Source organism: Pteropus medius, unplaced genomic scaffold (genome assembly GCF_902729225.1).
Source record: "Pteropus medius unplaced genomic scaffold, Ma_sr-lr_union100, whole genome shotgun sequence".
NCBI classification, from domain to species: domain Eukaryota; kingdom Metazoa; phylum Chordata; class Mammalia; order Chiroptera; family Pteropodidae; genus Pteropus; species Pteropus medius.
Window position 1 is genome coordinate 9,847,155 of NW_024340696.1, and position 108,648 is coordinate 9,955,802.

The window sequence follows — 108,648 nt, forward strand, 5'->3', positions numbered from 1 at the left end:
TATTCATAATAGTCAAAAAGTAAAATAACTCAAATGTCCATCAAGTTATGAATGGATAGATAAAATGTGGTGTATCTACACAATGGGCTATTATTTGGCCGTACACAGGGATGAAGTACTAATACATGCTACAACATAAATGAACCTTGAAAATGCTATGGTAAGTGAAAGAAACCAGTCACAGAGGGGTACATATTGTATGATTTCATTTATATGAAATGCCTAAAATAGGCAAATCCTTAGAGACAGAAAGTAGTAATTCCCAGAGGCTAGAGAGGGGGAGGAAGGGGAACATGAAGCCAGTTCTGCCTTTGTGATTAAATAAATTCACCCATAACTAAAAGTAAACATTTATGTTTGAATTTTTCCCCCTTTTCTAATAACTGCTTTTAATAGTAACTCCTTTGATATTGTATATTTAGCAAGACCTATTCTTCCAGATGGTATGGGAAAAGTGTTGTAACAGCTCTTTGCTCATTAAAAGACTGACTTATTTTGCCTTGTGTTGGTATGATTCTCTACTAGTATTTCTAAAAAAGAGATGGCCTGAGTATTTCTTCCAAGTTCCTTCTTAGATTCTCACCCAAACCTGCTGCCTTTGCTCTGAATCCATTCCTCTCCCACCACCCCAGGGATCTCTTTTCCAGCCTCATCTCCTTAAAATTGCATGGACCTACCACCCTGATGCACCTGTATTTTCCTTAGATAATCCAGCCCTCTGAGGTCTCTGTGCCTTTACACATCATGTGCTCTCTGCATGAAAACATCTTCTGGAGCGAGGGTAGTAAGGAATATGGAAAAGGGTTGATGGCTGTATTTTGGAGGCAGTACTAAAGAGACTTGCTAATGAATTGGTTATGGGTTCAAGGAGGAAAGAATCAAGGATGCCTACCAAGTTCCTGACTTTAGTAACTTTTCAGATGGTATCGCCATTTTCCAAGTTTGAAAAGACCGGGCAGAGAAAGATCAAGTTTAACATGGTAAGTTTGAGCTGTCTCTGAGACATCAAGTGGAGATATCAAGTGTGAATATATTAGTCTACAGTGAGGTAATATGTTTCTGGACCACAGAGGAAAGATTTGTGCCAGAAGTATAAATCTGGGAGTTGTCAGCACATATGTAATATTTAAAACCATGGAAATAAACATAATCACCTAGGGAGGAAATATTTCCAAAGAGTGCTCAGTAAGTTTTAAGTAGTAACAGGTTGTACCAGAATTTATTTAACAAATCCTTGCCCCATCTTGTTTCAAAAATATGTGTTCCCAGTGTTTTGCATTACTCATGAGTAATTTTTATATCTTCCACAAATATTTACGACCGTTTCTTTTCTAATAGAAAACAGCTTTCAGAAAAAGGCTTAGAATAGTCTTTGATTCTCAAAGTCAAGCAGATAAAGTAACTCTGAATAGTAAAAGAGAGAAGGGGAGGAGGAGCAGGGCTAAGTGCTGTGTGTACAAGGGTCAGAGAGATGAAGATCCCTGCTCAGTATCACGGAGAAAGCAGAAATGTCCACGAGGGAATTTATCAAGAGTGTTGAGTGCTTCTCAATTTTTTATAAAGCCTCTCTTCCATCTCCCCTACATAATCTTCAGTAAATCCAGTATTTCTAACTAAATGGTTTTCATGCAGTGCGTTCTCTACGATGAGTTAAATGCTAATTCCTGAATTGAGGGGGCTGGTGACATGAAGAGAAACTGCACAGCCACTAACTGGGTTACTTTTTTTTTTTTTATGTCAATGCAATAAACAACTTTGGATCTTTATCTTTGTATATGTTCGGGATTACCTCCTTGGCATAAATTCTTAGACAATGGATTAAAAAGAATGGACCATTTAAAAAAGCTTTTTATACATATTCAAATTGCTTTCCAAAAAAGTTGAACTAATGTATCACCAGCAGAGTGTTCAAGTGTTCATTTCCTCATATCTGCACTTTAATCTTTATCAAATTAATGGGAAAAAAATAGTAGCTCCCTGTTTTAACACAGCTTTATCACCACCCGCTAAATTTTTTTAACATTGCCCTAAATGATCTCTTTGTTTCTAGTCTTTCTCCACATCAATTCATTCTGGATGCCATTGCCAAATTAATCTTCTTATCATAGAGTTCTTATGACATTATTCCCCTGTTCAAAAATCTTCAATGATGCCTCACAATCTACTGAATTAAGTACAAACTCTTCAGTCTGTCATTTACAACACCCTACAATATGGCCTCATCATAGATTTCCGATCTTATTCTAGTCTCCACTTTCCTACACATACCCTAAGATCCAGTCAAAATCATATACTCATTCTTTGGAACATGACCCATAATTTCTCATCCCCATATTGTAATAGTCCAGTGATGAAAATTCATATCATGAGTGCTTCAAATGTCCCCTCCCCTACCAATTAATCATAATACTCTTTCCCACTAAGCTGGGATACAATGTCTGAACCCAGTGCTACAGACAGCCACTACCAATGAATGAAATAGAATTGGCACCTGAGGAGAAACTAACTTGCCATCCCTATAACAGTCCTTTTATCTAGTTGGTCTTCACCCCAACTTCTCTTCTTGAATTTATTCCCATAAATTAAGACTCATTTCAAATATTCCCTCTTCTAGAAAGCTTTCCCTGTTCTACTCTCCACTTCCAATTCTCTAAGCACATTACATGGCTCTTACACTTCATATTTTATTTTGCCTTGTTTTGTTACTTATGTGTTATTATCTGACCTTTTTGAACCATAAATATCTCAAGACAATAAGAGTAATAAAGAGTTCAGATTCTGGAGCCAGACTGCCTTAGTTCAAATCCTGGATCTGTCCCAACTAGCTGTGAGCACTTGAACAAATAGTTAACATCTTTGAGTTGCAGCACCCTCATCCGTAAAATGGACATAATAATTGGACCTACCACAGAAAGTTGTGAGGACTCAATGAGAAAATCTAAGTTAAGTGCTTAGCTAAGTGCCACACGCATATTAAGCCTTCAGAAATGTTACATATTTCTCAAGAACTTAAATACAGAGTTACCATATGACTTAGCATTCCACTTCTAGGTATAAACCCAAGAGAACTGAAAACTTGTTCACATAAAAACTTGTACGTGAATGTTCACAGCAGCATTTTTCATAGTAGTCAAAAAGTGGAAGGAGCCCTAATGTCTATCAACTGATGAAGAAACAAAATGTTGTATATCCACACATTGGAATATTATTCGGCCATAAAAAGAAATGAAATGCTAATACATGCTACAATGTGGATAAAACTTGAAAACATTGTGCTAAATGAAAGAAGTCAGTCACAAAGGACCATGTATTAATATGAAATGTCCAGAATAGGCAAATCTACAACAGAAGTAGATTCATGATTTTCAGGGGTTAGAAGGAAGAAGAATGGGAAGTGACTGATTATGGGGTATGGAGCTTCTTTTTGGAGTGATGAAATGTTCTAGAATTAGATAGTAGTCATAGCTGCACAATATTGTAAATATTCTAAAACCCACTAAATCATACATTTAAAAATGGTTAAAATGATGAATTTTATGTTATGTGAATTTTATCTCAATTAAAGAATGCTAAGGAAATATCATTAAGAAAGTGATTTTTAAAAGAGAGAGATAGTTAATATGGCCTTAAATGCAATAGTGAAATAATTTGAGTACCTTCTATAAATTATAGTGATGACAATTTGCTTGAAGAACAAACCATAGACAAATGGTAATTTATTGCTCTGTAGAAATCCAAGAATAGACTAGGCCCAACTAAAACAAAAATGTTACAACAATCTTGGGATTACAGTTGGCTAAAATAAACTCCAGCAAAAAATATAAATTGGGAACTCAAAAAAGATCTACAACTATCCATTAAGTATGTAGAGAAAAAAGCTGATTAAAACAAGAAAGTATTTTTAAACCATTTTTTAAGTGTTAATATCCACTGTGGATAAGGAGAAGTTATGGTCTTAGTTGTCATTTCCCATTCAATGTAGGTGAGTATTTACATTTATAACCCTTTCCGAAGGTTAATTTGACAACATGTATAGTGAATGTATGTATTTATGGCTAGAAAAAGGCCTGGAAAGGTGTACTCCAAATGGTATAGTTGGAAGTGAAATTAGGCATTTTTCTTCCTTGTCTGTAAGTCCTAAAATTTTCTACAGTAAACATAAGTATTGCTTTTGTGAAAGAAAACAATAAAAGTATTTCTTAAGTTTTTGAAAAGTCATGGAGATAAGGGGAACCAGTTCATTCTGTTAAAGTCAACTTGTTAGTTTTTTAAAAACTTTTATGCATAAACTAGAACTTTATTGAGCTTGTTAGTGATACACCTAGAAAATGATAAATAGGTAAAATATAGAAATAACTGAGGAGACATTAGATCTGCAATTAGAGAACGACTCATGAGAATGACGCATGAGATGTTATCTTTACAAATCAACAATGCAAAAATGCAACAGTCAGGTAGATAAAAATGGATTAGGCAATAATCTCTTGTAATGTTTAAGAACAGACTCTCCACACTTATTGAATTGAATTGCTAAAATGTCTTTTAAAATGGTTTTTCCAATAGTGGACAGAGAATGCCCTAGTACTACATGTAACTAGCAAAAAATGAATCTCATTTTACTTTTCATCTCTTTGATGAAACTAGACATTTTCTAAGGTTTATTTATTGACTATTCACATTTCCTCTTTTGTGAGGTGTCTATTCATGTGTTATTTTTTTAAATGGTCTTTTTTCTTGTTGTTTTGTTACAGTATTTTAAAGGGTAAAGATCTTAACTCCTTCTCTGTCATATGTGCTTCAAATATTTCCCTTAGTTTGTCATTTGCCTTTTGATTTTAATGGTATCTTATGTCTAAAACAGTTTCATTTTTAAAATGCTAAATATTTCAATCTTCTCCTTTATTATTTTTCCATTAATTTTATTATCAGAGAGCCCTTCTTCACTCTAGGTGAAAATATTATCCACCTGTATTTTCTTCTAATTCCTTTATAGAGTTATTTTTCATTTTATTCTTAGAGCCATCTGAAGTTTATTTTCAAGTAAGATGTGAGAGAGGTAATTGACTCTTCAAACCACATTTTTAAAACATTTTTAAAACATTAATGCATTACAACATATTCTGTGCAAAGAAAATGTTTGCAATATTAAATGTGTCCAAAGAATGAATCATCACTTAAAACAACAAAATTTCCTATGACATAAGCATTTAAACAGTTCTTCAGAGTTCATTAAAAAAGAATTGGGCTATGTGGAAACTTATTTTAACATACAAGTTTCTTTTGGAAAAGGTGGCTTTTTACTAATAACTTCTATATTATTTGGATGTTTTATGTAGTGTTTTGCTATTAAATAATGGTAAATTTGTCATTAAAAAAAAGAAAAAGTATGTCCTTCATTTCAAGAGAGGGTGATGCCACATGTCAGAGTCAGATCTTGAACTTCACCTTTTCATGACTAAAAGAAAACAAAATTCTTCATAATTCACAGGGTGTGAATCATAAGTGCAATTACTGAATGATTAAGTAGAATGCTAATGTCAATGAGGTGAAGTAGAAATCCTATTGAGCAGAAACCGGAAATCCTAGTTTCAATGCTTCCCCTGATTCACTTACTAAATTTCCTTAGATAAAATTCTTAAAACTCTGCGCTGTTTGTCAATGCATTGAAAATCTTAGTTGTTAGAAAATATGCGCTTATGAATGAACATGTAAAGTATTAAAAGCATCTTGAACTAAAAATATTCATGGACAGGGTCAGTAATTCTAGTCCTCAAAAAATCAGGAAACCTAAAATGTTTCCACAATTAATAAGGCCCAGCTGTTATTTCAGAGTGCATAAATTCTCAAAGGCCCATTGAAGGTAGTAGAATATCAGAAGTGAACAATTTGGGGATAACAGATATTTCATATTAATGCTAATGAGAATGGAATAATAATGTGTTTTAAGAAACCTAACCTTCCTTTCAATTTCTGCTATTTCTGAACAAACTATTTCTTTTTAAACATATTTCAGCTTTTTGAGATGCTAACTGCATACATGTACACAAATGCTCACAAAATGATTCATGCTCCATAAATTTACATTTTTTAACATTCATGCAAATATGTATAAAATAACACCGATGTTGGTAACCACATGCTTGCACACAAGCACATCCTCAGGTTTTTTGTTAGTATGTTGACAAAAAGACTAATAGAATCAGATAATAGAATCAGAGCAAATCTGGTAAGACCACTGATGATTAAATAATCCTGAGTCCACAACTGATAAAGAACTCTCTGCATAATGTTATCTAGGCCCTCAGAGAAACCAGTGAAAAGGAAGATATATTTAACTAATTCAACAACTGTTAATTATCTGCCAGGAGCTGTGTTAGACACTGAGGAAACATATTAGGTTGAATCATATGAAATTGCTGATATTCAAGTATTTTTGATTCACAAAAATGACCATTTCTTTTCAATCTAAGAAAGAAAGAAAGTAGAGTTAAGAATCATGAGAAAAACAAAATTTTCTAAAATAACAACCTAGAAGAAATAAGAAAGAATAAAAGGAAAAAGAAAAAAAATAGAATTGGGAAATGGAAAAGGGAAACATATGAATTAAAATAGATAAGAAGAATAAAAATATATGATCACAAAAACTAATGTTATTAATAATTAATTTAAATCATCTAATATTTATTGAGTGTCTAACACGATATAGACGATTTCATGGTAGGCACAGTATGTTCCTCAGAAGAAAGCGAAACATCATTCTCCTTAAAGAGGAAAGAGAGATCAATGTACCCATACTTCTAATTCTAAATTCTGAGGATAAAAGAGAAAATTAAAAAAAAATTAAAACAACGGGAGAGCTAAAAGAAGAAAAATGGTAGCAAAAATACTATGTATACATATATACACACACAATAAAAATCTAAGAAAAAGACAGCAAAGTTGGAAAAAAATAAATTAGTTCTAATAACAGAAAAAAGATTCTGTAGCAATGTCATCTGATAACCCAAGAACGAAAGTGTAAATCAAGTTATCAGAGTAGAGAGGCCAATAAAGGTAAATCTAAAAATGTTTTAATATCTCTTTTGCTACATAGAAAATTATATTAATTTCCCATTTTGAATAATTGTGGGTGAATAAATTAGAAAATATGTAATTTGTGTATATAGACAAATTCTAAAATTTATATTTTTATATGATTGATTTATTTTATTTTTAACTAAATTTATTGAGGTATCATTGGTTAATAACATTGCGTAAATTTCAGATGTATAACATTATAATTCAATATCTGTATATTTTATTGTGTGCTCACCACCCAAAGTCTAGTTTCCTTCCGTTACCATATATCTGACTCCCATTACCTACTTCGTCCTCTCCTAACCCCCTTCCCCTCCAATAACCACCATTCTGTGGTCAGTATCTATGAGTTCGCTTTTGTTTGGTTTATTTGTTCATTTGTGCTTCTTGTTTTAATATCTCACATATGTCTTTTTCATCTGACTTATTTGTCCTTTTCCATCTGACTTATTTCACTTAGCATAGAATTCTCAAGTTCCATCCATGTTGTCAAAAATGGCAATATTTCATCTTTTTATGGATGAGTAGTATTCCATTGTATATATGTACCACCTCTTCCTTATCCAACCATCCGACAATGGACACTTAGGTTGTTTCCATGTCTTGGCTACTGTAAATAATGCTGCAATGAACATAGGGGCGCATATATCTTTATGAATAAATGTTTTCAAAATTTTGGGATACTCCATTAAAATATATATACAATATTTTATATATAAATATATAATATATATACACATATACGTATATGTCTGTGTGTGTGTGTGTGTGTGTAGAGAGAGAGAGGGAGAGAGAGAGAGAGAGAGAAAGAGAGAGAGAGACACTTTAAAATGGAGTTGGAGCTGCCATGCCAAAGGAACTATCTCAAACCTTTAGAATGTTAAAACAGGACAAAATAACTTTTGGACTGGACCTAAAGCAATATTGGGTCCTGAAGAACTGTTTGCAAAGATAACAAGAAAGCAGATATGATTACGGACTGAAGGCTACCACACTGAAAGTTAAAAACATTGTTTAGAATGAACATCACTATGTCAGCTTATCTGACCAATAGAAATGCCTTTCTTCTACTGATGTAATTGTTCCCCTTCCCATTCTCATAAATACCCGTTGCCTTTGTCTCCTAATTGGAATACTATTTGGGCTTCTGCCCGAATCAGTGCTTCCCAACTAGCTTTTCTTTTTTTAACCTCACATCCACTCACTTTGAAAAGCCTTCAGGTTAACAACCCAGAAGAGGGATTGCTGGATCATATGGTAGTTCTAAGATTTCCTTTTAAATAACATAAATTAAAAAATGGATGTAAAAGCAAGTAATCCAAGACTATCCATTCAGGGAAGATAAATTAAAATCCTACTTAAATAGAGCCCTCTTTACACTTCTATTACTAGGGATTGTCAAAGAATCCTAGAATGTTAGCATAGGATGGAATATTCGAGTTCACTCAGACAAAATCCTCAATGTCTCAGAAGAGGTAGACACAGTTCAGAGAAGTGATTTGTTCAAAGTCATCTAGCTAGAGGGAAGCAAACTCAGGACTAGAATTTACTCATTCTTTCATTTACTTAGCAGGCAGGAAATTCTGCTATGAGCCAGGTGAGATATGAAAACTGGTAAATTTTGTTCCTGACTCTCTGGAGCTGTCAGGGAGGTAGTGTTGAAGGCAGGTAATGGAGAACCATAAATTTTACTAAAGCCATTAGTGTACATCAGTAAAAGAAACAATGCTCAAAAATCTGCATTTTATATTTCAAAACTCAGTTTTTGAGAACTCTTGAGAGCTTGAAGCCACAATGGTACATAAACTAACAAAGGAGAATTCTTCACCGAAGAAGGATAAATGGAAGCCTGATTTGTAGACTTCCTAACAGTTCTTCCATGTGATGTGTATCTTTAATCATACCAGTAATATCAACACTGCCTTATTATCCTTCTTTTATGCAGAATTAATGAATGTTTCTTAAACACTTCCAATTGTATACCTAGAAATGCATGATTTGTTTAAATTCCCTTTTCACATATTGTAGATGAAAAGTATGGTTTTGCAATTGATGCCAAATAAACTTGTGTATGAAAAGAAAAATCAGTATTTTCTTAAAACATTATGATTACTTAAACAGATTTCCAAAACAGAGGCAAAAAAAGAAAAAAAATGTATGCCAATCAGACAGTAAGGTTATGATGATAAAATGAGTCTGGTGAGTCAAAGAATATTAATTATAGTTGTAAAAATGCCAAGGTCTGAACAAAGAGTGAGAGTTTTGTGACCAACTGTGACACAAGTCCCTGTCACAGGCCCCTGCAGGCAGCTCAGAACCACACTAATTCAAATTTCCATGTGCTCTGTAAGGACTTTAAGGATTACTATTTTTTTTTAATATGACACATAGTTCTTATTTCTACCCACAGCGTGACAGGAAACTAGATGACCTCTTACACAATTCTTAATTTTATTTGTTTTGTTATTCTTTAATGATAAAATTAAATTTGAGCTCTCTAGTCAAAAGTTCCTTTAGAAGGCTTTAAACAATTGTTTAAAATAAAAACTTTAACCTTTTTACCTATTTGTTGAATCTGAAAATACCTGCGTAAGAATATGTAATCAACCTTGAACAGTAGGAGTTTTTCATATCCCACTTGCTGATTTTACCGGAACGAATTAAAGTTGCAAAAAAATTGATGTCGAAATGCCACAGAAATATCAAGTTCTGTAAAGTTGCATCTCCTGTTCCGAGAAGTCTAATGATATAGTCATCAGTTTGTCTTTAAGGATGTGAATGGAATCTTACGCTGTAGAGCTTCATGGCTGCAGCTGTAACATTTCCTGTCACAGTTCTTGAGTCAATCCTCATGCCCACACAGTAAAGCAAGTTTCCATGTCATTCTTGAATTCACACAGGTAAGTGGGTGAATATGTGCTCAAACTCAAAGATTCATTATCACATTATTCCGAATCCATTAATCTCACTGCTTTGATGTCTTATTTCTTTTGAAATTAAATAATTCTTTACTTACTGCCCTCCATTGCTTGGTAATAACTCAAAAAAGCACTGGAAAGAGTCAAAAGCCAGGCTACCATTCGGCAATGGCCATTCAAGACTCTTTACTTCATGCTTTAGTATCTCTTTTTGTAAAATGAGAATCATTATATCTGGCCCAACTCCACAGATGGCCAGAATTAAGAGTACTTAAAAAGTTTTGGAAGAAAGGCATAAGAACATTCTGATTTTGAAAAGGAAATGGTACAAAACAAGAAAATGAATATAGTTTGTAAATAGAAGAAATCAGCAATCTTGGACAATGTTGTTTCTGGCTACGCCCTTTTCTCTTTGCTAATTTCAGAATACCTTGCAGTTCCATAGCAGCTGAAGTTTGTGTGTGCACTGCCAAATGCTATAATATTCTTTAAGATCCAATATTACAGGAAAACATGCAGAATGTACTTGACCATTAAGAAACAGACTCATTTCTATATCTGCCTCCCCTCTCAGACTAAAAACTCTGATATTTGATGTGAGCACAATGCTTCTTTTGTTTTGGTCCAAATATCTAGATATATAGGTGGATGCATTCCACCAAGGAATGTCATTAAGTTTCATGTCTGCTGATTCCACAGCGTGAGGCATCTGACCATTTGGTACTCCCAATATAGTGTGAAGCACTTTTCCTACCTGAAAATAGTTTCCACTCCCAAAAATATATTGAGTACAAACAACATAAAAGGCACTCTGATGTCTACTGTGGAGGATGTAAAGATGAATGAGTCAGTTCTTGTCCTCGATAAGAACTTTATAAGCCCACATTCTAAGATATAAATCTTAGATTATATTCTTCTCCAAAACAGAGACTGTAGTTATTGTCTCTTTATCCTTATGTATTAGTGACTTAGTTTGGCTAAATGAACGACTAAATAGAAGAATGGATATTCTAATGAAGGTATTTCCTATTATAAGATGTTGACTACAAGAAGTCATTTCTAGCCTCTTCACAGTCTGATCCCAATGGCTTAAGAGGGAAAGAAGAAGATCTATTATAGAAACAGAGAACAAGGTGAACAAATGAAAATCGAGGAGGAAAAGATTGAGAAAAGGGAAAAGAAAAAGCACTGTCTAGAAGGAATCAGTGAAAACAAAAATTTATGCAGAAGCCTTAGGAAGAATTTGGTTGATAATAAATAACTATAATAAAAGAACAATAGCAGTCTTTGTGAGGAGAACTTGGTGGATATTGAATTAATCAAAGATTAAAAGGGGGAAAAGTATTTCCTTTGGCTTCCAGCAAGTGCCAAACTATTTTGGCTAAAACATGAAATCTCAAATGATGTTACAAAGAATTGTTAAGCATGTTATTTGGACAAAGAAGGATGAGAACACCACCTGCCTGAGGTCTTCTGCCCACTTGCTGCCTTCATGACTAATGGCGCCAGTTCTCAAACTCTTTTACCTCGGGACTTTCTTATGCTCTTTAACTTTATCGCGGGCCCCTAAGAGTTTTCAATTATGTGAATACCTAATGGTATTTCTATTATATATTAAAACCGAGAAATTTTCAAAATATTATTTCAAATCGAGACAACAACGGGAACTCACTTTTTGTTGTGTTTCTGTATGGACTCGAAGAAAAGTTCAAGATTTCAAGATAACTATTTATTTGAGAATGAGATTATAGCTATCCTGCCAGGTATGACCAAACATAGCTAATAAAAGTTCAGAAATACTGAGAAGAAACATTTTATTAATATTTATAAATCTCTAAAAAAATTACATATTGATATTAAAGCTACCATAGAAAATACTAGAAAACACAAGAAAACACATGCAAGCATTCTATTAGTTAGCAGAGTGATGACATCATTACCATGTCAAATGGCCTCTGGAAATTTCCATTATACACACGAGAGAATGAAAACGAAAAAGGCAAATCACGTGTTATTAACATAAGGGGACTAGTTTTGACCTCGGAGATCCCTTGAAAGGATCTTGGAGACGTCCCACATCCGACGGATCACAATTTGAGAGCCAGTGTAATCGATTAATTTTAACGTCACTTCTCATTTCATATTGCTAATAAAGTGTATTTTCTCTAACGTATAATTCGTTCTCGTCTGCGAATCATCCTTTGAAAACCAAGGTAATCACAAGATCCCTGGCCTAATGGAAGCCACAGCGGAAAACCGCCGACGCGCCGAGGGCCCTCTGCTGAGCGCCGAGAACTGAAAACGCTCCCGTGAATTGGCAGAAAACGCCGGGTCTAGAAAGGAGTCCAAACCAGCCACCCGCGCGCCAAGGCGGGGCCAGAACCGGCAGGCGGCCGGGCTTGCCCAGGGCTCAGGGCGGAAGGTTGGGCGGCTTTTGAGGGCGAAGCCCGAGCTCCCTGGAGACGCCTACCCACTGCCCGCCCGCAGCAGGTAGGCCGGCCCCGGGAAGAGGCGCGCGCCAGGTGCTTCCCAGGTAGCCGCCGCCTCCCCTGCCCACTGAGCTGCTCCGCGGCCTCCTGGGATCAAGGCAGGAACTCGCGTCGCGCGTGTCCCCGGGCGGACCAGGGCGCCCCTCCGCGGACCCTGGGCGCCTCCTCGTCCTGAGCGCCGGGCCACCCCAGCCCTGCGAGAGCGAGGCCCAGAGCGTCGCTGAGGTTTGGGTCTGGCGGCGGCAGGAACCACCGGAGCTGCCGGAACATGCGCCAGGAGCTGCAGGTGCGCGGCCCCGCGGCATGGTCCCGGCGAGGAGTGGGTTGTTGTTGTTGTTGTTGTTGTTGTTGGGGGTGGGGGGGCGGGTACCTCCGCGGATCCAGTCCAATCTGAACGCGAGGCAGAGGGTCGCCTCTGGCGACAAGTGCCTGCTCAGCGGTCAGCAGCGTCCCTGGGCGCGGTCTTTGTCCCCAGGCGCTCTCGGGGCCGCTTTCTGGGCGCGGATACGAACCTGACGACCGAAACTGCGCGCGGCTCAGTTGCCCCGTGACTTTGAGCACAGCTGGTCGGTAACTCAGTTCCCATAGAAACTCAAAGTGCTGAGAGCCAGGGGGCGTTTTGACGTGTTTTTCTATTTTTTTTTGTTGTTCTCGTTTGTTTGTTTGGTTGGTTGGTTGTTTTGTTTTAGTTTGTTTGACCGTTTCCGGACTATGTTTACACTTCTGGCCCTCTTCAGCCAACTGCTCACAGCTACCTTCGCCTTTCCTCACTGCACGAGAAGTCCCGAGGAGTCCAGGCATGCGGGAGAAGAAGGTAAGCGTTGCTTCAGTTTCCAGGAAAACCATCCTGGAAATCCGAGCCGCATAGTATAGATGTTAAATGAGAAAGTATAGTATTTGAGACTACATGCCCTCATCAGTCACAGAAACACTAAAATATTCGTTAGTTTAATTTGTGGTTTATTTGGTAATTTTGTGTTAAGTGCAAATTTATTTCTGTGTTATTTTGATTAAATGTATATATTTAAGACCCAGTTTGTGGTTAACCGAATGGAGAACCTATCTCAACTTTCGAAAATTCAGTGAGTGCCGTTTTTCTAGATGAGGCTATGTCGTAATTATAATGAGCATAATTTCTCGTTCTTCCTGGAAAGACAGAATCCAAGATCTAGTCTGGACTTGTTATGAGACCCTGGGCAATTTACTTGACACCTTTCTGCTTGTGTTTCTTCATCTGTAAAATGATAAGAGTGAGGAGTGGCACCATCTCAGAGATCCTTTTAGATTTTCAAGTGTATGGATATAGTCAGATGGCTGTGAGAAGATTAGGTTTGGGGTTTGCTAACCTAGAATTCCACACCTTGTAAACAGACTGGTTCCTGCCCACGTTTAAAAAGCCTGCTCTAGGAAAAAAAACAGAAAAGAAAAAAAAATTGGCTTCGGCTCTCATCATCCTTCCCCCACCTTTGCCACTGTGCTTCCCTACCCAGTGCCAATACCTTGGATCTACTTCCCTGCACATTTCTGTCCCTTATTAATTCTGATCAGATCTTACTCTCAGCTCATTTTCATTTGAGAAGGATCTGTTACTCTAATACTCCTAGATGACTTATTAATGATTAATGCAGCTTAGTGTGTTGAACTTTCTAAGAGTGTGTGTGTAGTTTAAGATAGGGCAATAATCTTAACCCGGAGGAATCAAACCCTGATGATAGAATTCTAGGCAATTGGATAGGCTAACTAGTGGGAAAGGGAGAGATTTTGGAAGGAGATTCTCCTTAGTACCTGTCGAGTTGCACCGTATATGTAAGTCCACTCTTAATATAAGACTGATGATCCATTCTTAGTGAGACCAAATGCTAATCCCCAGAAAACTTCTGAATGTATTTATTTATTCATACAATACAGACATAAAAGACACTCTCAATAACATCATAAACTCTGGAAGGAATTTAGTAATCATACTTGAGTGCAAAAGGCGGGTGATATCTGTTGGAAATGTAAATGAAGAATTGTATATATTTTAAAAACCATCTTATTCAGTTAGTAACCACTTTGTTAACCCATGCTATGTGCAGGCCCTATGCTAGGTACTAGTGATATACAAATGAAAGTCTGTAATCTCTGCCTTGGAGGGCTTCTTCATTGGTTCAGTCGGCAGGGTTGTAAACAGATAATCTCCATAAACTCTATGACAGAGGTAGGAACAGAGAGCTCTAGAGCAAAGAGTGAGTAGCAGTAATTGTCTCAGGAGAGTTGTATCGCACAGAAGACAATGCTCTCTATCTGTAAATGAGATACAATAAATGGAAATATGAGAAGTAACTAGGAAGATAAGGGACCTTCAGCTAAATTCTAATAAAGCCCAATGGTGGAGTTGAAATGACTTAAAAGGAATTTCTTTAGAAAATATGAGCTAAGAGAGATAAAGAGAATGAAATATTTGGATTGGTGGGTTTCATACAGCGAAATGCACAGAGAGCCACGTGGGGTGGTCTAAGACAAGAGGAATAGAGAAGGGAAGAGAATCTAAGGAGGCAGATACAAAAGCGCAAAGGCCAGAGGGAAAATAGGGAAAGTAAGAACTCTCGTGGACATTGAGGATGCTCCAGAGGCTAGAAAGTTTGCTTCTTTCAATTATAAGCAATTTCAGAGTTACTTAGAACCCAAACAACAAAGAACAATATTTCTCCTAAGATAGTAAGGGAGGCAGGAAAAAGTCTGGTGAGGCACTGAAGGTCTAAGGTCAATCTCTGACCAAACTAAAACTTTCACTCAGGGAAGTGGCAAACAACAGCCACTGGAAGGCATGTTTAATTACAGAGGTGAAGATTTTTACTGGTATAAAGGTCACTTCAGAAACAAAAAAATGCTTATGACTCTCTTTTTTATATTCCTTTCAAGTTGAAAGTAGCTTTATCAAGTGCCATTTGGAGAGCAGGAGTATTTTTATAATTCAGAAAACCTACTTGAACAGAAGACCAAAAATGAGCAATTTGGCACTGCTTTTTAGCCAATAAGATGTAAAGATCTGGGCAAATTCTGATTACAGAGGCAGATTTCTAAATCTCTTTTCTGAAATTAGATTTCATGTAGTAAGTATAGCTAGGCTAGGCAGACTATGAGTTACTTCATCACTGGTTTAGTATTTTAAACCTATGCCAAGCTGAGTAACACAAGACTATACCCATGAATTGTTTCAACTGATAGAATTTAGTTCCTTCCCACTCTAGGAACATTGAGTTCATTCATTCACGTAGTAATTTTTTTGAGTATCTCTTATGTGTCAGGCACCAACATTCGTACCTTAATCGAACTGTCCTCCTAGTGAGAGGAACAGAGTGGTAACAAATAAGTAAAACATATAGAACACCAGATAGTGAGAAGTGCTACAGAGAAAAACAAAGTTTAGCAGGGGATGAGGAGTTCCAGAGGTCGGTCTGTGGAGATCCGGGTTCAAGGGAATGTTGAACAAAGTCCTACAGGAGATGAGAGAGCAAACGGAAAGAAGAAAGTTCTATTCAGAGGAAACAGCAAGTACAAAGGCAAGAAAGAACCAGGCATGTTGGAAGCCAGTGTAGCTACAACAGAATGTGAAAAACAGATTGTAGGTGAGCAAGGAGACCCCTTAGAGGGTCGTTGCAAGAATCTCAACGTGAGATGATGGAGACGTGGAAAAATGTTCGTTCTGTTTCTGTTGCCATTTGATGAAAGCATAAAATCTTCAAGAAGACGAGGGAAGAAGGAACAGAAATATTCATCACACTGGGCAGTCTCTTAATATATTTCTTAAAACAATTATCACCAATGATCCCGTTTTAGCTTCCCCCTTGGTTCAAATAGTCCATATATGTTATTTATAATATTAAAATGAATACACTAGAATAGTGCTGGCCAATAAAAATATAATGTGAACCATATAAATAATTTAAATTTTCCTAATAGTTACATTTAAAAAGGTAAAAATAGGTGAAATTAATTTAGTAATTATTTAATTTAACCCAGTATATCTAAAATATCATTTCCAAATATAAGCAATATAAAACATTGAGACAGTTCACATTTTTAAAACTAGGTTTTTGAAATCCTGTGTGTATTTTACACTTACAGCACATCTCAATCCAGACTGGCCATATTTCAAGTATTCAACAGCCGTACGTGGCTAGTGGCTACTGTATTAGACAAAACAGCTCTAGAAGAGTCAGACCTGTTTGGAAAGGTGATAGATTAGCTTTGTTTGCGTGATACCAGAATGAGTTGAAAGTTTGGTGGGATATTTTAGTTTTGTGTTAACCTGTGCTTAACTCTATCTTGTTTACCATTTACCTTCTTAGAAATATAGAGGGAATCTTGTAAAGCATTGTAAATATGTATTTGGGGAATGGGTAGAGGGAGCTACTCCTCTGGGAGGGACTAAATGTCTTTTAATTTTGTAGTTAACTTATAATTTTATTAACTTAGAGGTTTAAATTTTTATTTTAGTATAAATTTTATATAACAATTTTAATATAAATGTATTTTTATTAATTTTAAATTTTAAAACATAAAGAGATCTTAGTGATTATTTAGTTCATTTCCCAATTTTACAAATGAGAAAATGGTAACCCTAAGATATAAGTGACTTACCAGGATACACAGCTGATAGCTAAGCCAAATTAAAACAAAGAATCTCTGTCTTCTAACTCTTAATCCAATGCTCTGTCCATTACACCAGACTAATTTCTCACTCAAGATAATAGAGAACCAACCCTATAGAAATAGAATACATAGTCTGACCTGTCATTTGTTGGAAAAATAATTTTCTGGAGGCAAAAGTGGTATTTAAATAATTTTTACTTATGCTAATAATTTTGGACATAATCAACTCAGTTCTTTTCTGGAATTATACTAATATTTGTATTTCATATTTAGCAGAAATTATTTTTACTGGTAATATTTCTTTTTGTCAGATTTTAAAAACATACGAGAAATTGGTATAATTTAACCACATCAAGAGAATTATTCACTTTTTTCACAATTAAAACAGGAATTTTATTCCTTATTTTAATCAGTGTTTGAAATCTTTCTATTTCTTTATTAGTCTTTACATCAAAAGAAGAAGCAAACTCTGTCATACATAGACACCTCCTATATAATAGATTCGATTTGGAGCTCTTCACTCCCAATGACCTAGAAAGAGAGTGCAATGAAGAATTTTGTAATTATGAGGAAGCCAGAGAGATTCTTGTGGATGAAGATAAAACGGTAATTTGGTTGATGTTGTTAATTGGCTGGAAATTTATTAAATAGTACTTAAGAAAATGGCACTTTCAGTCATTAGAGATTTTATGCTTTAAATAACATCAGGACTGTATACCTGTTATCTCTTTCTACTTCCTTAAAATGCTAATTAACCTTAAACTTAGACTTAGTTTATACTTAATTAACTGGGCTTACAGTAATTAAAAAGTTATCGATTATGCTATGATTTTGTGTGTTTAATATTTATTATATTCAAAAGCAATCATGCAGCAGAGTGAATTGAACTTCAGAATGTGATCTGAGTTAGTTCTCTGACTCAGATTTCAATCATTCAAGAGTCAGAGCAATTTTTCCTATCAGAGACCTAACTTTTTTTGATTCTCGTATTTATATTTTAAGTATTGACAATCTACTATGAGCCAAGTACTCTGCTAGAGACTGAAGATACAAAATATATAGCCCCTGCATTCAGGAGTATAAACAGTAATGTTTGGCATATCTATGTAATTTAAGGTAGAAACTTTTAGAAGTTCTCCCTTAAAATATAATCAAATCCTGTCAGTCTTGAAAAGGTAGAAAACAGACAGACAGCACTGTCCTTGTTATAATCTGACATATTCTTGTAGAATGTTAAGTGAACCAAATTCTTTACTTTTGTAGATTAAATAACCCCAGTTCCTTTTTCCCTTCCTCAAGAGTTCCATTTTACTCTTTGGTTACTAAGAACCTCTCTAGGTATCTATCCTTCACTTGTAGGTGTTAGTGGAACTTAGTTCTTTCTTTTCCAAAACTGTGCCCAGCCTCCCTGCTAATATCTACCACCTCCATCAAAGAAAGAAAACAAAGTCTGTACTTTGTAATTGTGCCTATTGAGATTTTATCTGTTTTTCACAAACTCATTTTCTAATTTTATCACGATTCCTTAAAATCCTCTTCCATTCTCTCAAATAATACTGAACTCAAACGGTTTCAGGGATGTCTTTCAGAATCAACAAATATCTTTCAATAAAATCTAGCAAACTGAGAGCTTGCATAGCATAAAAAAAATTCAGGCTCCTTTTCAAATATGATAATGAGTCCACTGCCTCAGCTTCCACCTTAGATTCTTTCACCTACTCTAATGCGATAGTTTCCCGTGATGCCTGAGTGGGAGCTCTGGACAGGTGAAAAGAGAATAGCGGGGTACAGTGGTAGGGAGCTAGCACTGGCTATAATCCCTTGACCAGTTCTAGAATTGGGAGAAACAGTGGTGTGTGGTAGTGCTTTAATTAGGGTGAGGCATACCCTTTAACTTGAAAGAACTGGTATCCTGCCTGTGGCACATGCCAAGAATTCACCACCCTTAGTCTAGGTCATTGGGACCAAATGAAATGATAATAAAGAAACTAAGTGGAAATTTTACCTTTCTCTTAGGTGGCATTTTGGCAGGAATACTCGGTTAGAGGACCAGCAACAAAATCAGGTAAGACAAGAGTTCATCAAATGTAATGTTTTTCCCACACCCTCTCTTTTATAACACATTTTAGTTTCATTGTTTGAGTTTGGTTGTTGCTCAATATACACACCTTGTAAATCCAAGGAAGATTTCTCAATTATACACTAGGCTAGCTAAAACAGAGAAGGTCACATTCATCTATTTACACAATGAAGATCAAGTTTGGTGAGATACTAGGGAAATGAGATAATAGGCTTAAAGCTGCTTTAAACAGCTCAGCTAAGTCAAGACTTGCATAGAATAAAAGTTGGACTCTACTGGTTTCAGGTAGTAAACTATTTTAATTTTTTTGTCTTTTTTACCATTATAAGTCAATACAATACCTATGCTTCTAGGCAAGTTAAGACTGTTAGATAGAATTAAGTAACTTCTAGAGAGAGGCAAGCCTTTCTTTTATCTGTATCGATCATCTCTAGATGCCTTTTAGTTGGGTGGTTTTTTTGCCAGCTATTCTTTCACTCCCCTTAGGTAGGGCCCCAGCTATAGGGAGACTACATTACCCAGCTACTCTAGAGTTTCTCAGTATATGTATCTTAGTTAATGTCAAAGTGTGTCTAGTTGAACAAAGATTATGTTTATCTCACTTAGTCTTGAATATTATCCATTTAATATGACCTATAAAAAAATAAACGAAATCATAGGTAATGTTTTTAGGAAGTATCATTTAAAAATCCTTTAGGTCTACCGTCATGCTACCCTGAGCAAGCTTGATCCCATCTGATCTTGGAAACTAAGCAGGGTCGAGCCTGGTTAGTACTTGGATGGGAGACCACTTAGGAAGACCAGGTGCTGTAGACGTAAAATATTTTAAAAATTTTTAATTAAAAAATAATAAGATTGTAAGTTGACGAGGTCCTTGCAATCTGTGAGGTCAACCAAGAGTTGCCTCACCTAAAAAAAAAAAAATTCTTTAGGTCATGTCTTTAGCACAAAGACTTTTTAAAGAAATCAATATTAATTATTAGATGCTTCATAGTGTACTTAGAACCAGGGTTAAATGTATTAAAATCATAGGTTGTACTTTTCAATTGTTATAGTTATGTTTTGTTAATGATTTTTCTTAAGGTGGTAACAGAGAGACAATCGATGTTATGGGCCTTCTGACTGGACTAATTGCTGCTGGAGTATTTTTGGTTTTTTTTGGATTACTTGGTTACTATCTTTGTATCACTAAGTGTAAGAGGCAACAGCATCCAGGGTAAGTACCAAGTGAAAATATTTAATTCACTAATACACATTCTGTGTTGTTATTTTTAAATGGATGAAAAAATGGCTGCCTATTTTTAAAATAAACTTTTATTTTGGAATAATTTTAGATATACAGGAAAGCTGCAAAGATAGCACAGAGAGTTCTCATATATCTTTCACACAGTTTCCCTCACTGTTAACATCTTCGTTATCATTGTACCTTTGTAAAACTAACAAACCGAAATGAGTACATGACTATTAACTAAACTCCAGACCTTACTTAGATTTCATCAGTTTTTCCACTATTGTCCTCTCTTCGCTCTAGGATGTAGTCAAGATACAACATTGTGTTTAGTTGTCTTGTCTCTCCCCAGCCTCCTCTTCTCTGACACTTCTTTGGTTGCCTAATTTAACAATTAAAAAAACTTAAAAATGCTGTTTCTACGGTTCTTCAGAAAAACACAAGAGATTCATGAACATCAGCTTGATTTTTCAATATTTCCTTCTTAAGCAGGAGGCAGACACCAGTGTTCTCCACATTATTTGCAGAGGCAAGAAGTCCCATAGTTTACTCTGAGTCACAGCATGATCAGATCTACCCATGTGGCTACCCAATTAGAAACAGATAACTAGCTTTTAAATTCAACTATTTTTACTGATATTTTAAATTAAATGAAAATTAATAAAATAAAGTGGATACCACTCGAGGATAATAGCACATTAATAAAGCTTCATAAAGATTCCTAAAGGCCATCATTGTTTGCATACTGGAACATCAATGTACTTATTAGAATAAAAGGTTGTTATTCTGTGTATTATATATATTATCTCTTCAGTAAGTATAGATGAATAAGTGTAGAATAACCTTATTCAAAAGAAGCACCAGGTGCTAAACAGGCTGTTCAAAATTGATGCTTTTAGATAACCCCTAGTCACACTTTCAAATTCTGCAAACAAGCATGTGACGGCGACCGGGTGATGGAAGCTTATGGAAACAGTGGCGATGGTGGTGAATATAATTAACGCCACTGAATCGTATACTTAAAAACAGTTAAAATGGCAAATTTTATGTTATACATATTAAATATTGTTAAAGTGAGAGTTGAGGTGTAGAATTAGGATTCATCTGTTGGAGGGTAAAAGCTGAAGCCACGAGAGAAGGCAAGTTTTGAGTATGATGAAAAAACAGAAGGGAAAGGACGGAGCCCACAGTAAGGATGCAGAAAGAAGATGTGCCAGCAAAGAGGGTCGAGGACAAGGGCAACATAAGTTGTAATTCTGTCCCCAAACTGGAATTCCTTAAGAGCTCTCTGAGGGATTAATGTGACCTGTGGGCATGGTGTTTGTCAGAGATCTCTGTAAATCCTGTAAGAATTTGAAAAGTGAGAGAAAGTAAGGAAGAATTGGTTTAATTTTTCTTAAGCCAGTATGTTTTAACCTGGGAGATTTCTATTAATTTCCCTTAATTTAACAAACAGGAAATGAGCTAGGTCTTTCCATTTTCTAGGACTTTTGACTAAAATTTTATTCAGTGTGTCTTTCCCCACAAACTGGGGGAGTCCTGAAAACTCACAGGTTAATGAAGAAATAAGCAAAATTTGTTTTTGGACGCTCTTTTTGCCTTTTATCTTTCCTTTTTTTCTACGCCATTAACAACACTTTTCCGAAAAAGTTCATGTATGTATGCCCTCACGTTTAATAATTTCACTCAAAGTCTATGACAGCATAGCCATTATTCAGTGTCCTCATGCTTGACATTTTCTTCTCTCTCCTCCCGTTCTTTATTTTTGTGCTTTTCTACACTACAACGTCTTACCTTATATCTTTTTTCCTCTGAAAACCTTTTTGCTTCTTCCCTGCGTGAGTTTAAAAGCAGAATTCAAAGACAGAGCAAAGTGGTGCCGTTATTATGTATGCTTTCTGTGTATTAAAATTAAAAATTAAAAAACCCTGGACATCTCTTATTTTAAAAATAAGGTTAATTATACGTAATGTTAGTACAGTATAACACTGTACAGTTCACAGATCATTTTAACATCTTGTCTCACTTTAATCCTCACAGCAACCCTTTGAGTTTCAAGGGACATTTCAGACTAGGTTTACCAAACATTCTCCTGCGTCGGGATTAACTTTCAAATACTTACTAAAGTACTTTTCATCTATTGTCCCAAGAAATTCTTCCAGCAGGATTATTTGTTCTCTTTCTATATTTTGCAAGTCTGGAAGTGGGGGAAGGGTGAGGAAATAGTTGAGAAAGAAAAGAGTGAAAAATAAGATCATTGTCAGAAAAGTATGTCTCATTCCTCTGTAAAAACATGCCAAGAAAAAGGAAACAAGATCTTATCATTTTCTTAGTTTCTATGTTACATGGAGTAAAATAGGCATAATATGATGTTGTTCGTTTATTTGAGATGCTATTAACGCATACTTTCCGATTTCGGTCATTTAAAATGTATATAAAGAATGGCTGTGCAGGTATTTAATGACTGATACAATTATTATATTGTTTCTATATCTTAAATTTTGAAAGTCAACATGGAAAAATTTATTTGTTCAAATAAAACATCTTTCTTTCCTGTTCCCTGTAAACAAATAGAACTTTTCGTTACAAGCTAATGAACGTGGGAAATGACTAGCCTAAAAACATTCCAGATTACTGCTTGAGGAAGAATTGTGTTGAGCCCTCTGGGTAAATTTGTAATGCTCTCTGTCACCTCTCAGCTACTGAAGGGCTAATTATCCATTTCCTAAATTTACACTGATCTTTTCCTTTTCTTCTCTCTACAGTTTTCCTCTCTCCTTCCTTCCACTTTCAGATCTCTTTATTACCTCCAAAGGAAAAGGCGTTTTAAGGTGCAAATTGACTAACTTAGTTTGGAAAAATTTTGGGTCTGCTAAACTGTCTTTTGTTGGAAAGAATATTGTAAATACTGACTAGAATTTGGGATTACCCATGAATTTTAATTATTGTCTTAGCCATAACTAAAGGAGGTTAATTTATGCATAGGTACTTCATAGACATTCAGCTTTACAGTCTAAACAGATCAATTTACTAATGTTTAAATTATCATTTTGTAATTTGCAAGTGAGAAGGAAAAGTGTAGGTTCAAAACACTAGACCCTTGATGCATCTCAATTTTTGTTGGCTGATGTAGCTGACAAAGGTTTGTAAAAATGTTAGGACTTGAACGAGGCCAAATATATCTTTTTAAATTGTTGGGCTTATGCGCTCGCTTCAGCAGCACATGTACTAAAATTGGAACAATACAGAGAAGATTAGCATGGCCCCTGCGCAAGGATGACACACAAATTCGTGAAGCGTAAAATATTTTAAAAAATAATAATGAAAAAATAAAATAAAATAAATTGCTGGGCTTAGATCAATGGAGTGAGGGAAACACATAAGCTGAGAAACGGAACAAGACCAGCACAAGCACAGAGACAGGACAGAGAATACATTACACATATAGAGGACTGACTGTTAAAGAGGCTACCTTGGCAAGAGCAGAGAGCTATAAAAACTAAGATGAGGCCAGCATAAGGGAGGCTTTGAAAAGGGGGCACAGGGATTAGAACTCGATTCAGTGGAAAGAAGGCTGCAGGTTAGGCTTTTGCGGAGAAGAGTGACGTGATGGAAGGACTGTTTAGGAGGCAGCAGGACTGCAGCGGGGAACGGAGGCGAGAGAGGAGAATCAGCTGTTGTGATTATCTCTGCGCCATCAGTTTCCTTGGCTTGGAGTTGTGCTGCCTTTCAACAATGCCTCGATTTGGTTTTACACCATTCTTTGAGAAAGTTTTTATCCAGGAGCGAGAGAAAAAGGGAATTAGTATGTTTTGAGTCCTTATTATAGTAGTCTAGACACCGTTTAGTTGCTTCACATATGACATTTCTCAATCCACATAAAACAACTCTGTTGAGGTAGCTGTTACTATCCCCACTTTACATAGGAGGAAACTGAATTAGGTCACTTGCCTTTAGTTACATAGCTATGAAATGACAGGATCCAGTTTCATACCCATTTTTGACTTCAAAGTTCTTTTCCACTATACCAAGACTCTTTCTGCTGTTATATAACTGTTGTTATATTAATAAATTGGATTCAATTTTTATAAAAATAGTCAGCTGGGTTTTTGAATATTGCCATCTTAACCTGAAAATGTTGCCTTTTCAAGACCCAAATGCTGTCTCTCTGTTTAGGTCCTCAGCCACCTACAGAAGAAGAGGCAGGCACACTCCCTCCATCATTTTCAGAAGACCTGAGGAAGCCGTCTTGTCTCCATTGCCACCTTCCGTGGAGGACACAGGATTACCTTCTTATGAACAGGCAATGGCACTGACCAGAAAACACAGTATTTCACCACCACCATCATATTCTGGGCCAGCAAAAGGGTTTAGGGTATTTAAAAAGTCTATGTCACTCCCACCTCACTAAGCCCATCTTGCCATCTTGATGGTACAAGAGATTCATGTTATTTGAATGGTTCGTTTTCCCTGAACCAAAAAGACATGTCAATTCAGCCCTTTATGACAAACGGCAAGAAGTAAAGAAAGAATAAGCACAAGTACTATACCACAGTTCTGTCGGCGTCTTGGACTTGAATTTCATCGTTATCAGCTTGATAAGAAACTTTGATTCCATCTCCTTGCAGTTAAGAAGAGAGCACTTTTTTGTTTACTTTAATGGTTCAAAAACATCTGTGTTACGGATGTCATAGCTAGAACTATCTGTGTATACTTTGTACAGATAATCTACTTTGTGTAGATTTCTGGTGTTGAATATTTAAAAAGTAAGATTTCGTAATCATTAGATTATCTCAAGGTGTAATATTAGACCCACTCTTCATTAGAATTTCCTTTTGGTTGGAAAACACAGGATTTGACATTTCAATATAAATTGGTAACCTTGATATAATCACTTGGTTTTATATTTTAAATTATTGCATAGCATTCACCATACTTTGCACATTGTTGACTTTGCTATCAGTCCTGTTTCATTATGAGAAGTGGAGTCAATAGTTTTCTTTAAAAAAAAAAAAAAAGCGCTTGCTAGGGAGTTAGTTCTTCAGAGGTTTGCAATGGCAAAGATTTGGAAGACTTGGTACACTAACAAATAAACAGGCCTCAATCTAGGGGTGACTAGAACTTGATAAAGTTGTCCATGTTCCTGATGAGTAGACACATCCATTTTCATTGTTAAATTATCTATTTTTTACTATATATAATTATCTTGAAAATTTGTTGAATTTTCTAAATAATAGCTTAAGAACCTGGGAAAAGTAATTTACTTTTCTAATATTAAAATACTATTGATTAAAGTTACCAGCAATGCCTTGTATCTCTTACTATCGGGACACAAAACACCATAGGTAATCATTTTAATGTATACTTGGTCTCTTCTTCTAATTGTATATATGACTAGTCTCTCCTTAAGAATGTAGTAGAAAAAAAAAAGAATGTAGTAGAGTATAAGCTATACACCTCTGGAGTGAGTGTGTGTGCATAAATTTATGTGGGTGGGTGTATATGTATGTGTGAATTTGTTTCTTTTTTACAGGAGCTCAAGAAATATAAATATTCTTGAAAAATAGAATAGAAAATTCTGTTCTTTGTTTTGCCAGGCATTGCATTTTCCTATTACTTAAGATCCTTTTATAAAATTGTATTTTGTTTTATAATTTTTACAGAGATGAGACTAAAACCCACATGCATCTGATAATTTCTTCCAAATGAAATGTTTAGAAAGTATAAGTCATTACAGTGTGTGCATGTGCGTGTGTGTATGAATGTATGTGTCTCTCCTTTAAGACAGCATGATCTTAAGGCAGATAGATAAAAGCAAAACCTTAACCATTACAGACCTCCAAAGACATTTTAGATTCTTGTGTGTCTGGTTTCTTGTCATAGAAAAAAAAATTGTTTAGCAATATTTATATATAATTATGAAAAGTGGTGTTTTTAAAGCCACTTACATTACCTATAAAAATTTTACTATTTGTCATACCTTAGCTTTACATAAGCACTTTTTCTCACGTAATTTTGTACCTTCCACTTTGCACTTATTTTAATCCTCTTTTAAAGGTAAGAGGCAAACCGCTCACTTCATAACAATCAGACTAAGGATAACTTGCCCCAAATTAACATGTTGGTGAGAATTAGGTTTAGAATTGGCAAGCATACTTTCCTAGGCCTATCTTGTACCTATAGAATTATACTGTCTCAAATCATAAAATCCAAGAATCTTATTACCTAATTCTAAATTTGAGAAATTAATAAGCATTGGTCATATATATATAAATGCATATAGGTATATATATTGCATATAAATATGTATTATCACATACATATGTATTTCTTAGGATGAATAGAATATATGCTATATCTTATTGAATCATAATTTGAAATATTCCATTAACTTTTTTACTCTCATTGACTCACAAGAGTCTAACTGCAAAGTCTAACTTCAGAATCTGTGACAACCACTTCTCCCCTACAGCAGTAGCCTAAATTTGTTATATACCGCCATTTAATGTAAAATTGTTGTTTTAACTTGAATGACTCTAGAATTCATTATTAAGATTGTGAAATCACTGGCATTTGTAGAGCATTCAATGTTGAGCTCATAATACTTTGAATATAAAAAGAATAATGTGATAGAACCATAATTGACAAATGCTTATCATGATTGAAAAAAAATCTCAATATAAAATTATTGACATATATGTCTGTCTCTTTCACTATTTTCTATTCCTGTTGCATTTTCAGTGTTAGATTTTTTTTGGACTGTCGTGCTTGTTCCCTAGGCAACTGCTTAGTGTTAATCATTAAATCTACTTTGACACAGTTGTATGTTTAATTAGATCAGTTTTCCCCTCTGAAAACAGGGTAAATTAATGGAATATAGATATAAAAAGGGAATGGGTCTAGAAAAAGAGAAATACATCTTTATAATGTTATACCTTTAGTAAGATAGATAATTCTACACGGAATATTTTTTCAAAATGAAAAAAATTAAACAGCACGAACTCAGAGTGAAAATATTGCATCTGTTAATGTTCCTTCTGCGTGAAAACTGAGTGAAAACTCTCAGAGTGATTAAAAACTAGAACAAAAGTATCCTCTGTGTTTTTGGTTTCTTCTTCATAAAATTCCAATCAATGTTTTCTATGTATCAGATAATGTATGTGTTTATACTTTTTCTATATGTACAAAAGGATTTTTAATGAGAAAACTTTTGTTAGTGCTGCTCAAAAGCTCAATTTCATACTATTCATGTCTTTTTTCTAATTGAAAGCGAATTAAATTTGAATAGTTATTAGTTTGATTTGAAATGTTGCATATGATGCTTATACTATTAGAAGAGTGTCTAGATGTAATTTTTTTACACTAGATTCTTTTGTAAATTACCAATGTGGCATTTTGAACATGTATGACATTGATGCTTTCAATTTTCTGTATTATATGTTTTCTCCAACATTTTTTGTTGTTGTTTAAGGCAGTTCAGTACAAATACATCAGTGTTTTCATTATCTGGAAAACCAAACCCATTTTTTTAATGTATATTTTCCCTACAGCCTTGATTATGTTTTGGTTTTAATGGATTTCCTATTATACACTTTTTTGTATATGTGAAAAAACTTTTTACTAAGTAAATATTTGTTGCTTCTTTCAATTAAACATACTTCTTCCTCATATAAGGCATAACACAATATATGTTTTCAAAACAATGTTTACAGCGTGGTGTTGCTGTATATATCTTTCACCCAGTGGGGCTAGCATTCTGTTTAAACAATTTATTTGCATTGTGAAAGTGCTAATTCTCTAACACGGTTTTAATATTTAATATATTATTTGAGGCAAATTTATAATATTTACTCCTTAAAATTTATTCCTATGCCCTATGTCTATACATAATTTAAAAATCAAAAGAACATAGTAATGTTACACTAGATTATATGAGTAACAGTACTTATAGCTTAAGAGAAACATAAATACTAAATGTCATACAGATAAACCCTGATTATTATTAAATATTACTTCATATTACACATTTAGACTACCTTAAAATTTTTTTGGATCTACTTGATCTAAAATTATTGGATTTTAGAATGAGAAATTTAAAGAGAATGAGAAAATTAAAATTATTTTAATTTTATAAAATTAAGGGAATGAGAAAACAAGCTAATGACTAAAGAAAATATTTACAAAAGATATCTGATAAAGTAGTTACCCAAATTATGCAAAGAATTCTTAAAACTCAATAAGAAAACAAACAACTCAATTTTAAAAATGGGCAAAAGACCTGAACAGACACCTCACCAAAGAAGATATACAAATAGTAAACATATGAAAAGATGTTTAATGTTGTATGTCACTAGATAATTGCAAACCAAAACAACAAAAAGACACGCACTACATACCTATTAAAATGGCCAAAATCTAGAACACTGACAACACTAAATACTGGTGAGGATGTAGAGCAATAGGAACTCTCATTCATTGCTGGTAGGAATGCAAAATGGTACAGTCTCTTTGGAAGACAGTTTGGCAGTTTCATACAAAACTAAATACTCTTCCAATTTGATCCAGCAATCAACCTCTTTGGCATTTACCCAAATGAGTCTTATGTCCACACAAAGACCTGCACATGGATGTTAAGAGCAGCTTTATTTACAATCACCAGAACTTGGAAGCAACCAAGATGTCCTTCAGTAGACAAATAGATAAATATTATATTCAAATAATGTAATATTATTCAATGCTAAAAAGAAATGAGCTATCGAGTCATGAAAAGACATGATGGAAATTTAAATGCATATTATTAAGTGAGAAAAGCCAATCTGAAAAGACTACATACTATATGATTTCAACTTTATGACATACTGGAAAAGGCAAAACTGTGGGGATAGTAAAAATATCAGTGGTTATCAGGGATTAGGGTGCGGGGGTGGAGAAGGGATGAATAATTGGAGCACAGGGGATTTTTTAAGGCAGTGAAAGGGCTCTTTATGATACTATAATGGTGGCTGCATTTCATTATACATTTGTCCAAACCCATAGAATGTACACCAAGATTGAAGTGCAATGTAAACTATGGAGTTGGATGATAATGATGTGTCAACATAGGTTCATTGATTGTAACAAATGTACCACTCTGGTGGAATATTTTGATAGTGGGGAATGTTATTCATGCATAGGAAAAAGGGGTATATGGGAAATCTCTGTACTTCCCACTCTGAACCTAAACTGCTTTAAAAAGTAAAGTTTATTTTAAAAATTACTTTTAAGACAAAAAGTTCTCTTAGGACCAATTGACAATTTTAAAAGAGAATATTTGACTGGTGAACACAATGCAATACACAGATAACATTATTGAATTTACACTTGAAACCTATATAATGTTATTAACCAATGTCACTCCAATAAATTAATTAAAATAAATAATAATTTAAAAAGTTTTTAAATACCTCTTTATATGCTACTGAAAGAAAAAAATTGTTTTAGTAATCATTTTATGTAATATTTTACTGGATGAAGTCTATAAGTAAAATATGTCCTAGATTTTTATTGCAGTGACAAGATAGTGCAAGAAACACAGAAATAAACTTTTAAAAACTAAATGGAATAGCCACATTTCACCTAAAGGTAGAACCTGTCCTTATGACAGCTTGGTAATATGCTTTCCACAGAGTTACTAACTTGGGTGAGAAGAACTTTGGGGACTAGAGCCACAGGAATTTGGGAGGTGGGGATGATTAGAAACACCCTTACAAAGTAAGTGCAGTATTGTCTGAAGTCCACTGCTGACTCTAAACATATTTTTCTCACTCAGGGTCAGAAAAAAATGATATAGGGGTCACTGGTAAATAGATTAGGAAGCAGGGTCTAAAAGGTCTAGTTGAAAGACACAAAAACAACTCAAACTGGCCTACAAAACTGAGAAGTCTGGTGTTGGAACAGTCTGGGATTGGGTGCGAGTTTTCACTTACTGTTCATGGCATCCAATGGCTTCTTTCAATATGAAGAGCTATACTCTCCAATTCTAGAAAATTTTATTGTATCATTTTTTTGCTACTTTCTTCTCTTTTGTTTTCTCCACTTTTTGTGTGATTCCTAATGGTTGAATATTGGACTTCTCAATCAATCCACAATTTTCTATTTCTTTCTGCATCTATTCTACTTTATAATTTTTATACTGTAACTTCCAACTCTAATATATTTTAGTTTTTTTAGATTTTCATGTTTTCAATTTTCAAGAGCACTTTTGTATTCTGATTTCTGATTTTTTTTCACTTATAGCAATTTCATTGGTGTATAATTTACGTTATAAAATGAAGCCATCTTCAGTGAGCAGTTTTAACAAACGTAGATACCCATGTAACAATCATCCCAGCTGCAGAAAGTTTCCCTTATGTCTCTTTACTGTCAATTTCCTGACTCTCTAGCCTCAGGCTACCATTGATCTACTTTCTATCATTATAGATTAGTTTTGCCTATACTAGAATTTTATATAAATCAAGTCTTATGACACACACTCTTTAGTCCCTGTTTCCTTTCACTCAGCAGAATATTGTTGCATGTGTCAGTAGTTTGTTCCTATTTACTGCTAAATAGTATTCCATTGTATTGATACACTACAATTTGTTTATCTGTTCACCTGTTGATAAGTATTTGTACATAAAGCTATTGTGAACATTCATGTACAAGTCTTTGTTTAGACATATACTTTCAATTCTTTTGGGTAAAAACCTAGGATTAGAATTGCTGGTAATAGGTGGGTGTATGTTTAACTTTATAAAAAATTACTAAATTATTTTTCAAACAAAAAATGTGGTTGAACCATTTTACACTCCCAACAGGAATGTATGAAGTTTCCAGGGGCTCTACATCCTTCCTGATGCTTGCTGTTGTTACCAGTCTTTTAATTTTACCTACTTTAGTGGGTATGTAGTGGTATTTCATTGTGGTTTTAATTTGCATTTCCCTGATGACTGAAGATATTAAGTATCTTTATATATACTTATTAGTCACTCATGTATATTCTTTTATCAAGTGTTTATTCAAATCTGTCGCCATTTTCAAATTAGTTTGTTTATCTTCTTACGTTTAAGTTATAAGGGTTCTTTATTCTAGATACGTCTTTTGTCAGATATGTTTGGCAAATATTTTCTTCTAGGTCATGGCTTGCCTTTTCATTTTTTAAACAGAGACTCAAAGAGCATAAGTCTTACATTTTGATGGAGTCCAATTTATCAGCTTTTCTTTTCTGTTCATTTTTTTTTCTCTTCATCTAAGACAGCATAAGAGGTCATTTATTGTACACATTACATTCAGCCACAACCAAGAACGGAACTAGTCCAGAATGTCACAGGTCCAGAGCAAAGGACCATAAGGAACGAGTTGTTTTTGTAGGAGCAACGCAGGTCTCTCAAAAGGTGTTTGCAGCGATCAGATGGTGATGGATGTTCTAGATCCATTGAAAAGTTCTAGAGAGTAGACATGCAGTCCAAAAATTTATATCAGGGTCCCTTGCCTTTGGCTTTCCTTATTTCTGCTATGGCTTCCATGGGTGCACAATCTAGCAAGTTTACTTGGACCTCGATCTCATCTTTCTTCTGCACTTCAGCCTGAGCATTCGCTTCTTCCTCCATTGGCTCTCATGGCGAGGAGGTTTCTAAGAAAATAGTGCTAAGGCCGAAAGAGCTTTTATGTTCATTTTTACGTGTGTGTCCTGCCAAGAAATCATCTGCACCAAGTTGTGAAGATTTTCTTCTATGTTTTCTTCTAGACATTTTATAGTTCAGCTTTTACATGTAAGTCTAATTTTTTGTTTGTATTTGCAGTTGTTTTCACAAGGTTTGTTTAAAAAGCTGTCCTTTCCCCACCAAATTATCTGAATTGTCTTGGAACTCTGTTGAAAATCAATTGATAATAGATTTGGGGCTCTTTTTTTCTGTTCCATTGATGTACGCATACCTTATTCCAATACCATATTGTTTTGTTCACTGTAGCTTGTAGTAAGTCTTGATGTATTATAAGTTCTCTCACTTTATAATTTCCTAAAATTATTTTGGCTATTCGAGGCACTTTGCATTTCCATGTATCTATTTTAGAATTAGCTTGTCAACTTCTAAATCAAAATACTTCTGGAATTTGACTGGCATTACATTTAATTTACAGAAAAATTTCAAGAGAATCAACCTCTCAAGAATTATGAGTCCTCCAATCCATAATATATTTTTCAACATATTGAGATCTTTTAAATTTCTCTTAGCAATGTTCATAGGTTTCAACGTACAAGTGTTTCATATATTTTCCTAATTTCATCCTTAAGTAGTTCATGTTTTTTATAGTATTCCAAATGACATTTTTGAAATATAAATTTCCAACTCCTAGGTATATACCCAAGGGAATTAAAAGCATACATTCACACAAAGACTTGAAGGTAAATATTCATAGCAGCATTATTTATAATAGCCCAATACTGGAAACACCGAAATGTCCATCAACCTATGAATTAACATACAAAATGTTTTATATTCATACAATGGAATACTATTCAGCTGTAAAAAGGAATGAAGTGCTGAGACATGCTACAACATGGATCTTGCTAAATTCAATTAATTCTACTTTTTCTTTGGTAGACTCCTTAGGATTTTCTATGACCTAGTTATGACATTCACGAATAAAGATAGTTTTACTTCTTTCTTTCTATTTTTCTCATCCTATTTCACTGGCTAGACCTCCAGTACAACGTTAAATAGAATGGTGTGTGAAAGAGAGAGAACTTGACAGCAAATGTGGTAGATGTTAACATTTATGAAATGTTAATAAATGATATAAAGGTAGTATCTTTGTACTATTCTTTAACTTCTTTATGTCAAAAAAAGTTTTTTTAACCCCCCCAAAAGACACCAAAAAACTATATGCCAAGCATCACTCTAAATATATATTGTTATTTAATTCTCTCAACATCTCTACATGGCAGGTATTATTACCCAGTTTTACAAAAGAGGAAACTGAGGCACAGAAAGGTTAAGTACCTACCCAAGGCCACACAGTAAGTAGCAGAAGCAGCATTTGAATCAAGGCAACCCTGGCTCCAGAGTCTTAATCTTTATTCTGTCCGTCTCTCCAAACAGTACATTTTTAGTTTTTGTTTATAATGTCTTTCTTGGGACCCTCATAATGTCAGTTCCTCTAACTTATTATTTTTTTCATTAGGTTAAGTTCCTCAACTGGAATTTATCTTAATCTTTAATTTTTGTTTTGTTTATTTTTCTGGAAACTTTAGTGTAATAGGTGGATAAGAATCACTAAACTTTATTGACTACTATAGATAAGTATCTGAGACAACTGGTAGAGAGCTGGTATTGGGCTGGGGCAAAGAGACTTACGTCTCAAACTAACTGTGAAGGGGAAAGGGACCAGTTGTCACTCTAAGCTCATCAATGCTATAAAGTAAACAACACAAATGTGGCTCTTGCAACCTCATTTTCAACAATGTAAGTCTAAAAGGATTCATGCATTCAGTGCTGACATGGGTGTACTTAAAATAGTGCTCTCAAGTACTAAGGGTGGAAGAGAAACTGATACAATCTTTCTGAAGAATAATTTGACAATGTGTGTCCAGCACATGAAGGAGCATCCATCAAGGACACTGAAGAGCATTAAATGTTCCATGACAAAGGAAGTCTTCTTCCAGGAATGTACCCTAAAGAATCAAAGGGATGCAATATTTTCAGAAAGTTACTTATTGCAATATTTTCAGAAAGCAAAAAATAGTATACAACTTAAATGTCCAATAACAGATGAAGAGTTAGGTAAATTATGGTGCATCAATATGGTAGACTATAATATAGCGATCAGAATTTTAATGAAATGAGAAAATTTCTATATATAAAAAATTAGCACCAAGTGTTAACCAGTACTTTTACATTTCCTACATATCAGAAACTCTTATTTTTGTGCCCTATTTTTACTCTCTACCTAAGCTCTAGCTATTTGTCTAGCCAATAGTTTTGAAACCATCATCATAGAGGCCTCAGAGTTCTACAAGGTGTCTTGGGAATTAGAGATGGGGACAAGGAAGAAGGCCAGCAAGCCTTGGGATTCCACTTTTATCAGTATTATACATACTAAGGGGACATGAAAGCTTTTGTTTGGAAGAACTGCAGTGTTTTAAAAAAAGAAAAGACCCAAGCCTATTTGTTTCATCCCTTGTATTGATAACTTCTTTGAGATTGTCCCAGTTCTGACTGCTTTGAACATGCTTTCGAGATGTATCTTTTAGCACTTGTAGCAACATTCTTTCCCTCTGCCTTGACCCCTTAGCCAATCTGTTGCTGATAGAAGATTCAATAACAACTTAGACTTGGGAACAGCCCCATATGACAAAGACATACATAAAAACTAAAATTAAGTAGTTATAACAAATAATAGTATAAGACACGTTTCCCAAAAAGCACAACCTGGGACAACAATTCGGATGACTCGTAGTTAAATTGCGAGGCAGCAAGAATGACAGAGCAGGAAGAGAGACAGGGCAGAAGGACAAACCAAAGGGCATTTTATCAAAGTTGTTGTTGTTTGCAATAAGGGCTCGCTTCCGTGAGGACCACTGACTGAGAATGCCTTTCATAACAGCCCACCTGGAAGCTGGGAGGCTGGAGTGTTTATCCACTGACTTCCGTTCTCCATTGATTGAGTGTTTCTCCTAATGGGGAGATACAAATTCCCCTGAATTTTAGATAGCTTCAATAGTATCAGAGAAAGCAGAGTGCCGAAAGACACATGACATGGTCTTGGGGTAGGATACTGTGAGCATGAAGTGAGTCAAAACAGCCTCAGAGGTAAGCCAGAGGATGTGAGGTGGGCACTAGGGGGTCTGCTACAACGTCATGAGCAATGTTTCCTCTGAGTTTTTAAAGTTGTGAGTGAGCAGCCATATTACATGAGCAGCAGAAAAATGAGTATGTGTAAATATAATACATTATAATGAATAGTCAGTCCAGTGCTTACTGTTACTTTCATAAATGTTCTCTGCAAGTGGATTTTGTGTGTGTTCGTGTTTGGAACTCTGCGAAGAGACTGAATTTGTTTCTCCCCTAAACAGAGAAAGCACTCATGGAAGCAGAGGAAACTTGAAGACATTGAATGAGAGACTATAAGTTTCTCCAGAATTTGCAGAAATTTGGGAGAGGGTTTTTGACTCTCACAAGATGTTTCAGACTACTTTATCTCAATCTTAAAAAATTAAGAAATCCCATATGACAAAATTGAATCTGATACCAACTAATGATATGCTTACTAGTTAGTATACATAAACTAACATTAACAAGGCTGACAATCTTTGCCTGTGGAACTTTTACTCATCTTTCAAGATCTTGATCAAACGTTCTTCCTTCCATGACATTACTCCAACTACTCAAAGCAAAATGAATTGCTTCCTTTTCAGTCGCCTGATAGTGCTTATTTTATTCATTATATTTAACACTAACATATTGTATTACAATTAGTTGTGTATCTGCTGTTTTCCCTCACAGATCATGAGTTCCTTAAAGGTAGTTGTATTTAATCTATCCTTGTAGCATCAGCACTTAGTGCTGTGCCTGGGAAGAAGGTTGGAAAACATGGGAAATGTGGGGACACTGTTTATGGACATATTCTAAGGCCTCACTCACTCCTAGACAATAAACACACAAGAGGAAAGGAGGAAAGACTCCTTAAGTGTAGGATTTCAATTCATCTTGCAACCAAACTGACTTTGATTTAACCAATTTTCAAACACTGTCCCCAATTTTAGGATTGAACTAGAAATGGTGGTTTGTTTGTTTAGAAGTGAATATGTCAGTGACTAAATGAAATTTCTGAATGCATATTTTAAAAAGTGTGTGTATATCTTCATTCAATAAACATGTATGTAGGGCCTTCTATAATGCTAGGCATAGCAAGAAGTGCTGGGGATACAAGGATGGATTAAATACAGCTGAAAGGAACTTGTGATCTGTGAGGGAAAGCGGCAGGTACACAACTAATTATAATGCAACATGGTAGTGTTAAATATAATAAATAAAATAAGCATTATAGGGCAACTGAAAGGAAAGCAATTGGTTTTGCTTTGGGAATTTGGGGAAATGTCATGAAAAAACAGAATGTTTTATCAATATCTTGAAAAATGAGTAAAAGTTCCACAGGCAAAGAATGGAATGACCATTTTTATTTAAAACAAGAACAACAAGGCTGACTACAGATTTTTACACTGTCTGTATCAGACTTAAAGCAGCTTAGTTGGAGATTATTTGAAAGAGATCTTGAAAAGTTTGCTGTGTTGGGAGTACATTTTCAATAGGGAAGAAGACATTCTTCAGATATTCGTTTTACCAAAAAGACTTAATGATGCTATTTGTAGACATGTTGTAACATTGGAAATATGTGTGTATTGATTTAGGGTAAACTAAGGAAATTTCACTTAATGGGCAAAGGAATGTCATATATGGTGACGGAGTAATATTATTTAAAATACGCTCACTAAAAATCTTTAGTATCTTTTCTCTGATTTACGTGACACAAGCTACATACTGGTGTGAGGTACTATAAAGGTTTTATTGCCACTTGTTTGGTATTGCCTGCATAACTTGCTCTGAGTACCAGTTGTGGGTATCTCAAACTAAGTGCCATAAAACATTTATAGCATGCCAATCCACTGCCTACACTTTCCATAAAGACAAAACTTTAGTGCTCACAAAAGTACTTACAAATGTATAGTCAGTAGAGAAAACTTTTGTTGTTTTATTTTGATTCTAGACCTCCAGTCTGCAGTAAGAATAATAAATGCTGTGGGGAAGATTCATGTTACTTCTCTGCAGGATCTCAAATTATCTGGCAAATTCCTTCCTCAAGGATAACCCCTTTTCAAAGATATCCTCAGTAAATGCATACTGGAATTAACATAAAATTGGCAAGGTCACTTGTGCCTATACGTTTGAATTCATTTGTAAATAACCACTACTCACTTCCTTGCTTCCCCACCCCAGGACCAGACTCCAAGCATCACAGGTGCCGAAAGACTTACAAAAAGGAATGAATAGGAACAAAAGGATGTAGGCGCCAGGAGGAAAACAATCTCCCAGAACAAAATTAGTTTCAAAAGGAAGAGCAGATCCAATACCAGGTATCAGGAAGTTTTAACTGCTTTTAAAATGGCGGTCAGAGATAGTATCAAATTTATTAGATCTACTATGCTGGCCTGATTTGTTTAAATCTTTATGTTAGACTTACCTTAAGGGATAGATTTCCGTGCTAAGCACTTAATAGGTGTTAACCAGTACTGGTTTTTAAGGGTGGTGGCCAATAAATACAAACGTTACTGTTATTTTTTACTTTTACTTTATGCCTTAAGGAACAATGATCCCCAAGTTTCACTACTATAGTAGAGGAAACACAGCTCATATACAATAGAAGAGCCTCAAATAATCATTAAATCCTCATCACCACCATCAAACAGCTTGGAGGTCAGATAGGAAATGTTTTTGGTAGAGTCTTGCTGAAGTTCCAAGTCTCAAACAAAAAACTCTTTAACACAAAATGTGCATAGCGAGTTTAAATTTATTGTAAAGTCATCCAGATGGTAGATGGACTAATTAATGAAGAGGCAGTATTTGTCCTGGGATGGAAGATTCTGAAATACAGAATGAGAAAATCCCCAAGGTGGGGGTGGGGGCAGTTAATAAGAGCCCTTGGGAAAGGTTCTTTCAATGAGGATTGGGAATTTATACGTTTGAATTTGAATCTCTTTGAATATAAATCTCCCCCTAACAGCAGGAAAAGGGTCCCCTAGCCGAGCAAGCTTTGGGCAGGAAGGGAGTAAACGGAACTGTAAAACAGCCCGCTCAGCTGTTTCTGGTTTGAGACTAGACGCAGAGAAAGAAATCGCGATATGGGAACAGAGTATTTGGGTCATTCAAAATAATTCGAAGGATCAAATAACGAACTCCAAGCAAAGCGCTGACAAGCCTCCCCACTTTGTGCGCACCCCCCACCCGCCCCAGGCCGGGTTTCCGCTCAATTTCCCCTCCCTCGCGCAGGACCAACAGCAGGCGCGGCCCCTTCCCACGCGGGGCGCGGCGAGCACGGACAGCTCCCCTCCGAGCGGCCGACAGCGCGGAGTCCGCGGCCCGCCGGCTACGGCTGGCGGGCGCCCCACCGAGTCCTGGGAGCCAGCTGGGCCGGGACAGGCCTCAGAGCTCCCCCCGCCCCAGCTGGCCATCAGGAGGTGGCCGGTGGCGACGGAAGCCTCGCGGGCCGCTCCTGTGGCCCGCGAGCCGCGAGCGCGGGGCGCCGGGGGAGGCGGGGCGAGGCCGCGGGGCGGAGGGGGGCGGGAGGTGCATCCTGGGAAATCGACCAACATGGGGCGAAGCCGCCGCCGCCGCCGCCGCCGCGAGTCCGGGCCGCGGATGCCGCTGCTCCCCTGACGCCCAGCCGGGGCCTCGCCGCGCGCCGCGGCCCGGGTCCTCCGGGCACAGCCTGGCCAGCGCGCCCTCCGCCCGTCCGCCAGCCGGGGCCATGTGAGGGGGCAGCTCCCTCCGCCGCCGCCGCCTCCTCTTCTCCCCGCCCCTCCTCCTCCTCCCTCCCCCTCCTAGAGTAGCCCCCACTGCTGCCCCGCCTCCCTACGCAACCCCAACGATGGACAGGAGCTACTCGACCTCCGGCTTCGCCGACCCGCCGCCGCCGCCGCCCGCGCCCCCCGCCGCCCCCGCCAGCGCCGCGGCACCACCCCCCGCTCCCGCCTGGGCCTACGAACCCCGAGCCGCGGCCGCCGCCGCCAGCAGCAGCGGCAGCAGCGGCAACAGCCCCAGCCTCAAGGCCAGGTAGGGAGGGTGGGCGGCGGGGTCCTGGTGGGCCAGGAAAGGCCGGGGATGCATTTGGGGCCTTCGTCCCTGTGCAGCACCACCCAGGGGTCCGGATCGGGCTGGGGGCCCTCTACTCGTCTCCTCTCTCTCGTCCGCGCCGGGAGAGGCGGCTGATGACTTCTGTAGGGTGGTCTCGGGGTAGGTGGGGGCGCCCAGGGCAGGATTCGCGCCTGGGACTGGTCGTGGACGTGGGTCTAGGCGGGAGTCGTGGGTCTCCGTCACCTCCCGGGTCCTGGGCTCTCACAGGGTGAAGTTTGGGTTCGTGGCTGAACTTGGCGATCACGGAGACCCGAGACCGTCTCTGAGGGGGCTTAAGGGGGCTCTGAGGAGTTCGGGGCAGTGACATTCCATTGTATTGGAACCGACAATGTGGTCTTGGGGGCCCCGGCAATGTGAGGGTGGGGGAGGCGGGAGAGGAAGAGGCGCCAAGCCTGACGCGTCCCTGACGTTGGGGGACCCGGGAAGACTGGGCTGCGGGAGAACCCCCGGGGCGTGGAGCCCCGGGAGGGGTCCTGGTGGCGCGGGAACGCTGCGCCGGGCTGGGTGACATATGTTTGCAGTGGTGGCCAAGATTAAGCTATTTCTCTTCCACGCGTTCAAAGTTACTCTTTGGTTTCCTCTCCTTTCAACAACAGCAGGAAGTAAGGGATCTCTCTTTGCCTTCTGTGCCTTGGGGTGACTGAAAGTTGGGAAGAAATTGGAGAGGGGCGTCAGTGAAGGCCATAAAGGCTGGAGAACAGAAGCATAAGCATGCTTCTCCATCTCGGCTTCTGAAGTCCTGGTTCATTATGTAGCGCGGGGTTCAAGAGTTCATCTTTGCCCCTGCGTGACCAAGGGAATCTAAAATGTTGACTCTTACTAGATATTTAAGCTCGCGGAAAATGTGTAGTAGTGCCACACTGTGAAACGGTCATTTGAATGGTAACTGGAAGGCGTGGTCTGGTTTGGCTGATTCGGGAGCGGGGTGTTTTAAAGCCACCTCTGCCGAACAATGCGGAATCTGGTAGGTGCAGTTTCTGATTACAAGGACCAGGGAGGGAATCCTGGGTTGCTAATGACTTCATCCTCAACTACCAACAGGAAGCTTCGTGGCTTTATGATCTCATCAGATTTTTTCATTATTGTCACGACAGAAGTGAACTTTTTTTTTCCACTTTGTATATTACAGTGTTCTCTAGGTTATTTTCTTTGTTTTTATGAAAGTTCTACATTCACTATTTGGAAAACAGTGCGAAGAATAGCTGGTCTTTGTCTTAGTAGTACCTTGGGATGATTGTGAGAGAATGAGAAAAATTTGGTTTGAGAAAAGGGAAATAAGCTTCCTTAGAAAATTTTAGGCCCTTTGTTTAAAAGACCAGGATTAAAAAAATAATAATAATGTGATGTGTCAGTTTGGAGCTAAATACCTAAATGCTGAAACCTTTCAGAAAGTCACTACTGTATCATATACAATGAAGACATTTTAAGTTTTATGAAAGATTTTTAGCACGTTTCACATTATTATTATTATTATTTTGGCGATTTGACTATCATTTTTCAAATAGCTTTTGCCGTTGAAAATGATAATTTACAAATTAAAATTACTTTTTGTTCAGTGAACAGCAGTGATAGTTATTTGTGCATAATTTTTTGTTTTAAATGAAAACAATGTTTTATTAGGTATATGCAACAAATGCTACCTAGTTATTTCTGTTGTTTCTTTTAGCAGAATACTTCTGAGGCAAGACTCTAAAATCTACTTGTCATATTTTCCAAATGTTATTTATCAAAGTAACAAAGAATGACTTCCCAAACACATTTGAAAACAGTAAGTAGATTCATTTGGAACAGATAATCTAAAAGAGATTTATTTTCTGTTTATTGGAAGTTATTGATTTTTAAATGCTAAGCCCCCACCCCTAAAATATATTTTGGGGGTGGAGTCAGCTAAATTATACCATAGAAAATGCAGGCTTTCCCCCTCCCCCACCAACTTGCTTTGTTAACATCTTGTGTGAGGATCAGGCCATCTGTACAGGGTTACACACACTTCTTAATTGTACCTCATTTTATTCCTTAAACTGTGCAATGTCTTCTTTCATCACTTATATAGAAAATACTGAGTCTAAAATATGCCCTGTAAGTCTTTCGGTATTCTGTGTTTTCAGAAGCTTATTCATATTTTTATAACATTTTAAAGAGCTTTTTCATAATTCATGTATCAGTTGAATGTTTTTGTTCCCCTTTGTGGCAGTTTCTTCTGGAAGGTGCAAATGAGTACTAGTTGTAATGATGTAATATGGATACTTATCCATAAAGAATTAGCCTGTCTGTCACCTTGTTTTCAGTAACCTATTCAGAAGCTAACAGATGGTAATAACATTCAGTTGTTACTGGCTTGAGATCTAGCCTCCTATTTTCTGTTTGCTTGGTCCTGAAATGGAGCATTTTCATCAGTTGTTGGGGGAAAAGCATGGTAAACAATTTTTCATGAGTTTGAAATAATACTTTTTTAATATAACAGCGCCATCAGATAAAAGGTATTTCTGTTGTTTTTAACCATTGAGCAATAAAGCGCTAATGGGAAAGGAAACCCCAGCATTTTACCTTTAATAGGGTATATAGAGAGCTTTCTGAATATTTTTAAAATAGTACTTGCCGGGCACATGATAAGTTCAGGGATAAAAACTGGTCATATAAATCTCCATTTATTTGTTCTTTTCTCAGTTTTAGGGACCAAATCTTTGCCTCTCACCATGGAGTTGAGATACTTTTGTAGGGTTGTTGTAGACAGTATATATACCTTTGCATGCTTCTGTAAATCAGATGACCATCGGGAAGCTGCAGACCGGCTGCCTTTTCTCTACTTCATATTTATATCTTTTATAGAACAGGAAGAGAGAAGTGATTTCATCGTGGTTATGATAGTTGTGTTTATGTTTGACCATGCACCGGATTGTGATTAAATGGAAATATTTTGTTTTAAAATATATTTATATTTGTGTTTGCCTTTCTAACTTGAAATAATTTTTTTTGCCACCAGTTTTTAGAATTTCCTAATATAAAAGTTTTTTCTGATTATAGTATGACCGTGTAATGAGTGTGATACGTACTCCTTCAAAAAACAATGATTAGCTTCTCTAGAAAAGGTCTGCTACTATATTAAGGAATTTTTGAATAAGTTTTACAGCTAGAGTTCCCCTTAAGGCTTTTGGAAAAAAAACCTTTTAAGATCATAATTTATGAGGAATAGGGACGATCCCAAATTAGTGAAATGTTATTTTAAACAAACTTCTGTTGTTCAGAAAGTACTTTCCCTTAGAAGCAATGTTGTAAGTAATAGTAGCTATCACTTACTAGGCAACTAATGTGTGCTAGCCACTGTTTTAAGTAATATATGCACACGTACACATGCACACTGTTTAATCTTCACAGCAATCCTCTGAGGTAGGTTTATTTTTACATTTTGTGAATGAGGAAACCAAGGCATAGAGACATTAAGTAATATTACAGCCACATAGTAAGTAGTGGAACTGAGATTTAATCCTGGGCATTATGGATCTGGAGCATGCATGTTTAATTACTGTACTGTAGTACTTCATGGTAAGATAGTCTAATGCTGTAATCTACCTATATTATGGGTTAAATGAGCTTCTGTAGCTGGCCTGGAAACCTAACCATTATTAATATATTTATTTCAGTGTTCTTTGTTATCACTCACCATTTTTTTCCTAATTGAAACATGCTTCCTTTTGCTTCATAGCACTGTACTTTGCTGGATTTCCTCCTACCTCTCTGGCCCACTACTTTCCTTTATTCTTCATTAGTTCTTACTCTTCTAATCTCTACACGTTGTTGTTTCCCTAGGGCTTTGGACTGATATGATTTCTTGTCCATTATGTGCTTTCTCCTGAGAACATCACATCATGCCCGTGGCTTTAGATATCATCTCTGGAGATGTCCGTATATGTGGCTAAAGCCCAAACCCTCCTAATCGTATATCCAGCTACCTCTCTGAGCTTTTCCTTGGGTATATAATGGGCATTTAGTGATGAGTTCATGCTTTCCCCACTCATTCCACCTCTGTCTAATGAGGCCCATCTCAGTCACACCTCTATTCACCTGGTTGCTCAGGCCAGACCTTGGGAGTTGTGTGTGCTCAATCTCCAAGCCCTACTGTTTTATCTCTTAAATATACCTTGAAATTGCCTACATTTTTTGTTTCCGCCTACATTTTTTGTTTCCGCTGCTCCACTCTGATTCAAGCCACTATTATTTTTTATTTAGATAACTGAAGTAGCCTCCTAAGTCATCTTGAACCCTTTCTTTCCTTTCTTCAATTCATTCTCCTCATGGCTTCCAAGGTGATTAAAAAAATAAATAAATAAACCTACCAGTGTGATATTTTGTTCCTTTGCTTAAAACTTTTCCATTGCTACTCCTATATCTTAGAGTCAAGTTTTTTAAAATCTGTAATATGCTGTATATGGCCCCATTTTAAATTTCTTGGTTCATCCTAAATTCTTTCCTCCTCTAAAATCTTCATGCTGTTACCTCCACCTAGATAACTCTTTCCCCACATCCCAAACTGACATCTTAAGGTACCTCATGTTAGAAACGCACTGCATTCCAACCCCTGCCCCCTGTTATTTTGTGCAATGGTATGTGTTGACAGTACATTTTACTGTATTTTCATATAACAGTTAGAAATATAATTACATATCTATATGCTGCTTATGTAATAGATATCTGCCTCTTTAGAATGGAAGTTCTTGGAGGGATACTATCTGTTTTATTTACTGCTGTATATTTAGTACTTAACTATAGTGTCTGGCATATTGTTGGGACTTAATGCACTATTTATGACATGAAAGCAAAAACTGCCTTAGTGTGGGAATTGGAATCCCTTTTCTTCCTGCTGCAGCCTCTAGTGCCATTCCCTGTCTACCTGCTCTACCCTGTATTAGGGAGCAAGATGAAGGGTTTAAGGCATTTGCGATTATCATTGCTTAGAAGTGTGGGGATGTATAGGATGCTGCTTGCTTTCTACCTTTTCTTGCTATACTCTCTGGAACAATGAGTATTAAAATGTGTCTAGCAAAATATAGTCCAAGTTTTTTCTTTCATTTGTTAAACAAATATTTGAGTGCCCACTGTATGTAAGGCACTGTTGCCTTTATCCTTAATTATTATATTTCTGTAGTGAAAACTTGAGAAATCAAATGGCAAGCCTTCATTGACTCAGTAAAATGTACTGAGCATTTCTGAATTTCTGTTGCTAAGCTAAGTTCTCCACAAAAATGTCCTGCTTCTCAAAGAACTTGTGATCCGGAAGGGTGACAGGGTAACTTGCTGCTTCTCTGCTTGGCTTCTAAATGTTGACATGCCCAGGAGCTTGGAATTTCATCCTTTTATCTTCTCCACTCATCCTTAGTGAAGTTGCCATATATGTCAAATGACTTCCAAATTTATACCTCTAGATTCATATCTGGCTGCCTCTTTATCGTCTCCACTTGGATATTGAATAGATATTTCAAACATAGTATGTCCAAAACATGGATATCACTTTAACCCCTAACCTGGTCCTCCTTTAGTCTTCCCACTTCAGTAAATAATACTACCATTAACTTTGTAACTCAGGTCTAAAAGGTTGGAGCAGTCTGTAATTCATTTCTTTCCTCTCATATCCACTCCTTTAGTAAATCTTGTTTGTTTGATCTCCATATCCATAATTTCCCATATGGACTGTTACACTTGCTTTCTATTGCTTTCCTTGCTTCCACCTTAGCCCTTATAGAGTTTATTAAGCATGCAACAGCCACAGTTAACATTTCAAAATATAAACCAGGTAATGTCATTACCCTGCTTAAAATCTGCTTACTCAAGGGGAAAATCCAAAGTCTCTCTCATGGCCTCCATGATCTGAGCCTCAGCTAATTCTGAGCCTCAGCCATTCTCCAACCTCATCATTCCACTCCCACCACCAACCTTCAGTTACATTGGCCTAATTTCTCTTCCTAAAACATGCTAAGATTACGTATGTCTTAGGAATTTTTCACTGGCTGTTGTATTTATCTAGAGTTGTCTTTATAGGTCGTTGCTGCTGCATTTGGACATTCAGGTCTTCCAGATATACCTCTTCAAAAAGGCCTTCTCTGACTGCCCTATCTAAAGTAACTGATTATTATATCACAGTTTTTCTTGATAGCATTATCACTCTCTGAGGTAACTTCATAAATTTGTATGTATCATTTATTGCTACCCTTTTCCTAGACCTCTGACCGCCACAAATAGAATGCATGTTCCATGAGAACAGGGATCTTGTCTGTTTCACTCACATCTGTAGAAGGCAGTTTACAGTAATGTTTGATAGTATAAGCCCTGAAGTCTAAGGTGTTTTTTTTTTACATTTTGACTGTACTACTTGGAATACGATCTTAAAGAAGTTTCTTAATCTCTCTGCCTGATGTTCCTTGTGTAAAGTGAGGATGCTGTTTAGAGTTCTTGAGGATTAAATGAGAACTCAGAAGTGGTGAGAATGGTGTCCAGCATATAGAATAATATATAGAATAGCATGTAATAATATGTAGAATAGCATGTAAAATATTAGCTTTATTATCAACACTTAGAATAATATCTAGCACATTGTTATGTGCCCATTAAACTATCAGTGGATGAATAAAATATACTATTAAGCAGAATATTTGTTTAAGGTATAAAAATGCTTTGGGACTTAGAGGGGTTATTATATTAGGTTCAAAGGGATTGTGGAAATGTTTGTCAGTTATATTGCATACAAACATAATTATTGTTAATGTTGCATAAATGGAATAAGGGATTAGTAGAAAGGGGTGTCCAAGAACAAATGTTCCAAAGGAGGAGGAAGTGAAATCTATTAGACCAGCATCACTTCTACCACAGTCTACTGGTCCCAGTGCAGAGTTATGGGAGGGAGACTGTACAAAGGTGTGTTTCATTGGGGAGGTCACTGGAGGAGTAACACTACCCCACGGGGTCAGTACTTGACTGTAGAAGGCTTTGAGACAGGCCATGGAGTTCAGTCTCTACAGCCTATCAGGAGCTTTGAAAGGTTTTTGAGAAGGATAACAATGATATAAGCAAAAAAGTGTTTTAATAAGATTAATTTGGTAGTCAAGGTACAGAATAGATTAGAACTGAAGAGGTAGAAAACTGGATACTAAATAAGAGGCAATTCATCAGACCAGACAGGAGGGAGGTTGTATTATTCAGGATTCTCCAGAAAAACAACCAATAGGGTTGGGAGGGAGGGAGGGTGTGCGTGTGTGAGAGAGAGACAGAGACAGAGACAGAGACAGAATTGATTCACACATTTATGCAGGCTGAGTAGTTCCATGATCTGTTTGCAGACCAGGAAAGCCTGTGGTGTGATTCAGTCTGAGTTCTAAGGCCTGAGAACCAGGGGAGCCCATGATATAAATTCTAGTCTGAGGATAAAAGGAAATGAGAGGAGATGTCCCAGCTTGTGCAGTGATACAGGGAAAGTAGAAGGGGGCGGGCACTTTTTCCTCTTGCCTTTTATATCCAGGCTGTCAATAGCTTAGATGATGTCTTCTCATATTGGGGAGGGCAGCCTACTGAGTCCATGGATTCAAATTTTAAACTCATAGATACACCCAGAAACAATGGTTAATCTGGGTACATGATGGCCAGTCAAGTTAGCACAAAATTCACCCATTAGAAGTCACCCTTGTCAGTTTTGCATAGGCATCTCCTTCAACAATATTTAATCTTTAAATAAAGACAATAACAAGGTCATAATTTCTTCTAACATGATACAACTATCTTGCATAGAACTGAAAACATGGTAATCTCTTCCCCAGAAGAGCGAGTAAAGTCCTTGTGTGTCATTTACTTTTCTCCTTGTTATCTCATAACTTAAATACTATGATATAAAATTTATATACTTAAGTGCCATGATCCAAAATCATACATCTTATGTTACGTGATAAAGAAATGAGGGGTAAAAATACAAAGAAACACACAGACACATCTATTCATAGCAAAATAAGGAGGAAATACTCACAAGCATTACAGTTTGTATTTCTTTAACTGGTTATGTGCTCATAGCTGATGTTATAACTACCTCTTCCACTACCCATTTGGTTTGTCTTAAGCAAGTACTTCAGCTGGTTATGCCTCTTTATTTAGTGGGGTTACCCAGACCCTCATTCCTGAAGGGTCTGGGTCATTATTAGTCCTTCCTGGATTGAGTTATTGTAGTTTTCCATTGACCTTAATCACAGTTCATGGTAATACTAACAGATGCTTTAAACGGTCCTCCTGTATTCCAGACATACTGTTCATTACCTCCATTGTGGAGTATTTTAATTTCCCCTTGGGGGTTGGGATCATTCACCCCATTCAACATTGTAACTCCCTTCTCTGCCTATTGATTCAAAGGCATAAGGAAACCAAAGTGCCTGGGTGGCAGTTTTAACTTCCAGTTCAATGGAGTCATTATTGGGTTTTCTGATGAAGCATTCCTCACTCCGGACTTTCGACCTCTAGGCCAGCAAAGCATAAGGTCACTGGAACTGGAAGCAAAAATTTTGCTAGTGGATCAGCAGGGGTGTTAGTGAGTGGTGCCACTTCCATTCTACTCCTTAATTCCTGGACCTGTGAATCCTGGCTATCAGAGAAATAGTACTAGGCAACAGATGCTGATTCATAGGTAGCCTTCTGGAGAACCTTCTGGAGAACCAGGCCTGCAAGGTATTGCCAACTAGCTGGTGCTGGAACTAAGTCTTCAATAGGCCATTTCACCATTCTGTCAATCTAGCTACTTCATGATGTTGGAGAACCTGGTAAAGCCAGTGAATTGATTGCATAAGCACAGGCCCATACCTGCACTTCTTTTGCTGTGAAGTAAATGTCTTGATCATAAGCATTGCTGTATGGAATATTATGATGGTGGATAAGGCATTGGCATTCTGTAAATTCACAGATGGTAGTTTTGGCAGAATCACTGGATACAAGGAAAGGAAATCTATATCCAGAGTAAGTATCTATTTAAGTAAGAACAAATGTTCCTGTTTTGATGATGAAATCTGTCCAATGTAATAAACCTGCCACCAGGTACTGGCTGATCACTCTGGGAAATGGTGCCATATCAGGTGCTCAGTGTTGGTCTCTGTTGCTGGCAGATGGGGCACTCAGCACTGGCCATAACCAGATTGGCTTTGGTGGTAGAAGGCCATGTTGCTGAGCCCATGCATAACCTCTCTCCCAGCAACCATGGCCATTTTATTCATGAGCCTTGAGGTGGCTGCAGAAAGAGGCTAATTGGTATCTACAGAAAGCCAGTCATTCTGTCCACCAGATGGTTAAAATCCTCCTCTGCTGAGCTCACCCTTTAGTGAACATTCACATGGAACACAAATAGCATCATTTTGTTTTTCTTTTTTCTTTTCTTTTGCCTATTTAGAGAGGTCAATATATCTCTTCCCCGCATTTCTTTGTCACCAGTTTTCCAATCATGTTCCTTCCAAATCCCTGACCATCTAGCCAACCATTAGCCATAGCACATTAATCAGTATATAACTGACCATTTCTCCTTCTAAGCTAAGCGGACAAGCCAGTGCAGTGTTGAAGTTCTGCCCATTAAGAGGATTTCCATTTACTACTATTCTTCAGAGATGTTCCAGAGAAGGGCTGTAGTGCTACAGTTGTCTACTTTCAGGTGATGGCTGCATTATCTTACAGAACCACCTGTAAACCCAAGTCTTCTCTTCCTCTCTCAACTGATAGTAAGGGTTCAGACTAGGAGAGAGAAGGCGGTGTGGTAGGAGTGGGACCGTGGGCATTTGGACTACTTGTTAATGTAACTTGTGCCTTCAGGGCTTACTTGGCCCGATCACATATATACCACTTCTATTTGATGATGGAATGCTGCTGTGCTTGCCCAACTTTTGTCTTGATGGGTCAGATAACATCCAGTTTATGACGGGTAGTTTAGGTCACATGGTAACTTGGTGGCTCACGGATGTCCAGTTTCTTCTAAGGCCCAGTAATGGGCCAAGAGCTCTTTTTCAAGAGTAGAGTAGTTAACTGCAGACTGTAGCCAGGCGTTGCACCAAAATCCTAAAGGCTTGTGCTGCGATTCACCTACAGGGGCCAGCCAAAGGCGCCAAACAACATTCCTGTCTGTCACTGACACTTCAGCACCATGGATCTGTTGGATCATATGGCCCAGGTGGCAGAGCACCTTGCACAGCAGCCTGGACCTGTTGCAGGACCTTCTCTTGTCACTCAAAACTAGCAGCTTTTCAGGTCACTCTGTAAATGAGCCAAAATAATACACCTAAATGAGGAATATGTTGCCCCTAAAACTGTGACCACAGATTCTCTCTTTCCTTCTCTGTCTCTCTCATCTCTGGTTAAAACTTTTTTTTTAATGGCAGCAGGAATGCTCTTATCTAGGGGTCTTTCAGCTGTTTCCTCTGCTGGGGCCACTCTTCTTTCTTATAATCTGCATATCTTTCTCCCTCACTTCATTCAGTTCAAAATGTCACATTGTTAGAGAGGTCTGTCTATAGTCCCCTCAGTGGAATCATATCCATCCACCTAACCCACCCACATCTCTGTGTAGCCTGATACCCTGCTGTAAGTTTCTTCATAGCACTTATCAATCTTTGATATTAAGTATTTTTCTGTTCTTGATTATTGTTGGTCCCTGACTGTTAATATGGGTGTTTCTAGACAGTCCAACTTGAGCTGTTTTTTCCCATCATATATTGTCATATAAGTGCTCAATAAATATTGATTTAATAAAGAATATATTTAGTGCTGGAATATATTCTGCTTTGATGTAGCATGTAATATTTCATAGTTTAATTTTGGCCTTCATAAGTTTTAAGTTTCTTTAGGGATCCTGACCATGTAAGGTTGTCCTATGTTAGTCGGCCTGTAGGCATTTATGGGGTGTAACTAAGCATAAAATAATGAAATTTTCATATGACTTAATGCCATCATTCTCATTATAGTTCTGTGTGATCATTGATCCTATTTAAATAACTTGAGAGAAGATTTGTCTGACCCAGCGAAGCATGGCAAAGACAAAAATGTGGATTAGCTAAAATAGTTTTGCTTAGATCTGCTTACATTAGGTGGCTTAATATTTTAAAACATTTCTCGTATTGAGCGAAATGCAAGATGAATATTACTCTGGTAAAGCAGCTGGTACTGTCCTCATTTAAACAGACATAAGACAATTTAAGTTAGAGTTTGACTTTGCCAGAGCCACAAAGAGTGTAGTAGAAAAATGCCAAAATTTTTTAAAGGGTAAACCACTTAGAAGTTGATTTTCTATACTACAAACAATAACATTTTTATTATGGAAAATTTCAAACCAGATACACTTAGAGAGAATGGAATAATGAATCCCTATTTGTCCATTATCCAGTTTCAACAATTCCAACACATGGTCAGTCTTGTTTCACATATATCCCACCTACTTTCTCTACTTTGTCCTTGCTCTGGATAATTTCAAAGCAAATATCAGGCCATGTGTGTATCTCTTTCAATCATAGTATATCTCTGAAAGATAATTGGGGGTAGGGTTAAGGGACCAAAAAGGGATATTGAGACACTGGGTGAGTAGCAGCAGTGGGAATCTACTTCTAGTCCTGTGAAGGGGCAGTAGTTTTTGGAGCTCAGAAGGAGCTGTAGTTGTGCAGGGGGATGCAGCATGGCTTGAACCATGGTTGTGTTACAAGGGAATGGACAAATAGACTTCTCTCTTCTGCCTTCTGATCTTCTGCAGAACTGACCTCTGGTGGCCCCTAGAGACCCTAGGTGATGCAGTGTATAGGAGGACCTATGCTCTAAGGTACCCTTAAAAATTAACAGATTAAGGCCCAAAGAAGCTATAAATTGCCCAGGGTTCCCTTAGAGATAGTGAATCTAGGCCATTTGACTCCTTTGGCACCTTTTTAAAAAATTAACAGCTTTATTGAGATTAATTTACATACCATCTATACAATTCAATGATTTTTAGTATCTTTACATTGCCACAGTGTCACCAAAATCTACTCTTTGAATGTTTTCATTATCCCAACAAGAAACCTCATGCCCATTTATAGTCACTCTCCATTCTCACCTCTAGCTCTAGGCAACCATTAATTGATTTTCTGTCTCTAGATTTGCCATTTTTTGTACATTTCATATAAATGGAATCGTAAAATGTGTTCGTGTTTGGCTTCTTTGGCTAACCATAATGCTTTTGAGATTCACCTATGTTGTAGTATGTATCAGTACATGTAAGTACTTATAGTGGGATACTATCCCATTGTATAGCTAGAGCCCGTTTTGTTTATCCATTCACTGGTTAACAGATATTTGGGTGGTTTTCATTTTTTGGCTCTTGTGAATAATGCTGCTGTGAACATTTGTATAAAAGTATTTATTTGAACATATGATTCATTTTCTATGAGTAGATACCTAGAAGTGGAAATGTTAGGTCATATGATAATTCTGTGTTTAACATTTTGAGGAACTGCCAAATTTGTTTTCTAAAGTGGCTGCACCGTTTTACATTCCCACCAGCAATGTATGAGGGTTCTAGTTTCTCCTCATCCTTGTCAACACTCATATCTTTTCAATTATAGTTATTAATATCCTGAAAAGTTCACCATCTTTACCACATAGATTTATCTCTTCTCCCATGATTTTTTGCAAAGTGAGTGTTAAGAGAGAAGTGTCTTTTATTATCAACAACTTTGTTATTTTCAGTTTTTTAAACTAAGAGACATTGCTCTAGAATTACTCAGCATTTGGTAGCCAGGTTTATTAAACTCTGCATCCCTTAACATTTATTTTTAAAGCAAATTTTAGTGAAACTTGAAGCTAGTTGGGTGGTAACGTGTATATGAGGGGTGGTAGTTATGATGTTGAAAGCTATATTTGATTTTAGGATTCCGTTTGCTTTCAGTTTTAGTTTAGGAACTGAGGGAAGTTTTTTAGCAGATAGCAGCTGCAGTCTCACCTTATAAAAATGTATTTAGTCATGCTTAAAAATCGTTCAGTTGTTTTCCATTGCACTTGGAATAAAATCCAAGCTCCTTACTGTGCCCACAAGGCTTTTCATGTCTACCCTTGCCAGCTACCTCTCCAGCTGAATGAATCTCCTGCCACTTTCTCTTCCCTCAGTACACTAAAAGCATGCTCATCTTCTTTTAGCTTCCCCATGTTGCAGACTCTTTCCCACCTCAGGCCTTTGCATAATTTTTTCCTCTTCACTTCCTCTGGTTTGGCATAGGGTTAGCTTAATATTCCCTTTTTATGGAGACCTGCTGATCACTGTGTCCTCCAAAAATAGCGTCCCCATAGCTTCTTTCTTCAGCCCATTTCTGATATAGGATACTCTTGGGCAGTTTTACCCACTTTAATGACTTCAGAAATATCCATTTGGTAATGATTCCCAATTTTTTATTTCCAACTCAAATTCTTTCCTAAGTTCTAAGTAGGAATTTTCATTAGTGCTCTTTTGAATATTTCTCACTATGTCTCTTAAGAATGCCTCACCTCAAACTTAATGCATCTAAAATCGAACTCTTCCACATTTCAGTCTTATGGGTGGTTCACCTCCATCTTCCCTCACAATTCATATTTACCAAGTTTGTCAATTCTAATTTTTAAGAGTTCTCAAGTGGCTAACTAACTTGCCACTGTTCTGTCTTAAGATTTTTTATATGGATTTTTGCAGTAGGATCTTGACCTTCCTGCCTTCAGGCTTGCTTGCTCTTCCACACTGCTTATCAGATTATCCTTTTAAGATAGTGATTCTCTACTGCTGGTACATAGTAGAATTGCTGTAAGAGCTTTTTCAGAGTGACTTACAGGGTCCCATCTCAGAATTACAAATAACTTCTGGAAGTGAGAATGAGGAGTATATAGTTTGAAAAAACCCAGCAGTACTCAGCTATCATTTCCTAAAGGTAAGCCTTCTCATACGGTGTTATTTTTGTTTATTTATTTACTTATGACTTTTTATATTTGTATCTTCTAGTACTTAGCATAATATTTGGCAGTCTCTGTCAGTTGTATAAATGCAGACCTCACCTTTAGATACAGTAATAATAGCATTGGTTGAACATCATGTGCCAAATGTGTTAAATGCTGTATATATGCTTTATCATTTACTCTCCTAACAACCTTACGTAGGTGGGAGTTGTTAGTACCCATATTTTACAGTTGAGGAAACTGAGACATAGAAAAACTATGTGGTTAACCCCAAGTTGCAGAATTTGTAAAGTACAGAACTGGATTTGAATTCTGTGGCCTATGTGCAGTCTTTGCTTTTATACAGCTCTTACATAGATAGTTTCATGGTTTATTTTTTCACATTCACAAATCATTCCTTAATAAGGGCTGATTATTATGTTAAGGTTTTTGTTTTTATTTCTCAGGCTATGATTAGCTAAAACAAAGATTTATAAAATATTTAACATTTAGATATGAGTATGACAGACATTCTGGAGTTCTACAAAGTTAATTCAGTGAACTCTGTTTATCTCTGTACTCAATTTTGAAGACAGATTTTATGTTAAAGAATACTGTGTGATAAATGAAGTAAAAATATTTAGATTAACTCAGAATATTATAAATACAAAGAACATTAGACCTCATACATAGCAAAACTGGGACTCCACAAGATAATGCGCTTTGCTGAAAGCCTTGAAACATGTTATTTAAAGAATCAAGACTGGAATCCGGGCCTCTGACCTCTAATCTAGGTTTCTTATCTTTCTCAACTATAAAAAGTTAATGTATGTAGAATAAAACAATATTTTCAGAGCTTAAAGAGAATTCTGTTTTTATTTTATCAGAATATATATTTTTTCAGTGGCCAAATTCTTTAACCACAGAGAAGAAACTTATATGACTACTTAAGGCAAAATCATTCATTCAGTGCTTAAGTAACTTATGATTTGTGTGCAAGTACTGGCTTGTTCACCTGGGATTTAACATATTTCATGGAATTTTTGATAATTGATTTTAAAACTTGGAATGTGTCTTATTTCTTAAGTATTATGGACATTAAAGTATGCTACCCAAGGATAGATTTGTATATGTTATTGATATCTGCATATAAGCCATAACATAACTTACTCTTAATATATTCAAAAGCATTTTTTCTTATGATCATATACCATCTTCACTGCAAAAATTGCCATTTTAGATGAGATTTTTGTGTCAGCTTTCTCATCTTAAAACTTAATTTTCTTTGTTAGACAAATTAGACTAAAATTAAGAAAGTTTAGGGAAAGTATGTTCAGACTTAAAGTAAATAAGGTAAAGAGTGGTAGCTGAATAATTAATCTCTTTTTTGTTTTTTTGTCTGAGGAAAGTGTCAGTTTTTAAATTTGGAATTTAAGCTACAGCACCTGAAGGAAAATGATACTCCCCCTTGTGAAATTCTGACCTTTCCTGTCCTCAAGATTGAGTCCATACCCCACTATGAATGTACGTGGAGGGGGATGGAAGGTTGAAGTTTTATGGTAGGCTGGGAAGATAAAGATTGAAGCAGTTGTGACTCTTATCCCTTGGCTCCTTCCTCTTCTCTAAGCCTTAGCTCTTGTAATGTTTGGAGTACATAGGGGGATGGTAAAAATACTGCCTCTCCTTGCCCACCCCTCCAGGCCTTGGGGGCTAGGAAGGGCTATGCCATGGTGGTCCTTTATTAAATAAATGTATATTTATTCAAAGGAAATGTTACATTGGTTCAAATATGGAAATTTAAAACAAACACCATGTTTTGAGGCATTTTTTCCCCAAGATAAAATTGTTTTAAATTTGGCTTTTGTTTAAAAAGTAACCTCAACCAGATGGTGACCATCAGATTATCCTGAGGGTTAGTACCTTCTAAAACTTACTTTAAAACCATAAAAATATTACATAGAGATCATAAAAAATTATTTTATGGTATGTGAAGATGGGCCAGCCATAGGAGGTTGGAAACATGCATGACAGCAAGCCTGTCACCACCTTGTTTGATAATGTTGCAATTTCATGGAAAAAGGAGATACTTAGGGGTAAATTTAACAAAATACATGCAAAAATTATATACTAAACACTATAACAGATTAATGACAGAAATTAAAGACCTAAATAAGTAGAGAAAACATGGATTAGATGACTCAATACTTTTAAGATAGTAGTTTTCCCTAAAGTGATGTAGATTCAATGAAGTGTTTTCATAGAAATTGATAAGCTGGCTCTAAAATTTATATAGGAATACCTGGCATAGCCAAAACAATTTTGAAAAAGAACAAAACTGGAAGATTTGTAGAACCTGAATCCTTTATCAGACTGTGCGTTACTGGCCTTAGAACAGACATATTGGTCCATGTAACAGAATAGTTGAGACTAGAACCAAAAATATATGGCTAGTTGATTTTTTTTTTTTTGACAGAGATGCCAAGGCATTTCAATAGTTCAAGAATAATCTTTTCAGTATACATTCCTGGGACAACTGCATATCCAAATTTAAAAAAAGAATTAATTTCAAGCTTTACCTCACACCTTGTATAAAAAATTAACTCCAAATGAATCATAGACCTAAATGGAAAAATTAATACTACAAAACTTCCAGAAGAAAACATAAGAGAAAATTGTTGAGATATTGGATTAGGCAAAGATTTCTTAGCTACAACACCAAATGTTCATAAAATAAATTCATAAAATTCATAAAATAAAAGATTGTTCTCTTCTAAATACATTGTTATGAGAATGAAAGCCACAGATTGGGAGAAAATATTTGCAAAACATATGAAAGGTTTGATTCCAGTATATTTAGGCAACTCCTAAATCTCAATAATAAAAAATGATGCAATAAAAATGGGCAAAAGATTTGAGTAGATAATTTACCAAAGAAGATTTCTGCATAGTAGATGAGCAAATGATGCTTAACATTGTTAATTACTACGGCAATGCAAATTAAAACTACAGTGAGGTACCACTGTACACCAATTAGAATGGCTAAACATTTTTTTTTTTTTAAAGAACCTACAAATTGATAATACCTAGTGTCAACGAAAATGCAGAGCAACTAGACCAGACCTGCATTGTTGTTGGGAATGTAAAAATTATAGCCATTGGAAAACAGGCAGTTTCTCTAAAGTTAAAAATATTACCATGTAACTCAGCCATACCTCTCCTATGTATTTACTCAAGTGAAATGGAAACTTATATTCACACAGAAACTTATACAGATGTTTATAGCAGCTTTATTTATAATTGCCAAAAATAGTAAAGAACCCCTAAAGAGCCCTCAACTGATGAATGGATTTGAAACAACCACCAATTTTTGGTACATCCATATAATGGAATGCTGTTCAGCAATAAAAAATTACTGATATAACAACACGGATGAATCTCAAAGGCATTAAGCTACCTGAGAGAAGCTAGACAGAAAATGCTACATATTAAAGGATTCTATTTATTTGTCATGTGGAACAGGTGAAACTCTAAGGATAGAGAATAGAAGTGGTTGCCTGGGTCTAGAGGTGGTGGGAGGGGTTTGTTACTGAGGAGCACAGGGGAATCTTTTGTAGTGATGGAACTGTTTTCTCCCTTGTTTTTTGTAGTGTTGACACATTTCTCCAAACTCACTAACCTGTACTCTAGAAAGGGTGAATTTTATTGTATGCAAATTATACCATAATTTTTAAAGAAGTTAAAAATTCGAATCTTGACCCTTACATCACACTGTACATAAAGAGTATCTCAAAATGATTCATCGACCTAAACATAAAAGCTAAAACTTTTAGAAGAAAACAGGTGAATATATTAAGTGACAGGATACTAAAAGCACTTATTATAAAAGAAAATATTGATAGTTCAAGTTAATCAAAGATTAAAACCTTATTTAAACAAACTCAGAAACAGTAGAATGGTTGTTGCCAGGGTCTTGGGGAAGGAAGAAATGGGGCATTGTTCAACAGATAAAAGGTTTCAGTTATGCAAGATGAATAAGTTCTCGAGATCTGTACAACATAGTGCACAGAGTTACCAATACTGTATTGTACAGTTTAAGTGGTAGCTCTCATGTTAAGTGCTCTTACCATAATAAAATTAATTAAAACTTCTATTTAAAGACACTGGAAAATGAAAAAGCAAGCCGTCAGACTGGAAGAAGACATTCACAATACATACATCTGACAAAAAATGTCCAGAATACATAAAAAACAAAATACATAAAAAAAACCTCACAACCCAGTAAGACAGCTAACAACTCACTTTTTTTTAAGGGCAAAAAACTTGAACAAACTTCATAAGAGAAGCTAAAAGAATAGCCTATAAATCTAGAAAAAGGTGCCCTTCAGCATTTGTTATTAAGGAATGCAAATTAAACCACAATGAGATACCACTATATCTGCCTAGAATGGCCTAAATTAAGACGACTGAAAAGATCATATGGTCACAAGGATATAAAGCAAAAATCGAATGTTGATTCATTACTGATGATAATGTAAAATGGTACATGCACTTATCTCTGACCCAGTAATTCCACTCCAAATATTTAACTTAGAGAAATGACAACATATGTCCATAAAAGACTTGTATACAAATGTTCAGAGCAGGTTTATTCACAATAGTCCCTAACTGGAAACAACCCAGATGTCTATCAGTAGGCGAATGGATAAATGTATTGTGATATACTCATGCAATTCAAAGAAAAGGAATGAACTACTCGTGTATACGACAGCATGGTGTACCTCAAAAGAATACGGATTGTATGATTAAATTCATGTGAAATTCTGGAACAGGCAAACCTAAATGTTAGTGACATTAGCCTTATCAGTGGTTGTCTAGGGCCAGAGATGAGATGAAAAAGAGATTGACTTCAGAGGGGCATGAGAAACCTTTTGTTGTGATGGAAATGCTCTGTAAATTGGTTGGGATTGTGATTATATTGGTGTATACATTTATCAAAAATGTGTACACATGGACCTACCTGTACACTTAACGATGTATTTTCTTACATGTAAATTATACCCTAATAAAATTCATTATTAAAGTTTAAAAAGATTTTAAAATAATGTTAAAATTGGATCTTAAAACAATCTAATTCCTATATCTAATAACAGCCATCATAAATAATAATTACTTTTGAATCAGTATTCTAACTATATCCACTTAGTGTGATATGATCTTGGGGCTGTGAAGAAATACTGACCTTTATTTAGATTTACTTAGATTTGTTTTTGGTAGAGGTTGTGTTATAATATTTTCAAATAGAACTAAAGAGTAAATTTATTAATGTAGCTGTGAACTAGCATTCCAACTGTAAGAAAAGGGAGATACACATGTGAAATGGGGGAAGATGAGGAATAATTGGATTTGAATTAGAGTTGTCAGTTTGAACTCATGTTTTTAAAAAGACATGTATTTTCTTAGCTTTGTCTTCCAAAGGGGTCTAGAAGCAATGACACGCTAGGCATTGAACATACCTGACACCCAGATCTTGGTTTCTAAATGCCATTGCCTACTAAATGGGCTCCTAGTAGAAATGGTTGACTTCAGGTCTGGTGCAGGGAAAATATCAAGGTGAGCCTGAAACATCTTGTGGTCTAAGGTAAGGATATGTTTGAGCCCCAAGGAGGACATGTCAAAAAGAGACAGGACTGAAAGGGCAAATTAAACATCAAGAATATACAGTGATAAATTTTTTAAAAGTATAATATATATATTTCTGAATAAAATATATAAGTATATATAATATACATATAAGAGAAAAAGCAAAAAAAGGAAAGCTCATTTTTATTTTACAGAAGAATGCTAACTTTAAAATATTGACGTGATGATGTCATTAGCAGCCTAACATTTCCAGTCCTCAGTGCAACAATTGAATTAAAGATCACAACTGAATGATGTCGAAAACCATTGGCTGTTGGGAAAAAGATATTTACACAGTTTTAAATACCTCAAAATTGCATACTAATTTCAAAGAAAAAATAACTACATGGAGAGATCTAACAAAGTACCTTAACCACCTCAAGTTGAACATCACCAATAATGAGAAACTGACATTGTGTGCATCTTCATGTGATGGGACAAGAAATATAAAACATCACTATATACTTCTCATGAGGTAGCAATCAGGTAAATCCAGAATTTGGGATAGCCTACTATTCAAGAAGATTGTCATGAAATCAAGAAGAGATCTGAGATTAAGGCCAGAGTGAGGGCACTGTTCTAAATTTAAAGAAACATAACCAAAAGCAGTTCTTGAATTTGATTGGATCATACATTGAAAGCTTTAAAAGTCCCATTTTGTCAATAATTGGGGGAAATTGGAATATGAGCTCTGTATTACCTGCTTTAACTGACTTAAAGTTCTTTAAGTCTAATAACAATGTTTGGTTTACATAGGAGAATGTCCTGTTCCTAGGACATACAACTGAAGTATTTAAGAACAAAGTGTCATGATGTCCGCAAGTTATTTTCAAGTGGTTTAGTAAAAAAAGAAAAGTGTATATATGTATATGGAGAGAAAGACAAAACAAATGTAACAAAATGTTAACTGTTGAATCTTAAGTGACAGGTATATACTTTTTATTATACTATTCAGTATACTATTTCAGTGTTTTCTCTGGGTTTAAAATATTCAAAATAAAAAAGAAGAGAACATCTTGTTCTGAATGACTTTCAATGTATAAACTTGAAATTTTCTAGGTGAGTTTTTGGGAAATAATGTTAATGATCAATTTATTTGAACTATCTGAATGTTAGGATTGGAGGGACCTTAGAGATGATCTTGTTTAGTCCGTTATTCATACAGAGGAGGAAATTAGTCCTACAATAATTGAGTCATTTATTGAAATCAAACTGTAGGCCAGTAGTAGAGCTTGGATAATGAATTCAGCTCTTCTGATTTCCAGGATAGTGTTGTTCTTACTGTATCATGTTTTATCTCTCCCAGTAAAAGGACTTTGGGAGGTAAAAACTGAATTAAGGAAAATACTATATATCATTTTTCTTCCTAGAATATCTTCAATATATTTTCCCCATTTTGGCAGTATTGTCAGACTTGATCTATTATTAGTCTATAGGTCGGGAATTTAGTCAAAAGACTTCTAATTTTGATAATTGCTCTCCTAGAAATTTTTTGAGAGCTATTTGTTTGGGCTATGTGTTTTTGATCACTTATTTTTATTTTCCTCTAGTTTAAGCTATGAAGAAGGACATCCCTCACACTCTGAAACAGATCTCCTTCAGAGACAGACTTTTGCAGCCTCTCATCAGCTTCCTGGATATCCTACCACACCTCAGCCAACTGGTAAAAATTCTCTTGTGAAATATAAAATGAATCTGTACATTTAGTGAATAAGGAAAAAAATCAGTTTTTACATGTTGGGTTATGAATGTGTGTGGGGGACAGAACAGTGCCATGGAAATTTTAACATGAAAATAAAAGCTTTGTCTTCTTTTTTAACTTTGTCTTTTTTTGATAGAGAATATCCGTATAATTAATTGGGAGATCTTTTTTCATGCATCTCTGTAAATTTTAAATGATAACAATGGTCAAATTAATATTTATTTGCTATTTCAAAACAAAACAGTTTAGAGTTGTAGAACTTTTGGCCTCAAATTTCAGAGATTCTTTTTTATTTAATTTAATTTTTTTATTTTTTTTTCAGAGATTGATTTTAAAAATAGGATCAGGACTATCATTTTATTTATATTAATAATATTTTTACTTTGGGATATATTTTATCTTCAAATGTAGGTCTTTCTGGAATATTTGATACTAGTGTGAACAGTGCCAGCACTAACACTAAAGAATCTTCAGTGATGAATTTTCTCTCTACTGTTGAATCTCGAACTGCTCAGGCTGCTTCTTCAGGAACTACTCTTTTACCACAATTCAGGGCTCCATCCTGGCAGACAGGTGATTTTTTTTTTTTTCAAAATTGTTAAATCTTATAAAAATACACTATGTATGGCTTTGTCATTATGGTAGCGTGGCTGAAAGTGAAGTTAATTATTGATTTTCCAGTGGACCTTGAAACCTGGAATTTTTCACAATTTTAAGGCAGACAAAAATCAAGAAATTGTTACCAGCAGAAATTTAGTTGTAACACTCTAATAAAAACAAACAAGTTGAAGATGATGATTATTAAAGATAAACCTTAGATGTAAAGTTTATATCTGAGATTTAAGTATATAGCTGACCCTTGAAAAATGGGAGGTGTTAGTGGCATGTTGACCTCCTGTGCATTTGAAAATTCACATATAACTTTTGACTCCCCAAAAGCATAACTAGTGATAGCTTACTATTGACTGGAAACCTTACCAATAAACAGACAATTCACACATTTTATATGTTCTATGTAATATGTACTGTATTCCTTTTTTTTTTTTTTAGGCGAGGCAGCCCTTGGTTGACCTCACAGATTGCAAGGACCTGTCAGCTTACAATCCCTTATTTTTTATATTTTATGCCTACAGCACCTGATCTTCCTAGGTGGTCTCCCATCCAAGTACTAACCAGGCCTGACCCTGCTTAGCTTCCGAGATCAGATGGGATCAGGCTTGTTCAGGTTGGCATGGCCGTAGACTTGTACTGTATTCTTAAAGCAGGCTAGAGAAACGATGTTATTAAGAAAGTCATATGGAAGAGAAAATACATTTGTGGCATTTGAAGAAAAATCCTTATATAAGTAAACCCGCACAGTTCAAACCAGCATTGTTCAGGGATCAACTGTAGCTACTTGTCTACTTGAGAGGAGCAAAGATTAAATTTCTTTTATTTTTTCCTCCATTTGAGTTCTATTGAATATAAAATTATAAGATATTTAAAGTATAAATTATAGTAATTTATGTTTACATTGTGAAAGAATCCCCTGCCCCTATCTAGTTAATTTACACATCCATCACTTTTACATATTTATCTTTTTTGTGTTGTTTGTTTTTGACAAAAGATTAAATTTCACTTAGTGACTTCAGGCTGAAAAACAATCTTAGAACCGATTTCATTGTTAGAGTTATGTAAAGTTATCCTTAATTGAACAGATTAAATCAGTATTTAATAGAAGTCATTAGAAGTTGATATTATATTGTGCCTGTTTATATGCACTTTTTAATTTTTATTTCATTTTTCAACTTTCTCCCCCAAATTATTTCTATATATAGTTATTTTTTACAGGATGACAGGTTTTTAAGGTTTTGTTTTAAAGAATAAGAACTGTCATAGTATATTTGAGAAGATAATAATAGCTACAAGAAATGATATTTTTTCATTCTGGTGTAAATTCCATCAATAGAGCTTCTCAGTATTCCAAATTGCAAATTTTTTTTTTTTCTTCCAAGGAGATAATTAATGTTTTAGTGTGAAACAAAACAATATTAAAAAAAACATAATAGCTTCATTTTTTGTTTCCTGGAATAATTTTACATTATACATTGTTAGACTTTCTATTCTAATTCCTATGATTATATTATTTTAAACATTAATTCTAAGTGTTATTTATTCTTTCAAGTATAACTAGATATTTTCTTTCCTTGTACTAGTAGTTCTCTTGGCATTTACACATCTATCACTTTACATTTTTGTAAATGGAAAGTGAGAGAAGAATGTTTTTGAAAGGACCAGAGAATTTTTTTTTCCTCAGTTTTTCAAAATGAAAAAAAAAATTTTTAATGGAAGCCCACTAAATAATAAAAAGGTGTACAAATGGAAAGCGATAGTTCCTAACTACAGTCCCACTTTTAATTTTTTTTTTTTTTTATGCCTACAGCACCTGGTCTTCCTAGGTGGTCTCCCATCCAAGTACTAACCAGGCCTGACCCTGCTTAGCTTCCGAGATCAGACATCGGGCTTGTTCATGGTGGCATGGTCGTAGAACATGGACCATGGCTCCACTGGGGCACAAACCCACAGTTCCACTATTTAGAGAAGAGTTAACAGTTTGGTATTTACTCTTCTTTGATGTCTGTATATCAAAACATGGATATTCACCTGATCAGTGTTTATAGCAACAGTGTTATTAGGGTATGCCATCATTATTTGATCAATCCCTTGTTGATGGACATTTCTACTTATACACAATAACTATAATAAATGTCTTGCATAATAACTTTATGTCCACTTATTTCCATATGATAAATTTCTAGAAGTGGAATTTATAGATCACAAAGGTATACATGTTTTTACTTTATATAGCTAGAATGCTGTCCTGAAATGTTAATTTCTTCTTGACAGTACTTTTATGATAAGCATGCATCTGTTGTTATTAACTGTTCATAGGAAGTCAAAACTTGAAATGCAAGAGATTTTATAAATGCATACATTTTGATAAAAGAAACTTTGCAGCGTTAGCCTCACCGTTACTTTTGAGATTTATTTATTATGTTAAAGTAGACAATTTAGTTTCAATTTTAATGTTATGAACATTTTAATTTTCCCATTGGCATTTTACGTTGGGGCTTCCAGCTAAATTAATCACTAGAGATAATGCACATTTTTTATTGGTTTCTTAATTTTCAATGGCCTTATCTAACTATATATAAACTCATATTTACATAACAATTATAGGTATAGATTTTTGGTACCAATGTAACTTTGTTTTTGCTTTAAGAAAGCTAGCTATTTTGAAGTGTAAGTTTCACAATAAAGATGCAGAATTTGTCAGACTTTTCAGTCTTGTAGAGTTTTTGATGGGTTGAAGGTTATATAAGTTATTTAAGTTTCTACTATAAAAACATATATATTTGTGCTATATTTGCATAAAAATCTGTTTTCTTTTCACAGGTATGCATTCCTCAGCAGCAACTGAGCTGTTTGTTACTGGACCTTTGCCAACCACTGGAACACTTCCACCCTCTGCCCTCTCTGCTTATCAGCATCCCACCTCCTTCAGCAATAGAAATTTTGCTACCACCTCACCTTTGGTGCTTCAGGATTCAACTTTTAACACTACATCAAATGGAATTTTAAATCCTCATGACCCTTTGCTACAAATCAAGACTTCCCAGGGAACTGTTCCAACTGCTTTGGCATTTGAGCGCCTGGGTTCCTCTGCATTGAGTAACAGTGTACCACCTCAGTCTTCAACATATCGCTCTGCTCAAGAGTCTGCACCACATCTTTTACAACCTCAGTTTAGTTTGTTGCCTTCAACACTTGGGGGAGCCCAGCAAACTCCTCAAGCCTACAGTTCAACTCTCTTTCCTAGTTCTACTGCTTCCATTGAAAGAGCTCTTCTTAGAGAATGTAGTGTTATTAAACACCATCAGCGGCCTTCAGGTACCCAGTCTATTCAGGCACAACTGACTGGTCCACAGCATTCCTTACATAGTTATCTATCAAATGCAAATGTAGTTAATTTTCAGGAAACAAGCAGACAGTCATCTTTATCCTGTAGCCCAGTTGGAGAGTCTACTCAGGTGAGCAATGGAGGATTGCAGCAAAAGACCTCTCAGGTCTTAGTAGAACTTGCTCAGTCTTATTCGTCTGCAATTCCATCATCAGGGTATCCTCCTTCCACTACAAAAGTACAGAGCTGTTCTACAAAACAACCACTAACATCAACTAAGACCCCCAAACCTCAAAGTATAATTCCTCCTGTGCAAACACTAAGCTATTCCAAACCTTCACATAACCAGAGTTCTGTAATATCGGGCCAAGCACAAATTTATTCTACAGCGCAGCTACCAAGCCTTTTATCAGTTAGTCAGTCCCAAAATTACGGTTTAGTACAGCCACATAATGTGCCATCCATTGTTCATTCACAGGTTTATAGGCCCAGCAAAGTTGAGAAGTTGCCATCCTTATATAAAACTTTGTCTTTTTCTGAGTCATCTCAGACTATAACTTCTGAAAATCAGACACTTAATTATTCTTCTGATCAGCAAGAGGTATTATCTTCAGTTACAAACGAGAATTACCCTGCTCAAACAAGAGATCTGTCTTCAGTTAGCCAGTCTCAAAGTTATTCATCTGGTCATTCTCAGGGTTTATCACCAGTTAGCCAGACGCAGGTTAGTTATTCATCTCAATCACAAGTTTTGTCAGTTGTTAGTCCTTCAGAAAGCTATGCTTCAGGGCAGTCCCTAACATTAACAGCCCCTTCTCTTTCTTATTCTTCCACCTCTCGGGCTCAGAGTTTGCCAGATTCTAGCCCAACCCAGAATTATATTTCTATGCATTCTTCCCAAAATGCTCAGGCTCAAGGGTCATCATCTCCCCAGTCCCAAAAGTTTTTGCCTGCCGTCCAATCATCTTTTGCGTCCTCCACTCATTGTCAGACATTACAGAATAATATGCCTTCCCCTGATCCAAAGTCTTATGCTGAAAGAAAACTTGACTCAAATGTGTATACATCTTCGAAGCAAGAAGATGATTTTCCAATGCAAGAGTTACAGGTATTACAGCCACAAGTATCTCTTGAGTCATCAACCCAAAGGCTATCTGATGGGGAAATTAATGTTCAAGAATCAGCCTATAAGGTGTCAAAGGCAGATGACAGATATTCTCAGAGTGTAATCAGAAGTAATTCCCGTATTGAAGATCAAGTTGTTGGGATTGCTCTACAAGGATCAAAAAAAGAAGAAAGTATGGTTGGTTCAGTGACACAGCTGAACCAACAAATTGGCCAAGTCAGTAATGCAGCAACCCTTGATATTAAGAAGGCAACTAATTTAATGCAAAGTCCACAAATAAGTTTGAATACTAAAGACCTAAACCAGCAGCATTCTCTTATACATAAGGTACATGAAGCCAAGGTTCAGGAGCAGCGTGATCAAATAATTAATGCCTCGTCTCAGATTCAAATTCCAAATCATGCTTTAGGGCATGGCCATCAGGCATCTCTTCCAAATACACAGATCCTTTTAGATTCTGCCTGTGATTTACAGATTCTTCAGCAGTCAATATTGCAGGCAGGCTTAGGACAAGTAAAGGCATCTTTACAAGTACAGCGTGTACCAAGTCCTCAACATATAGTACATCCTTTTCTTCAAATGGATGGTCATATTATTCAGAGCAATGGTGATCATTCTCAGCAGCAACTCCATACTCAAAATACTGAAATTTTGAAAATGGACCTCTCCGAATCTTCAAAACCTTTACAACAACATCTAACAACAAAGGCGCATTTTAATGAAACAAATCAACATGATTCAAAGAATCATTTTGTTTCACTTGGATCAATATGTTTCCCAGAGGCAATGCTGCTCAGTGATGAAAGAAATATTTTATCAAATGTAGATGATATCTTAGCAGCTACAGCAGCAGCTTGTGGGGTTACACCTTCTGATTTTCCCAAGTCAACTTCAAATGAAACCATTCCGGCTGTTGAAGATGGTGATTCTAAATCTCATTTTCAGCAGTCATTGGATGTTGGGCATGTGACTTCGGATTTTAATTCCATAACAGCTACAGTAGGAAAGCCACAGAATATAAATGATATTTCCTTAAATGGAAGTCAGGTTACTGTAAACCTTTCACCAGTACCTACTCTTCAGTCAAAAATGACTCATGATCAACAGCACATTGAAACACCTGGTCAAAATAAAGCATCTAAACTAACTTCATCAGTGGTTGGACCAAGTCATGAAGTCCAGGAGCAAAGTTCTAGCTCATTCAAGAAACAGTCTTCTACCAGTCATGAATCTGAAGATGATAGCGAAGTTCCTGTTGAGAGTACATTAAATAATAACAGAAACCAAGAATTTGTTTCTAGTAGTAGAAGTATAAGTGGAGAGAGTGCTACATCAGAGAGTGAATTCACCTTAGCGGGTGATGACAGTGCTGTGTCAGTGAACCCAACTAGGAGTGCACTTGCACTGCTGGCCATTGCCCAACCAGGGGAGGCAATCAGTGTCAAGATTGAAGAAGAAAACCAAGATTTAATGCATTTTAACCTTCAGAAGAAAAAAACTAAAGGGAAAGGGCAAACTAAAGAGGAAGACAGCAGTAATCAGAAACAGCCGAAAAGACCTGCCCAAGGCAAACGCCAGAATCCAAGGGGAACAGATATATATTTGCCATATACCCCTCCTTCCTCAGAAGGCTGCCATGATGGTTATCAGCATCAAGAAAAAATGAGACAGAAGATCAAAGAAGTAGAAGAAAAACAGCCAGAAGTCAAGACAGGATTCATTGCCTCTTTCTTAGATTTTCTGAAGTCTGGGCCCAAGCAGCAGTTTTCTACTCTTGCTGTACGAATGCCTAACAGGACTAGACGACCGGGGACCCAGATTGTTCGTACATTTTGTCCCCCACCACTTCCAAAGACTGCATCTGCAACACCTACGGCTTCGGTGTCTGAAACTGGTGGTAACAGTCTATCAGAAAAACTTGATAACGAACTTAAAAACTTAGAACATTTATCTTCATTTTCTTCTGATGATGAAGAACCTGGAGTACGCAGTCATATTTATAAAAGCACCTCTACTACCTTAACTACATTGGATGCTACTTGTGATAAAAAAAAGAAAACAGGTAAAGTTTTAACATTTAGATTCATAATTATGGCTTTCCACTTATTTTCTGGCTATAAGACTAGTTTTTATGCTTTCTTTGCTTGAAGCAGGTCTGCAAATAAATTTTCAGGACAAAATGCATTGGTAGGTATCTCAGGGACTTTTGTAAATGTTTCTTGCCTATAGGAAAGTTCTGGGTTTTAAGTCGAATTGTCTGTTTCTTCTTGGCTTTTTACCATATGCAACATAACTGACATGGTACGCTATCCAGACTTCTCTAACCTGAGACTTATGGATAAGAGGCATTGTATTGAAGGCTCTGTTGTATTTTCTTGGTATGCCAATTTTACCTGAAGGTTAATGTTTTACTATTAAGTATGGTTACATTGTGTGCAGCATGCATATTAGTATAAGATAAAATTTCTAAATTTTCTGCTGGCTCCATTTTGCAGTTAGGGGACATTTAGAGGAACTGTTTAAAGAAGCACTGCCTTATGTAAACAATTGACAAGTATAAATGTTACTGTTTTAATGAATATGCTAAGGAAAAATAAAACAGTAAAATAGCTACTACCTCTGTGCTAGGAACTAATAGCAATGTTGGGAGATGCACATTGTTATCTCCAATAATATACAGATGATTGAGAAGAAATGAATTGCCCAGGTCCATACTGCTAGTAAGTGGCAGAGCTGGAATCTGCACTCAGGATTGTCTGATTCTAGAGCCTGTATTCCTGCTTAGCTCTTTTGTATAAATAGAGTGTTGATATGAGTTAAACTTTGTTTTGTGACACTTAGTTATACTTTGAAGACCATCTTCAAAGTCACTTTGTGGAAATTACTACAGGCAGAATTAGTGCTCATATCTTCTAAATTCTCACAACCCTTAAGTATCTCTGGAGGGCAAACATTGTAACGAGGTTTAATTTATCCATGTTTCCTTTTATGACATGCTTTTTGTGTCCTAAGAAAATTTGCCTAACCCATGGTCACAAAAATATTCTCCTGTTTTCTTCTAGAAGTTTGAAAGTTGTGCATTTTACATTTAGGTCTGTGATCTCTTTTGATTTTATTTTTGTATAAGATATGAGATATGGGTCGAAGTTAATATTTTTGTGTATAGAAGTCTAGCTTTTCCGGTACCATTTGTTGAAAAGGCAGTCCTTTCTCCATTGATTGCCCTTGCACCTCTGTCAAAAATCAATTGACCATATTTGTATGCATCTATTCCTGGACTCAGTACTGTTACATTGATCTGTATGTTTATGCTTTCACCAATCCCACACTGTCTTAATTGCTGTAGCTTTAAGTAAGTCTTGAAATAAGGTAGTCTGAGTCCAACAAATTTGTCTTTTTCAAAATTGTTTTGCCTGATTTAGTTCTTTTCCTTTTCCATATAAGTTTTCAGATCAGCTGTTGGTATCTATAAAAATTCCTACTGAGATTTTGATTTTCTTGAATCTATAGCAGTTTGAGGAAAGATGACCTGTTAACAATATATTGAGTCTTAGCAATTCATGAACATTGATTTTTTTTTCCCTAGTCTGTTTTGTAGTTTTTGGCATATAGATCCTGCACATGCTTTGTTAGGTTTATTCCTGAATATTTTTTTGGTGCTATTTATTGTAAATGACACTTTTAAAAGTTTTCAAATTCCAATTATTCATTGGTAGATTATAAAATACAGCATTGGTAGATTATAAAATACAGTTGATTTTTATATGTTGATCTTAAATCCTGCAAATCTGCACACCACTTATTCTAGGATTTTTTTCCTTTCAGATTCCATAGGATTTTCTATGTAGAAAAAGATGTCATTTGCAAATGAGGATAGTTCCCCCACCCCCAATTTTATGCCTTTTTCATTCTTGTCTAAATACACAGGCTAGGATTTCCTCTACAGTATTTAATAAGAGTGATGAGTGTGGACATCCTGATGATATTCTTGATCTGGGGGGAAAGAAATCTTTCACCACTAAGTATGATGGTTAACTATAGGTTTTTTTTATAGATGCCTTTTATCACATTAAAGAAGTTCCTCATATTTCTTAGTTTGCTGACAGTTATTATAATGAATGGAGATTGAATTTTGTCAAATGCTTTGTCTTCATCTGTTGAAATGATCATGTAGTTTTCTTAGTCTGTCAATATGGTGAATTACATTGATGGATTCCAAAATATATTCATGGCCTTGTACTTCTAGGATAAACCCACTGACTTTGATATATTATTTTTTATGCATTGATGGATTAGATTTTCTTTTTTTGCATCTGTGTTCACAATGGATTTTAGTCTGTAGTTTTCTTTGTCTGGTTTTGGATCTGGTTATTGCTGACCTCATAAATGAGTTGGAGAGAGTTCCCTTCTTTTGCATTTCCTGTAAGAATTAGGTAGTATTTCTTCCACAAATGTGTGGTTGAATTTTGCTAGTAAATCCATCTGGACCTGGAATTTTCTTTGTCAGAAAGTTTTTAACTATGAATTCAATTTCTTTCATGTGGACGTATTCAACTTGTCTGTTTATTCTCGATTGTGTTTTGGTATTTCGTACCTTTGAAGGAGTTGCTCCATCTCACCTAAGTTGTCAATTGATAGGAATGAATTGTCCGATATCAATATGGCCACTCCAGGTTTCCTTTACTAAGTATTTGTGTGGTCTATCTTTCCCTATCCTTATACTTTTAAACTATCTGTGACATTGTATTTAATATGGGTATTTTGTAGACAGTATATAGTTTAATCTTTAAAAAAAAAAACAAAACAACTAATTTCACAATCTCTCAATTGGTATGATTAGACCATTTACATTTAATGTAATTTTTGATATGGTTAGATCTTCCATTTTATTGTTTTATGTTTATCCCCTCTATTTTCATTCTTGTTTCTTTTTTCCTACCTTTAAAAAAGTTATTTGAACTTTTAGTATTTTAAATTTCTCTCTGCTTTTTGGGCTGTGTCTTTTCGTATTGTTTTTAGTGGTTGACCTAGTGATTACAGTCCACTTAGAGTTGATATTTTTATTATTTCAGGTAAAATGTAGAAGCCTAACAACCATACAGGTCCCTTTACCCCGACCCTTACTTATATTTGTCCTATATATTATATCTACATATATTGAAAACCTTGATAGAGTAGTAATTTTGGCTTTCAACAGTAATATATATTTTAAATAACTTATGAGGAGAAAAATAGTCTGTTATATTTACCCAGATATTTATAATTTGTGTTACATTTCTTTTATTTCTGATGTTCCAAGTTTTCTTCTGGTATCATTTTTCTTCAGCCCAAAGAACTTTTCCTTTTTCAAGAGTTTTTCTTTGATATTCAGCAATGTAATTATTTGTCTGGGTAAGGTTTATACTGTTTGGAGTTCACTGAGCTTCTTGAATCTGAAATGTATGTCTTTTACCAAATTTCAGAAGTTTGGGTGGAACTTCAAAGACACAGATGTAAAACCTTTTGATATCAGTCCTCAGGTTCCTGAAGTTCTGTTCATTTTCTTCAGTCTTCCCCCGCGCCCTCCGCCAGTCTTCAGATTGTATAATTTCTATTCCTCTATCTTCAAGTTTATTGACTTTTTGGCCTTCTCAATTCTGCTATTGAGCCCATCCAGTGAATTTTTTATTTCAGATATTTTTTCAATTTTAAAATTTGTATTTGGTTCTTCTAGTTTCTATTTCTCTACTGAGAACTTACATATTTTTATTAATTTCAAAAGTATGTTTACCTTACCTCATAGAGCATGGTTAAGAGTTGCTTTCAAGTTTTTGTCTGATAATTCCAGCATCTGAGTCATCTTAGAGTGGTTACCTTTTACCTTTGAGAATTGGTCACCTTTTTCTGGTTCTTTGTATATTGAGCAATTTTGGATTGTATCCTGGACATTTTCAGTACCTGAATTCTATTAAAATCCTCTGGAGAATGTTGATTTGTTTTGTTTTAGCAGGCAGTCAGACCAGGAATCTGTTGTCACCTTTCGAGTGGTGGTTCCAATGCTAGTTCATCCTGCTGCTATGGATCTGTTTTCAGTGGTTAGTCTGGAACTTGTGTAAATGGTAGACTTTGTTATACTTTACATTGCAAAGCCTTTGCTATGCTAGTTTGGGTCTATTCTCTTATGTGCAGCTTAGTCATGAAACTGGGATTTCTGTAGGTTCATTCACAAAATGAGAGGATACCATTCTCTAGCTCTCTCCTCTTTGGGAATTTTCCCCACACCACCCAGATGTCAGGGTTTCCAAGCTCTAGTGGGCTTAGTTCATCTTGGCACCAGAAGGCTTTCATAAATTTTTAAAAATTCACTGTCTTATCAATTCTACTTATTATTTCTGATGCTCAAATTGTCCTGTAATGGGCCAGTAGAACCCCTTCAATGTTTTGGGGTTTTGGTTGTGATTACATTGAATCCATAATTAATTTTAAGGGATTATATCTTTATTATCTTCTCATCCACTTGTGGAATATAATGTTTTTCTACTTATACCTTATTTTTATATCTTTACCATTATATCATTTTTTCCACATAGACATATATTATAGTTTAGCAGTTTTTATAATATTTTTTTCCACACTGTTTTCTGATTGGTTACTAATGGTTTATTGGCAGTGATTGATTTTCCTACCTCCATCTTATATTTGGCATTTTTGTTGAATTTTTATTTTAACAGTTTTCTACTTGATTCTCCTGTATTTTTAGGTAGATGTGATTACATATATATTTTTAAATAATGGTAGTTTTATCTTTCTCTTTTTTGTTGTTTAGCAGTAGCACTGATGGCAAGCATTCTGGATTTTTATAAAAGTTAACAGTGGGTACTGAATTTTGTCAGATGCTCTTTTGAACATATTCCGATAAATCTGCTTTTCCCCCCACATTAATCGGTTGTTTGATTTCCTAATGCTGAACCTGTTTTGAGGTTCTTAAAATTCAATACTCAACAAAATTTAACTGGTAATTAAAAAAATATATTTTTGTTGGGTTCTTTTTTGAGCTTCTGATAAATGAGCTTCTTCCCACGTTAATTTATTACTTGATTTCTTAATGCGGAACTGTTTTTTAAAAAATTCACTATGAATTCTTTGGTAATGATGAATTTTAACCCATTGCAAGATTCGTTAGTATTTTATTTGGGATTTTTACACCTAGATTCATAAATGAGATTAGCTTATAGTGGTGGAGTTTGTTTGTTTTTGTCTTACTCTTGTTCACTTTTGTAGTCAAGAATATGCTGATCTTATAAATTGAATTGGGAAAGTTTTGCCATTTGTCTAAGCTTTGAAAAAGTTTACCATATATTATAGGGATTTTGGAAAATTTTCTAAGACTATCTCTGGGATTTTTCCATTTTTTCCTGAGGTAGTTTCATCTGTCCAGGTCAATTTAAGAAAGGTATGTTTTCAGATTGGATTCAAGATAGCGTAGAATGTAGAGGCAGTACATGCCTCTAGTGATCACACCAAAATTATAACAAAACTACAGAGTAGCCAGTATGTGGAGTCGCCAGAGGTCTGGCTGAACAGAAGCTCTACAACTAGGTCACCTCAAATAACAGGTGACCTCAGAATAGTAAGGGGCCAGAGATGCAAAACGGTTAGGTCCCACAACCGTGTGTGGCAACTGAGAATCGGGATGGCTGTCTTGGCTGCAGAGTCACCTCCCTAACTTGAGGAGTGAGAGGTTCCAGCCGCACACTGGGCTCCCCAGCCCAGGTTCCATTGCTGCAAAGAGAAGTCCCCGCAAACTGTGGCTGTGAAAACCAGTAGAAGTTGTGGCTGAGTAAGATGGAGGACTGTGAGACCTTCCTCTTAAAGGGCCCACGCCCGGTCTTACTGACATACTCACTTGCTCTGAGCTCCAGCGCTAGAGCAGCTGCTCAAGGGTCACCAGGGACATACAGGGAGGTGCTGAACTATTAGACTTCAGGACAAGGGCTAGAGGGGTGCCTGGCTCCCAGAAAGAAGTGCAGGCAGAAGCCACTGTTCCTTTGTTAAGCCCTTCTCCCTCCTAGCCTGCAGATGCAGGCACCATCAACTTAGATAACACAGGTTGCTCCAGCGGAGGGATTCCTCGAGACTCCACCTCTCCCAATTTGTGGGCTCACCTAAGTCAACTTCCAGTGATTTATTCCATACAAACGGGCTGTCTTGGCTCCTGCTGCAAACTTTCATAGAATCTCTCAAAGGGTCACAAAACCCAAAGAAGCAGCATCTGGCCTTAGCATCCCTTGTATCTCTTGCTGAGCAGCCTCAAGCCCCACATCTGTGGCATCTGGCCTTGGTTTCTGACTTGGCCTCTCAAGGCACTTATAAGCCCTGCACAGGTGGCAGCCACATGTGGATTGCTTGGTGACTCTTACCAGGTGGCCCCAGAGGTGCCCAGGCAGCAATTGAACTTGGCCTGCAGCTGGATCCCTTCCAGATCTGTGCCAAGGGGCCCCACAACACACCTACTACATAAAGCCACTCTACTAAGACCAGGAGACTTAAGAGCCCTACCTAATACATAGAAACAGACACAGGGAGGCAACCACAATGGGAAGACAAAGAAGCATATCCTACATGAAAGAATAGAACAAAATTCCAGAAAAAGATTTCACTAAAATGGAGACAAGCAATACACCAGGTACAGAGTTCAAAACACTGATTATAAGGATGCTCAAGGAACTTACGGGAAGAGTAGATGAACTCAATGAGGAACTTTAACAAAGAGATAAAAAAAAAAAAAATAGAAATGGAGATGGAAAACATAATAGGGAGCCAGTCAGAAATGAAGAATATAATATCTAAGATGAAGAGTACATTGGAAGGAATCAACAGAGTGGATGAAACGCAGGATCGAATCAGCGACATAGAGAATGGGGTAGTGGAGAACACCCAATCAGAACAGCAACAAGAGAAAAGAATCAAAAATAAAAATGAAGATAGTTTAAGAAGCCTCCAGGGCAAAGCTGAGTGTAACATTCACATGCTGAATACCAGAAGAAGAGAGAGAGCAACAAAGAATTGAAGACCTATTTGAAGAAATAATGACAGAAAACTAACCTAACCTAGTAAGGGAAGTAGACGTATAACCCCAGGAAGTTCAGAGAATCCCCAACAAGATGAACCCAAAGAGGCCCACACCAAGTCATAATTAAAACGCTAAAGGTTAAATTCAAAGAGTGACTCTTAAAAGCAGTGAGAAAAGCAATTAGTTAGTTACATACAAGGGACCGCCCATAAGACTGTCAGCTGATTTCTCAACAGAAGGGATTGGCACAAAATATTCAAAGTGGTAAAAACCCAGGACCTACAACCAAGATTACTTTACACAGCAGAAGTTATCATTTAGAATCAAAAGACAAATAAAGAGCTTCCCAGACAAGAAAAAGCTAAAGGAGTTCCTCACCACCAAGCCAGTATTACAGGAAATGTTGGAGGAACTTCTTTAAGAAGAAGAAAAAAATATGTATCAAAAGTCTAAATAAACAATGACAATAACTACATATCTGTCAATGAGTATTTCAAATAAAGAATTAAATGTGCCAATCAAAAGATAGGGTGGCTGAATGGATAAGAAAACAAGACCCTTAAATATGCTGCCTATAAGAGACTCACTTTAGATTAAAAGACACACACAGAAGTAACATAATAGGATGGAAAAAGATATTGCATGATGGACCTAGAGGGTAGTGTACTAAGTGCAGTAAGTCTGAGTGATGCCATATGATTGAACGTTTATGTGGAATCTAAAGAACAAAATAAACAAACAAAAAATAGAAACAAACTCATAGATACAGAGAACATTTTGAGGGTTACCAGATGAGAGGGACGCTGGGGAGGTCAGTGAACAGGGGGGACGGGATTAAGAAGTATAGATTGGTAGTTATAAATAGTCATTAAGATAGAAAGTACAGCATAAGGAATATACCCAATAATATTGTATGGTGTCAGAGGAGTACTAGATTTATTAGGGTGATCACTTTGTGAGTTATACAAATCTAGATGTCTAATCACTGTGTTGTACACCTGAAACTATTATAGTATGCCAACTACAATTGAGAAATAAAAAATCATTAATTAAAAAGTATATTTTATAGTAAAATCATCTCTTGCACTTATATTTTAACATTTGTTGTTATAAAGTTGTACACAGTATTCCCTCATAAGTTTTCAGTCTCCTTTAGTTCTGTAATTATTGTTCTCATTCTTGCTCCAAGTGATTATTTGATTCTTTTTCCTTATCAGTCTCTGAAAGGTTTGCCTATTTAACGGTTCTTTTCAAGGAACCAATGTACTTACTTTTTTTTTTTCTCTTGACATCATTTTTTACTCACTTTTTAAAAAAAATTCTGCTTTTATTCTTTTTCTCTATATTTCCTGGGTTCAATTTAATATTCTTTCTCTGGCTTAAGTTTAATACTTTTTGTATTTGCTTGCTTTCTAATAAATGGCATTAAAGTGTTAGTGTTCTTCTGTCACTCTGGTTTCAACTTGTAGTGTTCTCACTGTCCTTTCTAATGGTTTGTCATTTCAGTTTTAATTTCCATTTTAACCCAGGAGTTATTAAGAATGGAGGTTTTTGGTCTTTTTCCTAGTAGGTTTTGATTTTTGTTGTCATCTTTGGAATTCCTTTATTACTAACTTATGGCCCTATCGTATTGTGATCAAGGAAATATGGCTTAGTGTCTGCATTTTTAAATGCATGGAAGTTTTATTAGTAGCTTGGTAAATGGTCAGTTTTTATAAATATTTTATGAGTACCAAGTGATAATGGATTTTATTTTGTAATATTGTTCAAATCCTTTATATCTCTTTATTTTTTGTTTAATGTAATAAATGACATTAGGTCATATAAGAAATATGTATATGTATATGTTCAACATAAATGACAGGTCTAGAATTTGCCTTAAACTATCCCAGCAAATATAAAATGGGTGACAGATAGATGAAAGAAGTATACCAAAATGTTCATGGTTGTGACTGCTGGGTTATGGTACATGAAGATTTGTATTCTTTACTTTTGTGTGTGTTTGAAATTTTTAATAAAAAAAAATGTTTTAAATCTTCCCTATCCTTGTTTTTAGATTGCTTGATCAGTTTAAAGTTTGCAACTATGTTTTATTTATTTAGTACCGTTTACTTGATATGTTTTGAACCCATGTAATTCGGTGCATAAAATTTTACTACAGTTAAATTTCCTTTTATCATAATAAAACCTCTTTTTCCCATTTCATTCCTCATTTGTTTTTAACATTGCCATACAACTTTCATTGTTATTGTAGCATTTTTAGTATATTTCTCCATCTCTCTCCTTTCAGAACATTTTTTCATGTGAAATAAAACTCACAAGTAGAAATATAACACAAGGAAAACACAAAAATGTCCATAAATTTGAAAATGCACACATTGTTTAAGCCATATTCTCTGACTACAATACAGTAATTTCATAAAAGAATAATAGAAATAAAAAGTAATAAGTTTTTACTTAAAAACTTCTAAATAACTCATGGCTTAAAAAAGAAACGAAAACTGAAATAACAAACCACTTAGAAAAGAGAGTGGATCATTATATTTCAAAAACAATGGGGCAGAGAAGAAGATTTATGGTGTTAAATGCTACTCATTAGAAAGCAAGACAGTACAAAAATAAATTGAGTATTAAATTAAACGCAACTAATAACCCCTAGAACTAACCACTGTCTGAGCTGGATGCATCACTCAGTTTCAATCATCATCGATACATGGTCAATTTTGTTTTATTCCAATCTTTACTTACTCTCCCACTTCTGATTATGTTGAGGTAATATTTCTGTTCTTTTTTTAGTTACAATAGGAATTACAGTATGTATTTTCAGCCTCTCAAAATCTGTTAATATCTTAATCTCTTCCTGGATAATATAAAGACTTCTGAACATTAATACTCCATTTAATATTACCATGTACTATCTTGTTTCTAATACTTAATGAGATGTCATTAGTAGTATTTTAAATAGTGTTTAGATTTACTTATATATTTACCATATTGCTCTTCTTTCTTGTACCTCATATCTTCTCTTTGGGATTACACTGCTTTTGGCATTGTCCTTTACAGTCTTTTCTGAGGGTCTGCTGGTGGCAGTATCTTTTTTTTTTTGCCTCGATAGCTATTTAATTTGTTTTCCTATATAACTTGGAAAACATTTTCAAAATTCAATGACATTGCTATAATAAAGTCCCTTTTATTCCTTCTTTCATTTTTACAAAAAAGACTTCTCAGTCCTTAATATAAAAAAAAAATGAAGGAATAAAATGGTTTGTAAAACTAATCTCAATAGGTAATATTCACCAATTAATCAATAAATAATTTTTAAATGCTACATCTAATTCTTTTTACATTAAATTTGAAAAAAGTACCAATTTGGATCTATAATTATAGAAAGGTTACCAATTTGGATCTACAAATATTACAATGTTAGAAATGTTTAATATTTAGAGCCTTCTTCTGGTCACAAGACATAAAAAGTCAATTTCTATTTATATACCTATTTGAGGCAGAAAAGTATGATAGTATAGTTAAAATAGCATAAAAATATATTGCACTAGGGTAAAATTATGTAGTATGGGCTCCTAACATTAGATTATTTTTCTTAGTGTTATTTAGATAGAATCGACATACAAACTATAAATTCAAGATGTACAGCATGACTTGATGATTAGCTTATTCATCTGTTATTTCTTAAGCAGGCCTCTCCTTGATTGAGAAGACTCATATAAATGTATAAAGATAGTTTTAATATGGGGTATAGTAGCTGGTAACAGCTACTGGACAGCCCCTGCCTCCAGCCCCTACCCTCCCTAGATGCCAACCACTTTAATTCACTTATTTCCCTTGCCAGTCTGTTTTTCCATTCTTTTCTGTGTTAAGTCTGGCTGTACCTCAGTCTCTGCTTTCCCTCTCAACCCCTCCACCACTCTAGGCAGGTAGAGTTCACTTTCTCCAGTGATCAGCTTTTGCATTTTAGCCTATGATCAAATACCGTGCTGCCTATAACTCAGTATAAGCAAGGAATCACTGGCCTTCCTGTTTTTACTTATTATTATTATATATTTTATTATTTTAGTTCATTATCATTATTCAAAATTACCACTGGAATGCTACATGCTCTTTTTATTATTTGTTTCTCAACCCAGAGTTCCTTTTATCATCTCTAGCCTTCAAAGTACTTAAACAGCTTTAATAAATTATAATTCATATACCATAGCATCCACCCATTTAAAATGTACAATTCACTTTAGAACATTTTCATCAGCCAACAAGAAATTCATTATCAATTAATATCCACACCTACACCCAGTCACAGGCAACCACTAATCTACTTTCTCTGTAGATCTGCCCTCTTTGGGACATTTATGTGAAAGAAATCATATAATATCTGACCTTTTGTAACTGGCTTCTTTCGTTTGGCATAATGTTTTCAAGGTTTATGCATGTATCAGGACTTCATTCCTTTTTATTTCCTATCAAGGTGGGTATGTCTCATTTTGTGTATCCATTCATCAGTTGGTGGACATTTGGGGCTCTTCCCACTTTTTGGCTATTATGAATAATTCTGCTATGAACATTCATGTAATAGTATTTGTGTGAAGGTGTTTTATTTATTTCTCTAGAAAGTAGAAGTCAGAAGTGGAATTCTCTTGGTCATGTGATAACTCCATGCTTAATGGTTTGAAGAATGACCAAACTGTTTTCCAATGTGGCTGTATCACTTTACATTCCCTTCAGCAATGTACAAGTGTTCCAATTTTCCACATGCTTGCTAACACATTATAATCTGTATTTTTTAATTCTAGCCATCCTAGTAAGTGCGAGATTGCATTTATATAATGTTGTGTTGACAATTTTTACATCTTCTTTGGACAAATGTCTGTTCATATGCCTTGCTAACTTTTTTATTTGGGTTGTTTTTAGTATTATTGAAGTTTAAGAGTTCTTTATATATTCTGAATCAAAATCTCCGGTAAATATATGATTTTTAAACATTGTTTCCCATTCTGTGGGTTAGCTTTCCACTTGCTTGATGTTGTCAATTGCAGCACAAGTTTTAAATTCTGATGAAGTCCAGTTGATTTTTTTTCTTTTGTCACATGTAAGGTCATGAAGATTTACACCTATGTTTCCTCTGAGAGTTCTATAATTTTAAATTTCACATTTAGATCTATGATCCATTTTCAGTTACTTTTTGTATTACAAAGTAGAGATCCAACTTTATTCTTTGGTATGCAGATATCCAGTTGTCCCAGCACCAGTTGTTAAAAACACTTTATTCTTTCCCCATTCAATGGTTTTTGACACTTTTGTTGAAATTATTTGACCATAAATATAAGAGTTTTATTTCTTGACTTTCATTCTATTCTACTCTGTTGATCTATATATCTGTCCTTATGCCGCTGCCACACTGTCTTAATAACTGTAGCTTTGTAGTAAGTTTTGAAATTTCAGAAATGTGAATCTTCCAACTTTGTTCTTTAATTATTTTGACTATTCTGAGTATCTTGCATTTCCATGTGAATTTTAGGATCGGTTTGTCAATTTCTGTAAAAAAAAAATGCAGCTAGGATTTTTATAGGGATTATGCTGATTCTGTAGATCAATTTAGGGAGTATTGCCAGCTTTACAATGTTGAGTATTGTGATCCATAAACATAGGATATTTTTCCACTTATTTAGACCTTTATTCTTTCAATAATGTTTATAGTTTTCAGAGTGTAAACTTTGCACTTCTTATGTTTATTCCTAAGTATTTTTTTTCTTTTCGATGCTATTATAAATGGACTTGTGCTCCTAAATTCATTTTTGGATGGTTCATTGCAAATATATAGAAATATGATTGATTTTTATATGTTGATCTTATACCCTGGAAACTTGCTGAACTTATTGATTAGTTCTAATGGTTTTTTGGTGGATTTTCTATATACAATATCATCTTCAAAAGGAGATACAGTCATCCTTCAGAGATACTGCAGTTTCAGAGACCACCACAGTAATGGAATTTCACAATAAAGCGAGTTACATGAATTTTTGGTTTTTCACTGCATGTGTCTATTTAAAATGTATAGTAGCATTATGTCTTAAAAAATGGACATACGTTAATTAAAAGGTACTTATTGCTTAGTCACATCGATTGACTCTTCCTTTGACAATTTTTTATAGCATGCAATGCTGATAGCATTTTATACACAGTAGAATTTCTTTCAAAATTGGAGTCAATCCTCTCAAACCCTGCTGATGCCTTATCAGCTATGTTTATGTAATATTCTAAATCCTTTTGTTGTTATTTCAGTAATCTTCACAATATCTTCACCATGAGTATATATTCCATCTCGAGAAACCACTTTCTTTGCTCACCTGTAAGAAGCAGCGCCTCATTGTTAAAGTTTTATCATGAGATTGCAGCAATTCAGTCACATCTTCAGGCTCTACTTCTAATTCTAGCCCTCTTGCTATTTCTACCACATCTGCAGTTACTTCCTCCACTGAAGACTCATCCTTCAAAGTCATCCATGAATGAGGGTTGGATTAGCTTCTTCCAAACTCCTGTTAATGTTGATATTTTGACCTCTTTCCACAAATCATGAATGTTCTTAATGGCATCTAGAATGGTGAATTTTTTCCCAGAAGGTATCCAATTTACTTTGCCCAGAGCCATTAGAGGAATCACTATCTATGGCAGCTAAAGCCTTATGAAGTGTATTTCTTAAATATTAAGACAAAGTCAAAAATTACTCCTTGATCCATGGCTGCAGAATGGATGTTAGGGTAGCAGGCATGAAAACAACATTAATCTTGCACTTCTTCATCAGAGCTCCTGAGTGACCAAATGCATTGTCCATGGGCAATAATATTTTGAAAGGAATCTTTTTTTCTGAGCTCTAGATCTCAACAGTGGGCTTAAAATATTCAGTAAACCATGTCATAAACAGATGTGCTGTCATCTAGCCTTTATTGTTCCAGGCAGAGTAGATTTAGCATAATTCTTAAGGGCCCTAGGATTTTCAGAATGGTAAATGAGTACTGACTTCAACTTAAAGTCACCAGCTGCATTAGCTCCTAACAAGAGAGTGAGCCTGTCCTTTGAAGATTTGAAGCCAGACATTGTCTTCTCTAGTTGTGAAAGTCCTAGATGGCATCTTCTTCCTGTTTCACCTCTTGAAAATCTGTTGTTTAGTATGGCCACCTTCATTAATGATCTTAGCTTGATCTTCTGGATAATTTGCTGCAGCTTCTACATCAGCACCTGGTGCTTCACTGTGTACTTTTATGTGATGGAGACAGCTTCTTTCTTTAAACATGAACAAATCTTTGCTTGCTGCAGACTTTCCTTCTGCAACTTCCTCACTTCTCTCAATCTTTATAGAATTGAAGATAGTTAGGGCCATACTCTTATTAGAAGCCATTGTAGGGTTATTATTTCAGTATTGTTGTTTCTCAGGGAATAGGAAGGTCCAATGAGCGAGAAAGAGAGATGGGGGAATGGCTAGTCAGTGGAGCGGTCAGAACATATACAATATTTATTGTTTGCTGTTTCATATGAGCACAGTTCATGGTTCCCCAAAACAATCACCATAGTAACATCAAAGATAACTGATCACTGATCCCCATAAAAATATGACAATAATTAAAAAGTTGAAATATTGGGGAATTACTAAAATGTGTTACAGAAACATGAAGAGAGCAAATGCAGTTGGGAAAATAGTGCCGACAGACTTGCTTGACTCAGTTTATAAAAACAATATCTGGGAAGCTCAATAAAGTGAATAACAATAAAACAAGGTATGCCTGTAGTTTTGTTTCTTCAGACATCCTTAGGGGGAAGCATCTAGGTTTTAACCATTAAGTATGATGTTGACTGGGTTTTTTATAGATAGGTGCCCTTTATCAAGTTGAAGAAGTTCCTTCTATTTTTAGGTGGTTGAGTGTTTTTATCATGAAAGTGTTTAAATTCATGATGTTGAATTCTGCCAATTGCTTTTTCTATGCCCATTGAGATAATCCTATATTTTTATCTTATAATAAAATCAATCATCTGATGATTTTCAGATGTTAAACTATGTATGCATTCCTAGAATAAAACCCACTTGAGTCATGACGTATAATTCTTTTTATATGTTGGTAGATTTTTTCATATTTTGTTGAAGATTTTCATGTTTATATTCATAAAAGATATTAGTCTATAGTTTTTTTCATGATATTTTTGTCTGGTTTAGATACTGGAATAATACTGACCACATAAAATGAGTTGGGAAGTGTTTCCTCCTTATTTATTAGAGTTATGATGGATTGGTATTAATTCTTATACTATTGGTAGAACCCTGTGCTTATCTTTGTGGAATGTTTCTAAATTTCCTTTATTCTCTTTACTTGTTATTGGTCATTTGAGATGTTCTACCACTTCTTGAGTCTTTTTGGTAGTTTGTGTCTCTCTAGAAAATTTGTCCACTTCATCTAAGTTATTTGTTAGTATATAAATATTTCAAAATATTTTGGGGTGTTGTTTTCCTTTCCCACATCCAATTGCCTTTTCTTTAGGAATTCTTTACAGTTTTGGTCAGCTGACCCTTATCTTACATCACTTTTGTGTCTTTATGTTACTTAAGTGGTCTGAGGGGCATTGTAGGTTGATGAAGGTTCTCAAGTCTGTACACTACTTTGATTTTTTTGGAAATTAACAACCATTCTTTAATTTATTAGTGTAGTTTTCAATGTTTCAGATGATTTGATGGTAAAAATAACTTTCTTTTTAAACTGTTCAGATTTTACTCAAAACAAGTAAATGTTTAATTATTTGTATTATTGATTTGCATTTGCTTGATCTAGTTTCAGAAGCCCTACAGGTGGCAACTACTAGCCCTACTGCCAATACTACTGGTACTGCTACTACTTCCTCCACCACTGTGGGTGCAGTTAAGCAAGAACCTCTCTACTCTTCTTCATCTGCAGTAATGGAAAATATAAGCTCTACAGAACCCCCAAAGCCCATCGAACTTGATGGTCTTTCTTCAGACCAATTTGCAAAAGGACAGGATACTGTTGCCATAGAAGGTTTTACAGATGAGGAGAACACAGAAAGTGGAGGAGAAGGCCAATACAGAGAGCGTGATGAATTTGTGGTAAAGATAGAAGACATAGAGACTTTTAAGGTGATGTGAATGTTCACAGGTGTTAAAGGTCATAGTTTAGTGGGGGTGCATTATGATAGCCTTCGTGATGGCTTTAGTAGCATGCATGTAGCCTGAATTACAAAAAGTTCTATTTTCACAATTATTCTGTTATAATTGTTAAATAATGAAATCATTAATAGATATCAGATAGTTTATAAAAGAAAAATAGCTTAAAATAATTTTATATCCAAGTATTATGTATTTCTGACTAGTCAGTATGTTCCATTTAGGTACTAATGAGTAGAGCAGTTTCAAAATGTTGATTTCTTTTGAAGACTCCCAACTCATTATATTATTGGGAGTTTGAAGAAAATGGCCTATTTATCTAATTTAAAAGTTTAAAGAAAATAACAGAAATATAATATAAAACTAGAATTAGGCTTATTTTCATAATTCCAAATTGTTGAACCATGAATAAAAATATTAATAATTTCATACAAGAAAACTACGTTTAAGAAAAGCCTATTCACGGGTTTCGTTTGCTTTTGATTTTTTAACTGGAAAGGAATGGCATTAAAAAGTACAATAAGTATAACATTCAAATTTTAATACTTCCATTCACAATCAACTGCTATTACTATTTTAGCAAATTTGTTTCTGGTCTTTTTGAATATGTACATACTGTTATAAAATTTCATAAATAATATATGACAGTATTATCGGAGGAACATTTTCCAATAGCTATACAAAAGGGTAACAGACTACTTTGCATGTTGGTGTGTGTGCTCTCCCTATTTCTGGAAGAATTTAAGCAGAAACTGAATGGCCAACTTATAAGAACTATTGCAAAAGTTCAGCTAGGTAAAAGATTGAGTAGATATGTTTTTAAGATTCTAAGATTCTTTAAATCTAGAATATATTGCCAGCTTTTATAAGTGTAATTAATTCTGTTTATTATAGGAGGCTTTAAAAACAGGAAAAGAACCCCCAGCTATTTGGAAAGTACAAAAAGCTTTACTACAGAAGTTTATTCCTGAAATTAGAGATGGGCAAAGAGAATTTGCTGCTACAAATAGTGTAAGTAAAATGCTTGTTTATATTAGCCTTCCTGTTTTTTGACAGTGGTCCTGGGGAAAATATAGAATGATTTAAATTAAATATATTTTATATTGAGCACTTCTAATATAAAATAGCATAAAATATGAATGACAGTACAGGCATACCTCGGAGATACTGCAGGTTCAGTTCCAGACCACAATGAAGTGAGTCATAATCTTTTTGCCGGTGGAGGGTCTTGCCTTCAATTTGTAAAAAGCACAACATCTCTGAAGTGCAGTAAAGTGAAGTGCAGTAAAACTAGGTGTGCCTGTATATGACACTCTAATCATCTGATTTTAAAATAAAAATATATAAATACCAGCTACCTAAAATTAAAACACTTTATACTATTGCTTAACCTTTTTTTTTTTGCTAAAAGAGAAAGGAATAAGTGCTAGTTTATGAAGAGTTCAAATGGACTCAGAGGCTCTTATGTTGATTATTCTGTCAGTGAAATACCCTGATTTACCAGAAGACTTACAGAAGTTATTCTTTTGTACCTATGTAGTTGTTTAATAGCATTAAGTAAGCAAGCATCTGATGATTAGCCAACCTAGATTGTTTATATGTATGGGCTTGCAGTTAAGATTGAGCCTAGGATTATTTTTATTGGGGGTGAAATTAGCCTAGTCAAATATGCGTATTTAAAAACTTGAAGGATGGCTGTATGATAGCCAGTGAAGCTAAGAAAGTAATAATATTGTGTGTACAGAATGTGTAATTAAGTAATTCAAAGTGTTTTTTTCCTTAGTACCTTGGATATTTTGGAGATGCAAAGAGTAAATACAAAAGGATATACGTGAAGTTCATCGAAAACGCAAACAAAAAGGAATATGTCAGAGTGTGTTCTAAAAAACCAAGAAGTAAGCCTTCACAAACTATCAGGTATTTATTTTTTTTATATATTTGCATAGTGATTATTGGAAGGCTTATTATGGTGATGTCTTGTACAAAGAATTATATCAATTAAAGAGACTGATTTCTTTCATTATTTATAAGTCTAAAAATTCAATGCCTGGTGTAATAATAGATTCCTTTTAAAGTAGTGAGACAGGAATATAAATCGTGACTATTTGTGATGGAATGGGTGCCCTCTTCTTTCTGTTAGTCCTTTTGATGTTACCCTAGTGTAGTGAGAGAGAAAAAAAAAACGGAGTTAGAGTCAAAAGGATTGAGTCCAGCTTTTTGTGAAGTCCTTTTTTTAATCCATAAAATAAAAATATTAATGGTATGTCAAATTTAAAATGAAATAAATTTTGAGAAAAAAGCTATAAGACTTGTATATTACTAGACAAGTATACTGTAGGGTTATCATCTATTAATGTAACTCTGGATTGTCTGGAGCATGAATCTGGGAGATGACTGATGTAGCCACATTCCCTGTGATCTGTATGGGAAAGGGGTGTGACTCTAGTTTTTCTCAATCTAATGTTAAGAAGGTCTAGTTTAATTAATTCCAACTTATTAGAAGCAGCCCACCTTATTTTTATAGTGGAATTTCATCCATTCACATCTCCAGAATTAGCACATAGCAAATCTTCTTGAGAGGCTCTAGGATAGATGCAGTTGGGTCTCTATCTATATCAAAACCTGTACCACCAGAACCTGTGAGAGCTAGATGTAGCTCTCAAGGGTTTATCATGCATTACCTCCGGTCATCTGTTGTACAGCCTCATACTTTGGGAAATTAGTTCATAAAGGGAGGGGAGGAGTAAAGTGAGAAATAGGGATTGAATTAATAGTCCCCTAATAACTGAATATTGAATGTCAGTGATTAAAGAGTGTATTTCAAGAGAATTTGAGGGGAATCATCATTTGAGAGGTATAGGACTTGGACTTTATTTTGGAGGTGCGGGTGAGGTAGTTAAACTCTTCCAAAATCTCTCTCTCTCTCTCTCTCTCTCGCTTGCTTTCTCTTTCTCTCTCTCTCAGCTTTTCATTGTTTTCTCTTTCTTTCCTTCCTTCCTTCCTTCTTTTTTTTTTTTTAAGTTACCTATTAGCGAGATTAGAAGTCATTGGGGCATCGAAGTCTGTTTATAACACTGCAGAACTGTTCAGGCTAAGCCAAGTAGTAGCAGTAAAACTTCTGATCTTCCAACACCAAAAACTACAACTACAAAAGCCCCTTCCATGAAACCCAAAGGTAAACAGCTAAAAGTAAAGGCTGAGCCACCACCAAAGAAACGGAAGAAATGGAAAGAAGAATTTTCATCATCCCAATCTGACTCATCTCCTGAGATCCATTCTACTAGTAGTGATGAGGGTGAGTTCTCCATGAAATGAATACCTTGATTACTTTAGATTATCTCCATGAATGGAGAGGAACAGTGATGCTGACGATTCAAGATTTATTTATTTTGGAGGAGATTTATCTACCTAAATTCTGCTTAGACTTTTATAAAAATAAATTCACTTTCCCTGAGCACAGTTTGCCCACATATACAGCTTTGTAAAATAGAAAAAGCAGTGAACTCAAAGACCTGTATGAGTTCTACCCTTAGAAATTCCAGTTATCTCACTTCTTTAGGTAGGATAAGGATTAGATCAGATGATTTACTAAGAGTCCTCTAGTTCTAAATTTCTGAGTTTGTGTGTATGCTAGAAGAAAAGAGTAAAACATGCCTAGGAAGCTGCAGCTCTGAAACTACATATAGTAACATATGTAATAATGTATACTTCCATATATGTGGAATATTTATCAATTATAGAATGCATACTACTATACTGTGTATTATATAATATGTTATATACTATAATGCATACAGCCACTAGCCAACCAGTTGCCCATGTCTAAGCTAGGAAACCTCTCTTTTATAAAAAGCCTTAGTTCTCTTTATAAAATGAAAAGGCTAAAATATATCAGCAGCTATCAATTTTTTTTTTATTTTAGAACCCTTGTATACTCTTAAAAACTGTTGAAGACACCAAAGAACATTTATGTAGTTATAGATAAATTTATTTTATTAGAAATAAAACTTGAGATAGTTGTAAAACATAAATATATACCAGCACACATTCCATTAGCCATCAGACTTACCGTATAATATATGCAAGAAATTTCAATTATTTTAGTAGTCTAGTATAGAGGTGGCAAACTATGGTCAGTGGACCAAATCTGATCTGTAGCCTATTCTTATAAAGTTTTATTAGAACACTGATTCATTTACGTATTTTTTATAGTTGCATCCCGACTACAATGGCAGATTTGAGTAGTTGTTACAGATAGCACATGACTATTAAAGCCTCAAATATTTACCATCTGGCCTTTTACAGAAAATGTTTGCTGACCATTCTAGAACATAAAGTTGAAGGTAGGCAGGAAAAGATGAAAGGTTGATGGAAGGCTGTGTATGTCATGCTACATAAAGCTAAAAAGCTTGGGATCCTGTAAGCAAAGGAGAGTCCTTGGAAGGATTTAAGTAGGGAACAACATGGTGAAATGTGAATTTGAATGATAAGACATCATAGTTCAGATATAAATTACAAGTCTGAACCTAAGTTGTAGCAGCAGGGATGGAGGAGAGAGGACACGTTTGAGAAATTCAGGATGTAATCTTGGCAGAACTTGAATGATGCATTGGGTGTTGGGGGTACTGTTGAGGTTGATGCCCAGAATGGTTTCTGATGTTACAAATATCATCTTAAGAGATTATTGGAATAGAATCATAATAAAAATTCTTCAGTTTGGAAGCCAACTTCAAATGTATTGTTTTTGAAAGCTACTTAGGAATGGTTGTTTAGACGTGTGCTCATTAGAATTTATAAAGAAATTCAGTGCTTTGAGTATATATAGAAGACATTATACATAATTTTTGCAGTTAGCATTCCTACCTACCATTTAGAATAGAGAGGTTTGGGTTCTGAGTTTGCTCTCAATTATACAGCTTCCTCAAAGGACAAGAAAAAAGTTTTTTCATTGGTAACTTGAGTTACCACTAGGTGTCACTAATAATTAGGTAAACATTTTTAGTGCTTCTTGAAAAGAAGGCAAATATTGATAATAAATATAGATTTATAGGCTGGTGGTTTCCAAACTGTTTGTTTCAGAACTTCTTTATAATCTTCAAATTTATTGAAGATTCCAAGACACTTGTTTCTGTGAGCTATATCTATTGATATTACCAAATATCAATTAAAACAGAAATTTAAAAAATACTTAATTAGATATTAACATAAGTTTTTTTAACAACTATTTTCATAAACAGTATTTAAAAGAGTAGCATTTTCATGTATGCTTCTACATTCAATTTATTATACATTATTTTGGTTAAAATATATGAAGAAAACCCAGCCTTGCTTATATATGTAGTTGAGAAAGGGAGGAGTATTTAAATTACCTTTTCAGATAATTATGGATATTTTTATTTGATACTCAAAGATTTTACTTGATAAACTTGACAAATAATAGTTTCTTCAACTTTTCATGCTTGTTACATTAAAATCTATGGGTTTATCTTGTTCTTTGAATATAACTTCTATGAATGATTTTATAACATTCATTAGTTATGTGAAAATATTTGTTCATTGGTATACATATTGTTTCTTTTTCTATATTTTAAAAATTTGTAAAATATATAACAAATTTTGCCATTTTAACTATTTTTAAGTGAGCTCTTTGTAGCATTATGTTCATATTGTACAAGTATCACAACTATTTCCAGAACTTTTTCATCACCCCAAACAGAAAAGTTGTAACTATTAAGCAATAACTCCCCATTCTCCCCTTCCCCCAGCTACTGTCTTCATGAACTTGCCTATTCTAAATATCTTATATAAGTGTATCTGGCTTATTTCATATATAATGATTTCAAGGTTCACATATATTAGAACCTTATTCCTTTTTATTGAATGAATACTATTCCATTTTAAGTTTATCCCTTGTATGTTCATTTTGTTTATCTTATCTATTGATGGACACTTGGGTTGTTCCACCTTTTGGCTCTTATAAATAATGCTACAGTGAACATTGGCATAAAAATATCTGTTTGTGTCTTTGCTTTCAGTTCTTTAGGGTATTACCTAGGAATGGAATTGCTGAGTCATATAATTATATGTTTATAATTTTTGAGGAACCACCAAACTGTTTTCCACCATGCTCCCTCCATTTTACATTCCTATGAGCAATGCATGGGGATTCCAGTTCTTTATATCCTCACCAGCCCCCTTTTTTTTTTTTAAATATAGCAGGTGTGAAATGGTGTCTTATTGTGGCTTCGATTTGTATTTCTCTAATGATCAGTGATCTTGAGCATCTTTTCATGTACTTAACTGGACATTTGCTTATCTTCTTTAGAGAAATGTCTATTCAGATCCTTTGCCCATTTTTTTAATTGGGTCATTTTTCCTGTCATTCTTGAGTTGTTGTTCCTTATATATTCTAGGTGTTAAACCCTTCATATATGATTTGAAAATATTTTCTTCCACTCTACAGGTTGACATTTCACTTTCTTGATAGTGTCTTTTGAAGAACAAAGGTTTGAAATTCTGATGAAGCCAAATTTAACTATTTTTTTCTTTTATAGCCCATGCTTTCAGTGTCATATATTTTCTTGTAAAAATTTCATGGTTCTGGCTGTTACATTTAGGTCATACATTTTTACAGTGTCAAAAAAAAATATTTATTAATACCACCACTTAATACTTAAAGACTTTATCTCATTGATAAAGTCTTTAAGTATTGGGACATTGTCAAACTCATAGTGGTAGATACATGTTTTCCAGAATTCTAATTTTTTTTTTCTTTTTATATATTAAGTTTCAGAATTCTGATTTTCATTTGAAACTTCAAATTTTGTCATTGGCAATACATACTGTTACTTGTTTTCCTTAAAGTGACAGATTCACTTCATTAATTTTTAAGAAAATGTCTGCCAAATATGCAAGTCTGAATAGGCATAGTGTGCCTGTCAGTCATTCTTTCAAATAAAAATGGTGTCCCATAAGGGGAAAAGTATCTAGTTTATAACTCAAACAGTTGCATGGATGATCTTCCTGGAGATAACCATCATACTTCATAGCAGAAGTGCTTTATATGTACCTCTCATTTCATCATACTATTAAGACATTTACTCAAGAAGAAATACTTAATACAATTAATTATTTTTACTGCTTTATGACTTACATGACATTATATTTTTTTCCTCCCCTCAAAATCATAACACTGAGATGATAAAGTCATGGCAAAATATATGGCTACAAGTAGAGTTCAGTGTCACTGCCTTGATTCATGCTATATAAGGCATCAGCAGTTTTACCCAACATTACTTTTACACATGTCAACTGAGTAAAAAAGGTATATAATATCTTACTGTTGTTATTTTCAGGGGTCTCTTATTTTGACATGAGAGACCCCTGAAAGGGTCGTAGGGTTCTTAGACCATACGGTAACAACTGCTGTTAAAAGCTATGATAATAGTTATATATTTGAATGAAAAAAAGTCAAAATTGAAACCCACTTCTAATCTTGCAGTTCTTGCCACTGAATTTGAGTAAAATTATTTCTATGCACAGGCTGTTTACATTAAAAAATTTTTTTATTATGTCTTGACTCTAGACTAGAATTTTACAGTAATTTAAGTGTAGAAGTGAAAAGAAGAGATATCTACTAACTCATACATTGGCCGTCTTACGATTTCTTTACTGCCTCAATATAGAGAAACGTTCTGGAACAGCACAACCTACCAGCAGATGTCTGTAGTGGGGTTGGGGGAGGAGAATCAGGTTCCTGTGAGGCTGATGTTTCCAAATGCTGGGCTGGTGCTGGGCTTCAGAGCCACCTTCAGAGTATAAATAATATTTAAACTTCATTGCCAGTACCACCCACCCACCCAAGATTCTGTTTTAATAAGTCCAGCAATCTAGTTTTTAATGTCGTTTTAGAAGTTTTCCAGTGGATGTGATGTGCAAACCATCTTTGAGAATCTCTTACCTGAGGTGTTTTCAAAGGCAGAGTAGGAGAACCTTAATTTGAGAAATTTTATCTACAACCTTTTATCTGTTTGTAGGCTCTTGTTAAAGAGTAACATGTTTTTAAAGTTGTCAGGAATATTTAATTTTTCGTCTTTTCTCCCTCCCAGAATTTGATCCTCCAGCTCCCTTTGTCACTCGTTTTTTGAACACAAGAGCAATGAAGGAAACCTTTAAGAGTTACATGGAATTGCTTGTTAGCATTGCTTTGGACCCTGACACAATGCAAGCCTTAGAGAAAAGCAATGGTACAGTCACTAAGTAGTACTTTCTTGGTAGTACTTTCTTGATCTTTTTTATTCTTGTCTTTTGGTTACATGTCTCATATATGGTATTTGCAATATATACCTATACATTGTCAGTTAACAAAGTCATAATATATGTTGAATCTATAAAATGGTCATATCTTTTCATGAATTGTATGAATATTTGAACAAATTCATACAATTATATTATACTCTGAAAGTGCTTTTCTTAAAAAAGCTTAAAGTTCAGAGGGATAAAAAAGAAAGCAAAAGTTTTGGGTAGGAATCTTTGTTATACTCTCCCATTTTCTAAAATAACTATGTTGCCTCTTCTCTTGTGTTTTTGATCATTTTTCTTCCCCTTTTTCTTTGCCCTAAACTACAGTGAATTAAGAATATCATACTCTGTATTTAACAAAATTTCATAATGTTAGATAAATTTATATGCTGTAATACTATCATTGTTCGGATGATAAATGAGATCTGGAGAAATCTGGCAGTTTGTCCACTCTTCACATCGCTGCCATCAATCAATTCTGGTGGCAGAGACAAGGTTCAACCTAGGATTTTTGATCCTATCATGCTATACTGTTTCTTTCTCATTCGGCTATTATAAACCTACTTTTCAAGTTAGCTTTTGTTTAGAAAGTTTCATGTCCAGTATTTTAAAAGCAGTACTTTTACATAAGCCAATGAATTTAATGTCTTAATATATTAATGTTATGAGGAAAAGATCGATTTTTCAGTTTTTGTGTTGATAGTTTATCCTGTTAACAATAAATTTTTATCTTGTTTTAGATGAGCTACTTTTGCCTCATATGAAAAAAATAGATAGCATGCTGAATGATAACCGAAAGAGACTTCTTTTGAATCTTCATTTGGATCAGTCATTCAAGGTATTTCTTTCAGATGATTTATTAGCAAACTCTGGCAGTCATGGTCTTAAATATAATAGGAAGGAAAATTTATGAGTCATTATCCATTTTATAAAGTTTTCTATTCAATAAAAATTTGAGTGTTATTTATTATGAGTGTTTAGCTTGTCATTTTATTAAGCACATTCTTAGTATTAATCATTTATTTTTCTCTGCTTAAATTCATTTTTCAGGCTTTCATATTCATCTTTTATTCCTTCTATATAATAATTGCCAAATGTTTTCAAAGTACTTCCTTTAAACTACCAATATAGTCCAATCTTTACTTTTAAACCTTTTCAAAATTTTCCCATTTCCTCTATAATTAGAATCAGCCTCTTCTTAGCAGTTATCAAAATTCCCCTTACTTGCCTCATTTACCTAATATCTGAGGAAAAATTAATCCTCACATAATGGCAGGAGATATATATCTAATTATATGCGTTAATATATCTTGGCACTATAAATTGTTTTTGGTGTTACCTGAAATATAGAACAACAGTAAGCTAGTCTAAAGTCAGAAAATTTATCACAGAAGGTATTTAGTAGCCAAAAAATCTCCAGCTTTTTCTTAATTAAGAGTGTAACATATAACATCTAGAATCACTTGAGTCTGTACATCTTGGGAGAAATTTTTTTATACATTAGTATAGTTTATTAATATAATTTTTTTTAGAGAAGTTTTAGCTTCACAGCAAAATTGGGCAGAAAGTACAGAGTTTCCATGTCTCCTGTCCCCACACGTGTACAACCTCCCCAGGCAATTATCAGTAAAGCTGCTATATACATCCATGTGCAGATTTTTGTGTGGATGTACATTTTCAACTCCTTTGGGTAATTTGTGTAGCTTTTTCACATCCTTGTTTTATCTGAACTCTGCATAAAAGTGAAAACTGACTAGGTGAAAAATTAAGGCTCTGAGATTGAGTTTGAAGTTAAATGACACCAAACTCTACATTTTTTGCTGACTTGCACTTGCAAAGAAAAAAAAAAGTCAGAAGCTAATAAGAAGCCCATTACTAAGAATTTGGTCAACTGACTACTAGTCAAGTATTTTCCTCTTAAATGCTATCTTCATATGAAATATTCCTATGAGAAACACCGTATTTTCTAGAGACAGGAGACTGTCTTAGATGTATGTTTTCTTAAAGAGTTATTAAATCTTAATAACACAGTTTTGGCTAACCATTTTTAAAATGTCAAACCAGTTCTCTAATAACTTGTATTAAAATAGACACAACTTGGAATTTTATAGACTCAGTTAATCTTTAAAGCTTATACAATAGTTTCTTACTTTCACAGAGGAAACATTAAATTTCTAATTTTGAAATTATAGTTACTAATTTTGATAATTTTCATCTATAGCAATTTGTATTACAAATCCAAAATATAAAAGTTAGAATGATTTAATGTTAAATATTATAAACAGATTATAAAATATATTCTATTCTTTAGAAATAATTAGCACCACTTCCTGTAATGATCTTGGTAATTTTAGGAATCCTAAAGCCATTTGAACTAAATGATGTTCTAGTTTTCCCTGAAAATCTGTGTACTTCAATCATCTTTAGCTTCTTGTACTTATTAGAAAGATCATTTAAATTTTCTCTTTTCATCTTCATCAACCTAGTGCTCATTGTTTCCAAATGGAGAATCAGTTTTTTGTCTTTAAATTTCATTTGTTGTAAAAAGTAATTCTGGGTCCAAAATTTTTCAAGCCTGGGCACGTTTTATATGGAAAGTGCGAAAGTCTGTAATAAAAGCATAAATAATCTAAGAAAATGAAGCTAGAAATTAATGGCAATTTACTTTGGTAGGAAATGGCCCAAATTCTATTGTTTCTATCGAATGAAACTTAGTTCGCTCCTATTCTTAAGTTTAAAAATATTAGGTTATGTTTAAAAATGCAGTGTTTTGGGGGTCACAATACCAGGTGCTTTGGAACTCATACAGGGTTTGGAAAAGAGTGGCCTTAAAGGTTGTAAGTGTTTATAAAACAGTGGAGCTTATCAAATGAAAACTACATTCTGTGTAATAAATGGGGAAAAAATAATGAGAACACTTGAACCCTTTAGTATCAAAACTGTAAATGATACTAGTAACTCAGTTTTTTTAAAAAATATTCAAACTAGTTAATTTTAGCTACAAATATCATTCAGTTATTGTTTGTAGCTTTTCATGTAAGGATGGTTTGCCAAGAAGGTAAGGGCAGATTATGCCAGAGGCTTTTAAAGAATGGACTGGAAGTGGTTCTGCCACACGGCCACCAGATATCAGTGGTAACTAACTACTCTGTTACTGTGGTCAGGAAACTCATCAAGCTGTTCTACACTCTTAAGTCACAAATGCTTTTCCTATAGTCAAAAGAAGCAAGAGAAGTGGGGAAGCCAGAGGAACATAACAGTGCTTCTTGTCTTCCTCTGTCTTCATCTTGAGGAGCAGATGAATTCTTTTATAGCAGGGGTAGGCCAAGTTTCAGGGTGTTAACAGTGGTTTAATTGGTAGAGCTTTAAAGAAACATATACAGATGGTCTCCAATTTACAATGGTTCAACTTAACAATTTCTTGACTTTAAGGTGGTGCAAAAATGGTATGTATTCATTCAGTAGAAACTGTACTTCAGATTTTGAATTTTGATATTTTCCTGAGCTAGTGATATGTAGTATGACACTCTCTTGTGATGCTGGACAGCAGTAGCAAGCCACAGTTCCCAGCCAGCTATGCAATCGTGAGGGCGGACAACGATACTCTATAGTGTAATATTAAATGAATTTTCAAATTATGACATTTTCAACTTAACATGGGTTTCTCAGGACACAACCCCATTGTGACTCGAAGAGCATCTGTATATGGTCCTCTTTCCCCTACCTTGAAACCAGGAAGACATTACTACACAGACTTCTGTGTCATTCAGGGGTTCCCTACAGCATCACGTGCTGCTGCTTAAAGTAAGTCATAAGGTTGGCCCAGATTCAAAGGATGGGGAAATAGATTCCACTTTTTTTCACTGAGGTATAATTGACACACATTATATTAGTTTCAGGTGTACAACAATAATGATTCAATATATGTAGATATTGCAAAATGATCACCACAATAAGTCTAGTTAGATTCCACATCTTAATGAGAGGAGATACAAAGAATTTGGTCATGTTTAACACCCTGTGTGTGTGTATAGTGTATGTATTTACCACACTCCCCACATATATTTGTGTGTATATGTACATGTATGCATACATTTCTATATTTTTTAAATAAAATTTGAGGCCCTTGAGCCCTCTGAGCCACTCTTCTTTTGCTCAGGCCCGCTTCCACGTCTGGAAGTGTACTGTTGCTTTACTTTCCCTTCTAATAAAGCTATTCTTTTCTGCTATAAAAAATAAATGAATAAATAAGTAAAAATAAAATTTGAATAACTGGAAGTAGTTTAGATTAGTTTTCCTTCTGATGTCAGTCTATTATTTTTGCTTTATTTTAAAGAACGCTTTGGAAAGTTTTCCTGAACTAACAATAATTACTCGAGACTCTAAAGCAAAAAGTGGGGGATCTGCTATTTCTAAAATCAAAATGAACGGCAAAGCTTATAATAAGAAAACTCTAAGGACTTCTAAAACAACCACTAAATCTGCACAAGTAAGTATATATTGATTGATGTAATTATATCTCTTCCAGTTACTATAATTCCAACTTAAAACACTGAAAAAAAGCAAATATTTTACTATATTGTTGGTAAATGTGAAGTTTTTTCAAGTAGGAATGAGCAGCACTGGCCTAAGAAGCAGGGATTCAGTCTTAATTCTTTGTTTTTCTCCACTGTCTAGCATAGTATCTGGCATATTGTGAGTGCTCACAAAGTTTTTGAATAGGCTAATAAACAGGGAATCATCCCATGCTTGTAGTTATATTTTTACAGTTTTTTTGTCATTGGATACAAATGCATTCAGATAAACAAGTACATACATACAACACATATTCTGTAAGATTCCATATTGATTATATATCTGCAAAATTCTTAAAACTGGAATTCATTCATTTTTTACGATGTTCTAAATTACCGCATTTTTGGAAAACAGTTTAGCAACATATCAATTGTTCATTGATACAGAAAAATATATTCTGTAGAAGTACATTCATAAATGCATAAAAACATGCCTTTCCTAATTGCAGAATTATTTGTAAGAACAATCTAGTTATGTATCACCAGTGTGAGGCTGGATAAATAAAGAGCCACCCAGTTAATACAATACTATTCACTTTTTAAAAAGAGATAGATTCATTCTTTCTTTCAATAAAAAAGTTTTTTACTGAACAAGCCCAATTCCGTCTGATCTCGGAAGCTAAGCAGGTCGAGCCTGATTAGTACTTGGATAGAAGACCACCTGGGAAGACCAGGTGCTGTAGGTGTAAAAAAAAAAAAAAAAAGTTTTTTAATGCCTATAGTACGCCAAATACGGTTCTAAGTACTAGGAATACAATAGTGAGAAATGGTCAAAAATCTCTACCGTCATATAATTTATATTAAGGGGTGATATATGTAATAAATAGATATCCAAGGTTTAGTTAGGTAAAAAACAAGTTATAAAAAATATAATTGCAGAACAATCTGTATGGTATGATTCACTTCCACTACAAAATTAGTGTTGATATGTGTTATAAGGGAAGAATATGTAACATTCTGTTAACCTTGTTATTTATCTCTGAAGCAAGAGATTATAGGGTTCTTTTACTTCATGAGTCATGTTTACTATTTAAATTTTTCTATATTGTTTAAGTCTTTTGAAATAGTATATATTTATATTCAAGAAAAAGAATGAAGATTTTAAAATTACAATTTAAATTCTTATTTTGAACAAGCCTCTTGTTAATAATACTTTATTAATACCAGCTAATATCTAGTCATTCAAGTCACTTAAGATTTCCATTGAGACTTGGTCTAGTACTTTTGTAAAACTAATCTTAGTTCAGATGCTCCATGAAATACATATGTCTATAAACTCTTTTCTTTTTATAGGAGTTTGCTGTTGATCCAGAGAAAATACAGTTGTATTCTTTGTATCATTCACTCCATCATTATAAATATCATGTTTATCTGATATGTAAAGATGAGGTAATTCTTTTTTCACTTATTTAAAAAAGAAAATGTATGTTTTTCCAAACTTTAAGGAAATTTAATGTTTTAAAGAGAATTATTTAAAAGTCTATATTTTCTTGTAAATAATTAGAAAATTTATTAATCTGAGCCTCTCTTTGTGTTGTGCTCAAACCTTTGAGGCTCACGACTTTTCAGAGCTGTAAGTGGTAATGTTTTTAAGCTGTTAATGCTTGCTTTACAGTGACATAATATGGTACTTACTGTACTTTCTCTCATAATGTATACTGACCCTGTTTTAATTCATTTTAGTCTCTGCTTTGATATCTTGCTGTCTTTCTTATCACTAAAATGGCCCTATCCCATGTAACTGCAGAAAAATGGGGTTTTGGTGTGAAGAAATAATAGTTAAAATTTAATTATAGCTTTTAAGTATCATTTAAGTTGCTCAGAAATTATGTATGACAATAATACCACTTTGTAGATGGCATATAAGGATTAATTTCCTCAATTTAAATGGTTGGAGACAGTACTACCTTTTTTTAACTAGCATTATTAGTTTTTTAATTAAAAAGGGTTAAGATGATACATCTACCTGATATATTTGATAATGGTCTGGTATGAAACAATATTCATAAAGCTAACCTATATTTAGTAAAGATGGTCATGCAAAATATATTGACTTGGTTTTACAATGCTCTGAAATGAAGAATTGAACTCAAATTTTGTCATTCTGCTTTTAACACAATTGAAAGGAAGTGAGAATACTGAACCACTTTTCTTAGCCTTCTTCCCTGCCCCCATGGAGCCAAAAATGATAGGATTAGACCTCATCCAAATTTATATCAAATAATCATTTTCCATGGATGTATTTTTAAAAAGATCAGTACTTGGTGAATTAGTAAATCCTCTTTTCATTCAGGATATAGAAATAGTAAGCCTTTCTGAAGAGCTTATAAAGTGATAAATAAGTATAAGCTAATGTAGCGATTCTCTTTATTTTAGATTTCTTCTGTGCAGAAAAAAAATGAAGATTTAGGACAAGAAGAAATTGTTCAACTTTGTATGAAAAATGTGAAATGGGTAGAAGACCTATTTGAAAAATTTGGAGAACTTCTAAATCATGTACAGCAGAAATGTTCCTAACATTTTCACAAAAATTCCATCTACTTTATAGCACTAATGAAATGGATGGTGGAGGGCAGGGGGGTGATCACAGAGGCTGTAGGGCCTCAGATAATCAAGTGTCAAGCAGTGGTCTCCTGCAGGCAACCCTGCTGTGATTATGGAGGCTGCCTCATGACCTCTGCTAAAGGACAGTGGTGCTGCCAAGGGAGTCAGTCCTTCGGAAATGGACCTAAATCCCACCACATTTTTATCCTAATGAATGATTTTTCTATTTTATAAACCATTGGGTAACTGAGTTTTATTTTCACAGATGTTTTTTGACAAATGATGAAGCATGCACTAAATATAATTTTTCTTTATTGCTAGAGAGATAACACTTAAGTAGCTTGATTATTTTTTCCTGACTCTGACTAAACACCAGAATGAAAGAAAGGTGGCAGAAATCATGTTTGTGTTCATGTCTGGCCACAACACAAAGTATTGTACATTATGTAAACATGTCTGGTGTGCTATGACATTCTGTATGAGAATATCATCAATTTAAAATATGAAATTCAGAAACTGCATTCTGCTTTACGAACTCCTTTTACTCTTAACATGTTCAGGAAACTGGATGTGGAATTGGTGCAATTCTATGACTGCTTTTTGTGTCAAATTATATTGTGATAAAAAAACAATGACATACTATTTTCCCTATCTCAAAGAAAAGTATTTTCCTTTAAACTGTTTTTCCTTTGGAAAATTTTTCAATTGTACATTTTATTTCACTAATAGTTGTATTTTTCACAAGGAAAATGTTGTGGTTATAATTATGTTTGATGTATCTGTACTACACTTTTCATTATTTTCAGTAAATCTTAGTTATATATCGAATTTCTATTGTGAATTCTATCTCGAGGTTACCATTTTTGTTTATACAGATTTGCTTCAGTGTTATCCAGAATATGCATCGAGTACTAGAATTAGTTTAGCTTTATAAATGGGGTTGTGTGAGACACTGCAGTAATTCTGATTCATGAAAATAAATTTTTTACTAAACTAGCACTTGATTAACTGATTTGTTGAAACAAAAATCGAACCACATATACATTTTAAAGAATAAAATTTACAATTGGACTGCATGCAGTGTTAAACACAGCTTACCGGACTCTTAGAACTGGAAGTTGTAGAGCCCTCTCTTGGTGCCTTTCCAACCTGTACACCTGCTATCGTAGCTCCCTTTGTTTGCTTAGCTAGTGTGTCAAGTAGTTTAGCTGAGACAGTGAATGAATGTATTAGGTTCAACATGTGTTTTATTTGTGTTTGCCAACAGGATGCCTTATTTGTTTGAGAAAAAGATTTACTAGTGTCCTTCTAAATAATCTCCTTTTTTAGGATTCTAAAGAAGTTGTTAATCATCATACTTTTGTTTATTTTACCACCATTTAGTGCCTTAAGTCCTATCAAGAAAGCAGTATTACTGCTCAATGCCCAAATAAGACAAGCTTATGTGGCTATTGCTATTGTCTTGATTTCGAGTTAACGGGCCAACTTCTTATAATTAAAAACCTCAGTAAACTGGCAAGAATTGAAGGTAACATTTGATTTGATTTGAGAATAAAAAATTGTAGCATTGAGTGAAAAATGAGTATTTGAGTTAAGCTTACATATTTATTTCTGATAGTTATCTTTTTAAAAGCAATAATCCTTAATTCAGCAATCTTTGACCTGCCATTAGACAAGATAATCAGTAATCGAAGTTCCTTTCAAAGGTTAAATGTTCCATTTCTGAAAGTTTAAAAAAATACTGTTTAGGCAGCTTATTTTGAAAACAAGAATAACCTATTAGATTCATTTGCCTAACTCAAGAATATCAGCAGTGAGAACATCAAAAAAATTAATTTTGCTAAGTGTAGAAGAGTAGGAAGCAGCCATATCTCTTTCTGATATTGACTCTGGACAGAATTGGTTTCTTTCATTTCCAAAGTGCAAAGTAGATAACTACATCTTCTAATGTAGTGTTATAAGTATACGTTTTTACATTATTTCCCCAGCTTACTTGCTTGAATCATTGATGGTTTAAATATTTTTAAAAGCCATCTCACAGGTAACTCTTGAAGTACATGTTTGAAATCACTAGCCACATTTTCTTCATGACAAGGCCCATGGAAAACAGGGATGTTTCCTGTAGAAAACCACCCATTTCCTTTTCAACTATAGATGTCCTCATACTGTTTGGAGTTGTATTCATTTTAATAAAACAAGTGTTTTCGTAATATCAGAGGCCAAGTCTGTGATACTGCCTGGAGGAGACCCAATTATTTTGTACCGTCTTCTCATTTGATCCATATCACATAGGCGAGGACATCAAACTCGGGCTTTAGAGGAAAGTGGGACAATTACGACAACCATACATAAGTCCATCCTTTGAAGTTGAATAAATATTTAGCTGGTTAGTTTTCACATCCCTTGCTAGGGAGTTTGAAATTTATAATATAAAAATAACTTTAGGTTGTAGATTGAGTTAAAGTGGTAAAGCACATGTTGCCACAACCCAAGAAAACATTTTTTTTTAAAAATAAATTTACTTAAATTAGTTTCAAGTATACAGTACCTTGGTTAGACATCTATATTGTTCATAAAACGATTCCCCCAATTGCTCCCTCCCTCCCCTGGCCCTCCACTTAGCCATCATATTAATGCTAACTGCATTCCCTGTGCCGTGTTCCCCATCCTCATGCCCAACTATCAACTACTAATTTGTACTTCTTTAATCCTTCACCCCTTTCTCCCCAAGAAAACATTTTTAAGAAAGATTAGATTTTTCTACCTACAGATATCTGGAAATAATTTAATATAAAAAATCACGTAGGTGTTTATTTCTAGTTCATATTAGTGGCTGGAGAAGTGGCCTCCTTGTTCTTTGCATGATAACCCAGTTATCCACTTATTTGATCCTCTAAAGAAATCATCAATTTATAATGATTTATACATTATAGTAAGTCAACAATAGAAACTATCCATCTTCAATTATACTATCAAATAGAAACTGGTAAAATGGGAAAATCTTAATTTAAAATGGCTTAGAAGATGTTCAGATTACCTTTGTAAAGTATCACTTTCCTTTTACTATACATATTTATTTTCATTAGAGCAGCTACTTTCCATCCTATGACTTTGGAGATATACCCATAAACCAACATAGCAGCAGGGTTCTTGAATCAGCTTTGGGTCCCCAAAGTTTCTTCAGATGTACAATTTGTGAATTTTATTGTATTTGTAGAATATATTTTTTGTTTTAAGCTATAGTTCCATGTTTCTCAAAAATACTTTTTAAATAGAGTGAAATATCCCAGGATAACTGTTTTTGTGTCAGTTGCACTTGACACATAAACTGCACAAATGAACAATGTATACTATTGGTTGTGCATTAACTTACATGTGCAACTTTTGGCATCTGTGTTCACAAATGCATGTTTTTGCAAATCACCTTTATTTATACGGGACAACAATTGAAGTTAAGGATACAAAGAGATACAAAGAAACTTGCATTTGTAGTCCAGAGTTTTAAGTGTTCCATAATACAATGTATGGAAATGTGAAAAGACAATTTTGTATATTTGTTTGTTACTAACTCAGATCATTAAAATGAAAACAATTTTTCAAACAACAAAATCAGAATGTTTTGAGGTTTGGTCTTTTTTTAAGAATTGAAAACCGAGGTACTGTATTATCTAAAAGCATCATCATGTTATAGATTCCTCATATAACACATCGTATTGTAGAGTCCTAAACAAAGTTATTAGGTACAGCTGGTATAAGGTCCACCCATGATTTTTCCAAATAATTAAGTCAATAGTTATACAGCCTCAGCTAACAATATCAGAAAATAACTGGGTTTCTATGTTAAGAAACAACCCTTTTCCCCTGTAAAGAAATAAAACTCCATTAAACCACATTTCTAATTTTTTTATTTGAGAATGGCACAAAGCTAGAAGTGATTGCTAATATGAAGATATTTTTATTACCTATATAAAAAGGTAAAAAGGGGTTGTCCTGATTCTTTAATTTTCAGAATAAGATTCTGCCTTAATATTCATATATTTTAAAATGTTAAACATTTTAAGTAAAAATACTGTCAGCATGTTTGCTGTTTTAATTAGCTTTGATTGTAAAAGCATTTCTCATTCCTTGATATACAGTTCAAAAATAAACCTTTAATGTAATCAACGATCTCTATCAAAAAATGTTTAAAAATCTAACATCCCTGTTTTTGTTCTCCATTGATTGCTGAAATTCTGTCCATTTTAGTATTTTCCACAAAGTATTTTAGAATATAGTTATTATTCAAGTCATCCATATGCAAACCTAAATACTACATTGCTTTGTTAATGTTACTATATGTTCTTTTAATTAATATTTTTTTAAATGCCTTGTTCCTCAGAGAAGCTCTAAGCTAAATTATTTAACCTGCTATTTCTCAAGATTTGAAAGGGTACTGCTACTCTTTGTTTTCCGTGTGGAAAAGTTTTTCTTATCAGAATAATAAAGCTACTTAGGCTTGTTTTAAAGAAAAAGTCAGAATACAAAAGTGTAAGAAAATTATAAACCACTCTACTAGGACTTGACAGCAGCCTAAAACATGCTTTCAGTACTCTGTATGGGATGGGTCACAAGATTATGTATTATGGATTTGCCCTTTTCTGCAGTGTAGCTTTAAGCAAATTCCTAGATTTCAGGGATACCATGTTTAAATGAAAATTAAAAAGCACATTCCAAAGTGAAATAGAAACGATCTAGATTATCAATCATTTTAGGTCCTGCAGCTATCTGTTCTTCAGTTAACATGAATAATTTAGAGCTGACTGGTTTCAAATAAAAAAGGAAGATAGAATTACCTATTAGTCAACTGTTAAACCTTATCTATTTTGTGATGCTAATCAGGAGTCAAGGAATTACTTTGGAAAAATAACATTTTACATACTTACCTGTGCTGCATGGAAAGTTTACTGTTAACACACCCAAATCACATATAGATGTTCTTTTAATTTAGCTCCTTAAAGTATTTAGAATAAGAGAACAGTGAAACTCGTTTAAGACATAGAATAGAAAATAATAGATGTGATACGTTTTCCTTAAATTATGCCAAGGTTATCTCGTTCTTTCCCTCCTTCACAACCTTCCCATGGCTTTTCATTGCTTTTAACTCAAACTCTTATCACAGTTTACAAAACCCTTTATAAAACGGTCCCTCCTTCCTTTTCCTGCCCTTCTTCCCCACTGCGGCCCAGTTTTAATGAACCTCATTAAATCCCTCAAATGTGTGTGTTTCTTCTTACTTCCTGTCTCATGTTCCCTCTGCTGAACTATTCTTCCTTCATCTCTTAAATCTACAGATTTCTCTTTAATATTATGCTTCTTCTATTAACCAGATTAGGTTTTAACCCTCTGGACCAGATAAGGTGCCCTGTGATTCCTCTAATGTAGCATTTACCACACTTGGTTGTGGTTGCTTGATTGGTGCTCTCTTGTGCTCAACTGTTTTGCTCACCACTATATTCCCAGTATCTAGTGCAGTATCGATGAATAAATAACGGTATATGAAAGGAAAGCTACAGAGAGCATTAAAAAGGCGAAAACAAAAGTATTCGCTGGGTTTTTGCAATAAAAGCATTAATGACCTTAGCAATACTAATTGTAACATCAGGAGAAAAATGTCAATACCAAGAGTTTATTAATAGAAAAATCACTGGTATTTTATGAAAAAGTGAAATGTAGTGGCCATAATTTTTTATACTTGTCCACGTGCATAGATGGCCCAGGGACAAGAACTTCACATTCTTGTCTTTTGGATTTGAGACTCTCCAGATAGAATAATTAGGGAAGACAGTCCTGACAAAAATAAATGAACGTTTCTATTAGGTGCGCTCATTGTAAGCAAATTACTCTGGGGAGAGAGTTCAAGTACTTGGGGAGCATCAGGAAAGGTTTCATGGAAGCAGTAATGATTATGCTGAGCCTCAGAGGTTGGGAGGACTTAAACAAAGTTGCATGAGGAAGATGGCATAATACTGAGTTTGTATTCAAGAGAATGTTGTCTGCTTCAATTCTACCACTAAACTAGCTCAATTATCAGGCATGTCATGTGAAACTTATCTGGATGTTTTCTCATCCTGAAAATAAGGCAAGAAACAAAGTCTTAAGCTATTAATGTTCTTGATCCTAGACAGACTGGAATATTAGAAGAAATGCAAAGTGGTTCAGTTTAACAGCACCAAAAGAGGTATAGCAGAATAGTAAAAATGGAAAGGCCTTACTACATTATTTACTATCTTTTACCAACTTGCAAGGCTTTCTCAACATCATTAAGCAGCTATTTTACACGCACATACCCGTGCTTAGTTCATCTAGTGACAGTATAAGATTGATTAGAAACATGTCTCATATCAACAGTCAATTATGAAGTACTTAAGGTCTGTATCCAATCGCTCTATCTCCAACAGCATGTCTTTTACACAATGGGCACTTAATAGGGATGTGTTGGATAGATGGCTGAATATATAAACGAGAGGTTTTTTGAAATCAGTTTAGTGTTTTCAAGGTGGCCTTTAATTAGTTCAAAATGCCAAATTGTCAGTGGTCCATTCACTGCTTTCTCTATCTTTAAAAGACAACATCTCTTACAGTACCTGTCTTTTGCATGTCACCCTCTTAGTTCTCATTGTGCTTCTCAACAGATTAGAGAATTAAATATAATTCTTATATTTAATTTCCATTTAATCTGTGGAAGTGAATGGGCTATCATCAGAGGGCAGGTGTCTTTAAGCATCGAAGCAAGAGAATTCAAAACTCTAGCAACAGTCCAACAGAAAGAACCTGGCTTTAGAATAATTTTTTTTAATTAGTCATGTTTGCATACACTCTTTATCAATGACTTAAAAACTGTTAATAGGCCAATCGGTATAAAGCCTTTTAAATGCCAGTCCTCCATTGAGTTTATTATAAGATAATGTTATTTGACTTAAGTAGAAGTTATGAAGTTAGGGTTTTTCACAGCCAGTGCTAATGCAAATGCATTAACATTATCACAGGAGTTTGCAAACAATTCACTATCATAAAGATAACGTATTAAAGCACCATTCACAAAGCTTTGCAAAGCAAAAACTTGCCTTTTTAAAAGTATAGCCATACTGCTCATGAACAAAACTCTGCCATCCAAATGAGAAAGCTGCAAAGTCACTATAACTGTTAGTTGAACACCACCAATTTAGCTGCTATAACAAAACACAACAGAGTAGGTGACTGAAATAACAAAGTTATTTTCTCACAGTTCTGAAGGCTAGAATTCCCAGATCAAGGTCTAGCAGAGTCAATTGCTAGTGGTGAGGGCTTTCTTCCCAGGTTGCAGGTGGGCTGCAGTCTTGCTGTGCCCTCAAGTGGCAGAGAGAGCAAGCTCTAAGGTGTCTCTTATAAGGACACTAATCCCAACATGAAAGCCTCACACTCATGACCTCAATTAACACTAATTATCTCTTGAAAGTTCCATCTCCAAATAGGGCTTGAACATATGAATGTGGAGGAAGAAAAATATTCAATCCATAAAAACCAGTGAGGTGTCAACTACAGCAAAGAAAAGTTGACAGCCAGCCCTGCAAACACCACTGATTGGCTTAAAATTATCTCTGGTCTATCCAGAAGCAAGAACACATTTTATATACACACCTCTCTTCTGCTGTAAGACTTTCAGAGTTTCACAATGAAACTCCTTTCACATAGGAGTCAAAGAGTTTTGCCATTGTGTCGTTTTCTTTAAATTTCACTAAGCCAATAATATTCTTTCAGTTCCTAAATAAATCTTACCTTTCCCGGCTTCTGTCTTCCAATGTTATTTTATTGGTCTAAAACAGTATCAACTGCTTTACAGTACCAATAAATTGCTATCTCTCCCTTTCTCATCTTGTTTTCCCTTCTGTCCATTCTCCACTATAGTCAGTGATTTTAAACGACTGATTACATACCCACTGGAAACCCTTAAATGCTGTCTGTTGCTCTTTAAAGGCCAAAACTAATGGCAACTTCTACTTTCAGCCATGATGGAGTGACAGGGACCAGATATAACTTTCTGCCTTCAAAAGGACAAAATTATGAGACTGGTTTTAAAAAGTTAAATAATAGGCAGAACAAGACAGTAATCCTGAGAGGAGGGCAATAACTGTCTTGGCTTACTGCCAGGAGAGAATTTCTAAGCTATAGTACAAGAAGAGTGAACCCAAACAGAGCCTGTAGGTCTCACTAAATTAAGGAGACAAACTTCAGATTTTGGGGAGGCCTAGACAGCTAGCATTTGTAGGGTAGAGTACCAGAGAAGAGAGTGTTGCACAAAGACTAAGCTGTGAAGATTTGCAGAGATTCCAACTACCTACTGACCAGTGTACATGTGGGAGGAAACTACCAAGGCCAAGGAAAGGTCCACCATAAAGAGTCAGGTAGAACCATCCCCTGAGCACACACAGGAACTAGCAGGGGTCATGTTCCCTCCAGTCAGATTGGAAAGACTTCCTAACACAGGACACCAGTAGAATCCTCAGAAGATTATTGCCCCACTAAAGCAGCAAAATTGAACCTCAACTAACAGCTGTTCTGGACCTAACTAGCAAAGCTTAAAAGCAAGCCTGAAAAAGATTTAAATTGTTCCTGTGTCACTTAATTGCATCCCAGAACAAACCCCCTAAATATATAAAGGATACAAAAAAAAATTCTATACCCAATAATGTAAAGTTCACATTGTCATCAAATAAATTACTAGGAATGCAAAGAAGCAAGAAACTACAACTCATATAAGAAGAAAAATCGATCCATAGAAACAGACACAGAAAAGACAAATGATAAAATTGGTAGACAAGGATAATAAAATAAAAATTATAAATATGCTCTCTAAGTTCAAGAAGGTAGAGAAAAACATAACAAAGAGAAACATGGAAAATAAAAAGGACAAATTGAACTTTTAGAGGTGAAAACTATAATTTTGAGATGAAAAATACACTGGATGGGATTAAAATCAAACTAGATATTTTAGAAGAAATAATTAGTGAATGTGAAGATGCTGTAATAGAAACTATCCAAAATAAAAGCAGAAAAAAAAGACTAAAAAACTAAGTGTATCAGTGAACACTAGAATAATTTTAAGCAGCCTAATATAGAAAAAAACTGGAGTCCCTGAGAGGAGACAAAAAATATATTTTTTTAAATAATGGCTAAAATTTTTCTAAATTTAATGAAAACAATAAACCCACAATTCAAAGAAGCTCAAAGAACCCCAAAATAAGAAACATGAACTTAAAAAAA

The 108,648-nt window shown here is 35.1% G+C and overlaps 2 protein-coding genes, 1 non-coding gene and 3 pseudogenes across 8 annotated transcripts; 4 read left to right on the forward strand and 2 right to left on the reverse strand.

Moving 5' to 3' along the window:
* The first annotated feature begins 12,314 nt into the window (after nucleotides 1-12,314).
* On the forward strand, nucleotides 12,315-25,448 carry PRRG4 (proline rich and Gla domain 4). 3 transcript variants are annotated; one of them, XM_039866551.1, is made up of 6 exons: nucleotides 12,315-12,485; nucleotides 13,174-13,298; nucleotides 17,565-17,728; nucleotides 19,139-19,187; nucleotides 20,286-20,418; nucleotides 24,607-25,448. In XM_039866551.1, the coding sequence occupies exons 2-6, from the start codon at nucleotides 13,196-13,198 to the stop codon at nucleotides 24,839-24,841; spliced, it is 684 nt and encodes a 227-aa protein (XP_039722485.1). In that variant the 5' UTR covers nucleotides 12,315-12,485; nucleotides 13,174-13,195; the 3' UTR covers nucleotides 24,842-25,448. The 3 variants fall into 3 exon arrangements, with proteins under 3 accessions (XP_039722485.1, XP_039722474.1, XP_039722465.1); XM_039866540.1 differs by having other exon boundaries at nucleotides 12,343-12,528; XM_039866531.1 differs by having other exon boundaries at nucleotides 12,344-12,770.
* On the forward strand, nucleotides 19,900-20,018 carry LOC120609952 (uncharacterized; annotated as a pseudogene).
* On the forward strand, nucleotides 23,635-23,741 carry LOC120610707 (U6 spliceosomal RNA). The gene has a single exon (XR_005654985.1). It is a non-coding gene; the product is annotated as a U6 spliceosomal RNA (small nuclear RNA).
* A 13,623-nt stretch (nucleotides 25,449-39,071) lies between the features above and the next one.
* Nucleotides 39,072-100,951, forward strand: QSER1 (glutamine and serine rich 1). 4 transcript variants are annotated; one of them, XM_039866455.1, is made up of 13 exons: nucleotides 39,072-39,275; nucleotides 60,506-60,618; nucleotides 61,069-61,230; nucleotides 64,093-67,785; nucleotides 83,724-83,923; nucleotides 84,845-84,961; nucleotides 85,734-85,867; nucleotides 87,031-87,245; nucleotides 92,059-92,196; nucleotides 92,992-93,089; nucleotides 96,588-96,740; nucleotides 98,119-98,214; nucleotides 99,202-100,951. In XM_039866455.1, exons 1-13 carry the CDS (start codon nucleotides 39,091-39,093, stop codon nucleotides 99,340-99,342), a joined length of 5,445 nt encoding a protein of 1,814 aa, XP_039722389.1. In that variant the 5' UTR covers nucleotides 39,072-39,090; the 3' UTR covers nucleotides 99,343-100,951. The 4 variants fall into 4 exon arrangements, with proteins under 4 accessions (XP_039722389.1, XP_039722379.1, XP_039722395.1 ...); XM_039866445.1 differs by having other exon boundaries at nucleotides 39,074-39,275; nucleotides 83,601-83,923; XM_039866470.1 differs by lacking the exon at nucleotides 39,072-39,275 and adding an exon at nucleotides 41,048-41,124 and having other exon boundaries at nucleotides 83,601-83,923.
* Nucleotides 61,782-61,900, reverse strand: LOC120610634 (uncharacterized; annotated as a pseudogene).
* LOC120610439 (uncharacterized) lies at nucleotides 63,071-63,186 on the reverse strand (annotated as a pseudogene).
* Nucleotides 100,952-108,648: the final 7,697 nt, after the last annotated feature.

Bases quoted from the DNA above. Each gene is read 5' to 3' on its own strand.
- QSER1 (XM_039866445.1), top strand. From the start codon at position 39,091: ATGGACAGGAGCTACTCGACCTCCGGCTTCGCCGACCCGCCGCCGCCG. The intron at 83,924-84,844 runs GTGATGTGAATG...TGTTTATTATAG, and splicing joins AAGACATAGAGACTTTTAAG to GAGGCTTTAAAAACAGGAAA. The intron at 85,868-87,030 runs GTATTTATTTTT...ATAACACTGCAG, and splicing joins AAGCCTTCACAAACTATCAG to AACTGTTCAGGCTAAGCCAA.
- PRRG4 (XM_039866551.1), top strand. From the start codon at position 13,196: ATGTTTACACTTCTGGCCCTCTTCAGCCAACTGCTCACAGCTACCTTC. The intron at 13,299-17,564 runs GTAAGCGTTGCT...TTTCTTTATTAG, and splicing joins CAGGCATGCGGGAGAAGAAG to TCTTTACATCAAAAGAAGAA. The intron at 17,729-19,138 runs GTAATTTGGTTG...CCTTTCTCTTAG, and splicing joins TTGTGGATGAAGATAAAACG to GTGGCATTTTGGCAGGAATA.